Source organism: Odontesthes bonariensis, chromosome 3, assembly GCF_027942865.1.
Source record: "Odontesthes bonariensis isolate fOdoBon6 chromosome 3, fOdoBon6.hap1, whole genome shotgun sequence".
In the NCBI taxonomy this organism is placed as follows: domain Eukaryota; kingdom Metazoa; phylum Chordata; class Actinopteri; order Atheriniformes; family Atherinopsidae; genus Odontesthes; species Odontesthes bonariensis.
Window position 1 is genome coordinate 14,388,400 of NC_134508.1, and position 144,179 is coordinate 14,532,578.

Here is a 144,179-nt window from a genome sequence, read left to right on the forward strand (position 1 = left end):
CTCTTACTATTTCCCGTTCCATCCAGGCCAATGCTTTTTTCCTCCCGTGGGTACTTCACTGTTATTTTTAGGTCGGGAAAAGCTCATCTGTCGTTCCCTAGGTGAGAGGCCCAGCCCATCTGATCTCATCAGGCAGTCTTTTCATCCCTTTGCCTCAGCCAGCTGTCTGTCAAACTGACTATCCTTACTATGTACCCGAGTCTTGGATTATAAAACTCATGAACAGTTATGGCCTTTTGTCTTTTTCTGCCTCCTACGTCTAGCTGAGAAGATGATTATAGTTTACAGATTGGCTGATGATGTAGCCAACAAGTCTTTCTTTATGTGGATCTGTCATTATCAGTCTGGAAAACAGAATGAATGAATGAGTGAATGAGTAAAGCCAAAGGCTTTCTGTGGTTTCAGTGATTCACAAAACCTGTGTATGATGTCAGGAATCCAGCAAAGGAGGGTGAAAATAGATAGCGGGAGGTTGCAGACCAGCATGAGAACATGGTGTGACTCCTGTCTAACCTGAAGAGCTGGAATCCTGACTGGCAGGGCCACAAGGTTAACCAGTGACTCACTAGTTTGTGCTCACATTAACATTTTAGTTCAAATCATGATGGAAATCAAGCATGTTAAATGAAACAATATCAATGATAAAACATACATTTTTTATGTACATATATTTTTAAATCAATATCTTGAGAAAATGTCCATAAAGAGGCAATTGTTTTCTAAACGTCTGCAAACACCTGATAGAGACTTTGTTTTAGAGATTTGAACAATATTTAGCCTTACTAAATTTTAGGGTGGCCAAAGACATCCAAGACAGCCTTCTGTTTAGAGCAGTGCGCATGCGCTTATTTTTAATTCTGCTGCCTTCAAGAACTCCGTGCAGGCTTCTGACTTCCGAGGTTCAATCCTAATTGTATGTTAAATTCCTAGTGTACCAATACAACACCATAACCACTGTAACCACTGGCACATTAAATTATGAATACTGATGCATAATATGAACTACGCATGCCACTGTTTTAGCTGTTGATAGGAAAACAAATTGATCTGTCAAAAATGATGAGTAACTCTTTAAAGCTGTAAAACCGGCCATGCAAGACATCATGCAGCTCATAGGGAACTTTTTTCTTTTTCTTTTTTACAGATATGGTCACATTTGCTCAAAAGAGGGTTAATTGCTGCACAATAAGCAACGCGATATAATTCCACATTTATTCAAATTGAATAAAATATTGTAAAACCAGTTATATAGGGTATCATCTATATATTGGGGTTTTGACAGAAATGAGAGAAAATAGAAATAGAGAGGTAACAGTGTTAAGATAAAGTAAAAGAAAAATAACAGAATTATGTTTACGTATATTTTCCGAGATGTGAATAAGAGTCTCATAGGTGGTGGTAATTCATGGGATTTCCTATTGAAGCCCAAAAAAAAAAAAAACGACAGCACTTGAATGCAGCGCGAACAGCAACACTTTCCCAGCAGAGTTCAGAGTCTCTGGTTCAGATTCAGCTCAACACACGAGAACAACGTACCTGATTAAAAGAGTCGAGGACACTTCCTGCCACCGGTGAACTGAACGGTCTGATAAGGAGGGGAAACTCGAGCAAAGAAAGAAACACTATTCAAGTGAGTTTTTTTTTCTTTTTTTTTTTGTTAGGGCTAAATAAGTGGACACGAGGCTGATTTAAAATGACATCGGTAACGGAGGATTAAACTGCAGGGATGTTTGGACAATAATGAACACAATATTTACACAGCAAGGAGAGATTTCAGATCCGACGGGTATGGCTTGATTTCTCACCCCGGGCAAGCGGCGGGACGACACTGTCGGAGGAGCCACTCATGTTTCTGTGGAAGAGGAGGAAAGTTTGCGGCGCTTCACTCGGATACAAGTCTACTTTGTGAGAGGCAACGCTAACTGTGACTCTTTTTCATCTCGGTGACAGAGCCCACCTGGTTCGGTGTCGGCTCAAAACTGTTCACAATGTCCAAACCCGCGCTAAAGAAAAACCACTGGACCTTCAGAGTGAATGAATGCGCTGTGGGTAAAGATGCCCGCGGTGACTTGAACGTGTCGCTGCGCGGCGGTGCGGAGTATGGAGAGTTCGCTTATATCGGCCAAACCAACGAGGACGTGGTGATTTACAATGGTGGGAAGTTAAATGAAGGAGAATTGCTGCTGGAGGTGGAGAACCTCTCGATTTCGGGATTACCCTTGTACGACATACAGACGGTGATAAAGAACTGCAAAGGTCCAGTGAGGTTGAAAACTGTCAAGCCAGGTAGGTGCTGGAAGAAGCAACGGCACACGCCAAACTTCATTCAAAATTTCGCCCTTTCAGTTTTGCTTTTTATGACGAAGTGTTACAAGGAATAATTTGTGTACCGGTTCCCCTCTTTCGAAACCGACTTTAATTCGGGATACATAAAACGCACAGTTATGCTAATGTTGGCCTGAATGGAAGGTTTGAAACATGCTAGTATTGGGAAGTTTTGTGGGACCCTAAAATGAGTTCTGCCAGGTGAACATAGATTGATAAAGTCCAGACCGAGAAGGCTCTAAAACTATCAACCAATGAATTTACAGGTTTTTTTTTTTTTTTTTTTTAGAATGACATTTTAGTTTGAGTATGCTCTCTTTTTCCAGACTAATATTCCCACCTGTCGATCTCAGGGGAGGAGAAGGGGGGGACAATCCAGGCTCACACAATCCAGGCTCACACTAATTGTTTCTTGAGCCTCTCCCTTTGTTCTGTTCTTCCTAACCCCGTGAAATGACGGAAATTGTTTAAAAAAGAAAAGATATAAAAAAATGAGCAACGCCCACGTTGAAGTTTAAAGCACATTTCCCACAGAAAGCAGCAGACTCAGCGGCTGTCCCTGCATCTGATGGCTTCTCAAACAGGCTCGACAGGCAGCATTTCTTTGGCATCAAACAGAAAAGGTGAACATCAGGACAGTGTGGCTGGTGTGGCTTGTTCATGGTCAGCTTGATTCAGCATGGTAGGGGAGTTTGACACTGAGCCAACCTGACAGGCTCCCAGCATGGCAACGCACGCTGCTGAGAGGATGTTCAGAGCCAGCCTGGGCTACACTAACTTCCCATGAAGATTAGGGAGGGAGGGAGGGAGGGGGGAAAAAAAAAAAAGAGCAACCATTCTTCAAGGACAATTTCACATATTTATAACCTGTGATCGCTGGCAGCGGTATATGTTGGGGCCCACTCGGATTTGCTTTGTCACAGTGTGGAATCCAACACAGACGTGTTCCTTCAGTGATTTAAAAGGAAATCATGGCGGCGTGTGAAAGAGTCCAACATTCCCATTGGGAAATAAAGGATGATGTTTATCGATGGGTTGATGAGCACCCGCCTGTAATGTCATTGCCCCTTTCTGCCAGCAGCAAAGACCTCTGCCACTTCTTCCTTTGTCTGAGAGACTTACAGGCGTGCCAGGCCATGGTGTGTTCTGAAGTGGTCGTGTTAAACAGAGACCGACAATGGCTCCTCCTCCTCCTCCTTTCTGACTGGTGGTCGGGGTTGGCTGTTGATCCCTCTGTGTCAGTAACACGGTTTAGAGTGGGGGTCAAATCAGGTGTAACATGTGCTCACAAATGGAAGTGTAGGGTGGAAGAGGGCTTACTTCAGCTTGAAACGGCAACGTTTGATGGTTAGTTTGACAGAGGAAAAAAGTTGCCCACAAGAAGGAGAGCGTGTGATCCTGTACATGTAAAGCGTGCGGGATTTAAAATCAGTACAGTTGCTCCAGTCTAATCTGGGAAGGAATGCTGGAAAACAATGAATGGATAAGTGTTGGAATATCACTGTCGCATCATTCAGGAACAGCGGCCCCGACTACAATTAAAAGTAGTTTATTTAAAAAAAGAAAAGTGTACTTTTGAGGCTTGTGAGACAGTTTTCACCTTATTCCTTCAGACCCACAGGTGTGCTTCTTTTACATGTCTGCAAGTTTGATTTCTTAACTCAAACCCATGGAAGAGTGGAAACACTGTGACGCTGAAAACTGCTTAAAGTAGCAGTAATCCCCTTCGCTAAGTTATCCAGCGTAGTATAGACTCCTGGTGGGTGTTTATTTTTCTAAAAATAATAGACGTTTCTTTGATTTATGATATTGTTCAGTGTGTAAACAGGAAAATGCCACGTCAGTTTGTTGAACACTTTCAGGAGACCCATCAGAGTTGACTGTCACACCCCCCCCCCCCCCCCATTCTCCCTGCAGTTTGGCACAATCGAAGGAAACTCGTCCCCCGGTTTGAGCCTGGGTTTGCAGCTCGCCTTTTTATTTATTTAATTGTTCCCACAACCCATCTGCGAATGTCAGGTGTCGCGGCCGTGTTCGACGTCACATGATGAGATTCCATTGCAAGTTTTTAATAATTCACGCTGTCTGGGAATTTCCCTCCCTAATTGGGAAAATATGCTTGGCAACAAGGGCCATCTGTAAAATCTAAGTGACCTAATTTTACTCGGAGCTTGTTCCATTTTCTCACTTTAATCAAGTGAGATGCGAGGAGAGGTGCTGCTGCGGCGTCTTGGTTCACTGGTGTTCCCATCGTCTGTCGGCTGTATAAAGGGATGTGGTTAACGTTGTTCTGTCGGGGCCCGCTGAACTCCTCAGACCTGTGAGCACCACACACACACACACACACACACACACACACACACACACACACACACACACACACGCAAAGTTGCATTACAGAAGACACACCCTCATTACTGCTGCTGAGCCCAGGCTATAAGAATTCCTCCTCTGTGTCTATTGCTCCAGTAAAAGTTATGGAAAAATAGGTGGTTCGTGTGATTAAACAATAAACAGAGACATGCAAAGGTACTCTTCACTACTAAGCAGGTATTGACCCTGTCTTAGTACAGTTGAGAGTGTAATGCACCATTATTTCCACACTGCACTTTTCTGCAATTTTTACACAAAGAAAATCTCATTATGTCATACAGACAAGACATCAAGACAGTCAATCTGATCAATCGCAGGGGCTCCTTTTATGGATATTCATCTCCATGCGCTCCACTTATGCCAGCAGACTAGAGATAATTTGCACAATGATGCGCAAATACAAAATCCCAACTCAGAGGTTTCAGACTGAGACCAGATCCCCATCGCGCTCCGGTCTTTGTGCACACGCTGCCCGCATGCATGCGCCTGCGGTCTTGCATGTTAAGATCTCAATTTAAGATCATTATTGTAATCGAGTGAGATGTGTGTTTAGTGAAGTAGGGGTATTATGTCAGTATCCAGTGACCGCCTTCGGGGAATTAAAACGCCAGCATCTGTGTATGACTGCGCGTTCTTTCCGGATATGAAAAAGAAAAAGGGGCGCAGTGGCTGAGAGTTCGTGGGTGTGCGGCCCCCCCCCCCCCCCCCCCCCCCCCCCCTCCCCGGGCGGGAGGTATACTGTGTGTCGTCGCTTCATTAAAGAGGATTTGCCGCACACGTTAGAAGTTTGAATCCTCTTTTGGTAAAACAGTTTCTCATCCTGACCTGTCAGGGAGCTCCGTGCTCCAGCATGGAGAGAGGTCTATTTCCCTCAGTGTTACATTATATCATAGAGCTGGTGTGATGAAGGAGGCCTCGCCAACTATAAATTCCTGGAAGCAGAAAACATCCTCTTTGATATGGTGGTGTGAGCTCCTAACTAGGGCCTGCATGCTCAGATTTACAACACCGTGTTACTGCAGTAACTCCAAGCTCTGTGCGCGAGTGTTCCTGGCAGGGATTGCATATGGAAGTGTTTACTTCCTCTCTCTCAGCAGGAAGTTGGACACACCTCCTGCCGTAGCCGTTCTACTACCTTTTGTGTTGTCCAACAGCGGCGGAGCGACTTTACTTCCTGCCTTCCAGCCGGCTTACAAAAGATCTATGGATTTAATTTCAGGGTGTGTGTGTTTACATTTATACAATTGTGTGTGTGTGTGTGGGGAACAGAGAAGGGAAGTGTCTACGGTCTACACTAAGCATCCTGCTTACTTTTAGATTAAGTTCTGCATTTAAGTACACTGGAAGGACACTCAGTTACCAACTAAATGGACCATGAAATGCTGCCTCACTAATGTAGCAGGAGGTACACAAGCACATGTGCGCGGTCGTCTCTCTTGTTTACTGAAGAGTCTTCTTTCTTTTCCTAATTAGCTGGAGCAGAGGCTGTTATATTGAGTGTGAATAGGAATTGGTCACACTTGGCGCTTGTAGTTACACACTCTGTCAGAGACGGAGAAAGGCCAGCTAATTTACAATGGTGAGTGTAGCAGGGCGGGGGAGGCAGCGAGGCATTTCCCTTTTGAAGGCCGCACTTGTCTGCTCGCCTCAGATATGTACAGTCGAGGAATGCGTTTTCTGACGAATTTGCCGAGAATTCCTGATAAGAGCCTGAAATGCCGAGAAACATCAGGATTCATGGATCTTTAAGTCATTAAGACCGGATGCGTGTTACATTTGTCTGCACCTTTCAGATCAGGAGAGCTGTTTCCATGTGTCTCTCTTTGAAGCCTGACGTGACAAGAGCCTGATTAATATATCTTTAAGACTTAAGGCCAGTTCTTTGTTTATAGGCTGTAATGTTGATTGGTTACAATTTCAAGGGCTACTGATCTTAATTTTTGGCGCGAATTGTTAAAAGAAGCATAAACTGGAGCTGGGTGGTTTAATAACACCCTTGAGAACTCGCGTTGTAATTCCTCCATCACACACCAGCTCCATAAACTCTGGACTCTGCAGCTGACATTAAGAACAGTTGCTCATGTGGCAATATTTCATTGATGTTAGTTTTTTTGAAATGGCTGCTACTGGTGCTGCCCTGATGGTTAATTCAATCGCAAAGGGGGAAATCAGAATTTCTAACTTCTGCCGGTTTAAAAAAAGATTAAAGGCCACCGATCAGAAGCAAGATTTCCTTGTTGAGATGTAGCCTAAAGCATTGAGTAAAGTACTAATTTCTTCAGCTAAGTGTAACTATTAGGGGTGGGACGATATGCTTTGTTCACGATTCGATTCTATCACGATTCTTGATAATTGCGATTCTACAAGTAGTGCGATTCGATATAATCAGTAATTGCAATTTTCTTCCTCCTTAAAAAACAAACAAGTTGATTCATACACTTCTAGAATGAATGTCATTCCCATAAACAATGCACATCAGTCTGTGTCAGTCAGTCCAGCAGCTGATGTTTATTTCAATTGAGACAAAAAGAGGTACTTAACATGTACAGCATTTTTTAAAGTTTACAGTTACAAAATGAATTGAAATGTCCACACAGCACAAATGTGGGCTAGTTTTAACATAACTTAATGTTATGAATTGATGAAGTTTTTCTGGACACGGATATGACGTAATATAATTGATTCAGGGGAGAAAAATCGATTTTTAAAATCATCCCATAAAAAAATTGCGATATGTACATGAATCTATTTTTATTTTTCGCCCACCCCTAGTAACTATATAACTATATATATATAACTAACTAGAAATGCACTCAGAGAGTGCAGACCTCTGCCAACCGCCAACCTACCTGTGGATAGCGAGCCATGTATGGACATACGTTCCTGATGTGGGCTACTTGTTTTTTGGCGCTGTCAGCAGAAGAGGCATTCCCTTCTCCCTATTCATTATTGAACAGCAGTGTTCACCGTTATTAATTATTATTAATATTATTATTATTATTATTATTATTATTATTATTATAATGTTTTGTCGGGAAGCAGTGTTCTGTCAGGAAGCAGTGTTCGCAGTTATTATTACGCTATATGCAGTTATGCACACTGGCTTACCGTTGCAATCTTTTGTTGTGCTAATTACAGCAAATCTGCGCAATATGCATTCTGTCTGGCTTTGGCTCTGTTTGGCTTTGGCACCTTGAGGTCGCGCCACCTTGTGGCAGGTCGCAAGATTGCAGCACGAACAGACGAACGAACATCCAGACAAACCAACAGACAAACTCGGGCGATCACATAACCTCCTTGGCAGAGGTAATGATGCGATTTAACACAGCAAAAAGCAATAGCAAAAGAGTTTCGACTTCCCTCTTCTGAGGTACAGCGAATGCAGCATCGTCTGAACGGCGCTAACTAAGGAGAGGGCTGAATAACCTTTTACAGTTATCCAAACCAGTTTTGGGGAACCTGTCAACACACCCACATTCAGCGGTCATGTGTTGAGTATTTGTCATACAGCCGTATAACTACACACAGCTATGTAACAGCGAGCATTAGATCACACACAGGAATGACTGGTGGAGTGACTGGTGAGTGCTAACCCACCCAACAGGTCGAATGAGTTGACAAATCTACTTGAAAGTCCTTTGTGTTTTCCTACACTGAAAATCTAGCTACCAGGCTAGCATAATCCTCCTCACGGAGGTACAGCTTTGCTTAGCCTCCAATCTCCAACTAAGTTGAAGGACAAATCAACTGGTACTTTTAAATTTTGGGATAAAACACACCCCACCTCCCCTCACATTAACAACCCCGGTGCTGATTATGATTGAACCAAGTTTGCTTAAAGCGATACTCCGGAGTAGATTCAACCTGGGGTCATTTGAACCGTGACATCCAGCCAAGTAGCCCACCTGAAGTTTTTTCGATATTGGCTGAACATCAGCTGAGTTACATAGTTATCCTGAATAGCTTAGTACAAGCGCTAACGGAACCTGGCAGTATCTCCAAAATTACCACACTAAAATCACATGCCATGACACCAAACTTCTACAGTAGTACAAATATGGTCTGTACTCACAAAACGATGCATTTGGAAGTTTGTACATAGTCCAGGAGTTTATTATTATCATCAACACAAGCCTGATAGCTTCTCTGCTGCTGAAGCTGCGTCGACGTCACTTCTGGGAGCTGGGAGCTTCAAAGTAAGATGAGGGTTGATCTACTACTGTAGACAACAAAGTAAGGCTGCTCAATTTCTCCATTGATAAAATAATTTCACAACACTACAACATAAAAATTCATAAAAAACATGCAGAATATAGCATATACTTAATTGTCTGCACCGGCGCTCGTCTTTTGGCTCGCACAAAGTGAGGAAAATATCGTATGTATGCCTGCGGATGGTGATGTTGTGCGTGCGTGTTTGTGTGCTTGCGTGCTGAACAGGCTGACGTGTCCAAGTCTTTCTGTCAGCTCTGCTGCTATTAAACTCGGATGAGAAGCGGTAATGCCTCCAGTGGGGATGACAAAGGAAAAAAAAAAAAATGATGGGATTTGTAGTGGCTGTGGCCATTAATAATAAGGTCGGGGCTGGACCCAGAAGCAAAATGCTGCTCGAAAAGTTTTAGGTTTTAGAAGTTCTTTCTTAATCAGCGGGGGATGTACGGCTACACAGGGAAGCATTGTTATCAGCTTGTGCTTTTCTAACCCACATTTCTAGCATATTTGACTTACTGAGATGCAAAAACTTTTTTAAAAAAGGCACTCAGTGGACACATAGTTAATCTGTTGTCATTAGGGGTAACAGCTTGTTGTTGCGCTAGCTTCGGTTGTGCATTGTGAACTTATCTTTTTGGTTCCTTGTAGTATAACCGTGAGGGGTCTGTTTACACAAATCCTATTAATGTGATGTTTTTGGAAAGCTCATTCACACACATCCACATGCAGACAAAACATGGGCGCATCTACAGATTCAGAGAATGATCTAGCCCTGATTAAGAGGATTTGGACACGAGTGTGTCTGTTTGTGTCAGTAGTGATCACCCACAAGAGCCCAAATCTTGAAGTCGAAACTATACTGTACACAACAATGCTTCACTGAGCTACATGTCCTTATCCTTCCAGCTCTTGCTCATCTATCCTGGCTCCACTCTTCTCTTCATCGCCTTCCTCTCATGTTTTCATCTGTTTTCTCCATATGGGAATGTCCCAGCTTTTAGAAAGGAGCTGCACACACTGACAGTACTGCGCTGCCATCCCACTCTGTCCCCTGTCCCTTGAAATGAGGAAGACTGATTAATAACACTTTGTTTGGACACAGGAAATAACATTTACAATTATAGACGCAACTATTATTTTTTTTTTTTGAAGATGTGCCGTGCAATTACAGGTTGAGCTTTGCTCGGTTTTCTTTCTATAAGCTGCTTATAGTTTTGTCTCGATTTACTTGCAGCAGAATCCAAAGCAAGCAGTCTCCGTTTTTTAAAATGAATACACTGCATTTCAAATTGCAAGTATCCGGGAGAGTTGCTGTAGTTAAGGCTGCATTTTAAGAAAGATAAGTGAAATTTAGATTGTTTTAGTGTTTACAGTCCCAGTACATGCTTTTGGGTTTGTGTGGGCACAGCTGATGGGCAACCATCAGTTCTCCCTCGAAGTGTGATGGTGACCTTGATCGAGAAGCACGTGTGTGTAGTGTATTGACTGTAAACCTTCAGGACACCGAATGGCCTTTGGTGATGTCATGATGGCAGTGTAATTGTGCTTTACCGGTGGACTGCTTGGTCTGAAATGTGTGTTGAATAAAATATTGAGCTTGGCCGATGGGGGGCTAAGTCACACTTGGACACGCCTGTTCATTTAAATTGAATGGCTAAAAAAAAAAAATGCAATAAAACCTTCAATCTAAACAGCAAAAACAGATTTTGGAGGAGCTTTTTGTATAATTTCAGCTTGTTTACTTCTCCCTGTAATTTGCCTGCTAGAAAACAGATATAAATGTAACAAAATGAAAGGTCCAGTGACTCCAGAGCATACGCTGCCCTGGTTAAATCAGGTTCAAGGAGCAAGACGCTGAAGATGAAGGGACGAGTAAAACATTATCAACACTCTCTTAATGACTCTGAGACACAGGATTACTTTTGTTTTTTTTTTCCCCATGAAAAATGACCCTCCTCTGTTCATAAAATTAATTGAAATTGGGCTCGGAGTACAAAATAATATCCTTAGAGTTGTAAATTGTAAGTAGAGTTGTGTTATAAACTGGAGAAAACATTCAGCTCTGAGACAGGTTGTCGGCTTTGATTGTTTTGGAATCGCTTGACACCGTCCCGCTGTGTGCGCTAGTGGCGCTTAAAGGTCAATGAGCAATTGAGCTCTTAAAAGGTCAGGAGGACTATGGAATATAAACTACAAAAGCAACACGCTGTCCCGACTTTGCTCCTCCAAAACTGTACAGTACAGTGAATAAAATGCTCCGGCTTAACGAGTGTATCTTAATTAGAAAAGCGGAAGCTAATTAGCAAAGACGGGGACAATGATTGAGTCTTAATTAAGAGGTCACTGGGGTCGCCACCGTTGACCTCAGTCACAGACGTTAGCGTGTAGAGTTCTGACGTGACGTCTTTGAGCGGGTGAGAAGGCTCCATCACTATCGGTGTCAGCAGCCGAGCCATCTGATTCTCTTACTGTATGTGTGTGCTCATCTTACATGACCATTTGTCGCAGTTTCCCTCAGTTTGACAGTTTGCAAAGTTGTCACAGTCCTGCTCTAAGAGGATGAGATCCGTGGTACATTTGCACCATGAGGAATGAAATATTCATACCGGTTTAGTTGGGATGCAGCTTTTTGCCCCTGCTAGTTCACCCTCAGGCAGTGCAGAGGGTGAACTGATGAATACTTAACCCTTTTGAAGTCTTCAGAGCTGACTGCAGAGATGCTTCGTGTGGTCTGCGTGTTACCTCGTCAGGGGTTTGGCCCATCATGTTTATTGCACGGTCACAGATGGAATGTCAATGGGCGTCTTTTTAAAGCAGTTAGATTTTAGCTGTATATTTTGAGGTGGACCCCAATAACTTGAAGCGGACAGTTTGTCACATTACGCATTCAAAAGGTGGAGACCAGCACCACTAAGCTTAAACTGATAGGAGCACAGATGGAGACGGAAGGGACAAAGTTATCGTCGCGATAGTCACAACCATTTAAATGGGGGGCTTATTATCAAATGTTATCATATCAGAGATGCTATCCTATAGAGTTGTGACAGTTGCATGTTTTTCTGGTTGCCAGATTTAGCATTTTAATCTGGCTGAAATGACCAGATCTCCAGTGTCAAATCTGTGAGCTCACATTGTGGATCTTTTTTTTTTTTTAATACATTTTTTTTATTCTTAATGGAAAACGACAGAGGAGACAGTGTGCAGTCAGTGGTGTGGATCTTTGTGTCACTGCCAGCCTAATCAGATACCCATATGTAAAAAGGGCCATGCGTCAAGATAATGTATTTACACAGACGCCTCTAGGTTTGCCATCATGCCCCTGTTTTCACATTAGTGACTGGCTGGTCAGCAGCATTCTGACTCTGGTTTTGATGGAGCCTTTGAAAAGCTGAGTTCTACCAATGCGTAGCCAACCAGTGTTGCTGTTTGCAAAGCTTTTAGGAGGGCATCATGTGATCTTTAGTTGTGTGTTGGGTCAAATGGGCTGTGTTGGAAATCCATTTTCCATGTCCTTTTACTAGCTGAAGGTTTACATTACTGATACACGCTCATTACTTTCTTTTTATTGTTTTTTTTTTAAAATTTGTTTAAAAGATCCATGCCTTTCTGATTAAAAACGCAGACTCAGAGCCTGCAGTATTGTTTCCCCCAAGTTTGCATGCAGGGGTATTGTCTTGTTTTTTCACTCTTTGTCTGTCTCATGCACACACACACGCACACACACACACACACACACTCACACACACGCACACACACACACACACACACACACACACACGCACACACACACACACACACCCACCACTGTTTCCCTCTTCACTGTTCTGTGTAGGAATGCAGTGTTTACATAGCTGGGCCTGGGCAAGATTAGCATTGTGTCTCTCAGGTGTCAGTTGTGTGTCACTGGCAGTTATTTTACAGGCCACAGTGTTGCCCAGAATTCAGCGAGTGCTCTTGCACCTTGCCCAAATGTCACCCATCTGCTGGATTTCGAAGCGGACACGGTGACTGAATACTGGTGAAGCTTGGCACAGTAGTCGAGCTGCGCTTCAGTAGTAATACTGTTCATTTTTGCAGGAAAAGCTGTGGCCTGTTTGCATTTTAATGAATGCATGTCCTTCACATTGATTGTTTCTAAAGTTTGTGAACAGAATAGATCTGTCCTCCTGCTCCTCGAAGGGGAACTCCCTAGCTTGCTGCATTTTGTAAAAGCATTAGGCAACATCAGCATGCCTCTATGCCTTTTTTTATGCAATCTCTCTCACAGCCCCCCCCAAGGCTCTCTTTGATGTTTCCACTCAATGGGCCTTTCTGTGAAATGACAGTTCCAATACCAGTGATGTATTGCATCAATTTCTTTAATACGTAGAAAATCGCGTATTTTCTTAAAACCTACTAGCAAAAAATGGGCAGCAGATCGCTGGTGAGCACAGACATCCCTCCATATCCTTATGCTCTGTTAGGCACCAGAGCTCATAAATTAGACAAGAAATCTAATTTCCCAGTGGGGTTCTTAGGCTCTGAGTGCACACAGACGCACTGTTTCTTTTCAGGGGCAGTTGATTTCTATTCTTCCTGATGGGAATGGGCTGATAAACGGACAGCTGGAACTGGACCGTGGCCCACTGGCATGCCGAGTCACTGTGGACAAGTTGAACTCTTTGTGTCACACCGATGTTTTGAACAGTTCACACGGCAGTTCTGTGTTGGAGCGAGGGGGGAGTGTGTTACAAGCATTGAATTGTGCTGGTCCCAAGACTCTCAAAGAAAGCCCCACACGCGTTTGTACAATGCTATCACAGAAAACAGCTGGAACGCCAGACTGAAAGTGACTGCGATAAGCAGAGTAAAAGCCATATTTGGCACCGTCATTCGTTACCAAGCCCTGCTGTTAAGTTTTTGTCTTCTTTTCATTTTCACTGTCGCTATCTTCTCTGACTCTCTGCAGCTCAAATCCTGTTGTCACTTCCTCACTCCATTGTGTCGCTCGTCTCCACCTTGCTCTTAATTCTGGTTGAAATTCGGAGGTATTCTTGACATTTTGTGCTCTGCGTTGCAGAGGAGTTTGGTACACGCTCAGGACGCTGTGGTTTTGAGAACACTCTGAGGAATCCAACAGGCGTCTGTATGATTGAGCATTTGGCAGGGGTGTAATTCAGACAGCCCAAAGAGTTCTGTCTGTTTACATCTTACCAGCTGGACAGCCATGCTGATCAAATAGTCAGACGGCCGTCATCTTGAACCCAATTCGTGTGGTCACGTTGTTTTAAAGGCAAACTGCAGTTCCTCGATACTTACCACCTTTGGTAGTATTCACCTATACCAGTATATCTTCAGTAAGATATCACCAGCCAGTATATGAGCCTGGGTGATAAACCATGAGATGACAAAGTCCCACAAACTAAAAATGTGACAAATCTTCAATCCTGACGGTGTCACACTCGGGCCTCTGCGAGAGACGACATTCATCATTTAGACTGTACAGGTCTCATTTTATTCCATGTAGCTTTCCAGAAGATGGAACAGAAATTGTAAAATTGTGAAGACACCGCCTCTCCTACCAGTTAGATGGTGTGCTTGCTTGCTTCGCACAGACTCCACAGGTTCATTGTCCGTTTGGTAGAAATGGTTGGAATCCCACGCAGCCAGTCAGGGCTGTTTATCATCACAACGTCTGTTGTTTGCTGTCGGTTAGCAGCACAGGAACAGGCCCGTGTTTGACTCAGCTATGGAATTTGCATGGGATGGGAAAACATTGAAATGGAAGACATTATGGTTTTAATAAAAGTGTAAATGTTGTTAAGAACACATATTTAGTGAGGCAACTTTTAGTCCCTGGGGTGTGGACTGTAAGTAACAAAAGTTTTTTTTTTTTAGTTTTCTTTTCTTTCTTGAAATTTCAGCATTTTTTCAGTCGGTTATGATCGGTGCTTGTTGAATAAACTTAGAAAGCGGTCGTGTCCTCTAACCTGTGATGAGCTCTGTTCTGGTGTGTGTTGGCAGCGCTCCCGTTGCCGGACCGGTTAGACGGGTTGGAATGAAACTGCAGCATACCTGCGCTGCACCTGTCAGGTGCTGCGGGGCGGTGCTTGGTGGCATCGTGTAGCCAGGCAATGATCAGAGATCAGAGGCTGCTGTGTTTCCTGGAAACGTCACCACTCCTGCATGTGTCCCTTTTGTCATCGCACTCATGGTTCCTCACTGGTGACAGTCCAACCCTTTATTTTTTTTATTTTTTTTTTATTTGACGTAATGTCTCATTAACTTTAGCGAGTTTGAAATTTCCTAATAGTATATTCGCTATGAATGACTATGAATAAACAAAGTTTCTCTTTAGCTTCGGCTGACAGGCTCTGTCTTTTATCTGCTCTGCTCATCTGGACAGTGTAAACATGACATCAGAGAGAGGGGGGGTGTCGCGTGACCTTTTGGTTGCCACGACAACAGGGTACTAAATCCCAAGACACCAGTCATCTCCAGGGGCACGGCTGATTATTAAATAAAATCTTCCTGGATACACACACAGACTTGGAAAATGGTAGATAAACATTAGTGGGAAGAGGAGCAGCAGCAGCTTTCAGTCTCATGATGCTGCAGGCAGATAACTTTGTTTAGCTGCTTGCGTAAGGACAGACCACATTCCAGCCATCCCTATGCACAGACAACAAGGTACCACAGCTTGGTTGAACAGATCTGGTCAAAGTTCGCTCCTCCCTTGATTTTGGGACAATTATGTTGCTTTGGTAGGATGGTGTTTCTCTTTAGAGCTGCCACAATGATCACAACGAATCAGTTCATTGATAGGGAGAAAATTTACAGGCTTTAAAAGTCAGTGCGGAAGTGTGTGGAGACTTTTTATCACTTATAACAGCTAACTGAATCCTTGGCCTTGAACTTTTGGTGAAATGGAGGAAGTCGTGTGAATACATCCCTCTGACTGTAGGTGTTTTCTGTCATTTTCAGACATTTTATTGATGGGTATTGTAAAAATGGTAAGCAGGGTTCAAATGCAGACCTTCAAAGTGGATAATTTTCTATGGTTTTATATGAGAAGCTTACCACCTTCAGTTAAGAGCCTTCTTCTTTTCCTTTTGGTTTTAGATGAAATATGCAGTTTAACCATTAAGCATTAGCAGATTTGTTGGCGCTCTCCTGCACCTTTTGCTCCCCACAGACTTCTCCTCCCAGATAGCGTGGCTTTTCTTCACTTCCAGCTTAGGCAAATCCTTGGTATGCAGAGGGGAAGGGCTAAGAGATAGGCATGGCGAATTGTGTGAGAGGGATTCATTGACCATTATGCACATGGGAATAATTATGCTTTCAGACTTTAGCCAAGAGGTGTAGTTCTGAATTTCACAAATGTGTAATTCAAGTGTAAGAACTAAAGGCCGCAATGCCGAGTCTGCTGTATGTGCAGGAAGTTTAATTCAGATTTTTAGCTTAAGCTTTTATTCTCTTGAGGCACCGAAGAGGCACTACCAAGGCCCTTTTTTTTTTTTTTTTTTTTTCTTTTTTTTTTTTAAGCTTTCCATGTGTATGACATTTATTGAGGAGGCCTCTGAATACTACTCTGACTGAAATTTCCGTGACTTTGAGCAGCTCTTTTCAGAACAGGTTTTACGATATTAGTTTTCACTGACTCATTTTTACTCTTTTTAACTTTATAATGAACAGGTTTGGTGTGGAAGTCAAATTATCAGTTATTAACAGTTGTTAAGGAGTCATACGGTGTGTTTTTTAGAGCCCCGAGTTATTCAGTTTGGCGTAATTTTTGTGGAGCAGCAAATGACTGAATTTGAGGATGTTTTTCAAGAATGGAAATTTCAGAAAATTTTGTCCTGGACTTCAGAGAGATGAGTTAGAGATTTGGAGAAAGGCGGCTGAGAAATATGGGTGAGTTGCATTAAAGTTTCCACAGGAAAGCTGTTGCTGCGATGGCAGTCATATTTAAGAGCCGTTGAAAACAAGTGATGTCATAGCTTTGCTCCCCATTGTAAAAAAAAAAAAAAAAAAAAAAAAAAAGAGCAGAAGAAAATGTGTTGCTTTGTTCTCCAAGTACCCAGACTTTTGACCACAGGCTGTGTGTGTGTGTGTGTGTGTGTGTGTGTGGCCTGAATACAGATCTTAAATGTTGCCTAAATCACTGTGTGCCATCAAGCACAAACAAGGTCATAATAGTGACCATGTTTTGCCTTTTCTAAATATAGACCAGCTCTACATTTTGTTGCCATTCTCCATAGGCAATTGTGACTTTGTTGGATGTGAGTCAGCACAGTTGATTCGTATTCGGCTGCTGCTTATCCATGAAAGTTCGGTCTTTGGCAAAATTTTGATGCTCAACACACTTTTGCTTGGCTTGTAGCGTGACGGTTGTCAGAACTTGGATAGTATTTCCTTTCTTAAGGTTCAGCCATGTTCAGGGGCGATTCTAGAGTCTGTGGGGCCCCAAGCAAAAAAATCCTAGGGGGCCCTACCGACCAGTGTTCGTCACCAAAACATCTGACACCAACGAAAAATATATGAAATAAAACTTCATTTTATTGTTATTTTTTACAATATACATGTAAAGAATAAATAAATAACTAAAAAAGACTATGTTGTCTACGTTGGCACTTGATATTCGCCTGTTGCTATTTATCTACCGGGTGTAGCTGGCCATTCAATCATAATTGTGTTCATTTAAAGATTCTTTGTGACAAGTAAAGCTGTTCATGATATCGATTTCATAAGTATGGTTTTTATTTTCCACTAGCCTTGAATTTCCGGCAAACACTCTGAGGGGCTAGTTCTCCGCGAACATAGCCTGCAGTGGAACTTGACGCGAGTTTGACGAAGTCAACAATGCAATTCTGGAATTATAGAATGGCATGTTAACTAAACAATCTTTGACTAAATAATTTAAATTTGACTGTTCAAAGAAAACATGTTCACCACGAACGTTCGCCACTGTAGAGACAGTTTATAAAGTAACTAGGCAATCTTTGATTGAATGCACCTCAGCTCTCGGGGGCCCCCTAGTGGCTCGGGGCTCCAAGCAGTTGCCTGCCTTGCCTGTTGACAAGGTGCGCCTCTGGCCATGTTAACGAGTTCACTAGCTCACAGGAATCATTGGTACTCAGTATTAATATCATCAAGTAATTAAGCTGAGTACTACTTGCTGAATAATACTTGATGATATCAATGCTGAGTACCAATGATTCCTGTAAGGTAGCAATGTAAACGCATGTAAACTATGATGCTGGCTCACACACACACACACACACACACACCCTACTCACTACACATTTCCCCACTTGACCGATACACCGATGAAATGGAGCAGACACAGGAAGAGAGGAAGAGAGGCTAGATCTTTGCAATTTGTTAGAATTTTTTTTTGTTTTTTGTTCCTGTGCATGTTTTTTTGTGCTCATCTGCTCATTTGGTCCATTTCTCTGACTTGTTTCTGCCCCGCTAATCACCAGCTGCACAGGAAGGAATTTCAGTCTACCTGACGCTTGGCAGCTAAGCCTAGGTTCACCTCTGAGCCCCTCACTCTATTTATAGTGGAGTGAATGACGAGCGGCGGACAACGTAGGTCTGGATTAGACGATGTTCATCTGCGACAATACAGAAACTTGGATGGCAGATGTTCTTGACTAAAAAATGAGAGCCCTCTGACTTTAAAACCTGACTCTTGGATTAACTGAAGTCTTTGACATAAAGCTGAAGTGTTTGATCCTCCGTTCACTCCAGAAATGTAGTCTTGCTTTAGCTGCTCTGGCCGCACACTGGCAGCATCTGTCACCCTTATTATGACATGCAGATAGCGTTTGCACGAAGGTCGAAGTTCTCCGTTAGTTATCCTGACTGTTTTCATGCGAGACTGCAGTAACACACATCAGCTGATGATGATGCTCATTGACAGAGCAGTGCTGTTGCTTCTCCCTCTATAGCTGAACTTATGTCCTATTCAATTGAATTTTTTCCTCCCCAACATTAAAAAAAAAAAGATAGAAAATCAAATGATCATAACATAGTCGGCTACGATCAGGCAATTGTGAGCCCTAAGCTGTGGGAACCAGAAACATGAGAGATTACCTCATTCTGCTCTCATTAGCATTGTAGCTCACACCCATTTTTAACTCAATTTCGCTGTGTCTCTGTAGGGATCTGTTTTTCTCCTGGACCCATTGAACAGACTGCATGTGGGTCATAAAATCTGGGCGTGTGTAGTTTCTCAGGCGGCTGTGGTCGGCTTGACACAACCTTATGGAGCCAACAGCCTATCCCCTTTAGATTCATTTCTGTGTTGAAACAAAAATCAATCTTCCTCCCCGCTGCTCAGAACTCCTCCTCCTCTCATTTCACTCATTTTCTCTCCTGTCCTCCAGCCTTTCCCCAAGCTCATATCGCCAAGACTCCAATTACATCACATGACATTAAAGTCAGAGTAACGCTTCGCTCTCCGTAAAGGAGGATCTCCGACCCCCTTCTCGCTCTGTGTCAGGTGCGTGACTCCTCCCATCTCCTCCTCTGTGGCCCCTGGGTGTCGGGCTTTCTTTGCGTTCCCACACTAAACAGTTGCTGTGCTGTTTACACTGTCCTCGTGGCGCTGTCACATTTTTTTTTTCCTACACACAACAGGTGACCTTTGAATGGAAAAGGAAGGGATTCGAACACACCGGCCCCCTGACATCAATAAGATTTGGTCAGTGAAAAGAAAACGATATGAATTTTGTCTGACTGGTTTGTGAAATTAGTCCACACATAAGGTATTCAACAATCGAATTAACAGCAGCAGTGTTCTCCGTTTGCGTCTTTGTGTTTGTCAGACATCCCCGACTGAATCATTAAGCTGTCAGGACTCTCCAATAGCTTGCAATAGATATTACCCTCATATTTCATGTCCGGGGGGGGATTGGCCGTGTCCCGTCTGTCCTTCTGTTTAATCAGTCTAAAGTGGACTGTTTGAGTACTCAGCAGCCACAAATCACACTTATCTCCTGTTTTGAAGAGAGGCGTCAGGTTTGTTGTTGACCCGCATTCTTTTTCTCACAAATTCTACCTGTTCGTCTCCACGGTGGCAGTAAAGAACGGGGACAGAAACATCATATACTCTGCACCCAGTCAAGTGGGCACAAATTAAAGGGAGGAAACCTGGATCAATGATGATGTACCTAAAAAGGTTTTTCTCTTTTAAATTGAGTCTTTTGATTGTTTTTTTTCTAATTAAGAATAATGTAACTGCATAGAAACTTATTTTCATTAGTTGATAAGATCAGAGCAGTTTCCATGATTTTTTTTTTTTAAACCAATCAAATGCTGTATTTAGAGTCTTTGATCTATTACAGAACATTATTTCTTAATGTATTCCCCTTTTCAAAACTTTCGTCTTCAGCACCAAGTGACGTGGATTCAAGTGATGTCATTTGAGGTGTTTTTCCACCCAGTTAATAATCTGATTTGTACACTTGTGGAGGAACTTTTCCTCATTGCAAGCACAAACTCTTTGTCTTGCTCAAACTCATTGTGGCTGTTTGACAATCATGTAAAATGCACTACAAAATGCAACAAGCTGGTGCCCCTTTTCTCCCTCATTAGATTTGGCAGGCTGCACGAAATTCTGCAAGACCATAAAGTAAAACTTAACCTTTTTTAAAAAAGCTCCAGTTAAATTCAGACCGATGATATGCTCTGTTGTGGGACTTTTGCTTTAATCCCTTTGTTTAAAATGCTGTGGCTTTTTTCCATGATATGTATGCTGCATTCTCACCTGTATCAGAGACGAGCACTTGTCTGTGATAATGACTCCTTCCACAGCTCAAACAGGAGGATTATAAACGTGCCCGAACCCTTTCGCTCATCCTTTTTCCCCCCCTAATCCGTTATCCATCCACCTAACTCAGTTCAGCTTTTTGTTAAAACCCTGCGGTGTGCTCGTGGTGTTTCAAGCTCCTGTATTTCACCATTTTACAGTAAAGCAGTCAAGGCTACAGGTTTCATGCAGTTTGGCCTCATTTTGTATTTTTTCATTAGAATAAGGCCTTCGTTAAGGCCTGTTCTGTGTCAGGTTTTCTTCTTTATTAAATACTTATTGATTATTATTGTGACTGCAAGCCAATCAAGACGTTCGCACCTAAATGGGAACAGACAGCTGTATCATAGGAAGGTTTTTTTCACGTCTTTGCTCGATAGATGAAGTTATCGACTTAAAGAGGTCCCCCGTTAGCTCTTCTGTTGCATTACGTGACTTCATCGTGGCTGAAAATAGATCGAGCCTCTTAAATGGAGGAAAGGAATGAACAGAATTAAGCTGTCCCCTGTACAGTAGACGGGTGGAAGAATCCACCCAACCTTCTTATTTCAGTTTTGAAGCAGCATAGCGGTCTCAGCACTGCGACTGGCACAGCTCCTCATAAAGTTCTGCTGCCCCATAGGCGGCATGCTAATGTAAACGCTGTGCTCCACTGCCCCCGTTTTAATCACAACCATATGCTGCGCATTCCACCCCCTCCCAGTACCTGGACCCCGTGCTTTGCCCTACAGTCTGCCAGTAATACGACAGCCACTTCTCTCGGTGAGCTTGTTGATGTGCTCGGCTGAAATGCCTCATATAAGCAGATATTATGTTTCACTCTATTTCAGAGTTCATATCACACCTGAGGAGCCATGGGCCTAGCAGTTCAAATCAGCTATGTGGTTGGATTGTTACAAGAGTTGTAAAGCTGGCCCTGAGTGCTGCAGGACTGTGAGAAACGCTTATTAAAATGTAAGAAGCAGAAAGGGTTTTGGTGATTTAAAAAAAAAAAAACAACCTCAAGAAAATGGAAAAGTCTATTAAGATTGGTGCCATGTAACCTTTAGAGTGTTGGTAGCGTTATCTGTGCTAAGCAAATGCAAGGAACTGAAGCAATGTCCTCCTTTCAAGCAATCAGACTGTATTTAAAGATGGATGTAGCCACTGGAACTTCACCCATTGGTCTGTTCCGGAGCTCAGGGTTTTCGTGGATCTGCTTGTTACAGTTGAGGGGTGTTTCTGATTGAGAACTACAGGTCACTATGGACACACCAAATATGTGCGTTTCCATCTAATTGTCAAGCAAACTTTTTAGGCAAATTTTTTCAAGACGTCACTGAAAGGTAAACACACGTTTGAATCACTTGGTTGGCTGTGGATAGTGTCATCTGAGGCTGGCGCTGCAGGCTGTTAGCCACGGCTGTAAGAACCTATATAATCTAGTGATGGCTAGTTTGAAAACCAGTCACCTCACCCAGATAAAAGATCAAAATGGAGCTTATAATTGACCTTTTCTCTCTTGAAGCAGAAACTGATCATACGGTCTGCCATGGGAGTTAGTTTTTCGCTCTGCCAGAAGAACTTATTGTAGCTGTCGTGCTAACGCATGTAAGCTTTTTCTGAAAATGCAAAGAGAAACACCAGAAGGGGCTCACCATCTTTTGATCTGTTCTGTGACTCAACCATGTTGAGGATAGAGTTTGGTGTTGAGGCTGATGATTTGATAAATTGGGAGCTCCGTAAGGCCTTATCTCGGTGCTCAATTGGAGACTGGGGTAACCTGAGGACGGGGACACTGCCCACACTGCAGCAGACAGATGGTCACTTGGTGTGTGTTTGTCTCTTCAGACACTTACTGCGTCTGATACACAGTCGCTCTCTCAGCTCCTCTCGCTTGTCTATTCTCATTTTATTTGCACTCTTTCGCCGCCGTCCCGGTGCTTGTAATCACTCCATCGTGTACGTCGGCCGCTTTACGCTTTTCTTTTTTCCTTCTGCCCTCTGAGGTTGTGATGGATTGCTTTTACAAGGCAAATAGTCCCGCATTCATCACTCCTGCAGACTTGACTCCACAAACTTTTCCTTTTTACTCCATCATTAAACCGGGTTTTGTTTTGTTCTAGACCTCCATGCAAACTAAATTACAGCCTAAATAAGGAGTAGAGATGGAGATATTGTGCTTATGTGTTTGATTTTGTTGGAATAGTTTTGCGTTGGGCTTTTATTAAACGCTTAGGAATGAGATGAGAAACCTTTTTTATTGGCTGTAATGCGAAATGAGAGCAGTGAGCTGCAAATTTGTTAAGAGAAAACATAGCGCATGTGTAGTGTATGTGGTCGGACTTGCTCGGCTGGATTGTAGGTGGTCTGATGTCGTCATCTACACATGCCGCCAGTTTCTGTTTTCAAGCTGCACGGCCCAGCTTCAGTTTCTGTGCACGTACATGTGTTTTAATTCGCTGTGCGCTCACTCTTTGATCTTCCATCACATCTTACTGCCGAGGCATTCGGAGAGAGCTTTCAAAGAGCCTTTTTCTCCTCCACTTCTCTGAATCCGGGAAAAAGATTGCTGTACAAACAACAGATGTGCGCTCTGATCCCAGGCCACCACTTCCATTTCCAAAGAGCTGTGTTCTCCCAACCCCGGACATAACTTGGCGAAGGCCGACATGTTGCAAGGACACTGATGATGTGGTAAAACTTAGTGTCTTGTAATTGTTGAAATGTCTCTGCTGATTTTGGTGCTTCGACTCTCTTCAGAGCGGCAGTGAGAGGATCACGGCCGGACGAATGAGCACGTGTTCTATCTGTTCACACTTCACATGTGTCCCATACAGGTTGAGCCACACTAGAGTTGCTGAGCATACAGGAACACGGCCCGATCTCTGCCTCAGTTCCCACACTGCCCTGAAGCCATCTTTTGTTTCTGCCTTGTTTTGAAGAGCAGAAGGCAGGATCAGCTTGGCTGGCCTTTATCTCAGGAAAATAGCTTCTTTTTCCGGATATGAACTTTTAGGAAGTTTGTTTCATCCTTGAACAGAAAGAATTTGTCAGCTGCGTACAGGTAGGGTATATTTTGTTGCACAACTAATCTAAGAGCAGTTTGTCAGCTTTCTGATTACTCTATAGTTCAAAGCGAGGTGGGAACATCCAGGAATAAAGGCCTCGCCGTAATATATATACTTTATGGGAGCTTTATTGCTCGTCGCAATGCTGCAGTTGATGTAATTGTTTTCAGTGCCTTGAATGTGATCGGTTTAGAAATGCTGGCTTCACCAGCTCACATTTACGACGAGAATGATTGTATTTCTTTAATGTGGATTTCTTAAGGGCATTCGGTTTGCTTCTGCTTAGCGAGCTTGTTTCTGTCAGTTGTGCTTCTGTCATGAGGAAGATGTCCAACTGCAGTGAAGGACAGTTCAGCCTCCCCGTTATAATAGTCTGTACCTGATGTGTTAGTCTCAGTTCTTCAGTCTCTGTTTCACTTGCCAAAATAACTTTCAAGCTTCAGTGTTGGCTTCGCTCTAAGACTTGATGGAAAAAGGCATTGACATTTTTTCAGGTGGGGCTATTGGTGTCGGGCAGTGAGAGAGATTTCAACTCTGTAGAAAGTTAATGCAACTGTTGGCTTGTTGTTTTTAAATGTACAAAGCCTGAACGCTTAATGAAAGCATACATGTGCAGAACAATCCGCATGATGCATCAGTTTAAATTGAAACGAGTCATCGTGCAAGTCGAAATCTTCTCTCACAATATGCAGACTGTGAAGTTACAGCATGTGAACGATGGTTTGGGAGAGCCTGCCAATGGTGTCGCTAATCTACGTGCTATTTTCTTACATGATTTTAATGTTTCCTAGAAAATGAAGCCATTCATTGCTACATGTTGACCAGAAAGGGTCGACAGAAATGTTGATGTAATGTTCAGCTCCAATTTAAGATTTGTGAAAGCTCTTCAGAGCCACCTTCTAATCTGCACTGATGAAATTAGTAAACACTTTCTATTTTTTCTTTACTCTGATTTGCTTCCATGCATTCATTTTGATGACCTTGTCTCATTGGCAGTGCTTGGCTTATTTCAGCATGTGCTCAGGCTTCAGGAAAGCAGCAAACAGGTCTGGTGAAATGAGCGTGAATGGCGACTCTCACCAGCACAGACACTTGCTCCGCTTGCTCAGCAAAGCGGCCAAAGATCCAGAATGTTTGCGGCTACATTTCCATGGCAGCTCGGTGGAAAATCTCAGCAAGGATTCAAGAAAAAATGTTTTGGACATTTGCGTTTGCACGCGTCACGGCTCCAGATCTGATGCTTCTGTATGTTATTGAGGTGCTAACAATTCAAAGCCTCACAGGGAGAGTGATGCTGGAGTCAACTTACAGTTGGTTGGATTTTAGGCTCAAAACCTAATTTGTGAGGAAGAAAATGGCAATCTTCACTCACTCCCCTCATTACATGTAAAGCCTGGTTTATAGTCGGTAACGCAAGACGCAAAGCAAGACGCAAGAAGAAACGCAAGCCCTTGCGCGGTTGCAAGCCCCCCATTGCGAGCTTGCGTGTGTCACCTCAATTTTCTAAACTTCACGCAAGAAAAGACGCAAGCCTACTACTTGAAAACGACATACTGATCGATCAGACAGCATGCAGAGCGTTTACACACAGTGCACTTCACTCCTTCCAGAGTCGAAATCAGCCGGCCTGAAAAGCTGATTTCGCTTAAGCTATAAACTCTGTAAATATATAACTTTAGCAACATTTGAAACATTTTCAGGCGAGAAAGTAGTCGTTTAGACCCCCAAGGTGTTGAAAATCTGACAAAATACCGGCTATTTACAAGAAGAAGAAGCATGAATCACTCGAAGAGGTCCTGGCGGTGAATTTCCTTTCATCACAGTAGGCTTGTCATTGAAAAAACCCGCTACTCCACCTACTCTCCTGGCAGTGAATCGCCATGCAGCACACGCAAGCGCCGGCAAAGCTAAATGAAGTATAAACGTCTCGAGCCATTAACATACGCGCAAGAAGAAAGCGCAAGGGCAGTTAAAAGAAGTATAACTCAGCCTTAAGGAATCATCTACCTCTAAGCTGTGTGGTAGTGCCACAGGGCCAGAGATCTGCCCCATGACCGTGGGCCCTTACAGTTAATTCATCGTAGCGCGCAGGCCTCCATCTGTCTTGTTCTCACCTCACACAGAGAAAATGATTTTGGGTGTTCAGCCAATGCAGGCAGGCTTGCCTGAAGTCCACCCCCAAAAAAAAAGCTATGTCCTTACAAACTGGGGTTTGCCATTCATTCCACAGCATTTCATTTGATTGCTCATTTATTGGTTTTGCTGTTAAAAGTGTTATATTTCTACTGCAGCTCGAGTGAAAGATAACAGTTCAATTAAAACTCTGCTCCTCTTTCCCCCAAAATGTAATTAGAATAGTTGAGAACCAAACTCAGTCGAGGGGGGGGGGGGTATGCTCTGGCGAGCTCCTGCGTTTAATGACTAATAGAAGAGCCTCATTAGGAGGGCAGAGGCTGATTGTCTGCAGGGCACAGAGAGTCCAGCTTCAGTCCTCCGTCCCAAAGCGGGCGGAGCTGCTTATTTGTGGAATGCAGGGGTTTGCTTTGAGGCCAACGAGCATGTCAGCAGCTGGTACGGAGAACTCTGTATATATATATGTTTCTCTGTTTGTATGCACTTCTACTCATTTGTGAGCAGTGAATTCACGCCTGATCTTTATCCTTGATGTTTCTGTGCGTTTTCCCGGAAGAATGACCTTCAACGAAACTGTCATCTCTGTCATGACATGGGTCCTTCTTCTTTTTTTGCCATGTCGAGAATTTTAGCTCAGTCTTGACGTTTCCCTCAGCTGGAAGTGGGAAGCTGTCTGTTTTGCACTGGTGTTTTTGTTGAGATCATGTGACTTGTTCAGCTGGTTTAGCTGGCTTTTTCTGCAGTGCCCCCTTTATGTGTTATGATTTCCTTGGCATTGGTAGACAGGGAAGCAGCTTCTCACATCTTTAAGGGTCAGTTAGTGTAACAGTTTGTTAATAGGAAAATCCCATAATACTAAGTATTTTGTGCTCTTTTCCCTCTACTGTCTCCTTTTTAATTGAATTTTTCAGGAAAGTGCTGATCAGTTGCATGAGACGGCCAAACCTCAGGTTTAGAGGCACAGAAATCTCCCAGTCTAACAAACGCCTGGGTTTGTGTAGGTGTCTGCGGTGTTCCAGACACCCGGAGGTGTTTTTATTGGAACAAAAGAACCTAGAAGTTGGCAATTTCACTTTACTGTCCTCCCGAGGAGCCACAACTTTTCACCGTTGTGCACAATCAAAATCAATACCCCCACGGCGAGCCAAGTGAGATGGGTCGATCAAGGCTGAGACGCAGGGAAGAGGGGTGTGTGAAAGAGGGATATGCATGTCATGCAGAGGATGCAGAAACATGCAGGGGGCTAAAAAAAGTAAAGGAAAGCCTGGATAAAAATGCATCTGAATATTTCCCACATGCATTTCAGTCACGTCACTCACCAACCGCAATGTGTCGTTGCAGTTTACCTCGGCGGACACCACTTTGCACCAGAAGCTCGGTGGCTTTGGGCCGACTTTGAAGTTAATTCAATATTCATCTTTACTGCTCTGGTGCATAATGAGACTGGAACACAGGCGTTGGGTGCTCTTGATTAAAGTGTCCAAATCAAAAGGAGGTCATCAGCAGCCCGATTCCTAAAGCACCGACTATAATGGAGAGAATTATCAGTCTTTGTCCACCTTTTTTTTTCTTCTTTTCTTTTCTTTTCTTTTCTTTTCTTTTGATAGACTTTTCTCAGCATCCCAAATAACTTGGTGTGATAACGTAGGAAACAAGTTGAGCACTAACCCGAGTCTGTAAAGGTGGCTTAAAGCAATACTATGTAACATTTCTACCTTAAAATAACAGCTTGAAAAAAATTGTGCGGCTAGAATGAGTTTTAATATTACGATTGGCCTGTCTCCTATGCATGAAAAACTGCGCTATGTAACTTTGCTGGACCGGCCCGGGAGCTGAGCGGAAGTACTTCGACTTGCTTTCTGGCACACCTACCGCAAAAACAAATAGACCCCTCTCACGCTCTCAGGTATAAGGCTAAGCTAGCGCAACATTGTCAGTACGATCATCATGAAAGAGGCACCGAAGAAACAGAAGAAGACGTTGACTGATGAAGCAAGGACGAGAAAGAGAGAGGCCGACAAAGCAAGAGACCGGACTAGAGTTGCTCTCGGAACAGCCTGTAGGGGGAGCTCCATAATGGGCTTTTTGAGAAGTATTGCTTTAATGCTTGCCAGTTTGATGAGCCGGACAATTGTATTTTTATAAGAGCTCAACCTGACCATAAACACCACTCTTAAGGCCTTCGGCAGGTTTTCGTTGGTTAACCTCAAAAGGCTCCTTCAGGGAGTTATTGTATGTTTTGGACTTAAATGGTCACCGGTGGCACTATGCTTTTCTTCAATGAATCCTACTTTAACGCGAGGGCCAAATATTGTGAAGAACACATCACGGTCTGCCGATGAGGCTCCGAACCGGTATCACAAACTGATGAATTTAAAGGTTTTGTTCTTGCTTTTTTTAAAACGAGACTTGTGAGACACGACTGCCATTGAATAACCAGCTGCTGACATTTATTCAGTTTGTCTTATTTAAAAGAATGATACCCGCAGGGATGAATCAGAGGAGTTTATCATTTCCTTTCAAGGATCTTCGACTTGTGGTGTGTTAAATATTCTTTGTAAATGACATTGAGGTTAATGATCAGTATCATTGAACGATCGAGCTGCAAATGTACCAAAAGCAGGGATTTAATCCGGCGAAGACGGATATATCCGGCATAGCAATTGGTGCACTTTTTGCTTGATTTTGTGTCTCATTCTTCTTGTTTTAATCGGGGGATTGATTTATGAGCCTTTTGGTGTTGTTGTTCAAAAAGACTAGATCCGTTCGGCTTTTCAGTATGAACTGTCAAGAGTTGGCTACCAAATGAGAATAACGACTTTCATCTCTCTCCACAAAAGTGGAGGGAAGAATAAGTGTTTGAAAGTTGGACAGCAGGTCCCCAAACAAGCTGAGCCAAAATGCTAAAATAAAGCTAATGTTTTCAAATGTGGAATAAAAGGTTCTTAAGAACAACATCTTTACGTCACAAGTTTTTCTAACTGCAGTGACTACATTTAATTGATTGCCTCGCTGTGATTTAACAATGAAAGACTGTAGCGTGGCTGTCTCGGTATGCAGCGTTTTGTGATTGTTCGATGGACGCGCGAATTATGGCAACAGAGCAACGGTCTCCTCTGTGCCGATGTCTCATTGGCTGTCCACAAAGCCTCCTGTCGGGAGGAGTGGCTACCCAGCAACTTTTCAAACCTGGCCTCATACTACATCTCCATCGCTCCTGTCTTTTTTTAAATACCAATATGTTCCACTGTAATGATAATAATAATATATTTTATTTATAAAGCACTTTACATCAATTTAATGACCTCAGAGTGCTACATTTTAAAACTAGCATTTAAAAAAAACACTAAAATAATCCATTTTAAACTCCAGTATGTGGCTCATTTTACAGCTGACTTTTATGTAAAACCATTAAGAGCACGTTCCATCCTTTTAACGCTGGAAGTCAGAGGGGTCTTTCTTTGACATATCGGCGTGCGCTATTTTACATCAACAGTGCTTCCTCTTTCCAAAAAGTCTCCCCTGCACGTGTTCTGGATAAAAATATCAGCCGCTGACATACTCCAAAAAAATCTGCCCTCGTAAAGCAGCTGTGACTACTTAACTTAATGTATGACAGTGAAAAGGAGTCGGTGGTTTGTTTGCATAGACGTTGATTAAAGGTATGCGAGCCTGCCGTCAGCCCGGAACCAATAGCTCTGTATCGTAGAACGGCAGCACATGTTTTATCTTTAAATTTCCATTTAAGTAAAACTGCAAAGGGGCCCAGACAGACCTGTTGTTTAGTGAGACTTCGGCTGCTGTTGTTGGTTTTACCCCCTTCTTTAAAAGGCTTGTGCTTATTCCCTGAGCCTAAGCATTTTATGGCCGTTTTACAGTGTGATTAGACCCGTTTCTGTTTCCAGAAACACGTTTGTGAGAAGTTTTCTACAACTCAATGAATTGATTTGGCTGCCGTCTGCTTTTGACCTTGTGGCCCCTGATCCATTGTGTAGCTGATTAATTTACCTAATGGGGTTATGAAGCAGGGTGCGTTTCTTTCGTCCCTTGCAACAGCTAATTACAACCTCTCTTGCAATCCCATTTGGACTCTGCCTCTGCCCACATGATCAAATCTGCCCTCTCCCCTTCCTCCTGCCATCAACCCCCCCCCCCCCCTTCCAAAAGCACAGCTGTCTCTTCAGTAATCCCAGCTCTGTGGCTTTTTCAGGAATCTGTAGGTTCAGGAGGTGAGGAGGGGGCCACAAAGGCCACTGACTCATTGGCGCTGCCTGAGCAATTGCTCACAAAAAGTGCCACAAAGTCGTGGAGTGGGAATTTCCAGCTAGCTTTGAGCAAGTACATTATGTTTATTTCTTAAAATTGAGGCACTTCCTCTCCAGGTCCAGTGTTTGCCAAGGGGTCAAAGTAAAACGAGAACTATTCCTTTCATGTTGTGCTTTCAGCCATCCCTTATATCACGTTCCAGGCAACGCTCCTTTATATTCCTCAAGTTTGAAGTTTTTATTTTTCTCTCAGGAAATTGAACGGAGAAATTCCTTTACAGGGTTGGGCTGTGTTGCTTATTTTCTTTCAAGTTCGATCGTGGCGCATCGTTCCCTACTTCTTTTTAATTAAGGACTTTAAATGAACTTGTTCATCTCTTTGCTTTGTTGGTCAGTGGTATGAAGCCACGTGTTCTTGTTTCAGGCGTTAGGTGGTGACGGGTTAACTGGACACTGCGTCAGTTGTCTGGTGAGCTGTTTCTGCCTCAGCAGCACTGCGTACAGACTCTGCTGCAGGGGGACGGGAGGGAGGGGGGGTTGTTATGGAAGCTTGACTCGGGGCGGGGGGCACAGTTGACTAATTGCCGTAATGTGGTCTAAGGGCGCACGACTCTTACTCCATCTTTGTCATTTTGCCGCCGCTTGCCTCAGCGCTCTTCTCCTCACTCGTCTGGAATGCACACTTTAACATGCCTGCGTGCACGAATGCGCGACTAAGGACTGATCCACGTATGCGTAAATGTCTTTCACATCCCAGAGGAGTTTAGTCTAAAGCATCAGGTTTATCCACTTAATCTGAGTGTTTGTTTTTCTAACATTAATGTCATCAAACACGATTTCCCCTCTGAGTTCCTTCTGTCTCTCGCAGTTAAGAGCTGGTCTCGGATATGAACTCTTTTCATTCCGATACAATCCGCCTGGGCAAGTTTTGCGTCTTTCGTTAATTGACAAAAGTAATAAACAGTATTACCGTTTTAGTCTTTTTTTCAAGTATCAGCGCTGGACTTGGAGAGACAGAGTTCTCGCATGAAATCCGTCCGACCAAGTCCCGAGATCCGGAAACATTTCATATTTATGTTCACCTTTATCTCAGAGGTTGTGCCTACACTTGACGACGCATCATTGAACATTTACTCTTGATGTGAGCAGGCCATCCACCGTCTTCGTCATGTTGTTTGGATGTGATAAGCTGTGTGTGTGTGTGTGTGTGTGTGTGAGAGAGAGTGTTGTTTCAGGCGTGCATCTACTGTACCAGACCTATCTGTCCTAAGAGACGCTTTATCTGACCCAGTTATTTTATCCCACTACGTCATCTTAAAGTGTTGGACATACATTCGCATTGTATGAGCAGAGTGTACATGTACAAACTAGGAAAATAGATTATCTAGAGAACTACAGAATTTGAATACATAAAGTCTAAGAATAAAGCCAATTTATAACAAGTTTTTGATGCGATAAGAAAAAGCTGGGAAAAAATCTGTGAGAGCAGCTTTCCTGGCGAGGGTTTGGAGGGTTTTTATCTGGGTGTGTTGGTTTTGGTTTTCAGAAGCTACCACTTTATATTTGAGGTCATTCTTGCTTGTTTACATGCATTTTACAAGTCCACTTTTGCTTGGACTAACACAATAACTTTATTTTTCTTGTGCCGCGTGAACATGCTTACTATTGTTGACTGAAAGCAAAGAAGATGCGGCCCTTCCGTCACCCAAACAGAGTAAAGTTTTTTTTATGTACACTCACAGTGCTTTGGAGTGGATGCAAACTCCTCTAAGTTTACTGGACAGCGCTCTGATAATATGCTGTATTTTAGGAAGCGTACGCACCTTGTGGTTTTGCACAGTCGTTGTCGTGGCTCATCAGGTGGAGCCTGATGAAACAAATTGGTCCATTACCGTGCTCTCTGCTTCACCTCCCATTTCTCACACTAAAAAGAGGGAGGAGGGGGGGGTTGTGTTCTCTAGTGGATTCGGGGTTAGCCACACCTCACTGCATTCACCCTTTTCAGGCAGCTCTGAATGATTGAAGCTTATTTGCATACAAATGGACAAATCTAATTCTTTCATCCTTGCACTTTGTTAAAAAGTCTTTGCACAAAAGAAAAAGATTTTGGAAGGCAAACTTCAAATGAAATTTCTTGAAACTTTTCTTTTTTCTGTCGTCTTTTAAAGCTGCCCCAGAAAGATGCCTTTCTTTCTAACATTTTTTTATTATTGCATCTGCATCTGTGGGTGCACAGGAGGAGGCTGCCAACAAAGTCTCAGAGTTAGATGTGTAATGGCTGCAATGCTTTTCAGTAACAGTTTTAAGTTTGCGTTAATGCCCGCACTTTGATGTGAGACTCAGCCGGTGGAAGGAATCGGGGAAGGCCATGTACAGTTTTTCACTGTACATACATTTCTTGCACTAGTTTTCTCTCTGATACATCCCTCAGAAGTCCTGAGTTGGGGAAGATCCACAACATCGGGGAGCATAGGTGGGCTTGTCCTCTGTCCCACACCTTTCCTTTTCCTGACATCTTCTCTTTCCTCCCCTCTCTGCCTCATTTCCTCTCTGCATTCCTCCTCCCTTTTCCTTCTCTTGGCCCTCAGAATCCTCCAGATTTTTTTTTTTTTTTTCTTCTTTGTCTTTCCTCACCTTAGCTGTTCTTTGTTTTGCTTCTTGAAAACACTTTTGGGACGTCTTTTATCCGTGCATCACCATTTTGCCACATGATGACTGAATTTTGGACATTTGTGCTGGTGTGTCATACTAAGTATTGTGAGGCATTGCAGAATGTTGCCTTTGCCAGCTCATATTGGGGAGAAAAGTTAAGTGAGAGAATGCTCAAGCTACTTTTCATCGTCTGTTGCTGTGTGTTAGTCAAACTCACCTGGAGGAGCTCACAGCCCGGTCTGCACGGCTACATGTAACAAGGTTGTAAATCATGGAGCTGCAGAGGAAAAGGAAAAGAAAACAACTAAATAGAATTACTGTGCATCTCTGGTCATTTAAATCGGTTTATGTCTTATTCTCAGGATAATTTATGCAGGCTTCAATGAATGAACCAGACAAAATGAATTATGGAGTTGTACAATTTTCATTTTGGGTCCTACACATTTAACTCGACAGATTTGCACCAGGTAACGTCATTGGGTCGCAGGACATCAGTCTCCATAGCTATGCTGATGACACTCAGCTTTACATGGTGTTGATTGAGTGGAACATTTTAATTTTTTTTTTTTTAAACTGGGTTTGTGGATAGCAAGTCCTGGATGGCAGAGAATGTTCTTCAGCTCAACCAGGAACAGCCTAATGTGTTGATCACTGATGCCGTTGCTCAGAGAGAGAAACTCCGGGTGAAACTGCAAGCACAGCAGTTAAATCCATGAAGTCGAATCTTAACCCACTAGATGTGTATTACAGTACACATTCAACAAGTGGCAAACACAGCAAACCTCTGATCTCCTCTCGTTGAATTTCTAATAAAATTGTGAGTGGCAGGTTGACCTACTCGGTGCTGGGGAGGCGGAGAAGCCTTTTTTTCATGGCGTGTGGCACGGCATGCCAAAACTGACATCTTTGTGTTTCTAGTTGTCTCTCATCTTTCCTTCATCACCGTCTCTGTCGACTCGATTAATCCTGTATATAAGCGGGTCGGTGTCGGCCGCCTCAGCGTCGACTTCTCTTTCACGCCGTTCAGTCTCTCATCCGCTCATTAAGGGTTTTTCATCGCAATCCAGCATCGTTACTTGGGCTCATATGTCCCTCTCTTCATCTCTGTTTGAGTTTCTCTTTTTAAATGGATGCGGTGTTTGACCGGTGTCGGTCGTTTTCTTCTGTGTCAGGCAGATTGGACCTGGTATCTTGGTTTTAGCAAGAAAAAAAACTACCAGTTAAATGAAAAGCTTGTATTGTAAAAGCTTATATTCTGCATTTGCTTGTGTTTCTGTCAACATAAAAAACCCTTTTTCTACATGGCCTGCGGAGTTGTTTGTAGTAGTTTCACAAGTGTCACTGTGATGATGCCTTTTTTTTTTTTTTTTTTTGTTTTTTTGCCAAGTGGTCGTGAAACCGAGGCTGGTAAACAAACGGGCAGACTTGCCAGCCTTCATTTCTGTCATTATTTGCTGTGAATGGCTGCCCATGTGGGAAGAAGCATTCATATGATGTGAATGCTCAGTCAGAGGCGGCCGCAGAGCGGATAGGATGACAGTGTTCCTGTCGTAGTTGGGATTAATCTCTCCATTCGCACATGTCTCTTGGCATGTGTGTTTGTTCAAGCATCGATTGTCTTCGAGTTGAATTTTAAGGAGTCCGGCTTGTGTTTTATTGGATAAAATATTGGCAGCATTTATGTGCGAAGCAGCCGTGATTTATTTATTTTTGTTCTTCTTTTTCTTTTCTTGTGAGTTTTAGTTGCTGTATGTGACTGTGATTTATACGGACTCTTTATGCTTTTCTTTAGCTTGTGTGATATGAGAGCATAGCTGAACGCTCCATTTGCCCAGTCGGCTCCAAGGTAAACACGTCTATAAGCCTCGGCAGCCTTGGCTCTCTGTAATGTTAGCTTTGGGTCTGGCTCCTGCACATTGCCCACGTTGAAGCTAATGCTTTTAACTTCGCCCCCGCACTTAGCATGAGTGCTAACATCAACATCAATTTCAAGCATGACCCACATTGACATCTGTGATTTCTTAGGCTTGCCAGGACTTGTTGGGATGGCACTGTCTGATTGTTTCACACGTAGAAATCCATTAAGTGTTTATTTTTATGTTATTTGGGTTAGATTTCAGTACACTGTGAAGAGATCATAGTTGCATAACCCACCCCGGTTAATTCAGATTTTTAGTCTCAAATAAGCAAAAACACTGAAAACCTTTTTCTGTGTCCATGTAGGACTTCTGAGCATTTTTTGTTGATTTTGTTGCTTTGCAGTTATATAGTATATTTGTCTGAGGATATGGTGATAAAAGACACAATGCGTTGTGTATGAAAGCAGTTATTTGAGTCTGCATCTCAGTCAGTTGAAAGTATGTCTGGACAAAACTATCAGTTTGAGCGTTCAGGGTATCGATTCTGAAATACAAGACGAATCTCACTTTTCTTTTTTTTTAATCAAAGTCCAAATCCTCTCATTGTGTCTTTGCTCTTTGGTATTGTTTCACTTTAGCAATGCATATTATACCTTCTAAACATCTGCAGTGTTAACTCCGACATTCTGAATGTGGAGCAATGCCAAATGCAGTCTGTTGTGATTTAGCTTTGTTTGAACTTTAAGGTGTTTAATTTTTCCTCTTTTTTTTTTTCCATCTCTTTTATGTCTCTCTTCATCATTGCCTTGCGTTCCCGTGTCGTTGGACAATGACTCCTCTTGACTGACTCCATCAGGTAAGGAAAATACTTTCCTGACTCAGGCATTTGTTATACATGTACAATGATGAACGTGCTGTTTGTACTGCAGAGCACACTTCTCTTCATCCACTTGCCATGGCTGGGATAAAAAATTTCCATGTTTCCATAAATTTTAGGCAGGAGAGCGGAAGGAAGTCATGAAGATGAGGGATGAAGCAGATGTATCCGTACTGCTCCACATTCAGTGGGGCTTTACAATAATATTTAGACGGTGAATGATTGTATCTGTCTGCACGCCAGACTGCAGATGTTAGCGGTAGCAGCAGCATTGGAAGGTGTTGAAGGGTTGCTGAGTAGGTGGAGAGAAGACTGAAGACGTTCAAACACGTGAAACGGAATGCTTGCCATGGTAAAAATGGCCCAATCCTTGAGCTCTAAACACTTGTTGCAAACCAAGTTTGCTGAGTCACTTGTGCTAACGTTTGGTGGAATTTACATTCCATTCTTCTAATTTGCAAGATATCTATGACAACAGTGAGATCTACGCTCGGTAGCCTTACCCCCCCCCCCCCCGGGTTTCACTGGACACGGCTGTGTGAGTTCAGGAAGTGACCTGGGCTTCACACTGCTGACTGTCGCACTGAGAGTGTTTCAGGAGAGAGGTGTGGTCTGCCACACTGTAAAAGTCTTAACATGTATTCTGTGGCATTTAGACTCGTCTTCTACTTTCAAAACCTCTGCAAATAATTTCCAAACATTATCCTGTATTAAAGAAAAAAAAACTATGGCACCCCCAACACCTTGTGTTTTTCAGTTGCTGAACTTCTGATTATACATGACTAAAATGCTCTGGTTGGTTTCTGGCCTGTTGCCAGTGGTTGCATAGACGCAGTGATGTGATATGTAATCATTTCCTCAAGGCAGCTTGGTGTGCCTCCCCCTTCAGAAATATTTCAGGGGTCTGTTTTAAGCGATTCGACGGCGGCAGCTCGGGCGATCGCGTCGCATCAGGAACATGACACATCCAGGGGTAAAGGAAAGGACGGGATACGTGGATACACAAGCATATATTATTTTTCTATGAGCACGAGTGTGTGTGTGTTTTTGGCTTAAAACAATCATTGTAAGCTCTCATTTCTACATGCAGGGGCATAGGAAAACAGAAAAGTCTGCATAGATTTCTAATGAATGGCATATTTATATTTGCGTATCACGGCCTCTGGTGAGGATTTGCCATCTTTGGTTGTGTATTGATAGATTGGGTTACTGGTGACCAGCAGTCATAGTAATTTCTTATGTAACTGAGTAAAAATGGAAAAATCCATGTCTTGATACTCTGGCATTAGTTCGGCGGGGATCTAATGGCATGTGGTGACATTTTTACTAAATGCGTTTTTATGGGCTAACCGGTGACAGCCACGTCCTCGTTGCCATATCTGCCTCACTTGTTCCCACCAGTGAGAGGAAAGCCTTCATCAAAATGAATGACTTGGAGTGACACCTTAAAATACCCTGAACCATTTGGCTCTTTGGTCCTTTCTACTTAGTGGCTTTGTTATATGAGAGCTGGTGGAGCCTGTGCATACAATATATGTGAACTTGTAGGTGTTCCTGTTTACTTATCACATCCTCCCGAGTTGTGGGGATGCATCTGTAACACACTCTCAGGATGTGACACCCTACCAGGCCACCATGCTTGCCTCCTCTCTCTTCACGTCCGCCTTTCCTCCATTTTCGCTTGTCCCTCTAGTAAAATGATTAAATGATAAAATGGCCTAAAATGATTAATCCCTTTTTAATGTTTTTGTTATTTTCAAACCTTTTTATACCCAATATAAAAGATTCATTATCTTTGGCTGCTCCTACTAAATGCGTGCGGAATCCCACTACGTGCAAGTCTTTAACGTCTCATCTACAATGCGGTTTTCTAATTCTTTTTATTTTCTTTTTTATTGTTGTTTTGATTGTTGATACTCTCCTACATATGAAAAGACTGGATGATGCACACATTCTCTTCACACATTACGAGTACAAAAGCCAAAACTCAAACCAAGGCGCCAATGAACGCAGCATTGAACCACGACCTTAAACGCCACGCCTTTTCCTTTGTGGGTCAATTACCAAATTTCTGCACACATTCCACATTTTTGCATGCTTACAGGCCAGGTTTTGATCAGCGACGCTTCCTTCTCATTTAGCAGTCCCAGTTTTATTTTGATCAACTCCTGATATGTTAGAAGTGGCGATATGTCGGCGTGTGATAAATCTCCTGTCATTGCGTTGTGCAGCATCTCACATACAGATACATCCAGGTATAGAAAGGCTTAGATGGCAACCGTCTGAGTGAAGCCAAAGTGCGATGTGACGCATGAGCTGTAGAAATGATGGCAGAAGAATAGAGGACTGGTTTTCTTGTTGTGCAATAGCATGTAAAGTGTTAGCATGATTTGTTTTAGTCCGTGTGATGGTATGTCCTGAGATTTGATTAGTGCTCATGCACTGATTGCTGTGTCAAATACATTTGCATGGTTATGCTCAGCCACATGATTGCAGACAATGGGAGCCTCTGAGAGTGATTAGTCTCTGCTGGTTACGAGTCTGTCTATTCCCTTTTTGTCTAGTGATATTATGGGAATATGATTATCCATCAAGCCTTGAACACTGCTGAGTGGAGGGGGAATAATGAGGGTTTTGATTGTCCAAATCCAGGGGAGCATTGATTGTTTTGGTTCAGAAATCGCACGGCCTCAAAATGTGTTTCTCAAAAGGGCAACTCTCTTACTTCACAGGAAAATGAAAACTGTGCTGTGGCTTTCAATTTGAGTGAAGTCATGGTTTTGCATCGCCTGTAATAGAAGGGATTGTTTCCCCATCAAATGTTGTAGGGAGCAAACTGAGCTGCAGCTGTGACACAGTGGGAGCAGAGAGGGCGGCGTGTCGGCCCGTCAGTGTGTCGTCGCCATGATTTGGACGCGGACTTCTGTGGATTAAGGCTGTGAACTGGCAGATGAGCCCTCAGGCCTTGGCTCGCTTCAGCCGGAGTTTCTGTTGCAATACACTTGTTCTTGTTCTAGAGGGCGTTGAACTTGTCTGACTATGTGCAAACAGACTGTGCAAACCCCCCCCCCCCCCCGTGTGTATGGGAATGTTCATTTTCAGACTCCATCCGATGAGGCTGAAAAACCCAGTTACACGCACAAAAAAGAAAAAGAACTCTTCACACGGTTCACTGAGCTTTTATCTCGCTCATCGTGCTACGGTGCTGAGACACTGCAGGTAACCGCTGGCAGGGCGTACGGCACGGTGCGTGCATCTGAGCTCTCATGGATACACGCATTGGGACCACGACGCGTGTCCTTAGTGATGCATAAGATCTGGTCTGCATAGACACTCATGTTGCTCGATTCTTCACTTGAAATCTGGCTGGTGTAACTGGGCACGCACAACTGTTTCATGGATCAAAAGGCATTTTGCTGTGTTTCCGCGGTGGGAGGGGGTTTTATTTTGGGTGACACTGACTGCAAATAGTGTAATTATGACTGTGCTGCGCCGCTGTTTGGCTCTCGTCAGTTAGCTATTCTTCTTACTCGGTTAATGTCTTGGCAATATTTACTGCCCCGGTCACACGTCTCTGCCTCTGCTGGTTGTGAGGCTGTAAGAGTGTAAGCGTGTGTGTCTGCATGTCTGGCCTGGAGTCAGCTGCAGGACTGGATGAGCTGCGCCTGATGCTGACCCAGAAACCATTGCAGATGTAACCGGCAGTGACTGCTGCCCCATTAGCCCACAACCCTTAAAACCCTGTAATGTACACATATGTGCCAGTGTGCATTTTGATTTTCCTTATTTTTATGGTTTTTTTTTCCACATGTCAAAGGATTTTAACGTGGTGGTTTGATTTAAAAAACTTTGTCAGGGTGCATTTAGTCCCAATATATGAAGACACAAAACTGGACAAAGTGGTGATCCCAGTGAGTGCGTTTTCTCTTTTCAATATCCCTTTCTGTATAGGATGCGTCCTTTATTCGCTCTTATCCTGATTCTAAAATTAGATCAGTGGGCCCATGTGGTGCGTTTGAGTGTCTCCTTTTGAACGCATGCGTTGCCAAATGCATTCATCCGCGTGAGCGAGGCTGCGTGTCTGTGTTCGTGTAACATCTCGAGCACTTCTTGAGTCAGCAGTGTGACAGGGTGACTCAGGGAAGCGGGTCAGTCATGCCCTCTTATGGGTGGATGAACGGGACAAAACGACTGGAAGCAGATGTTAACTGGTCAAAGGTGCAGCCTGTGGTGGTAAATGAGTATTTTAATGAAAGCTGGAGATTAGCTAAGACATGATATAAAGTGTAAACTTCAGGTAAGATGGTAAATACATTTGAAATATGGAATACAATGTACTGGTTTGTATAGCAAGCCAGGAGTGCTCGGTTTAAAGAAAAAAAAAGCAAAACTTTATATTTTGTTTTAGTTGATTGCAGTCAGCGTCACTGAATACACTTCAGCCCCCTGATCTCTGCTGCCTCAGTGGTGTTTAATGTCAGATTATTAGCACTTAGCAGATGTGCCCTGACATTTCTCCTTATGTTTTTGGTAATATACACCGTGCACATATTTTGCTGGCATGAATAAAACGGTTGCAGCACACCAGTATTAATGAACCTGAGGAGGGTTAACGGGAGACGGGCGACAGAGTAGCATGTTCCAGTGAGGCTCAAACATGCTCTGTTCGGCGTCAGAGCGCTGCTTTCAGTGTCAGTATGGAACTTTTGACATTTAGTAGTTTGTGCTTATTTCAAAGTTTTATTTGAGCTTTTTCCATTTGAGATGTTCCACTTGGACTTGTTATTTTACACCAAGTGTAATGAGGAATCTAGATCTTACAATACATTACAAAAAAAACTACAAGTGAAAACAATGACGTTAACATAACAAAATGAGTACTAATACAGCCAACTCGGCTTTCTTTTGTCTACATAGAAAAGGTAAAATCGTCTTATAGACCATAGACATTTGAAGAAGAAAAAACAAATTTTCCTCAAATCTATCATCAGATCTCTGAAGACACTGTGGCTGAGATTTTAAAGTCCTCTGTTGTCATTATTGTCACAGACACGCGCACATCTACATCCAAAAGATCTACACACGCAAAAGGCATCAGTATCAGCATCTATATAAGCACAGATACTGAATACATTTTTATACATGCAAGATGCACCGTCGCCCACTTAATGATCCTGAGTTGCATGTGCCACCTAGTGGCAAAGTTAATGAGCTTGGCCTGGGCCCTGAGGTCAGGCTGACAAAGGCAGCACAACACACAGTGAGTGATGCAGGCCAGGAAATCGGCGATGAAGACCCAGATGTGTCTTGATCTTGGCCTGTCTTGAATGTGGAAACCGTACACCCCTTATATAATTTTGATTAGTTTTTAATTCCCCATTTGGTGCTTGCAGAAAGTTAGAAATCTGCATTGGTTTTCCCATGGCTTTGGGTTTTCCATCCTCCCTCCCGTTGTTTGTTTTTCCTCTCTTCCACCCCGCATTGACCAGCGGTTGGTCTGTCACTGCAGTGTTCACCCTCTGTGGTGCTGGGGTGACTTAGCACACTGCCTCTGATTACACCACAGCAGTTGCCTATTTATCTAGCTGTGAAACGAAACAGAGGTGGAGAGAGGCCAGAGCGTATTATGGTAATACATCTCGCCACTGCGAGGGTCTAATAAACTGGGAAATGTTTTATTTTTTCACCAAGTCAAACGTCTGCATGGTCCTTCATCTGCTGTAATCTGCTGAATGTCTACATCTCATTAAAGACATCTAATATGGTGTTTGATCTTTTTATGAAATTGTATCTTTTTTTAAATTTTTCTATAGACTTTCTTTATTGGAAGCAATTTCACAGGTAGCAATGTAGCAGTACAGCGCAACAGAGAAGCCTTCCATTCTATAATTTTCCCCCAGTTGTTTTTTTTTTTTTTTTATCCCTCCCACAATCCCACCCCACGCAATGGAGAACAGTTCTAAGAATTCCATATCAACATATAAACAGTACAAGACACGTACATCAAACACATGAATATGGAAAATGACAAAGTAAACTAGTAAATTTAAATAAAAATGTTAAAAAAAAAAAAAAACGACAACGATGAAAAAAGAAAATAAATAAAATATCAATAAATAAATATATATGGGGGCTCAGTCGTCGCAGTCAGGCAGAGATGTCAAAGATTCAATTTAGTTTGAGAGGTCTCCCAGTCTTTTCAAAAGGACCTAAGGAACCATTGAGGGAAAATCTGAGCTTTTCAAGTTTAATGGACAGTAGCACCTCTTTCACCCACCTGCTGTGAGACGGAGGTTGAGGATGTTTCCAATTGAGAAGTATGAGTCGCCTGGCCAGAAAAGTGGCAAATGCAAGAACAATATAGATGCAAGAGGCTGCAGGGGGGAACCAAATAGGGCCAAGAGGGAATCTGGAGAAATAGTAGTGTTGTAAGCTGTGCTAAGATTTTTTTAAAGATTTTAGACCAAAATATGGCAAGCCTGGGACAAAACCAAAACATATGGGAATGGTCGGCTGGGGATTGTTTACACCTATTACAGGAATCAGTTATTTTGGAGTAAATCAGAGATGGCCTCAAATTAGTGTAATGAACTTTGTGTACAACTTTACACTGTAGAAGGCCGTGCGTATACAATATCTTTTATCAGTAAAACAGATGGACAAGATGTGGCCGGTTAACTGGAAGTTCGTAGCAGGAACTGCTAGAAAAAGAAACTTGTACTCAAAGTTGTTTCTGATACACAAACCAAAGTGACAGACTTCCAGCCATCATCCTCCTGTTACTGTGTACGTGCACTGAGCAATATAACCCCCTATTCATTGCTCTTGTTTGGAGCAAATGAGAAGCGACCTGTTAATCATTTGTGATAGTGATGCTCCGATTAGCATTTTTTGGACCGATCACCGATCACCAAAATCATGATCTGCCCGATTGCCGATCACGGAAGGAATCGGACATTTCCATGCCTTTCATCTAGCAGAGAGCGCACCATTTATAGAAATTAAACCGCCAGAGGTAGCTGGGGACATGTAGAACAAGAATCTGGTGAAGTTTGCAGAAAACAATTGTTTTTTTTATTTTCTATTAATATTTTAATCTGCCCATATACACCATTCATTGGGGATGATTTCAACATCAGATTATTAAACAATGATGCAGTGAAATGACTTGAAAATCACCACAGAGGTAGCTGGGGACATGTTGAACATGAATCTGGTGGAGTCGGCAGAGAACATTTTGATTTGGTTCTAAATTAAGTTTTCAAATCTGACTATGCAGAAATGAGTTTGATTCTGAATATGCTTCAATAATTTTGTTCTATCATTTCGTTTTAATCATTAAAAAGAATGTAGTAAAAAAACAGCCAAGTAATGACAGGTGTATGTATTCCAACAAATGAAAAATATAACTTCGATATAGATTTCTGAGTTTACGGGGTGCACTTGAATGCACCATAAATCGCTCACACGCTTGACCGTACGACGCGATGTAAACGGGCACTCGATTTTCAAGTGTAGCTAGCGCGACCGTGCCTCTCCGAAGCGCAGATGGCGTGACTGCAGTAAGTTTCACATCTTTCTGACACACTTTGAAGGAATTCCAGACAGGAGAGGTCATGTTGTCAAGATGCACTGAGAGGTTTTGCCTGTTCGGTTCTGTACACACGTCACGTACCACATTAGAAAGTGGTCGCTAGTAATTTACGTCACGTGATCGGTTTTTTGATCGGCATATTTTTCCGATCGCCGATCAGGCTATTTTGGGCATTATCGGCCGATCATGATCGGCAGCCGATCGATCGGAGCATCACTAATTTGTGATAAACCGAGCGGTTGTGGTGACATGAGATTTTATGTCAGTGCGGCACACATCGCATGTTGGTTATTCTTTCTATCACTCAAATTATTCCACGACCTTGGCTTTGGACTTCTTATAGAGTGTGGTGAACGATCTGTAAATAAGATGAATTCCGTCTTGTTGAGACTGAATATGTTGGCAAATCCTTGGCAATAATACTTGGGCTTTATATTGGAATTTCGCCTCCACTTGTTCCACGGTCCTCTGGTTGACGGCAGCCCTGAAAAGTGCAGTATGCTTTCTCGTGTTTGTCATGTTTTCAAAGTATTTTAGTTCATAGAAGTCAAAGAGCTTTCATAGACCGTCAGCTCGAGTGGACGGTAGCAGGTGGCTGACACCCTGCTCGTTGTAGACGTTTCCCTGCTCCCAACAGACCTGACTCAAGTTGAACATCTCTTCTCAACATCTGGTCCACAAGCCTGTTAATGACACGTTGACTTGAGCCAGGTCAGTGGCCCGAGGGTCGGAGTTTAGGGAACACTTTTCCAAGTTCCTCCTTTTTACATCGGTTAACTTGCAGAAAATCTTGTTTAGAAATTTGTGAATCGACTCAGAATCTTCCCCATCTGCATCTTGATGCATTCTTTCCATTATCCCTGATTCCTAATATGAACTTGCTGCACTGTTTACTTTTATCACATACATTAAACCTGTTGCTTGACAACGCCGTGTGTTTTAGTGTGTACTTTGCAATCCGTCTCGGAGAAGGTTCTGCTGTATAAAGCGAAAGTGAATCATACCTCAGGATTCCCTTCATCAGTGTCCGGATGTCCTTCCTGAAGCCTCTGCTGTCGCATCTCTCGCTAACTGTAAACATATTATTTTCGCCTGAAACGTCATCAGATCTGCTCTGGTTTGAATCTGGAAGCAATTGGCCGACCTGTCACAGAAAATGAACGCTGCTGTTGGCCTTGATGTGCCACCTGTGAACAAGGAGAGGACACAGTAAAAAAACGGAATTACCTGCAAAATACTGGAGTCACTCTGGCTCCTGCCAACAGTCAATAATCTCATTATTAGCAAAGTTGGTCCTGACCTCAGCGAAAGTTTAGCTTCTTGTTGACGAGCCTCTCTGCACAGATCCTGGACTGTAAAGGTTTATACCGTATGTACATGCGGTCTCATGAATATTTATGACACAGAACTTATGACATTTTTCAGGAGCCGCGTAAATCACGATGCAGGGACTCTATTATTTATTTTTTATAGTGTCCGGGTCCTTGGTAGATGGATGGTGATGTTTGTCATGTCAGACAGGTGCTCACATCGTGTGAAAAATGGTTATTACTAATTCCAATGGTGCGTTCGACACACACATCCGGCTCGTAGACGCGCTGTCAGAATGCAGAAGGGGAAATGACACCTTTTATTGCTGCCTTTTTGCTGTCCTGCATGCAGAAATAAATCCTCCGAGTATTACTTTTCCACTGCGATCAATGAAGGCAATCTGGAACATGGTAAACAGGGAAGCGGCGCCGGGACACGCAGCCGTTTAGACGGGATTGAAAGCAAGTCAGAGATTTAACCCTGAATGTGTTTTTCAGTCTCATATGATGATATTTTGGGGTTTAAGTCGGAATAAATGACCTGAATTCTAAATCTCTCCACAGGATTTACCGTAGTGATCGCCACTCCCAGGTCGTGAGATTTCACTTGCTGTATGAGGGGGAAACAACCTTTTTTTTTTTTTTTTTAAATGTCATTCCGGGAAAGTTATCCACATACATTATTTGATTTGACATCATTTCAGTGTCTGAGTGCATGCTCTCCTCGTTTTAGAGCCTCACTATCAGATAAAAGCATTGATTGGAAAGCTGCACGCTCCTGCTTCCAAAGGCTAATGGAGAACAATCCCGCTCCGGTTTTCTAACAAATATAGAAACGCTGTAGAAGTTTAGCTTCGCTTTAAAAATATGAAGCAGTTATCGGTCAAAAGATCTCTGACCAGTCAGGGCATCGGAGGCTTTTCCTGGAGTGTCTGGATGTTGGCATTAGATCTTTTGGACCTTTTTTTAGCTGTAGGGTGGGCTTGATGAATTGGGGGACCGGTCTGTAAAAATGTTCAGATCGGTTGCAAGTGTTAAAGTAACACGCGTGTGAATCCCAGAAAGCAAGACCACCCCCAGCAGAACATTTCATTTCAACAAGATTAGCAGTGTTACTCACTTTAACTGTCAGTAGTTTTAGGCAAGGCAAGTTTATTTGTATAGCACAGTTCAACTACAAGGCGATTCAAAGTGCTTTACAGAGACATTAAAACAGTAGAAATAAAAAGCATGATTTAAATTTTAAACAAACAAGAAAGCAATAAGAACAATATAAAATCAATAGTTAAAATGTGATTAAGTTTTGAGCTTTATTCAAATGCAGCTGAAAATAGGTGTGTCTTCAACCTGGACTTAAAGCGGCAGTCGGCAACTTTTTTTAAGTTATATTAGCTTGAACTGTCATGGGATTCTGGAAGTAGAATATTAAATCGGCTGTTTAGGAAAAATAACGAAATCTGTTGCTCCCTCTGAAGCCTGTAATCATGCTTACAAAAGCCGAGCGCTCCCGGCTGTTTTTAACCAATCAAGTTAGGGTGGAGGAATCCTACCTGTCAATCACAGCTTGTGCACACGCTGCTGAGCGTGAGTCTGCCCCAGCTTGTGTGCGCGCACACTGGTGTGAACTCACGTGCTCAACCTCGTCCACAGAGGGGGAGGGGTTTGGGGGGCGATTCGGAGCTTGTTAGAGGTTGGGGGAGGGACCTGAATGTTGTATCAGTTCGAATTTTCCGACTTTAGACTCGTAATTTTGAAAACTTGCCGACTGCAGCTTTAAATACACTGAGTGTTTCAGCTGATCTGAGGCTTTCTGGGAGTTTGTTCCAGACATGTGGAGCATAGAAGCTGAATGCAGCTTCTCCATGTCTGGTTCTGACTCTGGGAACTGATAGAAGACCGGATCCAGATGAACTGAGGGGTCTGGAGGGTTCATACTGGGTCAGGAGGTCACTGATGTATTTTGGTCCTAGACCATTCAGAGCTTTATAGACCAGCATCAGAACTTTAAAGTCTATCCTCTGATGGACAGGCAGCCAGTGTAAAGACCTCAGAGCTGGACGGATGTGCTCCACTTTTTTGGTCTTAGTGAGGACTCAGCAGCAGAGTTCTGAATAAGCTGCAGTTGTCTAACTGACTTTTTAGGTAGACCTGTAAAGATGCTGTTACAGTAATCAAGCCTACTAAAGATGAACGCATGGACTAGTTTTTCCAGGTCCTGTTGACACATCAGATCCTTTAACCTTGATATATTCTTAAGGTGATAGTAGGCTGACTTTGTTACTGCCTTAATGTGTTTTTCCAAATTTAGGTCTGAGTCCATCACTACACCCAGATTTCTGGCCTGGTTGGTAGTCTCTAGGTGTATAGATTGAAGTTCTGTGGTGACCTGTAATCGTTTCTCTTTGGCTCCAAAGACAATTACCTCAGTTTTGTTTTTGTTTAGCTGGAGAAAGTTGTGGCACATCCAGTCATTAATGCTGGGGCTCATTGATGGTATGGTATGGTATTTATTTATTTATCTTTAAATTTAACAGTTATATCTCCACGTCTCTCGCATACAGATGAGATTACATGATTGAATAGGCTTTAAGATATTTTTATCAGTACAAACTATTGACACAGATTGGTCCTGGGTTTTCAGTGCTTGTTCTGTGACTTTTGGCTCACTTAGCAAAAGTAGCAAATATTTCCATTATCTCATAACATCAAGCATATTTAAAGTTGATCCCGTTTTAACCAGTAAACACTGTTGTTTATGCATTCATTTGGAAATCAGTAAAAAAAAATTTTTTACCTACAGCAGATTATATATAAATAAAAACACCAAAACAATTGTGCTAATGCATTTTACAAAGTATTTTGGAAAAATCCACTTGTCTTCACAATGGTTGTAAGATTTCCTCTTTGTTTATGTAACACTTTGATGGACCAGAAGGGGGCAGCAAACTGCCTGCCTGTGACCCATCACTGCCTTCAGCCTCTACTCATCTGGCAGCTGTTGCTATGGATACAGAGCCCATCTATTGCTGCGATACAAGCCACATCCAGTAGAGGAGCATCAGGGGTAGTGTTGAGCTCAGAGATAGTATTGTTTTCACACACACACACACACACACACACACACACACACACACACACACACACCTGTCCTCTCTTTGACTGTAAAATCTCTGCAATGTGATTTGGACTTATACTCATTACTCAAAGAGCCTTTCACTGTCGTACGAAGATAAAGAAAAAATGTTCCTGTCATCTTCATTTGATCAGTTTTCGGTTACTTTCTCAGGGCTGCATCATCTCTGCTTGTGTCTTTCCTTTTTTTTCTTTCTTTTTCGTCCCTGTCTGATCCTGGTTGAATCAGAACTTTCCGTTCAAGGGTCAAAAATCGCCTCTCTCTGACCTCTCTCCCTGCTCCACAGTCACGATGACATATGTCTGAGCTCTGATCAGTGGTGATTAAAATGTTAACTGGAGATAGCGGCTGCTGGTTGAATCAGTTAAATGCTGATTAGCCCTGATTAACTAGAGCCACGGACGGATTGCTCACTCATGAAATGATTTCTTAATTTAACTTTGTGGCCGAGCAGGCTGGGGTGACTTCCTTTTCTACGTTCCACTTTGGAGGAACTAAATTTAGTTCTAAACAACCCACAGAAAGAAGAATTTAGTTCTAATCATAGCTTCTGCCTGGCAACCTGCCCTGTGATGTTCAAAAGACGATTCATGAGTGTGTTACCTTGCGTGCCAGACTGTTTGTGTATTCTACATCGATGCAACGCTCAGTGCCCGGCCAAACATGGTGGTGCTGCCAAATCTGACTTGGCTTGGTACAAAACAGGCTGGCACCTGAGCACATGACTGTGCTCTGCTTTGTCACTTAGAATGTGGCTTTGTATTACGAGGACGGTCGTGTCTGCCATTTCCCAGAGTGCTGATTGAAGTTTCAGTTGGATGCCGCTGCATAAAGAGCCTTTCAAACAGCGCACACCATGCTTTATACCCAATACCTGCATTTAGAGTAAGTTGGAGCTGTAGCTAGCCCACATAACACGGCCCGTTAGTTATTACTGTACATCTACTGTAATCCTATTTCAGTTTGACGTGTTAGTAGGCCAGCTTTTGTGGCAAAGAAAACCAATGTTTAACTGCAGCTTGTGGGGTTATCGTTCAATACTTGCAGCTATTTGTTCCAAAACTACGTTACAAATTCTTATATAGACTCAATGATTGCAACAGGAAAAAAAGAAAAGGTTACCTGGCGGCACTAGAGATCATTTAACTCACCAGGATTCCGCTTTGGGAGACCCTGGGTGTGACACAGTATCAATATATTAAACTTAAATGTCATCCTTTAGGGAGAGGAGTAGAAATGTCAGGGCCTTAACTTAGGTTGTAGAATTTCACCACCGGGGACCATAAGCAATCTTACCAACTACAGTGATGATGTGTGGACATTTCAGCCTGGACCACAGAGGAGCACCGACCAGCTGTAGCTAAGCTTTGCTATTTGTTCGGTGGCCTTTGTCACTATCAGTCTTAGTCAGTTATAGAAAGTAATTCAAAGAACAAAGCCTGTCCAAGGTCCATTCGTGGAAGTTTGTTTCCTGTGGTTTACATACTGAGATTTTAGCCCAAGTCCAGGTGGGAAACGGACAGCGACTGCTGTCGTACAAAGATATACATTTCATGTCAGGAGAAGCAGAAAAGTTATACAAAGACGGCTCTGTTAGGAGCAGTTTTGAATGTCGAGCAAGGCATTGTCTCATGTCCAGTTTTAAAGGTTCAAGACCTTGATTGCTGTCATTTCCAAATCAGCAGAAATTGGTCCAACCTCTCCCGCCTTCCTTCAGTCGCCCTGCATGCAGCTGGATGGAATGTTGGTGACATCTGGCTCTTTCCACTGTGTGAAATACAGATGTCAACTGCCAGCATAGGGTCTAGCTGGTGCCATGTCTGGTTGTGCATGTCTGAACAAGGACTTGGCTGGCTGATCAGAGCAGGGGGGGTATGCAAGGGTGGGATCTGTGTGACATGCTTGGAAAGTAGTGGGGCTTTCCACATTTCAGCAGTGTCTAAAACTCTTTTGATATTTTGTCTGGCTTTCTCTGATGTTCTCGTTCTGTGTGACAGGCTCTGCCTCTCTCTCCATCTCAAACACAAAACCCTCTCCCTCGCCTCCCCTCCGTCTAAGATTGTATGTCTCCCTTTCAGAATCGTGCTTGTGTTCGGGGGGCTTATGGAAAATCTATAACAGGTGGGCTGTGTTTGAAGGACATGTCTTTTCTAATTATCTGTTTTCGGGGGGATTTGGGTGGGTGGCCGGAATTCTCCTGACCTCACCCCTCTGCCTGGCTTTCATTTGTTCCATGTGAGTGAATTAACACCCAATACTGCAGACCTGGTCTGATGACTGGAGTGTTTGGGCATTAGTTTTGAAAAAAAACCCTTCTGTATTATATTTGAATCGCATCAATTCCAAATATATGAAGTAACATAGATCACGATTAGACACCAAAAGTCAGATTTATGGGGATTTATTGAAGACACCAATTTTTTGGCTGTTTTCTTTTAAAGATTGAATGATTCAAGACCATTTGCTCCTCATTTCTTGGACCGGCAGTCTTTGCTTTCATGTCAGGTTTAAATACGACGTCTAGTTAAGTCTGCAAACACGTCGCGTCCGTTGTTTGGCATCGGAGCCAGTGGTAGCAATACAGAAGCCAGCAGCATAGTAGCAAATAATTGGCTTATAGTGTTAACACATACTTGGCATTTCTTTTAAGGAGCTGATGAGCTGCCTTAAAGGCTTAAGGCGGTATTGAGCCATCATTGTATTCCAGCACAAAATATAGCTCGTTAGAGCATCCGCGGTATATTGATATTTATTTCAAGTGTATTTGTGCTACTGTTACACTAACCGATACCTTTGTGGAGTCCAAACATTCAATCCTCACTTTGTGGAACTCAGGAAAGTGGGTTTCAAGTAGGACAGATTTGAATGATTTGATTATGATAAAAAACCTCTTACGGCCATAGCCTGGTATGACTTTGTCATCTGTCAGTCAGTGCCAATGTGTAATAATATGTAAAATATTAATGTGCCAATCTGAGACCGTAGGTGGTGCTCTGCTGATCCAAAGCCACGTCACCCATGACCAATTTTGCTTTTCTGTTTTCTGTTATGCGAGGATGACCTGAAGAAGCAGGCAGGAGGGTGGGGCAAATGTTGTTAAATGGTAATCGACACCATACTAAAGTTATGTTAAGTTGGAAGGCTGAAGAAAACAGTCTGAAAAGGTCGAGGGGTCTGTTGATCTTTGGCTTCAAAAGACACCGAGGACCCTGCTTAAAGTAGTGTGCAGGATTTTTTTTTAAGCATTTAAGGGTGCCAAGAAATCTGAATATGACAACGTGCAGGCTGGAAAGAAAGGGGTGGTCTGGGATGATTGAAAAGACGGCATTTGGATAGTCCTCATATTCCCATTTCTCTTATTAAGCCAAACTTCGTAGCCAATAGGTTTCGTCGTGTGCGTGCCCGACCAACCAGCCGGAGCTTGCTTTCTGTAACTTTTTCGCCGTCCAACTTCCAGTTTCTTGCCAAATCCTCTTTTAATGCAAGAACAATACAAGCGACCACATCAAAACTAAAAATCGGACGCGAAAATCATTCTTTGAAGAGGATATGAAATGCATTTCTGCCTTTTTCAGGGAAACGCTCTCAACTGTTCGGTCGACGTTTTTTGAAACTGCAGTTTGTTGGATCCAATAGTCACAATCGCTTGGCCGCCCGGCAGCAAGAAATTCCTGTTGAAACTCTCTAATATTTGTGTACATGGGCTCATCGGGGAGTGCACTCGGCTCCATGTTGGCTTAAGTGACTTGTGACCTGTTGTGAGGATTACAACGGCGTGATATGTCTGGATGGGACGGGGCCAAGAGCTGTGTTTCCTCCCAGGAACAGATTAGACAGTGTGGCGCAGGCTCAACCCCTCAGACTGTTTTCTAAGAGGACTCAACATGTATTAAGTGAAACACCGATGAAATGAACTGTTATCAAAGACTCCTGTGTGTGAGGTATTTCTTCATTTAACTATTTCAACTGATGTTAACAATGTCTTGGATTGGGAATAAAAACCTTTGAGGAGTAAACAGTCACTTTTACACGTGTACAACTTACAGTATTTACTTCTGAGAATCAACTGCATCTAGTAAGTTTTTTTTTTTTTTTTTTTTTTTTTTCTCTCGAGATGGTGTCTTCAGGTCAGGTACACGTCACGTTTTTCTTGAGTTGATTACGGCTGCTCTGCTACTGCACTGCAGTTAAACCCTTATGTGCATTACACAGGTTGATCAACAAGTATGAAAGTGATCTTTTCAGCTGTCCCCATCCCGCACTGCTGTCGTTGGCACGGTAATGTGAACCGTTGTGGAGATGTGACATGTTGTTGTGAAAACACTTTAAATCTAAAGACTATCACATTGTGTTAGACAACACTTCAGGTGATGTCCTGTCATGTGCATATGGCAAACATCACGTGCGCACCACTGCTCGTCAAATCACTTTCGCAGGTGCGTCTGCACGAAGGCCCGAGCAACGTCCATGGGGAAGCGACCGATCGCTTTAACTGGCGGATAAAGCAAATAAAGTTGCGTGTCTGGTGCGTGAGAAGGGCTTTCGGACAACCGAACACACCTTGTTACGTTGATCGATCTGTGGCAGTGAAACGGTTTGGAAGACCACAGGAGCCCATGGCAGGTTATTGACTGGAGCCTCAGTCTGTCGTCTATTATGAGTACTGAACTTTAACATCACACAGAGAGGCTCCCTGTTGTTGTCGGTGTAGCACAGTGATTGGCCCAATTTTTTTTTATTTAATTATTTTTTTTACATGGCCACAAACGATAACTTTAAGCTTGGCAGGACAAACCTCTTAGCCATGTTAGAATCTAGCTGCCCTGCATCCTTCAAAAATAAGGAACCCTGCAGTAAAAAGGTTTGAGAAGTCTGCGCATGGAGCACAGGAAAAGTTTCTAAGAATGAAATTAAAGGTGAAAAAAAAACAAATCTGCACTAAGCACTGATACATTAACTGTAAAAATATATATATTTATATGAATAATCAGATGTGCTGTGCATTTTAATTGCCACACTGCTCTTAAAGTAGACTTGATAAGCGGCAAGGTGGCCATGAGTAAAAGATTCCACCATCACTCTTTTCTGAGTATTGTAATGTATATTTGATGAAACCCTGGGTCAAATAAAAAGCAGTCATATCTGTGGGATGTTCCCATTGGGCTTTCAGTTATGTTTTTTTTTTTTTTTTTTTTTTAACACGAACCTACAATCATTCTGCCAACCGTCGTAGAGTGCTCTTCTGTACTGTGCTAACAATCTAAATCATCTTATTATACACACACAGGCACACTTACACACATACATATACACAGTTTCCATGGAAACAGGATCCAGGGCCGTTTATGACTGGTTGTTTGCCCAAGACTACCAAAAATGTTCTCAGCATCCACACAAAGATGCGAGATAAATCGTGTGTGTACTAAAACAATTGGACGCATACACAGATTGTGATAAGTTGCTCGTTGCTTCTTGAAATGCTGCTGCAGTGAATTTAGATCCAGATGTTGTCCCGTTCATTAGGTGAATTTCTTTGTCTGACTGCATCCACCCTCACTCTTTTTGTCTGCTGCGTTGTCACACTGTGCTGTGTTTGCACATGCTTAGCACCGCCAGAAATGTGGACAATCATGGTAATAGCCGCACGCAAACACTCATCCAGAAACACACGGGCACACACACATGGACACTCTCCAGCTGAGTTGCCCTTCAGTGGCCTAATGTGTGTCTGAGGTCCAGATGGCATAGCCACGGGAGGGCTGCTTCGTGGTGTTAGCTGTAGTGTTAGCGGTCTTAGTTTCGGTTCGCCCGGGCTGACGGAGGAGAAAGCCTGCAGCAAGCTACGCCTCCGAGCAACAATGACAAATGTACAGTTCACAGCTATGCACTCGGCATCGAGCTCTACAGCCGATACAGGAAAAAACTTGTGTACTTCTTTTCCTCAGAGCTGAGCGGTGCGCTTGTTTCACCCGTGGACGAGCTGCATCATTTTGGCTCTCGTGATGTTTTTGTGTCTTTTCAATCTTCTTATTTTGATGCGCTGACATCATGGTTTTTTTTTGTTTGTGTGTGTGTTCATAATGACAGGAACCAAGCTGAACAAGGACCTGAAGCATTACCTGAGCCAGCGCTTCCAGAAGTCGTCACCTGACCACGAGCTGCAGCAGACCATCCGCAACAACCTGTACCATCACGCAGTGCCTTGTGAGTCTGTTGCTTTTTGTTCGCCTATATCTGTGATCACCTCCTTCTCATACCTTTCATGCTGTGTTCTGCTGTCCTCTCCGTGTCCTGGCATTTATGAGCCATCTTTCCATTCTGTTGATTCAGTGGCTTAACACTTGTACTAACACAAATTACTGTGACACACACTGCTGTTGCTCATTAATTTTGTGTGCATCAAAATCCAAGGCTTTAGGTAAGGTCGGTAGAAGTCATTTTCTCAGCTTTGTCCATGATTTAGTTTTAGATCCATGTTTTGATTGAGAGGAGTCGCCTCACAGACACTCGACACAGTTTCTAATAAAGGCTGATTGTTTCAGTTTAATCTGACCACGGCTGTGTTTGTTTTCAGAGCACCTTTGGCAGCATAGTTAGCCAGGCTGATTGATGCACATTCTCCCTGTGACAAACCCTCGTCTAAAGGCTTTATCTTTTTAATTGCACAACACATCCTTCCTCTATCCAAAAGTAAACTTTTCCACCTGTCTTCCAAACTGATGAGCGCTGAGTTGATTCAGAGTCAGCCATGCTGCACCACCCACCCATTTTGTCAGCACAGTGCTTTCTTTGCTAATATCGTGTGATCAGGTAGAGATAAAAGTCCTGAATTGGTTAGTTTCATGTTCAGTGGTACAAGAATTTTAGTCTGTGACTTAAAGCTAGCCAAGGAGTAGTTCTCTAACCAGCGCTGGCTTTGAAACTCAGGAACAGAGTATGAACCCGCCCCACCCTTCCTAAGGTAAACTCGGGCAGTTTAGTTTCTGATGCTGCATATTTCACTTGTAGCTGTTGCTTCTCAAAAGTGGTTATTTGAAGTTTTATTCTCCTCTGCTTTGAAATGCAGCCTCTTCAGGACAGCACTGGGGCTCAGGATCAGTGATGTTGCTTTCACGCAGAGGAAGTTGCACAGTGATAAACTGTGCAACTCCCTCTGCGCCCAGATAGATAAAATACCTAAAAAGAAAGATTTATGAACAATCCTGCATGATGCCAATGTTGTCAAATCTGTGATTTACATGCAACACTAAAATCTACTACTCGGATGAGTGAACAGCCTATTTATCATCATTATAGTGCTGGAGTTTAAATCCCCCGCTGGCTCTGGCCACAGCATGCCCCCAGTATGAAGATGGAGAGGGAGGGAAACACTTGAGAGAGAAGGCCTCTAGGAATGAATTGGGTGTATTATTGTCATCGCTGCCTTTATACATCATGCAGATATTTGCAGCTGTGGTGCAACATTTACTAATAACTGTTCATCCCGCAGCAGCACTTGAGACGCATCATATTATTTTATACTTTTAAAACTATTTTGAGTTCCTCATGGAATCCATTGGACAGACTTAACAAAAGTTATTTGCTGGTAGGTTTTAGTTTTATCCAAAGACATTAGTAAAATTTGTCTCTTTTTAATTTTTTTTTTTTAAATTTGTTGTTAATATCAATTTAAAAAAAGCAAATGCTCTACTTTCCACAATCCCCTCGTGGTTGTCATCCATTAGCTTTTCAGATGGTCTATTCCTGGCCCTCTCACATAAATTACTGTTGGTATTCAGAGGGCCTGTTTAAGGGACTTTATCTGCATTATGTCCGTGCCATATGTCAGCCAGACACTGGTGGTGAGTGGGGGTCTGCTGGCCATAATGCCCATTTTAATTACTGAGCGGTCTCAGGCACACCCGTAAAAATCCTTGTTGTTTGAAGTAAACAAAGCGTGACGGTGTTCTCTGGGCTCCTTCTTTTATGGGGTTGTAAAGTTCCTGTTGTCATACACATGTAGAAGAGGTGATTCCCTAAGGAGGATTTACATATCCCTCATCCCAGCTTGACACCCCCCCCCCCCCCCACCCCTTTGTTATGTGATGGCATGTCAAAAGAATACGCAAGTGTTGCTACATGACCGAGTTTGTTGAAGCGACTTTCTATGTGCATGTTCAGTTTTGATTGAAGCACGTGGAGAAACAGAAGAAGAGGTGGGTCCTGCAAAAATATGGCGAATTAGGTGACTCAGCTCAACCAGCCTTTTCACACTCTAAATGTTGTATGGTAACGTCAGTAAACCTTTCCAGCGTCTGCGAGTTTCTCCACAAATTCATGGTTTAGCTTATGAATTTCAGCTAGACGTATTGCAAACAGTGGGGCTTTGTACAACTCTGCTCTCTAACCCCAACGACCAATAGGACACTCAAGGGAAGCAGCATGGACATGACCCCTTTACTTGTTTTCCACCGTCAACTGTTCATTGGAATGTCACGCCATAAGCCATAAGCTGCAGAGCATGGATGGAATACAGTTTGGTAGATTAATCTTTGTCCTGTGAAGCACCACCATGGCAACAATCCCAATCGCTCATGAGCAGAAACCAGTTTGTCGCCCACAGACTGTGGGAAATAGATGGAGATGCCACGGAGAGGCCTTGAATTCAGTGTTTTGCCATCTCGGTCCCTTAAAACCAAAAGCCACAGAGAAGTGGTTGTTCTGATACATTCGCGTTGCGAGGTGGCTTGTCCAACACAATATTGTCTCAGCGCAAAGGAAACGCAGCTGCTGGGTCTATTGGATTCTAAGCGGGACTGTGATCAGCATCATGGGCGTACGGACATCTTGCACATGTCCAAGTTTAAGTGAAAAATACCATCAACTGTAGAGAAAATGTTAAAGTCTCACATAAAGTTTTTCTTTGGGTGACAATGGCACAGCCTCTCTCTCTGAGATCCCATCGTGTTCAGACGCTCTGCAGTTAACATGAAAAGTGCAATTCTCAGCAGTTACTGGCCATCCACTCTTTGTTGGAAGTCTTGTATGGATCTGATCTGAGGTCCATCTTCTCCATTCCCAGGCTTTTTCTATTCAAAATAAGTCTTCTTCTCTTTCTAATGACTTTCCTCCCTAAACATTCGGTTGCGTTGGACCCCGCGCAGTTTTTCTGCTCCGACATCTCTGAGATCTTGTTTGCTGCCGGAGTTTGTTGGGGAGCACTACTCAGAATGGGCTGTGACAATGTTGCCCATTCACTATTACTACAAAAAGAGGGCAGAAGAAGTAACTAATGCAAAATAAAACTACAATGGAGATCAGCGTGTGTCACTCTGTCAAGTGCTTAAGAGCTGCGCATCCTCAGGTAGTTCTCAGGCTGTAGAAGTTGGAAGTTGGGTTTTAATTGTAAACGGTGATCAAATCTGAAACTCAGCACTTCTACCCTCCCCCACCTGCTGAGGCATTTGTCAGCTTCCCTTGTGGTCACTACGTCCTCCCATTCAGCATTCCCATTCTCCCCGCCAGCGCTCCACTCCCTCTATCCTGCTCTCATTCCTGCCACCCCCCAACTCATGACACCACCGCCTCACGTCGCCCCGCTGCCTCTGCTGCTCCCTCTCTCCCTCAGTATCAGTCTTTGTCTTCCTCTCTCATTTCTCCTGCCAGTTGTCAGCGATCGGAGCAGTCGCAGGAAGAAGTGGAAAGGATTGCTCTGTTCGGTTTATACCTGGTTTTAAAGCTTACCGCTCAGTGTCAGCAAGCCTTGAAAAGGGGGCTCTGGGCTCTCCTGCAAGAAGGCAAGTAGCAGTATTGTATACTAATGGCTTGGCGATCACATCTTAAATGAGCGGGGTTTGCAGAAGCCCATGTTTACGTGCGTGTGTCATGAATTGCGGGGCTAGCAGTACGGATGATTGGACGACCCGTATATAGGCTAAGAGGACAACTCGGAGGGAGGTGGGGGCTGAAGCCGCCGGGATCGTGATGGGGGTGGGGTGGAGTTTTGATGTGGGAGGGGGGCAAAAAGGGGGGATGGGCAGATAAGAAAAAGAGTGAAAGAGGGGAGAGAAACATGGAAAAAAAAAAGGGTTAAAAGAACTGTGTTGAATCTAGCTAGCCAGTCCAGCTAATGTAAAAACATATGCATGTATAGATTATAGTTACTCCTGGCTACAGCGCACGGCCTAATGACCACGTTTCTGTCTGTCTACAGTGTAAACAAAGCTGCCATTCTAGTGCTGGTTTCGTCTGGGTTACAGACTGCACCCACAGTGTGATACCTGGGCCAAACAAATGCTGTCACATCAGAAAGGCTGTGCTGTTCATTGCTGAGTGAAAAAAGATAGTAAATTGAGAGATAAACAAAGGTGAAGGAACAAAAAAAAAAAAAAAAAAAAGAAAGGAACAGATTCTTTTGACTGTGCTAATTCATTCTGTGTGTCGGGTACCTGCAACGCGTTCCTGAAATCCTCAGCCACAGTCGGTGGAATGCTGTTTAACACAGAGTGAATCGCTGTGTCCTCCTGATTTATGTGCCCCGACTGCTCCACCCGCGCACTTTTTTTTTTTTTTTTTTTTTTTGCAGTATTGTGAAAAAGAACAACTACAGAACAATTCAGTTATACACACGTTCAGAACATGTCTCATTTAACTAAGCCTTTGGATTAGGACGTGTAGTAGAGGATGTATTTGTAAATGTATTTGTAAAAGATTTTTAGATGAAATACGCTTTAGCCTCATGTGATATTAGCTCCTCGGCGTTGCCCTTTGAGAAGGTGCCATTATGCATAACCTGGTTATAAAGTAGCCTGGCTCTTTCGGGAGTAAGAAGTGAGTCATGCAAAGTCTACTCACAATTCTGGATGTCGCAAAAGGCCGCATGTGCTCAAACTGATGTCACGATACCTGGGACGCGAGGCACTTTAGTTATCCGCCAGCTGTGAACCTCTTAATTTTTGGAACCTGTTGAGAGCTGCATGAGCGGTGCATTTGAAAAACAGGAAGAGCAGCAGAAGAGAGAGAGAGAGAGAGAGAGAGAGAGGGAGAGAGAGACCCATCAAAACCAAGAAAGGTACAACAGTTTAAAAAGTTACAGAAACAACAATAGTTGAAACTGTATAGTTACATCTGTGCATACATAAGATAATTCCTGTATGAGTCTCCCTTGTGCTTTTCCTGTGGTATGTCACAGTCTTCTTGCTGAGTAGCAACACCAACTCTTTAGGATAAAGATGCCTCATGTAGAGGTGTGTCGCTTTAGAAACTGCAAAGAGGCACAGCGGATATGTATCTATATCTATATATATATATATATATATATATATATATATATATATTGATAGAAGTGATTATGCTTGTCAATGTTCCCTGTAATTTTTCATGTGTCTCCCTGAGCACACTGAAGACCACTGTGAGCAACATCAGATGTGCACGGTGTGGCCACACACCAGTATCACACCTGTTCAAAACATTGGATCATAGCAAGTTACATGGCTTATTAAAAGAATCAAATCACAGCAGCAATTTTCATTAGTTTACATTTAATACAAGTGATTTGGCCCACTTAAAATAAAAAAGACAAAAATCTTGTTGTTCATGAGATGTGTAGTATGTTATATGTGAGAGTCATGCTTTGGCCATGGGAAGAGTCATGCATGCAGCCTGCACGTTTTGCAGAGTAGATCTTTCTCACTCGAAAAAGAAAAACTCTCACCCAGTTTCACCGCTTGTTTTTCTATTTGCACATACTCAGACAGCCATTCCATCCTAAAGGAACCGCATTTCTTTTTTACTTTGGCTTGGTGAGTGGATGTGTCGCTGGCGCTGCCCGTTCTTTTCGCCATGATAAGGGGTTGCGTCTCCTAACTCCGCCGCACTGTTGTTAGCTAGCTAACCTGCACGGCGCGTATGGGCAGATGCACATATGAAAGCACTATCAATGCTATGATTGGCTGCATAGCGTAAGTAAACCGTATCGTATCATTGGCTGAACACCTGTCACTCACTGCGTTACATTGAAAATTGGTACAGAAAAACACATTATTGGTCTAATTAATTAGATTAGATTAGGTCTAGTATTAGATATTAATTAATAAGTTTATGGTGAATTTTATTTTATGCGCTGCATAGATTTTCTTGTATGCTGTGCGCGATTGCGCAGGCATGCAGCTTAGAGGGAACATTGATGCTAGTCATAAACAGCGTTAAGTATCATTTATCTAAATCCTGCTCACTGTGGTCGTTGTCTCAGAGGTGAAAGTAAAGGTTGACACAAAACAAAGATGTTGTCACTCTGTCCCTCTTCCTCGGTGCAGCAGAGGCAAGTTAACAGTGCCAGGCTTTAGTGAATCCATCCTGCAGGAGCTTTCCTTTCTAGAAAGATTATAATAGTTAACCCCACCAGGTACTTGGAAACACTACAGTCAGTTTCCTGGAGTTTGATGCGTTGTTGTTTTTCCACTAAGCTATGCTGCCATTGTTGGCTGAACGTACCCCGGTGAGAACCAATCTCACACAGTGGGGTTACATGGCACTGAAAGGATCGGATAATTGGCTAAATTACAATAAGACTGAGTTATTAAGTTCATGTAGACACGAAATTGGATCGGATCGGATTACTCGTGATCGGATTAAGACACCGAGATAACTCGGTTGAAAGTCAAATTAAAGGTGTTTGCAGACGGGTGAAGCACGTGGTGAATTAGACTTTGCGTTCTGCGCATGCTCGAGAAACAAACATGAGACGCAGACCATGAATGTAACGGTGCAGGCGATTGTGCTCGATGTAAATGCTTATTTGTGCCTCTCCCGGTTCGAAACTGGAAATGTGAGTTAATTTAAATTAGAAGATTGACTTTGGTCTGTTATCGGCAAACATGAATACATGAAACAAAGATGCGTTCGGATGACAACTTAGATTACACCGCCTGCAGATGATGATGTTTTCGGTCCCAAATGTATTTTTTAAATATACGTCTTGTTAACTGGGTCTCTGAGATGTTTCTGATATTTGGTTGTGTTTGATATGGGGTGGACACAATCCTACACATTCTTTAATTATCATTAAGTTTATAAACCATGGTTTGAACATCTCTCAACAAGATATTGTGCAAATAGACGAGAGTTATGAAACTATATTTTTTGTATACAAATCTTTGAAGACGTATAATATAATGAAATGCATGAGCCGCGTTTCCGTTGAATTTAATGAACTGAATTAAACTGAAGGACTTGAGTTGAGAACTTTCGCAGCACTGTGCCTTTTTACTCTTTATTGTCCTTAACGTTCTTATTGCACACTTGGTTTAAATCCATTTCAAGTTCACTGTAAAACACTGCAAATGACCTTGCTGTATAAAGATAAATTAGATGAAAGATCTGTCACTTCATTTGTATTTTTCTGCCATGTTTCACCATTGCGTTCAATTAGTTAATTCATTTTCATATTTTCAAGCTGTGCATTTCTGCTTTGCGCGATAATGCAACATTACCTCTGAATCATCACACCAACATAAGAGAAAAAGCTTGCGTTGTACAGTGTGCATATAAAGATCTGTGAGTATCTCACATGTAAGTAGCTTTTGACCCTCTTAAATCTTCTGCACCACCACCACCACCACCACCACTGACCACATAGCATAACAAATGAGATAGCTGTATCTTTTTTTGGCTTGTCCATAGTTGAAGGATCTTGGATGGAAGACTTTGTTCTTTTGGGATGTGTTCACAGTTGGTTCTTTCTGACATCTGGCTGCTTTTTATTATGAACCCTTTGATCCGCTAGAATTGTAACGTGTAAATATTGGTGACGGGGGTTGGTGCCTAAGTTTTGTGCTCATTTTGTCGTTTGGCGTGTAAATTTGTATAGCAGCAAGAACATGTGTACGACTTTGTGTGTGCAAGCGCATCAATTATTATGGAAGAGAAAAGAAACATAGGATCTAATGGGATCTCTGAGAACAAGAGGGAGAAGGGGTGAACAGCCAGGAGAAGGGGAGGGAGTGGGAGAGGGTTGGGGATAGGGGCAGGTGGGCGGGTGAATGTGGGTGCCTGCGAGACGAGAAACAGCGGGGCTCAGTCAGTGAGAGAGACGGAAGCCTAGCATTGGTGTGTGTGGGTATGAGACAGAGCGTATTATAAGCCAACGTGTGGATGCTGCTTAGCTTAGCTCCAGTTAGCTTAGCATCATCAAGCCAAAGCTGGACAGAGGACAGACACACACAGGAGGAGGAGGAAAGAGGAAGGTGGAGAGGAGAAGGATCTGTGAATCTGCACTGTCTTTTTTTTTCTTTCTTCTTCCTCCCATCAACACCTGATTGGATTTTTTTCCCTCCCTCTGTCTCCTGTCGACGTGGTGTTGTTCTGTGGAGTGGAGGGGAGGGAGCAGAAGCCCCTCACAAGCTATCTGATTGAGGTATTTTGTTTTGTGCTTGATTTGCCGTGGGGACACTGAGGGTTGCTGTGATTTAAGGGTTGGGGGTTGGGATGGAGGGAGATGGAGATGCTGGCAGTGAGGATGTCTGTGCATCAGGCGGAAGGTATCAGGAGCAGAACGAGGGAGACGGAGGCACATCGCTGGCAGTAATGGAGGCTGATGTGTTGTGGTCAAACGGAAGCTGTGTGTCTGTCTGTCTCGGGTTCGATTTTGAAGGTGTTTTTCTGTGTGGCCCGGATTGATGCCTATGTGTGGCTTCGCATGTGTGGATGCCCAGTACGTGTGTTTCTTGTGATTGCATTACATGTCTGTGATGGCTGTATCAAGGCTGTGTGATCTGTTGACATGTGGGATCATGTTGGAAGCCATTACCTCCAGCAGCAAACTGCTGCCTGTCTGTTTGTCTGTCTGGAGCTTCTAGGATGCTATGGTTAGCTGCATCTTCCCTCTTTCTTTCATCTTCTTTTCTCTCTTTTTTTTTTCTTCCTCCTTTTCTCAGTCTATCTCATGTCTCAATGACCCCCCCCCCCCCCCCCCCCCCCACCACCACCACACACACACACATTCCCGACCCCTCCCAGTCCTATCTTTCCATCCCCACTCCTTCCCCGCCCTTCTTAAGTGGATAATTTTAAAGCTTTTCTTTTCCATTTCCATGTAGCTGTAAGGTAGCAGTTAGCCCATGGTGCTTTTTTCTGGGTTGAATAAAAAGACAAAAGCCAGCTGTGAGTGTGTGCAGGGGGGGCATTTTGTGGAAGGTTTCTGGCTGATTAAGCATCACATTGCACTCTTGCCCCTTTTATTTATTTTTTATTTTTTATTCTAACCTCTCCCATTACTCTGCTTCTTAGACCCTCCGTCTGTGCCACATCATTCTGTAAGAGAATCATTTAGAGCTGAAAGAATTGCTTACTTAGGGGTAAAAACACAGATCCAAAGAAAGGCCTGTTTTGATCTCATTGTGATGTGGGCTGTATGTGTGTGTCGTCTCTTCTTTGGAAGCCTCTTTCTGCCAGCCAAAGCAGCGAAAACAACCTCCCTCCAACACAAAACACTCCAGCTCAAATGAAAGGCGTCCATATTAATCAATGAAAAGCCATGACAACAACTGCCCTCTTTAGCTTTTAATTCCAAGTCACCGCCACTTGAGAAGATTTTTGGGGTTTGAGAAATCAAGGGAAATGATTTGGCTGGATGAAGGGCTGTAACCCATCTTCTACTTAAAACCAAAAAGCAAAACAAAACAAAACAGAGCTGTTGCCAGAATGTAGCCAGAAATTTGAGTACTAGAAAATGCTGGAATCTGTGGCCTGTGCTTTTGGTTGGATTAACCCTTTCCTGGGACAGATGGCTCCATCCCCCTGCCGAGCTGACGAACCCCAGTCAGCACGTCACCCCTCCTGCATTTTTGTATGGGTGTGTGAGTCTGTGTGTGTGCGTTTGCATGTCCTTCACCAAAAAAGGACTGGCAGGCTTGCTCAGGCCAAGATGGTGGATGGATCTGTTTTGGTTTTTGAATAGGGAGGCAGTCTGCTATCCTTCTCCTTATGATTCACTACATGTTTTGTGTGTCTTGAAAATTATCCACAAGAACATGCCTCAGTATCTTTGTGGAAAATTTAAACCAGTTGGCGACCGTTTGCTTGAGAGCATATTTATTGTAGAGAAAGGTTTCTTTTGTAGCTTCTTTACAGGAATTGGGCCCAAGACTGTGGCCAGATTTTTAAAGCAGACACATAATCCATGTTGCTTCCTGGTGATCATCCACCAGCTACATACAGTATTCTTAAAGTGGCCAATTATTTCAGCTATGCAGATGCTCCACTAAACCCAGCACAATCAAACAAATGTGGACAGTTTGAGAAAGCATATCTTCCATATTCCACCAGATCATACAAGGATAATTGCCTAGTACCTCCCTCTGTGTCCTGTTGTGTCTACTCCGGCAGCCATGGATAAAAACATTATAAGAAAAAGGTTTGTGTATAATTTTATGTGAAATTATTTCACCAAAGGTTGTACATTTGAGCCGAAAAGGAAATTGACTGGACTCTTTAAAAGACTCTCAACTAGTGATGCTCCGATCAGCATTTTTTGGTCCGATCACCAAAATCATGATCTGCCCGATTGCCGATCACGGAAGGAATCGGACATTTCCATGCCTTTCATCTAGCAGAGAGCGCACCATTTATAGAAATTAAACCGCCAGAGGTAGCTGGGGACATGTAGAACATGAATCTGGTGGAGTTTGCAGAAAACAATTGTTTTTTTATTTTCTATTAATATTTTAATCTGCCCATATACACCATTCATTGGGTATGATTTCAACATCAGATTATTAAACAATGATGCAGTGAAATGACTTGAAAATCACCACAGAGGTAGCTGGGGGCATGTAGAACAAGAATCTGGTGGAGTCGGCAGAGAACATTTTGATTTGGTTCTAAATGAAGTTTTCAAATCTGACTATGCAGAAATGAGTTTGATTCTGAATATGCTTCAATAATTTTGTTCTATCAATTTGTTTTAATCATTAAAAAGAAACAGCCAAGTAATGACAGGTGTATGTATTCCAACAAATGAAAAATCAACTTCGATATAGATTTCTGAGTTTACGGGGTGCACTTGAATGCACCATAAATCCGCTCACACGCTTTACCGTACGACGCGATGTAAACGGGCACTCGATTTTCAAGTGTAGCTAGCGCGACCGTGCCTCTCCGAAGCGCAGATGGCGTGACCGCAGTAAGTTTCACATCTTTCTGACACACTTTGAAGAAATTCCAGACAGGAGAGGTCATGTTGTCAAGATGCACTGAGAGGTTTTGCCTGTTCGGTTCTGTACACACGTCACGTACCACATTAGAAAGTGGTCGCTAGTAATTTACGTCACGTGATCGGTTTTTTGATCGGCATATTTTTCCGATCGCCGATCAGGCTATTTTTGGGCATTATCGGCCGATCATGATCGGCAGCCGATCGATCGGAGCATCACTACTCTTAACTGTTAATTCCGTCCATTGTTGTAGTCCTGGCTTTGAAATTAAATGTAACACAGTTGGTACGATGGATCTCAAATAAACATTTGAACAAATTACATTCAAGTCACTGATGTTAGCCTACAAAGTGCTTAATGTGCCGGCTCCCATCTACTTGAATGCTCTCGCAAAAGCTTATGTCATGACTCTGTCACTCCGGTCAAAGGATTGTCGTCTAGCAGTGCCTACACCACGCTTAAGACAATCCAGACTCTTTTCATGTGTCGTTCCACGATGGTGGAATGGCCTACCGAGCACTAGAAGAACAGGGGCGTCCCTATGTATCTTCAAGAAACTCTTGAAGACCCGACTTTAAAGCCAGGACTGATGTGCACTGGTGTAATGAAAGAGTACCGTGGTAAACTTGAAGTAAATCTGCCGTTCAGTATTCCTGCTCTTGACAGCGGCATTGTTTTCTTCTCCACTTTTGTGGTTGTAGAGTAGCTGTAACCTTCACGTAGCAGCGCCACCTCTGTGACGGAGAAAATTGCAACTACTGGCGCATCGACTTGCGCCACTATATATAGCCGGCACGAAATCATGACGTCATCAACACCGCTCGCGCTAGCAGACGCGGCAACCATGCTAGAGCCTTAAGGCTGATTCATACTCGGCGCAAACGCGCAACTGTTCTGGCTCGAGAACCATTAATGACGTCATCGAAAGCGCCAGCCCCTTCACAGTTCCTTCAGCTCATAAGCGCAGTTTGCGCCGAGTATGCGTCACATTTGCAGTTCTCTCCAGACCAGCGGGCGTCACTGTTGAGGAAACAAGCTGAAAAGCATACGAAGAAAAGCATACGAAGAAAGCATTCACAATGCCACCTGTGGTGTCACGTCAGCAGTGGCTGGCACATCTGATGAGGAATGAATTTACTCTGGGTGTAGAACTGTATATGTATCTCAAAGCTAAGCGGCTGCGGCAAAAACAGAAGAGAAGGTGGAATGTTCGTCCTTTGCAACAAGACGAACTTTGTCAAACGTTGTCCCAGTGTAACTTCATAGATGTGTCGTACCGATGTTTGTAGAGGCGCATCCTCTCGGTCACCGCGGTCTCTGCAGTGTTCATTTTTTCTTTTTCTTGGTCAGCTGTTTCCGGTTGAGCGCGTGCGAAGTCAGAAAAAAAAGTTGTGTGCGCGCCCTTGCGCCGCGCGAGGATTTTCTAGCTTGCGACGGGGGGCGTGGCGGAATTTTGGGTCACGTGACCGTTTGCGCCATTTGCGACCAGCTAGTATGAGCGAGGTTGCGCCGAGTATGAATCAGCCTTTAAGGCCAAGCCAACTTGGTGAAACACTCCACAAACAAACCAACGTTGCAACATTGAAATGTGTAAGCACACACCAATGCAGGGCTGAGCCACCTCAGCCACCTCGGCATGTTGTATGAGTAACCAAAAAGAAACGGGAGGGGTAGTGAGTATGTCTTTTTTTTTTTTTTTTCCTCACAAAGGTGACGTCCTTAAGGCGAAACCGATATGTGAAAAGGGCAACAGAGAGCTGCATAGAATTTCAAGTGGCTTAAATGATGGTAAACAAGGCAATGTTGAAGGCTATAAGTTTGAAAAACAAAGACAAATCCCACTCCTTCACATCCGTTTTTGTGTCTGTGGTGATCGGCAGCCCAGAGAAACGAAGCAGTCGTTATGTCTGGTGTACATGACATCATCAACGCTAAGGTGGCAAAATAAAAGAGTTGGGAGTATTGTGGCGGCTTAAGAAAAACCAGTTGTCCTCCAGTCTAACTGAAACTCTGGCCACACAGGCGCGGTTTTCACATCTGAAATATGCTCGAGAGGAAAAAACCACAAATGAACAGATCAGACACTGAGTGGAGGACTTTGTGGTTTTGCATTTCTCAATATACTTTGCATAAAAGAGTGGATGAATAGAGGCTTAAAGATGAAAGGAGAGAGTTCTTTCACATTATACAAGTGAAGGACAGAAACGAACAACACATTGACAGAAAGGTAATAAAGACCTGAGGAGTGATGGAAGCAGATAGCAGTGATGGAGGGGAGGGAGGTGGGGGGTGCACTATCCACTGGGTCATGCTCATGAAAGTTTTAATCAAGCTCTGCGGATAACAGTCTCTTCTCTAACCTTGCTGCACACTGTAACTCTGCTGTATTGTCTGTGGCGTATCTTGTCCATTGTAGAAGCATAAAAATGACCCACAGACACACTCGGGGTTTTGATGCGTACCTGTCGTCTTGCCGTCGGCTGCAGACCATTTGAAATGCAGTCTTTTAAATCCCTTCTATCGTTGTTGACCTGAATGTCTGCGCAGAAGCTGTATAAGAATAGCTTTCTCTATTAATAGAACAATTCTGATAATGAATCATTGCCAAACACATTTATGACGGCCTACATTTCACTCACAGTACTGATCACTTCAGTATGTTTTTTTTGTTTGTTTTTAAAAGTGAAATTTTTTTTTTTTTTTTTTTAAATACATAACTTTTATTCCTGCTTTCGTATTTGCTGTCTAAATGAACCCTGCGAGATCTGTTGTTTTCTCAACCTTCTGACTTTCGAAAGCCATTTGTTTCGAGGAGTGTGAGGGCCTCCCTCACAGTGACGGAATATTTTTCATTTGCTTTGAAATGATTGAAAAGTCTTCAATAAAGTAGTTTGATTGCCTGAGTTTCTTTTAGACCCTGACCAACTTGTGGAGCCAGGTTAGCTTCCTTCTTTTTGTTAAGCAATTCCAGGCTCAAATGCTATCTAACTGATACATTTGTTCAATTTGCACAGACATTTGTATAGAAATCATCATTTAAAAGACACAAGTGGTGCTTGGAGATTTGTGCTTGTGGATGTGAAATTTATACTTTAGCATGCTCTGAAATATCAGACACAGGTTCATAAAGTAGAGGGAACATCGTTGAATAACTTGGATGGCATAGTAACCCTGTGTAATTCTTTTAAGATATGATCTGAAATGACGTATCTCTGTGTAAAAATATGTTGGGTTCTGGATTAGCAGTTAATCTACCTGTAAAGTGAATTTAGAGTTAGGTGTTGTGATCAGGGTTGTGACTGGGCGCTGTCCTAAAGATCAGGGATCTATAAAAGTTTGGTCTTCATGACGCAGGTTTGTGAAATGTATTACGGCACAAACTGTCTTTTGAGGACCTCGGAGAAAGGGTTGGACTGGAAAAGGCTACCAAACCTTCTCTAAAATGTTTGGACAAGATCTTTATTACGATAAGAACAAGGTCTGTGACAGTCTGCGGACTGAATAAATCGAGATGGTATTTTTGTTTTAAAGAAAGAAAGGCGCTTCAATCCAGCATAAAAACATTTTCCCACTAGAGAAGCATGGAGGTGGCAGTATAATGGTTTGGCTTTTTTTTAGCTTTTTAACATTTTAGCTAGTAACTATCTAACTAGCTAACTTTTTTTTTTTCGTTAGGGAACGATGAATTCTCGAGCACACCAGCATATTTTGAAGGAAAATCTTAGGAAATCTGCATGTGAATTGGGTCTAAAGAGAAGTATCAATATAATGGCCCAAAGCTCACAAGTGATTCTACCGAAGATGGATTAAAGAGGACTAAATGATTGTTTTGGCATGGCAAACATCCCAGAGCTGAAGCTGATTTGTAGAGAGGAATGGGCTGAAGTCAGCGTGGCCAATCCCCAGTTACAGGAAATGTTTGATTTCAGCTAAAACAAAGGTTCACATACATTGAACATTTACAGATTCGTGTAATATTTTTGTGTAATTTGTGAAACTGGGTTCTCTTCCTCTTGGGACTTGTTCGAAGATCTGATATTTTGGTCATATTCACACTGATGTATAGAAAACAAAAGTTCACAAACACTGAAGTCATGATTAGAATGTCAGAAACATCATCATTCTGTACAGATGCTGGAAAACGTGTCAACAGTGTTGCTAAATATATCCCTACAGTGAGAGATTAGGGCCATTAACCCAATTGGTCTTGTATTTCTAACTGGTGCTGTTATGTCATCAGCAGTGACACAGTGATTTGGAGAAGGTCTCTTGTGTGATTACTGCTGAGTTGTTGGACATTTCTGATTGTCAGTTAGAAACTTATTCAAAGCGCTCCTTTACCTAAAATCTGAAGTGTGATTGTTATGATCGCCTTACTGTGTCCTCAGACGCTATTTACGTATTTCTTTGAGAACGGTTCCAAATCCCAGGCACTTTTCTGATGTGGATATTGACAATCATTGTCTTTGAGTGGAGCAATGTTTTTGATGTCCTTTTAGTTTGTCCAAAAAAACAGAAAGTCCTGTGATTTTTGGTTAGATTTGATATTCGCACTCAAAGCTGTAATTTTGCTGTTTTTGTGGAACCAATATATTTGGACACTTTGACCTGGATCTCTGTTTCATTCGTTAGGAGCAGAATGCTCACCCTTTTTTTTTTCTGAGGCTTCTTTTCCTTTTTTTTTTTTTGGACTTTACAAAAAGAAAACCTGATAGTTATATGATGGAAGTAAGTCGGTCCGATTCTGTCACTCGTTTCGTTTGAAAGCGAGAAATCTAAGAGGCTTAAGCAAACTGAAGACACGCTCCTGAAGAATGCCAAACTACACAATCAAACTAGATTTAATGGAGCTGTCAAGCAAGACAACTCCTCAGCTCTGAGCCATGGAGCCAAAGTTGTCCAAGAAGTCAAGCTCAACATTGTCCTTGTGGAGGGAATTAAATGTAGGTCGCAGCTAAAATGCGAGGCCTGGCCTGGGGCATATGTGCACCCAGGGTGCTCTACTGCTCTGGGGCAGTGCAAGTGGAGGAAATAAACAGATTTTTCACACATGGGTATTTTTAGAAGCTGGGTTGTGACTGACTGCATGCCTGCACTCGCTGCTCCTTTTATAGTTATTGCGTGTCTTTTTTGATTTCACATTTATTCCTCCTCACCGTGTCAGCACCTGTCCCCCGTGAATTTAACACGGCTGATTGACGGTTATACCTTATCATGCCATTCAGTTGATTTGTTATATTGTGCTCTCAAATCTCGTGCCTTCACAAATGTCAGCAGACTTAATCCGAGTGCCACTAGAGGGCCAGACACTCCCTTAAAATAGGCTGTCATCAATTAAATATAGATGAGCTGCTTGGATTTGTCTGCCAGTTAGTGTTAGTTGTGCTTGAAGAGGGAAGGGGGGGGGGGGTCTTCCACATAACAAGCACATTAAAGCAATCCATTTTGTTTAACAGTGTTTGAAGACATGAGGTCTGTTTCAAGTTTTGCATGAGTGGGTTGTTAAGTGTGAGACATCAAACTCTTATCTCAAATGTATTCCTATAAAGCTAAAGGTCTGCTGTTTATTTTTGCACTGGCTACAGATATGAACAAGTGAACACAGCACGTAGCACTTAAAGATGACTGCGGGTCCGTGCTTCAATGTAAGGACTTTAGGCAGACCCCCCTCCCCGTAGTGGAGATAGTAATAGTAATAATTTTTTTCCCATAGATTTACCAATCTCAGTCGTATTTTTAAGCATCGGGCTGGAACAACTAGAAATGAGCTTTTCCTTTGCATGTAATGTGTTCAAACTGACATTACAAACCAAGGCTGCGCGATAGTAGGAAAACGTGCAATATTACAAAGTCATTGTTGAATTTTGCGATGCACATACAAATACTTCAATAAATGGCACTTGCGTCAAGTGTTTTAACAAGGGCTGCATTCCACTTCTTCGCCTGTGTATGCCTGTTCATTGTGGAACGTGCACAAAAGCAGCCGTCATTAATACACCCGTGCGTGTCCTATTCCAAGTCAAAATTTCTTTGCGCTACTGATATCAAGCACGTTGATGTTGCGAAAATGACAAATTTTCAATGCATTGTGCAGCCCTATAACAAATCCACACGTTGTTATCTTCGTCACTGATTGTGAGCCAATATGTAACCCACCGTTGGGTCGGCTCAGTTGAGATAACGGGTGGGTGACATCAAGGAGGGAATCTGGCTCTGAGTGACAGTGTAGACAAACTGAAAGGGCCGAGGTCACGGCAAAGGTTGTGTCCGATGGCTGTTATGTATCGATTGTGGTTTGAAAGACATCATGATGCAACTAGATGCTCTTTGTTCTTGAAAATCGATCCTTTGTCGAGGGAAAACACTTGATCGGCGCTCGGGCCACAGCGGCACCGAAATGATCACAAGTGCCTGCGGGAAAGAAAACGCAAAAAAAACGTTTTCTAAGAATGTGAAAGTTGACATCTGAAAATGTAAATGTAATTCAGATCTTTATATCATCCAAGCAGCGTAATTTAAGCCGAATTAATCTTTTTTTTTTTTCTACTAAACACACACACACACACACACACACGCACACGCACACACCCATCAGAAAAGCTACTAAACTAACCCTGAGAATCAAAGCCCTGAAATATAATCTGCTTACCAAGAAAGCACTTACGGCTTAAGTGTTAGCAGTTACTGACTTGACAGAGCCAAGTGAGTGTCTCAGTTGAATATTTTTTTCTGGATAACCTGTTAGTGTCACTCCTAATATTTACTTATCTTTTAGCTCTGGTTTAGTCCCCATGCCGCGGTAGAAAATAACCGTTGTACATGTAGTTATCAGGATATTTGATTCTCTTCTCTAATAACTAGTTGCTGTAGTATTCTGATGTTTTTATGAAGAAGAAGAGTTGATCAAATTTATTTGTTGAATGTATAAGTAAACCGATGAGCTGTAACCAAATATGGGGTTTTTCTGGGGATTTTTCTTCACGGATAACCCAACAGATTATTCTTTTCTTCTTCTTCAGTTTGATTCAAAATGACTTTATTAATCCCCAAAAGAGAAACTGCATTTGTGTAGAATAAATTGTTATTAAAAGATGCCATTTTTTATAGACGGATAAGAAAATAAAACAAAAATCAGCTGACAAACGGGTATTAAGTTTAGGTGGAGCAGGGAGAGGTGAGGTAAAAGTCTTCAGAGATCGCCATCACTGAACTGGGTTTTTGTTTTTGTAACTTGGCAACAACTTAGCTTAACATTACATTGACAGGAAACACAGGTGAACTCTTAGTTGACAACATGAAAACCCACAGCCAACAGTTCATCAACTCGCAGTGACGTGTCCAGGATTACACATCTGTTGTTAACGAACACTAGAATTCCTCCTCCTTCACTACTACCTCTCTGTCTGCAGTCTCTGTCAGACAGTATAGTCTTAAAGCTGAATTGGGAGGTGTTAGATCTGTTCCTGCGGCCAGGTCTCATTGGAAAAAGTAATGTGGGCTTCCTGATATTCCTTCTGCATCCTCATCAGGGCTCCAAGCTCGTCCATTATATCTGCTAATGATCTCACACTTCCATGATGATCAAGGAAATAAATGCTTTAAACTTCTTCCTCCTTTGTCTCCAACGCAGACATCGGAGCGAGATTAAATTACTGTCAATGCAGAGAGAAAAACTAGGATTGCTTGATCTCTGTAGTTTATTACAAAGATGCTAATGGTCGCTACTCTTTGTTAAAAAAGAAAACGTTCCAGTGAACGTCTCTTCATGCAAACAGCACCTGTGTAACTACAGATTTAGAAACGGTTCATAACATGCATATTTAACGTGCGTTGATATGCCATCTGCATATTCTATATGTCGTGTCATGAAACAGACATTGTGCAAACATTAAAACAATGATGTAGACACCCGTATCCACTTTGTTGGATTTCATAAGTCACATATTCTCCCCTGACTTTCGCGTTCCTTTGATGTCGTCTCACGTACTACCATTCGTGAGACGAACTACCATTCCAATTATTATGGCAAACAAATGACTGGTGTAGCTGTCCTTGTCCAGTGTGCAGTTCCTGTGTCCATGGGCCGCAGACAGGGTTTAATAAACAGTAAGATGTTTGAAGGCATGCTACAATGGACAGAGAACGTATCAGAAATGGTACTAAATGACCATCTGGACTGAGATTGGTTGAGTTTTAAATCGCTGTCTTAAAATGAAAATGCATTAGTGAGGATGTACGTGGGATATGAGTTGAGGTCACTGAGCTCATGAGCTTAACAGCCTGGGGATACCTGCTGTTGCTCTGCCTGACTTCTTTAGCTTGAGGCAGGGATATGAAACCTTTTAATTATATCTCTAAGAAATGTAGAGAAATTGGCAATTCGGTAGCCTATGTTGATGCATCAACTCCTGACTAGAGAGCAGAGGCGTTGGATGATTTTTTTATTTATTTTTTTGGTGCCCTGGTGTCTAAGACAGACAGAGATATTGTGGCTATAAGTAAGGTTTCAGTGGTGCTAGTGCAGAATGCAAACAAGATGAGGGTCTGAAGTGTTTCAGTCGCTGCAGGCACTGAAGCCTCTCGATTTTCTTTGTCGGAGAGAATAGTTTATATATTCACGATTGAAGAGTACTGATGTTGAGGGGGTTTTGGTCAGAGTGGTTAGCGTTGCCGATGTTTTAAAAAAAATAAATGAATTGGGCGTCTTTGTATCTGTCTACGAGCTGCTCCAACACCACTGCTCATGAGGACAGCCACAATATGAAAAGCAGTTGGTCGTGACTGTTTTTTAACTCCTTAATCTACAACACCGTGTAGAAGTGAGGCCTCTGGAAAGCTTCTTGGAAACGATGGACTTAAAAGTTGGGCTTAAAGTCCGTGAACAGCATCCTGTTTGCTTTTGTTTGTCAAAATAGTGTTCAGGGCTAAGATCATATCATTAGTGTCGGACCACAGATGGCGTATTTTATTTTATTCAGTTGGCAGTTGGTAGCCTCTGTACCTTACCCCACCTATCTTTGAATGCTCAGAATTTAACAAAGTGCACCATATGTGGGTGCTTGCGTGATGCTTTGCTTTGCTTCTCAAGCTTTGAGAAATACTTGAAAAATAACCATGACAGCTTTTCAGAAGTTTGGAATTCAGCCTGAAACGAATACAAACTGAACTTCTGTGCCCTCCGCCAACTCTGGGATATATCTCCATACCAGACTCTGAATTGCATCAAATAATTGGCAAATACAAATGATGCGATAGTGTCTGTGTCTCTGGCTGTGTTCTTCTCTGGCTCTTCTTGTTCACTCTCGATACTTTCCTCTCACTCATTAGCTGGCCAGCATCCATCCCATGCTCAGTTCTTGTCGGGCTGAGGTGCTGAGTTTTTACCATCTCTCCTCAGTGGTGGTCGAATTTGGGAACCATAGGTGCCACACAACTTAGAGAGGACAGCTCTCCTGCTGTGGGCAATAAAGCAGTGTTTATGCGCATTTGTCTTTCAAAGGCAACGGGTGCATAAAGCTCCATTAAGTGATTACCTTCAACCTAAAGCCCCTTTTAACCCCATGCCATTTGGTGTGGCCTCCCTGTGTGTGAGCAAACATGTGTGTGTGTGTTTGCTGTGGATACAACTTTTGATCAAAAGAGGAAGTGCTTCCCTCTGCATTACAGGCCAAGAAGTGACACCACAGTTTCAGATTTTGAGAGTTTGAATATGCTGAGTTAGTAGACTTTGAACATGACGGTTGAACTTCAGCTTCTCTGGCTGTTTGGGTTGTTGGCTTTCTGACAGTACTTTAATTTTTTACTGCCAGTGTTTCCCACACATAGACTAATTCGTGGCGGTGCGCCACAGATTAAACACCGGCCGCCACATATTGCGTTTCGTTATTATTATTTTTTTTAACGCTATTTTAAAAATACTCGTATTCGTTAAGCTGCATTTCCTTTCCCTGCTCTGCCTCCGTCTCTCTGTCCCTCGCGTCTCTCTCGCATAGCCTACTCACACACACAGCCCTTCCCCTCCGTGCTTCCCTGGAAGCGTGGAAGCTTGCTAGTCTCAGCGTCGCGTAGATTAGCTCAACTGAAAGAATTCACGAAAGGTTGGTATCACGTGCACCTTTATAAAATCACACATTAAAAAGTCCTATAAAAATATTTTATATTCTGAATACAATGTTGTCCCGTCCCGACCCGTCCCGACCCATAGCAAGCGATTACGCCTTCTTTATAAAGTTAACTAGTTGCGAGTTTGCCGTAAAAAAAAAAATGTAGTTGGGTTGTCGAGGTCTAAACACTAGCAGCTGTGAATCAAATAAAGTAGTTTTTTTAAACTCTTACACTGAATGTTTGCTGCTTCAATCCAGATGAGTATTGAAAAATATTTTCCGCGATTGAAAAAGAGACGTGCGTGTTGAGGATGATCGAGGACCAGCCTGAACCGGAGGTATCAGTCTGAAACAGCTGAACAGTCCGACCAGTGTAATTAGCTATGTTATTCATTTGTTTACAATGAAGATGTGAAAATCTGCAGATAAGCCGGTGTCACACATCCTTACGTCCCCCATTATTTTCCTTGATGGAGAAATTATCCAGGTTCTTAACTCCCAATGTGACATATATGTCACATTACAGATCTCTGACAGTGGAGGGTGGTACTTTGGAAAAAAATTCTGAAATGGGTTCTATGTGGTCTATTTAGTCTGTGTTATAACCCCCTTAATTTTCATTTAAGTAGAAATGGGTCTGGGTTCTTAAGGGTTAATACAATAAAGTTTTGCGTGACCAATTATTAACGAAGGAATTATTTTGAAGAATTTAAATTTTTTACACCCAACCAACCCCCCCCCGGCCCACCACCACACATTGCCTTCACATCTGTGGGAGACACTGACTGCCAAAGGTCAAACCATATATCACAACATGAGAGAGTGATATTTTATCTATAGACATGTCTACAGAGATACAGTTAATTTTTTATTTTTTTTTTTAAATCACCCTGAATTATTAAGCAAGTCAAAACCCACTATGAAAAGTTAGTCTTATTTTATTTTTACTTTAAAGACGCACTCTTTACCGTCTTTTGGATGACATCTTTGTAGCTTTAAGGCCACAAATACTTAAGTCTGTGATTGATTCACTGGATGGATGACCAAACGGCACGAACCTCGGCTAACTTTATTTTGTAATCTCATAGAATAAATCCAACTGGTTCTTCTCCAAACTTTGTGGTCATCTTTTCAATGTTGTTGAGGATTTTTTGCTTCTTGTCCGATACGCACCACCTTTTCAAAAACCATTTTGGGGAAATCCCTTGATGATTTTGTCTGTTTTCAAAAAGGTGTAATATTTGTTCTGCTGTTTTGAGAGACATTATCTTCCAGTGGACTTGACAGAAGAATATTTTAAAGAGCATTGTTTGGCAGATGTTGTGTAAAGGTGAAGCATTTTGCAAGTGTGACTAAATGACAGGAGAAGAGGTTTGACGCTGAATAATGAAAGAAACAGAGTTTTGTCGTATTTGGAGGCAGCTTTGGTTTGTTGGGGCTAAATGGCATAAAAAGCTGTTGGTATGAGATGGTTTCTGAAGCTTACTGTTTCCAACACAGCTCTGCGTGTGCTTCATATGGCTTGATGTTTGATGCTGCGAGCTTGCTCATTTAGAATAAAGCCGATATTGGGATTGTTCCGGTCTGTGTGAAAGTGGACACTGTAATGGTTTATGTTCCCAGTTTCCCTCTCTCCCACCTCTGTTTCCTGACATCATCTCACCAGTTCTCATGTCTCGTAGACAGTATGCTCTCGGGTAATTTGTGTTTCTGTTATTGAACCAAAGTTGTGAAGTCCACTGACTTGTGAGGCCATGTGTAGTCCGTGCTCGTCATCGCTACAGACTTGTGTGTTCTTATTGGGCTGTGCTCTGCGACAGCAAACATCCAGACACTGACTTTAGTATTTTCTTTCCTTTGTTTGTTTGTGTGTTTATTTAGCTGTTTTTAAGACTCTTTCATCATTTTTCAGTATGTTATAGTTACAACCTATACCTTCCCACTTGCACTTGAGTGGGAATTGCCGGTATCTTGACATTTGTTTTCTTTATCAACCTCCTGAAATGTTTGTTTTGCTCAACCGTCCATCTCTGCTGGTGAGGAAGCTGAAGCTGTTGAGCCACGAGCCAGTCAGTGTTAGATGAATACCCCCACAGCAAACTTCCATGGCCTCATTAGGTATTCTGGGAGCTGGATTCGTTCTAACTCTTAGCTGGGAATCTCTACCTCTTATCGCACTGCAATTTAGAAGTCACCGGCCAGAGTTATCATTCAGCTGATCCAATCCAAACTCTCGGCAGGCGTGTGGAAGCAGGACTCTGAACCTGTCTTTCCCTCTCACTTCATTTAACAGCTTGGTCAATGGAGCTTTTGTGGTCAGGGGTATTGAATTAATTTGGCCTACAGTGATAACCGTTTCTTGCCTGTGGGTGTAAGCCAAGGCTCTTCTTTTCTGTCCCTTTTGATTCACTGGTCACTATTCCGCTTCCTATTTGGTTTTTCTCAGAGAAGTGTCTAAATGGAGGCGGATCAATGGCCACTATTGTATGTGGAGTGAACTGACAGTCGGCTGAAAACTAGCGCTCGGCTTGAGACTCTTCATGGTTGACTTTCGGTGAAAGATGGATTCTTTGTTTGATAGGATCTAAATGACTTTAGATGAAATTCCTCTTAAGCACAGGTTTTAGATTTCACTCCTGTGTGCCCCGGTACAGCGACCTGTAATGAAGATGACGTAAAAAGATACACTGTTATTGCAACAGCTTGGCTGACTGAGCTGATGCAGGTCAAGAGAAACGCGGTCTTCATGTATGGATGCATGCGTTCATCTCCGTGTCTTGAATACCTACGTGTAGCGTATTGCATGCTTGTTTGAGCGGGGATGTGAGTATCTGTGATTTATCACCAGTGTCACTGAGCGTGGCTGCAGAGGGAGCCCGTCCTCATATCCCCACACATCTATTTTTACCTGCTTATTGCTTACCAGCCCGCTGGAGACAAAGTGATTGGGAGATGAGGCAGATCAGGAGATGGAAGAGGAAGAAGGCCAGCAAGAAGAGAAGAAGGAAAGGCTTTTGTTGTCACCAAATGCTTCTATTGGTACCATTTAAAAGCTGCAGACAGATGCCATATAGAAATGTGCATAAATGGCAGAAGATTGAATAGCTGAAGTGAGCAAAGAAAGCCAAGTGAAGAAACTATATTTAAAAAAAAGTGTGACATTTGCTGCAAGTTTAATCCACAGTGTTATCTTATCACACCACATGGGCTTTCTGATGTAACCCTATTTGCCGCTGATGCAATACCGACCAACTGTCAGCAGTCATTTACAGCAGTTGCGTGAATCTCACAGGGCACGTGCCAGATCGCACACAAATTCACACACGCTCACAATTTCCCCAAACATATGGCAGGATCTCACTAGGCGTGACCACAATTCCTCGCACTCCACCCCAGTGTGAAGGAACATCAACAAACAATGGCCGCTCTCCCTCCTTTGTTGCCGGCCATCAGTGAAGAGTGAGAAAATCTTCTTTGTCCGACTGACTTTTGTCTGCTGCTCTCGGCTTGTGTTTGTCACCAATATCAAGAACGGCGATGAAATAACAGGGCTTTCTCTGCCTCAGACGCTAAATGTGCGTTATCTTATTTATAGCATAAAACTCTGGATTAGAGTGACGGATTTTCTTAGGTGACGTTTTCTTTACTCCATAGTCGACAAAAGAGTGAGTACAGGAAACGCAAAACTCCCTGGCTGCGACACACACACACACACAAACACACACACACACACACACACACACACACACAGACGGGGAGCCCTGCGGCTTAGTTAGCCTTATAACCTTCAGATCTCCAGGGTTACGAAATGGTATATAATGATTCATTTTTTAAAAAGACTATTAGATAATAAATAATGAATAAATTAATAATAAATAAAGGTTGCCGACCAACTTTTAAGAGCATGCATCTAAAATTTTAAAAATAGCTAAGCAAATGCCCCCCCCCTCCTTAGGAAATATCTGATTAATAAAATACGATGCAATGCTTCCTGCTGAAAATCCTCAGCTAACCTCTCCGCCGTCTCTGTTTGGGTGTGTAGGTACGACTCGCGGCCCACGTGACGGAGAAGTTCCTGGCGTGGACTACAACTTCCTCTCCGTAGAGGACTTCCTGGAGTTGGAGAAGAGTGGGACCCTGTTGGAAATAGGAACATACGATGGTAAATTACAGCCACCCATTTGGTTGCTTGGATGTATTGTTGGTAAATTCCACTGCTGGAAAAAGGGTGTTATGGATCAGAGACGTACAGATGTATCGGCACTCAGAACCTTGTTGTGGCCTAGTCCTCTGTTGGCAGGTATGAACTCCCCTAAAGATGTGTTAAAGTGGATGAATAAATCTCTCAAAGCACCGCGCCCTTCATTTTATTACAGGGCTCATCTGTCTGTTCGTGAATAACTGACCCAACATAAAAGATGCGACTCTGTGTTGAAATGTTGCCAGTGTAGCTTTAGGGGAGCTCAAAACAGTTAAAATCAATATCAAAGTTGAAAGTACAGTCTTTTGAGCTTCATATGGGCTTTGTTCGGGTTTTAAACGAGCAACAAAACGTCACCCCACCCGAGCAGGCTCGGCTCTTCTCCAGGACAGGTCGTCACTTTGCACTCGGCCCATCTTTAATGAGAGGGCAGCAGTGTTGTGTGTGAACAAGCAATGATCTACTTCTTCCAGCACAAAAGTGTCTCACAGTTTCTACAGAGCTTTGCTTTAGCTTCAGGGAAACTCTCAGAAGCTGCACACTAGTTGGCATCCAACTCAACCATAAGCACAGTAAATATTTTGGCAATGCACAGAAAGTTCAGCCAACAGAAATACAAAACTGGTGTCACATTTCTAAGGATGAGATTAATGTCGAGGAATCTATTAACTTATTTGGCCTCAGGCTTTAAAAACAACTATAGCTGATAGCTCTTTAAACCCATTTATTAATAATTACATTGGACCTACCTTTGGGAAACATTTTGAAAAGTGCTTGTACTCATATATTGTGTTTTCCCTCATCTGGAGAAAAGCATGGTGTATATTTTGGGTGCTGATAGTGTTTTTAACCATTTCTAAGACATTTGCTGAACACTGATGGTGGCGTGGGCTCTTTAGGTCTGCTAGGCTCTAATTGGATGAGGATAACAGGCTCTCTGCGTGTTCTGTTGTCTCTCCTGGGAAGCTGTTGGTTAAATTAGCAGATTTAACTGCATTGTTTGACAAAAAAATAAGATCCTCAACATTTTATAAAGTCAGAAGTTTATAAGCCAAGGAAAACCGGAAGAAAACGGGCTTTTAATTGTGAAGGATGAGAGGCTGGATATTATTTCAGAGCTATCCTTGGAGTGAAATCTTATTTGCTTTGATAAGTTTAACAAACTTGGTCCGAAACTTTATTTGAGCTGTATTTTAGCATCAGAGTATTAACATTCTCCGGCAGACTCTCGTTTTGCATACAAAGACTGGCTAACCCCCCAAACACACAAGCACACACACACAAAAAACCCTTTGACCCCCAACTCTCACGCCCTCTTACGACTTCTTTTATGTGTCTTTTTAAACTCCCACCTCCCATCTTCTCCTCTCCCTCCTTTGTTGCCTAGGTAACTATTATGGGACACCCAAGCCACCGGTGCAGCCCCCCAGTGGGAAAGTGATTAGCAGTAGCGGTAGTGGCGGTGATGCCCCACTGCCAGACGGGCTCAGCAGTAGCCTGCCGGGCTCACAGCACTCCACTCCCCGACGCGCCAAGTCCTACAATGACATGCAAAATGCTGGACTAGTGTTTGGAGAGCAGCAGCTGGAGGACGACGAGGACCTCCCTGACATGAACAGCAGCTATACAGGTATGTAGAGAGGACAAAGGAGAAGAAGAAAAGGCGGAGCATGGGGATCGATAGGAGCGGGGGGGCAACATGTGCTTTCACTGGTTGACCTGAAAAAACTTAAGAGACTTCTTCCAAAATGGGACTCTAAAATGCATTTTGGTCACAGTTGGTCATTTATTGAACAAAATTTCCAAATATTCTGTGTTCTCAACTTCTCAAGCTCGGCTTATTCCATTTAGATTTTTGTGTTTATAGCATCTGCAGCCTTACACAATATCTTCGGTTTACTTTTAATTAGGAGCAAAAAAACTGTCACAGTGACTGGAATACAGATTTAAAAACAAGAGCCTGCATTTTAAAACGAGCAGAATTGCTCTACATGAACTGACGCACAGTTTGAGATTCGTGCCACTTGCGGGAGTATTTTAAGGTTGTAACGCTGTATATTGTGTAGGGATGTGACGAGCAAGGACAAATGGCTGCTCAGAAAACACGTGAAGCGCACTTCAAAGCCAGGTCTTTCCAGAAATGTCCTCAGATTTGGACACAACTTTCATTTATTTAGACACAAAATACACAAAATATCGATCCAGAGGCTTGCAGCATGCTAAATTAAATTTGGCTTCCCAACACTGTCTATGTCCAAATTGATTTAAAAACGATTTAGCTTTGATAAACACATTTTTTATGTTTACAGGAAGGTCTTCATAACTTCCAATAGTTTGAACTGTTTAACGGCCGCAGTTTCATGTCAACACGTCCTTGTTTTGCCAGGTGTTAAGTGGACACCTTTGACAAATGGAGCACACAAGAAGCTGCTTGCCCATCCGTCTTCACCAGCAGCCTGAGGAGACTCTGTGTTGACTGGAATACAAGCCCGGAATTCATTCACATGGTTTACGCTTTGGGGAGAAAGAAGGGGAGAATTTGAGAGCTGATGGATAAAATGGGGGCGGAGAGATTGAGTGAGAAGGTTGGAAGGCTGGAAACTGCAGAGAAAGAAGGAGTGGCTTGAAAAGGGGCAAGTCTGACCAGGATTAAAGGGAAAGATGGGCGAGGGAGATTTGTCGTATGTAAAGAAGAAAATGAAACGGTAGACGAAAAACGAAGGGGAAAACTTGCTGCAGGGAAAGCACTTTGAGGGGCTGTTTGATTTGAGTAAGTGTTCTCTGGGTTTGAATGCATCTGCATCCCGAAATGAAAAATAGTGCCATCTGGCTGCAAGCAGCGGAGAGTGGACAACTGAGCAAGTTATGTTAGAAATAATTTAAATGTTGTCATTTGAAGTTAGCTGGTTGGGGTTTGAATCTCTCTGCATCTAAGTGCTCAAATAGAGTAAAATATGCATGGGTGGTCCACACGTGCTTCAAAGCTCCATCTTGTTGTTAAACAGTAAAACATGTATATATTAATACAGCCAAATTCCCAAATAAAGTCGCTCTCATTCATATATTTGTATTTCTTTTCAGACGGCTAAATGTGTCAAAAATTGTGACTGAAAATCAGCTCATTAACGCCCATTTAACCATAATGTAACCATGTGACTGTGTGAGGCTGCCAGTCGGGCGTGAAAATGAGACAACTGGAAGTTCGGTCATAACACTTCACAGGCCATGATTCTGGGCGTCAACTGCCCCCCCATTTATGTCACTTCAGGCTTGACTTTTTTTTTTACTGAGGATGTCGCAGGCACGATTTAACCTAAACATTGTTGACACCAAGCTGTTTTTTTTTCTTTTTTTTAACTTCATCTAGGAGACTCCAGTGAATTAGACGAAATTCATCACTCGGTGCGCCCTTACGCCCCCCGCCAGAGTGACCTGTCCTACGCTGGGACAACCCCCTCACCATCGGCCACCACGGAGAGCACACAGCAGACACACTCTCACCTGAGCCATCCTCCCCCAGAGGACCCGCTGGGACCTCTGCCTGACAACTGGGAGATGGCCTACACCGAGAACGGAGAGGTCTACTTTATAGAGTACGTAACAAAGCATCTACTTTATAAACAGCAAGCCCTTTTTATTCCCCTGTTAACAATATTTGTCCACGGTTTTTGCTTGTTTCTGTCAGTATGGAGTTACTTTGACGTGCGAGCTTCATTTTATTGATAAGAAAACAAAACAGGTTGGAAGAACTGCTCTTAATATGACAAACACATGTCACTCAGAGGAGTAAACCAAAACCTTTGCAAGCTTGAAATTGAACAATTCATATAAAAAAAATTAAAAAATCCATATTATCGCCTATTTGAATAAAGTATGAACCAAAATCACAGCCAATCCCACCAGAATCTGCTGTGTAGCTACAACACAGTCAGACATTTGATTAATATTTGCGCATCGTATTTTATCTTAGATGCAGAGTGTTTGATATTGAGCCTGTGATGAGCACTCCATCCTATGACAGTTTATTAATTAGAAGCACAGTTACCGTTCCCTCTGTCCTCTCATGACTTCAGTTTGTACAAACACTTGAATTCTCATTAAAACGTTCTTTGATGAATTCACCGCCTTTGAAAACAGTTACAGACATTATGTAACTGAATTCAGAAGTCCCTTGCTCAGCGATAAGCCTTCATCTAAGAATCTACATGTTCTGTTTAGCCACAACACAAAGACCACTTCCTGGATAGACCCTCGGTGCCTGGATAAACCACAGAAGCCCCTGGAAGAATGTGAAGATGACGGTATGTCCTTGTGTGAGCGTGACTACCCTAAAGCTTGTGTGTTTTATGTATAATCTTTTTTTTTATGTTGCACTTTTTACTTGTTTCTTTACTTTCCTTTTGCCCGTGTGACCCTAAAACCAAAAAGACAAAATGACAGCCTTTAGATTTGATCCAACTGAGCTGTTGTTTTACCAAATCCTAGCACCAGGTGAGTTTTGGACACAAATAGGAAAATAAGCAATAGTTTCATGAGAGTTCACATCGTAGTGTTGTCATTCTAAGATGTACATCCCAGATGAGAGGTTCTCCCAGTAACCCTTAGATGTCAGTGTTGGGTCACAGAAAACAATGGTTGGCTGGTCAGCCGTGTTATTTCTTAGAACAGGAGGCCTCGCAGCTTTAAAGAATTTACCGTGTCATTTGTGTCACCCATTTTCACTTTTGACTGCACCTTTCATTTCAATGTTTTACACATGTACTGTAGTAGAGATATCCAAAAGCAAACCTAATGTTAGTCGTGAAGATATGACCAACTGCTTGATACTGAGTAGATCCCTGTTTTACTGCCAAATATCAGCCCTGCCCTGTGGAGGCATGGGCATCACTGTAACTGTGAAGGTATTAACCTGTGATATCTGACACTGAGCCCTCAGTAGCAGATCCTTTAACCCCTGTGAGTTGTAAAGCACGGCCTTCATGGATGTGACTCATTTTTCCAGCATATAATTGTTTTAACCTGACCAAATGTCATATGGGGGCCAACATGCCTTATGATTTTCGTAAACATGGATGATAACATGAGGGTTGACGCTCTGGCTCTGATTAACTCTTGCCACCCAGTGGCCAGATGTTGCTATTACGTCCAGCTGACTCACAGATGTGTCTTCTTTTGTCCTCTCTGCCTCCTGTTCACTCAACAACAATCTTGTGCTGCTCCGCTGTCCACCTGGCTGAGTAGAAGGGGTACATACAGAGGAGCTGGACAATGATCTCGGTAGGAGCCTCTCATCTTCCTTTATTGCTACACAAATATTTAACCGTGGAGTCAGCCTCTCACCACTTGTGTAACCTTGATTATGTTTCCTGTTGCAACTGATTAGCCCTAACTTAAAGTCAGTACAGTTGATAGCACACATCTACATAATCTAATGGAAAAAGTCACGACCCAGAGTTTTATACAGTCATGTAGCTGCGGGCAAGAGGTGTTTTTAATCATCCAGAAATGACACTCTGTGTTAGCAAACACTTGACATTTACCTTGCCTACCCTGAGCATGCGGCTTTGACTTTTAGCAAACACTCTGCATGTAGCCTTTAACACAATTGTCAACTCCCCCCCACACAGACATCCCACCACAAAACACTCCCGCCTCAGCAGGCCATCATTTCAAACATGATGCATAGGCTGATCCAAAGCAGATTGTTATAATGATGATTTTCAGATTGGTGTCTGTCTGAGCCAGAAAGCAACAGGCCTCTTTTTCCCTGATGCCCATCAGCACACTAACCACCCTATCAGACACCGTAGCAATGCCACTTGTCCAGAATAAATGATGTCTGGGGACGATGTCTCGCACTGTAATGCACTGGTAATGAATGATGCAGTTTCCCTAGAGGACATATCTGACTAATGATGGTACCGAGCCTTTCTGACTAGCATGTTTTCATATGGGCTGTAGATATTCTGAGATACATGGGCAAAGGGAGTACATTTACATACATTGGTTTCAGTTGAGTGGAATTTAATCCGACGAAAGGTTTTCATTATCTCATGGATCATAACTAATGTCAGTTTTCATCTGTACTTCAAGCTGTATTAAATAACTATACATGAGCTTTGGGTAAAATAAGTAATTGTGATATGAAAGAGGTCGCAGACTGAGAAATACCTACAGCGGCTATTTTTAGCCTCCCTCGCGCTTTTTTTCTTCTTTTTTCAGCCAAAAGCAATAAAACCCAGTGAAAGAAAGAAAATCTTCCATCCAAAGAAACTAATGATGTGCACCGAATATACCCAGCGTCTGTGTTTTTAGCAGCTTCGACATATAAGTGTGCTAAGCAGGTGCCCTGTGTAAACCGTCAGACCCGTCAAGGATGAGCGAGCTAATGATCAGTCCGCACAGTCCAATACAGGCTGGCGAAGAGAAGCGATCGACTTTTGATCTTGAAAGAGAAGCAGCCTTAAGCGTTTTGTTTTTTTTGTTTTTTAATGCGGACATACAAATGCACAACTTTCTCACATACACCCACATACACACACAGAGTGCCTATCTGTTACACAAGCTCACTCAAAAGGATCCAACCACTGCGCTGCACCAAGCGGATGAGGTGCAAACAGTCGATGATGTAATTCAATGGGCTCAGGCCTTCCCTTGTTTTGGAAAATAAGATGTGGGAAGAGCGACACAGATATGAGAGGAAGACACGGCTTAATAAGTGACACATTTCTCTGTGTGTGTGCTTTTAATCATTTGTTTCCACGCGCTAAAATATATGCCTCGACCTTCAAGTATTTGCAGCACCGAACGGGCTCTCCGCTTTTTGCTCCCTGCACTCTCATCACAATCACACCCACGCACACACAGGTGCGCCGCCCCGGAGAGAAACTAGTGCAGTGTGAAATCAAGTGGGTGATTGGAATTTTGCGTGAGATGAGGCGGGACTGCGTTCCATTTAACGATTCAGTTCAAAACACCTGAATAATAACTCACTACGGCTGCTGGGTGGTCGGTAATCTTGCATTCATTCTTTGCCACTTATGCTTGTGTAAAAAGAAAAGAAAAAAAAGAAAGAAAAAAAATGAAAAGACGACACAATACGAGATCGAGTTGTTTTTCATGAAGTCGTCGACTCTGATTGCAGACTCATGTATGATCGGTTGTTTTGACTTGCAGATTGATTAATGGAGAAAACTCTTTGACATTATCTCACCAGTAATCAGCGCAGCTGATATCTGGCTATAGAACAGAATCAAAATGCTCAGTTGGAGATAAAGACACGACTCGTTTCAGAGAGACTGAACTGTGGAAGCGGCAAAAATGCACCACTGGGCAATTACATGCTCCTGAAGTGGATCCAAGCATGTTCATAGCCTTTCCTAATGAGCGTTGAATGTCAGTGTTACTTTGTAAAAGTCTGTTTAAGTGTAAACGCGAGTGATTTAATCACAGAGTAGACAGACACTTTTAATGTCATCTTCGGTGGCGAAGTAGGTTTTTCATTCAAGGCAACTTTGAATACAAAGCAGGAGCCGGCACAGGTGAGGCCAGATCTGCCGTATATTCATGCAAACACACTGGGATGGAAGTACTTTGTTTTAGAGAACACAGCCACACTACGTTTTGTGTGAAACCAAGGACATCTTTTCACCAATTAAACTATTTGATCAGAGGTCACACTCCTTTGGAATGTTTGTCGTTCACATAAAGAAAAGAAAAGGACAAAAAGTGATGTGAAAAAACAAAACAAAACATGCAGTCATTTCCCTCCACATAACGTCAGACTCAAGTCCTTTCAACTCAGTATTTTTCCTGTGTTTTTGTGCAGTGGTTTCAAAGCCTGGATTATTCCACCCACTTCCCCTCCCTCAGTTTCCTCTCCTTTATGTCTTTACCTGCCTCTTCATCCTTTCTGTTCCCCCCCCTCCTGCTTTCTGCCCTCCTTGCCTTCCCCCCTCTGCCACCTCACTCATTCCTTCCTCCCTCCTTTCATCTCCCTCCCCTCTCCAGCCATCCATTCATCTCTGCCCAGTGGGGTCTTGCTGTGTTCTTATCTGATGTGTGGAAATGTCAGCAGTGTGAGGTGACAGAGGCAGACACAGCCAGACAGTCTGTGAAGCTGCCGGGTTATACTCTGGTCCTGGAGAGTCAAACAGTCAGTCAGACAGACAGACAGACAGACACAATGGAGAGGCAGAAGGGCTCTGCTGGCCTGGGCTCTATTGGTTCAATGCAAGGCTTCCTGCAACATCCCAATCTTGAGGTTTCCTCATTTAATCCGTCTCTTTTTCCTGTGTCTTTGCCTTTTATAGAACTTCCACCAGGATGGGAGAAAATAGATGATCCAGTGTATGGGGTCTACTACGTTGAGTAAGTAGTGCACAGAATAAAGCACAAGGACTCTCCAGTGCACAGGCTGATGTTGCACACAGGCATGCAGAAAAAAAAGAAAAAAAAGGCTTTTGTGAAGTTTTCTTCAGGCACATAATTAGAAACAGTTTCTCTCTAACAACTGAGCTCACTTTAAACGGGGAGTGTACAGTTCTGTTCCGACAGTCAGAGCCAGATTGTGCCTCAGCTATTTCGGTCTTTGACTTGCTGAAAAAAGTAGGCCATTTTGTTTTTGTGCCGTTACCTTTTTGGGAACGTATGCAGGATGTGTGTGTGTGTGTGTGTGTGTGTGTGTGTGTGTGTGTGTGTGTGTGTTCACGTGTGCGTTTATATGAATATCATCCTCAGCACTTATAGAAATATGTTTGTGCGTTTTTGATGTTTTTCAAAGCAGCACCTGGGGGCTGAAGGAAGTGACATTTCTGACTTTGTGTGTGTTATTTATTCATTTATTTTTGTTCTATTTGTCTCTGCAATGATTTTTCTGATATACATTATTCACCATTTCCTGCAATAGGCCTGTGACAGAGTGCATTGGGGTTTCATTTTTCAGTGCTGGTTAAGTAAGAAAGCTTGCAGGCATATTGTGTGAAAGATGTGTGAGCTATCACCAAAGAGTTGATTAAATGGGATTCTTGGGCGTGTCTGTGTATTGGTGGGGTATCTGTGCATGCATAGTTACATGTGTATTGTGCCACAGTGTATTAATCAAAGCTTATCGCCATGTCTCCCCCTCTCCCCTACCTCGACCTTGTCTCACTCTTCTATTCTTCCTTCCTTTCCTCTCTCTCCTCCCCCACTGCGCTCCACTCTCCTGTTGACTTTTTTTGCCCCACATCCTGTTTCCTATTCTTACGGTCTCCTGTAATTCATTCCTTCTGTGCTGCAATCCTTACTCCTCAACCTGCACACACTCATCTTTCCCACCACTGTTCCAAAGTCATATCAACAGGAGGACCCAGTATGAAAATCCAGTGCTTGAGGCTAAGAGGCGCAGGCAGCTGGAACAGCAGCAGCCTCAGCAGCCTCAGCCTCAAAGCCAGCAGCCACCTGAAGGTGAGCGCTACATCCGAGGTTCGTTCACAAGCCCCCGCCAAGGGCGTCATTTTCTTTCTTTCTATTCATGTGTATGCCTGCATAGTGTCTGTGTGTGTGTGTGACGGTCAATATCAGTTATTGCTACAGTACTACTTTATGTTGCCTGCTGCTGCCTTATGATTTGCTAAATGCAGTCCCATAAAGGCATAACTATGATTTGCGGTGGTAAACGCTGCCTTTTTGTACTTAATTTCTGTTCTCGGTGTTTGTGGTAGTAACCTGTAAGCTTTTCTCCCAAGGTGACGACATGTAAGTTCGACTTTTCTGTTGTAAATGAGCCGCCTACTAAAGAGTCTTCTTTCTAATTTCTGTCACAATGTGCTGACAGTAATAACACCGATAACATAGCACTTCTGCACAGGACTTCATCAGGCCCAGCTGCTCACACTCAACCAACACACAACCCTTCAAACTTTTCTACTCGCAGGATGCCCCACAGAGAAAGTAATTGTAAATGCAGGTCGTCCCACGAGGGAATTTCTCCCATCGTGCTCCACCTTCTGCTCACTCAGCAGAAAACATTAGATTCGCCACGATTACATGCCGACTTTCCCCCACATGAAGCTTAAAGTCTTTCTTTAAAAAAAAAAAAAAAAAAAAACTCCCTTCCTGCAGAGTTTTTACTCATTTTATTTTCTAAGTCTTCATTGATTCTACCTTACTCCTTAGAATATTTATAAAGGTTGGAGTCTGATCCATGTCGTGCTGCTGTAAAGGTGATTAATCATAGATGGTTATTCAGCACATCTTCATTCAGCTTCGCAGAAAAGAGACTGATGCCAAACACACAACCTGCTGGTTATCCCGGAGTCCTTAGGCAGGGTTTCTTCTACAGCAGGTCCGCTGCGCTCTTGTCTAGACTCCATCTAGAGAACATGTGCCTCTTGCTGTTGCAGAGTGGATTGAGGACTCAGCATTGGCAGGTGCCCCACTGGCCAGCTATGCATCCAACCATGAGACCTACAGGGACCCTCAGACAGGCCCCCCAGTGCCCAATGCCATGGGACAAAAACGTAAGTTCTTGCATGAAGAAACTTCATGAAAACAAAAGTGTGCCCCGAACGGCTAATTATAGGTTTACCAAGATTCAGTTCTTACAGTGTTATTTCTGTGTTCTATGCTGGTGCCTAAGGCGATGTTGTAGTTTTAATGTTCACGGATCAGTTAGGATCTGACACCATAAGGTTAATGTTGTTCATGGGTAAAGTCAAATTTGACTTATCTCTAATCTATATCTATAATCTAACAATAGATTACATGAGTGTGCTTGAGAGAGTGTCCAGATTTTTGAGAAGTCGTAACAAAATACGTCTCTGCTAATTGGTTTATATGTTGAATATTAAATAATAGTCTGATTTCTCACACACACACACACACAGAGCTACGGTTGCTGTGGGCTTCTCTCTTCTGGTTGCCAGTTCCTTTTATACCAGCCTTCCACTCGCAGCTTGTGTAATTAGCGCGACTTTGGATAGAATTAACTGCCTTGCCCCATCTCTTATTCTTACTCTCCCTTGCTACTCTTGCCTTTTCCTTTCCCTTCATCAATCCCTTTGTTTTACAGCTCACTGTCTCACTGGCTTTTGCCTTGTCTCAAGCTGCTTTCTCTTTGGTTAAGTTATTAGTTCCGTCCATCTTTCCCATCTCTCTCTCTCTCCCTATTTCAGCCTCTTGCTGACTGACCGTCCTGGATATTTTTTTTCGTAGAAAGCAGTCTTTTGAATTCTACCTCCAGCTTTTATCCTTCTCCTATTCCCTGGTCTGTTTTACATGTCTGGTGAACAATGAGGAAATATCACAGCTTTGTTACATTTAGTCTGTCCTGAGAAACGCTTTTCAAGGGCACTGCACACAAACACACTCTCGCCACAAAATGCTACACACAACAGCACGGCCCCAACATAATGTTCTCCTGCTGATAACTAAGCTCACATTCCTCTGACGCACAGACTCCAAGTCATCCTCCTCCTCCTTGTTTCATTCACCTTTGCCGACATTCATTTGTCAGAAGCATTCGAAGTAATGTGTGGTCTCCTCGTTCCTTGCTTTCTTTGCAGTTTACATCAGGAATAGCACTTAGCTACAAAGATCACAGCACTGGAGGGTTTCTCTTTTTGTTGTGGAATGCATATCTGCATATTGTTTTGTGACACCATTTTAGTCTAGAAAGTAGTTTTATTAATGATCTGACTTGCTTTGGCTGTCCTAAAGCATCAGTGTTAAGTGTCATTTTTGATGGTGGGTTTTATTTTAACTGGAATTTCTTTCGCTTTTTAAGGTGACTGTTCATTATTTCACTGTTTACATGCATTTTCTACCAGTGTTAGTGAGTCAGTATAGCCTACACCAGAGATGCTCATTGCGCGCTCGCGAATCACATGCGGCTCCTCAAGCTTTAATTGGTGGCTGGCACTCGCATAGTGTCTTATAACAATATGGTAACAATAACAATACATTTTTTCAAATAACATACAGCGAATACTGCACAGTATTAAGGTTTTTTTTTTTTTTTTAAAGTTTCTGTTTTTGTAGTATTAAGTATTTTTATTAAGTATTAATTAAGGCTTAATGGTGTTTCCTAAAGGGGGCACTGTTAAACCTGGCAACGCAGCCCGCTTAAACCACCGTCACACTTGACCGCAGTGCATGCTAGCTCCTTTAGCCAGCGCGAGATGCAGGCACAATGGATCGGTTTTTCATTAAAAAAGGGCAAAAACCAGCACAAAAACCATGCTCATCTTGAATGTCTTACTATGATTACAACAACAAACTACAAATACAACATGAAGAAAGTCAAGGACATGCATGCCAGCTTCCGCTCATCCCAGTATTAAGGCAAATATGGTCTTAATTGAAAATGTGTTGGCTGTGTTGTTTCTTTTTTGTGGGATGTTTTATATGTAGAAATGCATATTTGCAAAAGGGGACTGAGCATGTTGTCGTAAAAGTGGCTCTTCCCTTGATTTTGCTCTGCCAATGTGGCTCTTGTGAATAAAATTGTGAGTATCACTGGCCTACACAATGAGTTAAATGGGTAGTTTCCAAACACTTTGTGGATGAAGCTTATAAGTTCATGGGATTTGATCGATTTTCCTTTCAACCTAATTGATTTATCTATTATAATCCGCTCACTCTGACTCATGTTTTGTCAAACGAGGGCCAACAATCTCTATCCATACTCCACTCGGTTCCATCGATCAGATCATCACACAAAATAAAGATTAGCTGTGGGTTTGATACATTCGTGTCAAGTGTCATTATATTTCTAGCTTGACATCAGTATTTCAAAGTGTTTCACTGAGGCCCAACTGCTGTGCAGTATATTTTCAAGACTCAGAACAGCTCTTGACGCTCCGGGAGTTGTCCAGTGCTACTTGGTGCTTTTGTATCTGTGTAATCCAAGCTGAATTTTCTGTGTCTGTGTGTTCAGGCGGGAAGCCTTTCTTTACGAGGAACCGATCCGAGCTAAACGGGACCTTCATTAACACCAAACTGAAGAAGAGTCGTCGGGGGTTTGGTTTTACTGTGGTTGGAGGGGACGAGCCAGATGAGTTCCTGCAGATAAAGAGTTTGGTTTTAGATGGACCCGCTGCCCTCGATGGCAAAATGGAAACGGGTGGGTCTTACAAACAAGGAATACTCATTCAGTTTAAATATCGGTTGTGTAAAGTGTGTCTGCTCAATAATAACTGTTAGAAGAAGCGCCTTTTTTTAAAGGAAAGGTTTTACTTCACAAAGCTAACTCATTTCTGCTTTTTCTCCACCTCGAAGGTGACGTGATCGTGAGTGTCAACGACACCTGTGTGCTCGGCTACACACACGCCCAAGTTGTAAAGATCTTTCAGTCTATCCCAATTGGTTCCATGGTCAACTTGGAGCTGTGCCGTGGCTACCCACTGCCTTTTGATCCGGACGACCCAAACACCAGCTTGGTTACCTCAGTGGCTATTCTCGACAACAAAGAGCCCATCATTGTGAATGGCCAGGAAGTCTCTAACAGCTATGATTCACTGTCCAACCACGGCAGTCAGAGAACCAACAACGGCCCAACCAATGGCGGGGTACCCCTCAACGGCCTCCCCCGACCTCAGAGCCCCTCTACAGAGATGGCCTCTGATACCTCTTCCCAGCATGGCTACTCAAGCGATGTGGTAAACATGGCCTCAGCCATTGCAACACAACCAGAACTCATCACTGTACACATGGAAAAAGGAGACAAGGGCTTCGGCTTCACCATTGCGGACAGTCCCGGTGGCGGAGGGCAGAGAGTGAAGCAGATCGTGGACTACCCACGCTGCCGCGGCCTTAGGGAGGGCGACATCATCGTGGAGGTGAACAAGAGAAACGTGCAGAGCATGTCTCACAACCAGGTGGTGGACCTCCTCAGCAAATGTCCAAAAGGCAGCGAGGTCACAATGCTGGTGCAGCGAGGTGAGTGAAGGCTGATCTCTTCTTGGATACACTTGACTTGTTGTGTCAGTGAATTTGTCCTTTGTATTGTAAGTCATGAGCACAGATGGGGATCAGGATGGTTGGGGGAGCAGGTGTCACGTTCTGTGACACTCCCTGATTTATGTGCCCATATGTTGAAGCACGGCAAAACAAAACAAACCTTTGCCATGAATCTGCATGATGCTATTGACAAAAAAATAATAGCCCTCTGCCTTACAGGCTGTTTCCGCTCACAGGGCTCTTTTATTGACATGCATAGTTATTTATTCATGCAAATGGAGTGCGGAGGCACAATAAAAAGAGATTGGGTTGCAAAGTAGGTACGATAGAGGGATAATTACGATTAGCAAGAAAGAAAGGAGCCTCGGAGGAAGCTGAAATAACATTTGAGGACATGGCTGGCACTGGGAAGTAGTGATGAGATGTTTTACAGAGTGGCTTTGACAGGTAAAACATAGCTGTCCTGAAATGGGAAGGAGGCCAGAGAGGGAATGGTAAAAGGGTAAACGGAGAAGTAAAAAAAATGAACAGAAAGATAAACACGGTGTTTCAAGCCAAAGAGGCTGAATATTTCCCCTTTTTGTCAGTTTGTCTCATGCCCACATTTCCACTGTCAGTCAGTCAATGTCCGTTCTTTTGAAATAATGCAGCAGCAAGGCAAGTTTATTTGTTTAGCACAATTCAACAACAAGGTGATTCAAAGTGCTTTACAGAGACATTAGAAGCATAGAGATAAAAAGCAGGTGAATGATTCTGTTCAATGAGCTTTTGTCATGTCACTGTCGTGTAAAAGCACTAAATGTGAACAAAGCAACCGAATGGAGGATAAAAGTGAAATGACTGAATTTCAGTATTTTCCCTTCAATCCCACTCAGACTCACAAACCTCTGGCTTTAGCGGTACAAGTAACTGGGACATTTTCTCCCCAACTTGCTTTGGTGCTTTATTAATTCAAGTAACGGTTTCCCTTTTTTTTTTTTTTTTTTTTCCTCCCGTGTGTTTTTACACAGGTAGATAATCACCTCTACAGGTTTAAGTGCTTAGAACTATCAGGGGAAATTGGTTTGATAAATGACCAGTCCAGCCACAATGCAGTCTGGCACTGAGCCTGTTCATCGTTCTCTCTTTCTCACATCATGTGCTACTCCATCTCACCTTGTACCTCCACGACTTCTTGCGTTCTGTCTCAAAAAAAAAAAAAAAAGACAGAGAGAAGGAGAGAAAAAGCCCATATACTGCCTTCTGTTTGAATTTGTCAGTAACTTCCCTGCATCTCGATAATGCACATAAGCCCATAAAGTGATGCAAACTCATCTCAGTATGGGGCTTAATGGGCTGTCTATGAAACAGAAGGCAGTTTAGCCGGGCTTCTGCAAATGCTGTGACCGGCTTTGATGGCCACAGGCTGACGGATATGTCTGGGAGTGACAGAGCGCTGAGGTTTGAGACGTTATGCTGTGAACGATGATCATGTGTATGGCTTATTTTAATTGGACTAGCCTTATGAAAGGTAATTTGACATTATTCTTTAGCTTAACTTAGACAGAAGTAAATATGAAGCATGTTTGCTCATAATGTGAGTACCAGCTCCTGGTGATGCGCAGCTCGGTGTCGGCAATTAGTGAGTCCAAAAACAGACTGGAATAGTGCACTGTGTGCATTTCTTTACTTATTTGTCTCCTTTATGTTGTCGTTGGGGTTTTCATTAAGAGTAAGTAATCTTGCCCATTTCATTGTTTCCCATTGTTCTATTTTCTAAAAGAGATTTTTTTTTTCTACACGAACCCGTGAGGGCATCATTGAGGAATGGTGTTCTTTATCGAAACTCTGCACCATTTGCGAGCAGCCACTGCAACAGTATAATGTTTACCATTATCATTGATTGCTTTAGATAAGCTGTTTCACACTGGTAGGCAGTGACTGGAGAAACAGTGAAATGTCAGATGGTAAAAAGTTTAAAAACCAAAAACTTTGAGTGAGATGCATGCATCTTTACTTCTTTTGGATAAAAAAAGACTGCAATGATGCCTGGTTATAGATTTGTAAACAAATGTTTTAGATATCATTTTCAGGCCACGTGTCCATGTATACGTATGTAGTTTTTATTAGACCAAAAAGCAGAAAATCCTCATCACTGAACAAGCTGCCAAAAAGTGAGTGTTATGTCATATTAGACTTATATTTCCGGTCAGTTAAACCCTTTTCGGACACGGGACACATAACATTAATGGTTTCTTTAATCCGTTAAGGCGACAGCATCCTGTCCTTCTAACAGAGAGTCGTTCAACATTAATGTTCCTCCCACTTTCACTGAGAGAGCCACAGTACAGCTGTGAGGTTGGTTAATGGCGCTTTACAGGACAACAAACTCTAAAAGTTTATTGCAGCAAATGTCAGTCCGACATATCAGCCTTGAGGGTTGTGGTTGTGTTAAACATGCTGTTTTTTTTCCTTATTCCCCCCAAACTAAAGCATCAGCGGTAACAAGCACCGCTGTCCACCGTTACCATTTCTGCTCACCTGAGTTTGCCGTCATCCCAGCTGTCTCTTTCCTATTGTTTGTCCTGTTATTTTTTTATTTGCTCCAGCAGTACTAACACGTGAAGGTCGGACAGTGCTGGTGTATATTTTGTCAGATCCCCTTTATTTGCAGTCCACACATTATATTAAGGCCAGTTAACCCTAACTGCATGCAGTTCAGACATGTGGACAGAGATCCGTAAATGGTGCCAGGCACCGCTGCCCTTAGGATTTGTTAGACATGATGTAGACTAATGGAAAAGGGCGTATGTTAGAAAAGAATCCAATGGCCTAAACACGCTGTCCCTTATAAGCATTGTTATTCATTTTCTGACGATTAGGTAGCTGATATGTGCTATTAGATATATATTTTGCTAGTTTTACGTATTTCTTTTATGCAAGTACATTAAAGGCAGGAAACAAAGAGCAGTAGCACAGTTATATTTACACCAGTATTGACATAAAGAGTGTGCATCGATGTCTGTTCCTTCCTCCTGCTGGATTTACACACATTTCCCAGCAATCCAGAGTTCTCATGTTACATGGCACATTTTTGTAATTTACATTTCATATGACACACTCACACTTCATCCTGCGCATACTCACGAGAACACCAGCTGAGGTTCTCGTCTCTGTGCTTTAATTATTCTCCTGCTCACACTCTCTTAGCTGCTGTTTCAGTCCACATCACTCCACCAGCATCAGCAAAGCACACTGGCCTCTAATTGGGGTCTTGATGTCAGCTTTACTTAGAAACGCCCACACATCTTTCTCTCTCTGGCACTTTCACTCTTCATCCATCCATCCATCCATCAAGAAGACTTTCCTTCCTTAGGCAACGCTGCTTGTGTATGTATACACGCTTGTATACACACACACACACACACACACACACAGTCAGAGACGCAAACAGTTGTGCAACCAATTATAAATTAGAGACCGAATGACCCCCGTTCATACTTAATTGGTAAATATCCAACCCCCCCATCCATCCATCCATCCCCCTTTTCTGTTTCTAGTCAGTGCCAGTATGTATTCGCACCTCCTCACCCACACGAAGACGGGAGCCAATCCCACGAGGATCAGCGTCTGAAGAAACGCCTTCGTTAAGGAAGGCGGCTGCGATCTTCAGTGTGGCCGCTCATCTGTGTCCTGCTGTGTTTCTCACAGTCTGTGAGCATACGCACAAATGAACTTGTGTGAAAATGCGAGCGTGCGTTTTAACCCTACGCTGGCAACAGTGTGCTGACTTTGGATTCAGTCCCTCATTCATCAGATTTTCTTTTGATGTATTATGTCCCATTTTGGCCCAGTTATATATCTAACATTGTGTTGGGTTACGAGACTTTTTTTGTTTAAACATCCTGACATCTTAAAAAGTCAGGAGGTTTTCCTGTGCGTTTAAACTTTAAACGCACAGGAAAACCTCCTGTTCTAATATGGACTTTCCCTAACTATGCTAAAATGATTTATTACTTCAGTGGGTTCTGTGCTCCATGACACATCATTCTTTCATTTGTCTAATTACACTGCTCTAATGGCTTAATTTTCCCCTGCCCGTCTTCTCATGCACCCACAGGTGCACTGCACATTCACCTAATTCGCATTGGCCCTCGATGTCTTGCTGTTGCAGAGATGCACATTTCTACTCCTTTGTTCTTTTTGAATAGGTGTAAATTTGACAGGGTCCATCGGGACACACACACACACACACACACACACACACACCTGCTGGATAAACCGCTCTGTGAAAACTTGTTTGGGTGTAGAATTTCTAGAACACAGCCACTCAATAGCCCAGCAGCTCAAGCCATTAGTCGGCGATAGAAAAATTGTCTATTTGTCCCAGCGTGGATGTTTTCTGTTTTCTTTATCCTTTTTGTAAGGCCAGACAGGTGTTACAATGAATGCAATGTAATTTGTTCAAGACGGTAGTGAATGCTCGAAGTAGTGTGCTGGAAATGGAAGGATGCATAGCAGCAGGAGATGAGGGAAAAGGGTGGATGGAGAGATGTCAGAGGATAACAGAGATGATGAAAGAGCAGCACAGAAACCCCCATGATGCTCTGCTTCCCCCCTCTCTCCACTTCATGACTCATCAATCAACAGTGGCACATTAGTCCCTGTTGGGCGATCTGGCCTCACACTCCTTTTCTCTCACAGTAAGAGATGGACCTTTTTCTCTCCTCCCACACAGCCAGTTGACGTACAAATGACAGGTCACGGGGCTGAAACGGGCGTCAGAACCTACAGTGTGTCACAGATTTCAACGTTTTTGTTTTTCTCTCACAATAAATGGGAAAACGAAGCTATCGTCAAGACTTTCAATTACTGCATGGCTTCCTGGGAAACTATTTGCAGAGCAGGTTTCGTGGAAAGTTTGTTCCCGTTTTTTTTTTTTAAGTAGATTTATGGGACACTTGTGGATAGATGGGGGCTGAAAGATGTGTTTTCCTTTGTTTTCTTTTTCAGTCAGAAACTTGCAATTTAACGAGGGTGAACACAACAAGTGGATCGTTGCCACATTATATAGCTCTTATTGGCCTAATGTTGGTTGATTAAAGTGCCTCCTGTCAAAAAGCACTCCATAGATCAGTGTACTTTGAGGACTCACAGATAGGCACGAAGACATTTACGTGAACTTGCATAACCCACGTCTACAAATTTGCAGTTACCGGCATGCAACCTCGTAAAACCCGTTAAATGTGGACTGTCTGGTACACACCCATTAGGAGGAGATAAACGCTGATGATGTGCCCCTGCACAGACCAAAGCAGGAAATCAATTCACTGTATGGGCAGGAAGCGTTGTTTTTTTTTTTGTTTTTTTTTTTGCCCACTTCGCACTAAAAATCCTGCTGACTGAATGTTCCAGTGGCACCATAACGAACAGCATTGCAGTCTGGAAAAGTAATGATGTCGGGGGGGGCGGGGGGGCACGATTCACCACTGCTCATTTTTGACTTGCTGGAGGCTTGAACCTGTGAATCACTGCTTGTTGCACGGGGCTAAGGTGAGCAGTATTCTCCCTCAACACCTACCAATCTCCCATGTCATCAGACCTCCATAGCCATTGGGTGACTCGTAAATCTCCACCACTGCAACATCTTTTGTTTCCATGACAATGTTCTGCAGGCGGTCTGCACATGGGTCTCCTTTTGGTGGAAGTGTGTGGAAGTCTGCTTCTTTTAAAAGCCATGGAAGGCAAACACTTTCTGTTTTAGATTCTTTCAGATAAAAACACACTATGGCCTTCCCTGTGGAAAGTGTTACGTTTTAACTATATTTTGTAAAATTCAAGCTCTCTTATTTAGTGGAATTATTGTGTTCCTCTGTTACATAGAATTTTAGTGTTTAGAAAAGCAAATGAAGCTGTACGCCAAAAGGCTGTCACATACAGGCTGCTGATGATCACGCTTGATATAAGCTTGTTACTTATTCACTGTACAGCAGAGAGCAGCTCACCACAACAACTGTTGCTTGGAAACCGTCTGTCAGTCCCCATGGTCACCAGGCACCGTCACCACGGTGACAGATGGACCTGCCTGTTGGAGGCCATCACTCCTAGGCAAAATCTACCAGCGCGAAATCACACACGCGCTCTCTGAATAGACAGCATAATCTGCTTAGTAATGTCTTCCGTTTAGTGACTGCTGTGCTGCCAGGACGGAGCAACACCTCCTGTCTGTTGAGACCATGCAGTTTGTTCAGCAGAGGGTGCATTACCTCGCGTCAAACAGTACCTCGTTCAGCAGAACGATTAATCACTTTTTAATCCGGCACTGGTGTCAATGCAATCATTTGTGTTCTGCCACTTGTATAACTGTCTTATTGCTCATTTTTCCATGAGTCCATGGGGGCACTGTCACCCAGAGTGGCTTTCAAGAAATACATGATATTCTGTTGATGCATCTTAAATCATAAGGATAAAATAAAAATGTAGTCCCCTTTTGGTCAATTATTCCCAGTTAAAGCGTTTTCTGCAGCCCTTTAAGACTTCAAAAGTGAAGGAAAATGAGCCGAAGCCCTGTAGCGGTCCCGGTCCATTACTTCCCAGCTTGAGGTGCTGAGGATTTAGTTGAGCTTTCTAAGTCAGGCTGTCAGAGTGCAGGCCAGATCGACCACCTATCGAAAGCCACTCCTCTTGAATGTAATTAGGAATGGAGGTTGACCCGAACATCCACAATACCCTTTGATCTGAGAGCTTCAAACACATGCTGGGGCTACACCTACACACAAAACCCAGGAGAGCTGCTGCTGCTTACGGCTTTGTGGAGGGAGCCTGCCTCGGTCCATACGCAAACAGTTTCTGTGTATAGTTTTTTTTTTTTTTTTAAATTGCCTAATTGTTGACTTTTACAGATGAACACGTTTATTTTATGGTGATTTGAGCATCTATTTCACATAAAACAATCCTGTATTGGCCCATCTTTGAATAATTTCTCTTCTTTTTGCTGCGGTGTGTCCATTTTCTGTATCACTGTCTGATTGCGAAGGTAGAAGTGAGTGTGCTGAGAGGCAGCGGCAGCAGGTCAGCTGCAGTTGATAGATGAAGGATAATTAAACGCTATCCTGACATCTTGACTGACAGCATCCTCAGCCCAGAGAGAGAATATCTTGGGACTAACAGTGTGATTATGCGTCTTATTTAAGCGATTGCTGCCATTCCCAATTTAATGATTTATATCAATTGATTGGGGGGGTGTTCTTGAAGCCGTCAGTTGCGATCGAACCCAGATGTCTGAGATAAAGAAGACGAGCATGTGTGTGTAAGAGATCTTATCCTCTCAGCTTCCCTAAAGGATTGACACACAACAGTGGCCCATTTTCTTGGAAGAAACGGCCCCGCCTCCTGCTCACTTTTACATCTGTTACACATGTTATCTATCGTATGTCAGAGGCGTGTTTGAGCGATTCATGCTCCACTTCATGCTGCTTTTTAATTGGTATTGTAGCAACTAAAACCTTGGAGTCTTGGATTTCCTCTTAGTCTCAAGCATTCCGTTTCCCGTTCTCATTTCCATTACTTCATGCGTGCGGAGGAAGGGCGGCTCAAGGGAGAGGGAGAGGTCAGACAGGTGCTTGAAGAGCAAATTTTCCTCTTTAAATCCAAGGCTGTCAGGTTTTTTTTCATTTTATCATTCTGTCAGGTCTCCCCCCAAAAAAAATGAATGCGGGTGTGCTTTTCTATGATGGTGATATTTCTACAGTGATTTTTCCTTTTGTTTTTTTTTTCTGTTCACTGCTCAGTCATGCAGTAGCCCTGTCTGTCATACCTCAAGCACACATTGATTTGTGCCGGGAGTACAGCATAAAGCCATCTGACATTTTTCCTCCGTGCGTGCGTGCGTGCAGCTGAATAGATGTTTACCAGCATGTGAGGGTGGGAGAGAGACGGAGAGGAAGGCGGGAGGGGAGGGAGAGTGATGATGCTGAGGGAAGAAACGGGAGCGAGGACAGTGTGCAGTGAGGTGAGAGAGAGGGAGAACGGTGGAGAAAAAAAAGAAAAGGCTCAGGAAAGGGAGAGACCTGGAGGACGCGCCAACTGCCTATAGATGCTGGAGCCTTCGACAGCGGAGCGTGGGGCTCAGCGGACACAGGAAGATGGTCTCAGTAAGGGGGGAACTGACGGTTGCCTATAATTTAATGTTCAGTATCTTGGACTCCTTCTCCATGGGTAATGCTACGGCCAGGAACTCCAAAGCAAAGCTTGCTTTTCCCTCTTTACTCCTCTCTCTTTATTCTCTGGCTTAATGGCTTTCCAGGACTCTGTCCTTCCCTCCTTAACTCACACTTTCCTCCTGCAAACACACACTCACTGTCACGCGTGCGCCGCCAACGTCGGGGTAGCCGGGGTCTACTGAGCTCTGGGTTAGCCCTTAAGGCTGGCCCCGTTCTTTTTGCCGCACCAGTCGAGCGGAATGCTGGCCACGGCAGTGATGCGGATAGATCGCGCTGCCTGCCCCCATTCTCCTCCGCACACACCAGCCGCGACAGGGCAAGCAGGGAGACGAGCAGGGAAAGAGAGGAGAGGCGGGAGTTGAGGGCTAGATGAGAACTATTCTTTTGGGAGTCTGCGTTCTTTTTTTCATTTTTTTTTTTTTTTTTTCATTTGCCCTTTTCTTTTCTTCACCCATTTGTCTGAAAATGGACTACAAACTTCACTGGTAACCCTCTTTTTTTTTCTCTCTCTCTGTCTGGCTTTACAGGAGTGGCACCTACAAAGAAGAGTCCAAAACTGGTAAGTGGATGTTTTCATGTCATCTCCTCCTTTCCACTACTCCACTGTTCTACCTCTGCACGTGTGCATCTTTGTGAAAGATTATTCCGTTCACTTTAGCCGCCTCTCGTCTCCTTCTAGACCCCCCCTCCCCCCCACATCCAATGTGGTGTAACTTGTGCTGATGTTTGTAGACATGGGATGCTGTGCTGTGCGGGGGTGGATCCCTGTAGTTTTACATGAGCCCCGTCCTCCTCCCCCTCTAGCGGGGGATGGGACGAGAGGCTTTGATGCTCCGCGTGAGCTGGGTTTCTAACACGCTGATGATCGCATCACGCTGATGCTAAGTTTGCAGTATGAGAGGTGAATGTGTGACCACAGCAGAGACTGTTTGGTCCTGCAGCGCCTGTACTGAGGGACCCTGTCCACTGTTTGACTGAACGTATATATTTGTCATACTTTGTTTTGCAGGAGAATTTTGAGCTGGCTCCACCGTACAGAGATTACACTAGGAGGGTATGTGATGTTGTTTAGATGGGATGAAAGATTTTTGGGAATGAGCTGCTGTGCTTTTGGTGCTGGGTATATGATGGTGGTGGTGCTCTTATAGAAGATAATAGAGGTGATGGATAAAGTCATGTGCATGATGTTTTATTACAGTTCAGCTGTATGATTTGTTATTGTTAACTGACAAAAAAAAAAGGCTGTGATGCATCAAAGCAGCGAACATGAGTTTGACTTGTTGGTGGCAAAGCCGGACCAAGCTGAGTCTGAGAAAGCAGCAGGGATTTCTTTTCATTTCCCCGCCTCCTCTCTCCTCCCCATCTTCTGTCTACTTAATAAGTTATTGAAGCAGGAGAAGCCAAAGTATTTGACCGGTCCTGGAGCACAGATGGAGAACTCCCTCAATGTGGAAGGTCAAATCTAATGGATCTATCAAGGCACAGAGATTTGTTTTCATTTGAAAGGGAAGTCCGATTGGGCCTGCATGCATTTGGCAGAGAAGAAAAAATGCTTCCCTACCAGCTAATGGCGGCACCATTTTAGTTGAATGAAGAAAAGTAAACAAAAAAAAAATCATTTCTTGGTCAGTGAGAAGCGTCGGTCCTGAGGTCTGACTGTGGCACAGAACAGGAGCTGCATTTCTGTTTATTATGACTCCGTCAATTTGTAGTTCATTCCAGAAGCCATCGAGGTTCCAGCACAGGCAGCTCACACTTAATATTTCCAACAGCATCAAGCTTCTTTCATATCTAACAAGCATGATGAATATAAACATGAATTGCAGAGGTGTAGGAGGCTGATTCAGTGAGTAATGAGTCTGAATTTATTGAAGACATAGCTGCACTTTGAAGGCCAAACACTTTGATATCTCAGAACAGACGAGCCACTCGCCTCCACCCCTTCCCGGTGTATTTTGGTCCACCGCATCCAAAGTAATGTGTGATCATGTGATGTGAAGAGTCTTAACTGCTGTCATTTTCTCTGACTGTCTTAAAATATCATCCACTATCGTGTGCTTTTTCTGTGACCCTTTCACTTTGCTGCTTTCTGTTTGAAATGGTGGTGAAAATTCTGCAGACTAACAGTGAGGATGCGACTGTAACGAAAGACACTGTGACTCTGCTCAAACACCTGAAATCCTTGAGCAGGTGCTTAAGTGCCCATGTTATTGCAGGGCTCGTGGCAATTTATGAGGGCTTTCACATTTTTGCCAGCACTACTAAAGCCCCCCCTCTCCTTTTCAAACCCCACAAGTTCTTTATTCACTGTGAATGTCTTTTCATATGCAGCAGGGAATATAGTTCTTTGTTAATACATTCCACTCTATTAAACAAAAGGAATAGGCAATGTACCCTTGTAAATTGAACTCCATAGTGTTTTCTCCTAAATCCGAATGACTTAATCACAGGAAACCATTGAGGTCTTTTTTTCCGCTCTTCCTTTGTAAGCTAAAATGAAATAAAAGAGCTTGATTATTCTTTGTGCCGATGAAGGTGGCAACATTGCCGTGATAGGCGTTCTCTTAAGATCTACTTTCCCTTACCTAGAGGAGAAGCAATCATGAGTCTTTTTTTTTTCTCCTTTGTATTCATGTCTTCCTGTTTTCTCCTGTCCTCTCTGCTGCTGAGGATGCAGTAACCTTTGGAATGTTTTTGTCTCTCTGTCCATCATCTGACAATTAAACTCTCGTACTCCTTCCAACCTCATCTTAAAAAGTCAAATGGTATTGATTTGCTTCTTCAACAGCAGTTGTCAAGGAAGGACAGTCAGAACAGCTCCCAGCATAGCGTTTCCAGCCATCGGAGCGCCCACACAGACTCGCCGGTGCATCCGTCCCTGGCACCCCCTCTCAGTGAGAGCACCGCTCCCCCGCCCCCCTCGCAGCCATTGCCGGGCCTCCCGTCCCAGGACTCCCAAGCAGAGGGAACCATCCAGAGAAAACCAGACCCCTTTAAGATCTGGGCCCAGTCAAGGAGCATGTATGAAAGTAGGCGTAAGTATATGAATTTTTGGTGGCGGTTGGATGAGGGCTGCATGGGGTGTTGGCTTAGTGGAGATCCTATGGTGTAGTTTCAATAGGGGCTATACATGGAGACACTTTTGGGAAAGTGACGCTGCCTGTAAGTAACTTGTCTATATCTTCAAACAAAAGTAACAATGTTCTGACCCATTTTAATCTCATGTTAGGTTTTAAAAATGTGTTAGCATTTCCAAGGCTGCACAAATGGTCTTTTGCAGATCTGGTCTCTTTTTATACTGTTGAATCACCTCTTTAACAGGTTAATCAGACACAGGATGTTGCAATGTACCATGAAGATAAAATGTATTGGTGCACCTAGAACTTGGCAACTAACAAGTATTGTATGAAGTCATTTCATGTAGAGCTAATTATGAAAGGTGTGAAGAGGTGGAAACAGCAGTCTAATATTAAGCTAGACCGAGCACAAGTAACGTAGCTAAACACACATAAGAAGCATGTGGATACAGTTAGTTTGGCTTCAGTCAGGCGAGCACTTCCCCTTGCCTTCAGTCTGTGTGCTAAGCTCAATGAATTGTATGTTAGCTTTAGCATTACATGTAGAATGCAGACGTGAGGTTAATCTGCTCATCTAACTCTAACCCTTAAAAGTTGCTATTAAAAGTGTCTCGAAGCTGCACAGTTATCTTAGATTTTATGCGGTGGATTTCATGCCTGACCAGCTTAATAAATTATTAAGACAGTGTAAAATATGCCGGGTTTTAAAAGCTTCTATTCAGTGAAAAAGAACATATTTCTCTAAATATTGCTGCCAACAGCAAGATCCACAAAAGTAAATGAGTATTTTGTCTAGGTGACTAGGTTTTTTATTGACTTCACAGGTACTTGGCACAACCCACCGTTCAGCTAATTCCAACAATGACTGACAGATGCCTGCTCACCAGAGTGACAAACCCGTGCTGTGCATTGCAAGCCATCGAAAAATAATAGTTTTCAGAGTGCGGGTTGAGCCTGAAATGATCCGTGCGAAGCAGAAGTCTCCCGCATGTTTTTGGTCCCGTGCTTTAAAAACTAATGATGCCACTTCTGTCCACTTCTCCAAACAGACACCAGCAACACACTAGTTTAGACTTCCCTGAAGAGATATGTGGGGTATAATTAGCGGCAATAGTGGAGTGGATGTCAGTGAATTGCCCACCCCCTTCCTCCCCTTCTCCCTGCGAGTGGATAGCTCCAATTAATGAGAATAACTGTCACAGAGAAAAAGAGAGTTGGACAAAAACACTCATAGATTCCAAATACTGTAATCAGTTTCCCTTGCGACATTGTCTAGGACTTTTTAAAAAAAAATTTCATTTAGAGGCCCATGAAGAGAGCAGTGTTCGTTTTAAAAGGAAAATAAAAAGAAAACATGCATGCACCGCAGTGAGCTCTCGTCCAAAAATCCTTCACTCCGCTCCCCAAAGGACTCGGGCCTTGACTAAGGCAGAGCACATTCTCTGTCCAACATTCACTGTAATGACGAGCTCTGCTAAGATCAAGGTCTTCCAGCAAACCATGTGGTGAATGATTTCCATTTGCAGAAATAATACTCTTAAAAAGTGAGGACAGAAATATTCGGAGTCATTGCCGGACTTTAACCTGTTCTCAGATTAATTTCCTCTCTGTTTGAACCATCCACATTCTTCACTTTCAGTGGTCACTTATAGCTCTGAATGTCTTTTTTTGAAATATCGATCCACTCATCCCGCTGTATGATCTTTTATGGATCTATGCATCGGCGGAGGCAGGGTGTGCAGGTGACTCCTGAGAGTGCAGGAACAGAGTGTGTCGGTTAGCCTTTGACTCTTCCTCGTTCAGTTCCTCCATAGGAACAATAGCCGCATTCGGACAGAGCAGTTCTAAGAACGGTCCTCCTCGAATTCCGTTCTGATAGCTGCCCTTCTCCAGGGGAACTGTTTCAGTTTGCATTCGCAAATGAGTTGGGACCCTGATAGAGACTGATGCGGTGCAGCCGTCTGCAACAGTGACGTGTTACTTTAGCGCCACATTCAACAACAAAACAAAACCTGCGAAAAGTAAGGAGAGGAGAAAAAACACCACAAAGAAGCTAGCTACATGAAACACCTACGTCAGATGTGTTCCTATAGAACCCAGAAAAGACCCAGCCTCGGAGAAGGAGCTAAAATGGTTATAGGAACTGAGGGCGATGGTCCTGAGTTCCTGTATGTGCGAATGCGGGAAAAAAACGGCCCTATTCCTGAAAAGGTTATAGGAACTGCCAAAGGTTCCTACAGTGCGACTGCGGCTTTTGTGATAGATTGGAAGAGATGGCTGCGCTCTGCAGGGACTTTTCACTGTTGACTGAAGGAGCAGATTGGAAACGGGCTTCTTCTGCCGCCTGCCACACTGCAGCCTCTTTGTGGCTTCAGCAGTCTTGGCACCTTCTGCCTGGGCCGAAGAGAGCGGATATCTGCCAGAGAGTTTGCTCAGAGGTGCATGTTTGTCAGCTCGTATAGCACAGCTGCGACCGTACGAATCCATGCGCACGCACAGACGTTTTGTCTGACTGTACTGACGCCCAGTTCCAGACACTATTCCTATTCGTCTTATCCCGGCCTTTATTCAGACTCTAAAAGGAGCCGCTGTGGTTCCCGTTCCTTTAAGTCACACCAGCTCTGCGCAAAATCAGAAAAATCCATTTGAAATCATGCGTTCAGATTCCATCCCAATACTGGAACTTTTCCTCAGAAGGTCGTCATATTAGAAATGTATCCTAAGCTTTTATTTTATACTTTTTTTTAGCGTTGAAGATTTAAACAAAAAAGGGTAAATCCTAAGAGATGCTATTTTAATAGGAAAGAAGCTCATGTGTACAAACACTTAAATACTTGGATGTCTCATCTTTTTTTTTTTTTTTTTTAACTACCAGCCACGAGCTGTCATCTGCTGCTGTGCAATGCCTTTTTAATAGGAAAGCACATTTCTAGTAACTAGCAAACACACAAACTGGGTTCTGTCTCTTGGGGGTCAGAGTGAACCATGTAGCAGCCATACTCTCCTCAACAGTATAGATCCTTTCCCAGCATGCATGAGGGCCTCTGTCAGCTGAGAAAAGCGCCACAGCATAGGCCAGCGTGGAAATGGATGAACTGCACGTCATATTTAAAGAGATAGTATGGTCCATTTTAACTTGTCCACCAAGTACGAATGTCACAGGAAATATATATTTAAAAAAAACTACAACAAAAGGTTTACTATTTCAGGCATCAGACGAGAGCTTTTAGCCAGATTGTTTCTAATTATGTTGAAGCCTGTTTGACCTTTTTACGCTTTGTAATTTGGCTCCAAACCCAAAAATAGAGCCATTGTTATCTTTCTGATTGATCGCTCGTTTGTTCTTTCTTTGTGCCGCTTAATACTGTAATACTGTTTCAGAGTGTGTTTATTTACATTTTGACGTGAGCAAGCTGATTGTTTTACTCCCTGAGAACGGTAGATGGATCTGTTATTGTCACTGGGTTGCCTGCAGGAAACTTGACTGAAAGATTGTAGCAAAATACCTACCAGCTGGGATTGTTCCTGCACTAGTGCAGGCTCAGGGAATTTCCCCCAGGATGGCTGTTGTTATGCAGAATTGTTGATGGTAGTTTGTTGATTACGCAGTTCCAGACTTCCAGGAGCAAGACATTTTCCTGTGGAGGAAGGACACGGGCTTTGGCTTCAGGATCCTTGGAGGAAACGAGCCGGGAGAACCTGTGAGTCTCTCAAACTTTCTTCACAGCTGAAACTTCTCCAGTTTGTTTTTCAGTTTACCAGATTTTTCACGATATATTTGGCTGAAATCTGTCAACTAGAATTGACAAGATCCAGCAACTTGAGTGATGACAGGGGGGCTATATTCGCTGCACAGGCGAGAGCATCTGTACAGTTTTTGGTAGCTCTGACTTTGTGTCTTGGGCAGTTACATAGTTTCTCTTTGATCTAAGAGCATGTCATACAATCACACCATCTTTTTGTTACTGTTTGTTGTTGCTCGCTGGTCTGCACTGCCTCTTTTCCCTCCTCACTTGAGGAAAAACATGATATACTTCAGATCATGGTTTGGATAACAACTGCTATCCAAGCTGCACAGTGGAGAGGCGATTAAAGATGTTGCTGTGACGCTCTATTGCAGCATAAATATAGTTCATGTCTTGTTTATGGCTGCTGTGAAATGTGTATATATTTAATATTTTGCTCGTTTAGCCCACAAAAGGTTTAACACGGATCTGTTTGTGTCCATTTGTGATGTTAACTTGAGGAAGTCTCAGCCAGCTGCTTTGCATGCGTTTCAGATCTACATCGGCCACATAGTGAAGTACGGTGCTGCAGATGAGGATGGACGCCTGCGATCCGGCGACGAGCTGATATGTGTGGATGGCACAGCTGTGGTGGGCAAGTCTCACCAACTGGTGGTGCAACTGATGCAGCAGGCTGCTAAACAAGGTCACGTGAACCTCACTGTGCGACGCAAAACCGGCTACGCAGGTAAGAAGCAAGCTGGTAGAGACAGGGGAGCAGCTTTGTTGGGTGTCCTGTCTGATGTACTTCTTAGAACTACATTTTCTTTGAACTCATTTCTTCAGTTGTCCGTCTGTACAGTTTCAGAACAACAGTACTGTTGTTGCTACAGTACAACAGTTTTCAGTTGCTGAAATACACTGTACTTAGATCACCCAGACCTGCATCTATAGCCATGTTTATTTTAACCACAGTTCCAAAGGAGTCCAGGGTCCGCTCCTCCCTCTTTATTAGTCTGGCTGTGGAAGCGGTCAGCCGCTACCCTAAGCAAACGCCCACGCCCCCTCACCGCCTTCCCACCGCTCATCTCAGCTCCGCTCCGCTCCGCTCCTCAGCAGCCGATAAAGAAAGGCCCATAAACATGATGGAGAGGGTGGTCAACCTTCTGCACAGTGACGGCAGCCAGACATTAATGCATTGCTGTTCCCCATCTGCCTCAGAGCGTAGAGTGTGAAGCGCCCTCGATGCGCAGCTGTACAGGAAATGAATTGTGGAATGAAATGTCCAGATAGAGCAGACAGGCCGTGTCTTCAGTTCATCTTTTGTTCATAATAGATCACAGAGGAGATTCTCGTAGAGGCCTGTCTCCCTTAGCTGTGTAACAGGCTTTATCTCATTACAAAATAAACTAGTTGTAAGAGGTGAAATGTAAGTTTTTATGTTCAGATTGTACAGATGATGCAACATTTAGTTGTTGTCATATCTTAAGTTGTTTTTGTTTTTTTTTTGTTTTTTTGCCTTATCATTTCAACATCGTCTCTTATAACGCAGCGACTGGCCTCGTTTTTATTCCCTCACCGCCTTGTCTTAATTTCCCTTTTGATATTTTTGACTTCTCTTATTCATTCGTTCCCTGTTTGCACTCTGTGTTTCTTCTGTAAATCTTGCTCCTTTGTTGCTACCATTTCCTTTTTAACCCTCCAACTTATATCTGCGACCTTCTCAGTTGATCCTTCTTTTGCCTTTTCTAGTTAAAGCAGAGGGAGATGTGCCTCCATCACCAGCCTCCTCACACCACAGCAGCACGCAGGCGCCCAGCCTGACCGAGGAAATCGGGAAGCGCACGCTACAGGGCAGCCAGAACTCCCTCAACACCGTCAGCTCTGGTAGTGGCTCCACCTCCGGCATTGGCAGCGGCGGCGGCGGAGGGCCTGGGATGGGGGTTAGTGGGAATGCTGTGGTCACTGCTGCAGCTCCCATCACGTCCTCTCAGCCTCCCAACTCCACCTCAATCGCCACCTCCTCTACTTTGCAGCCCTATGACGTAGAGATTCGCCGCGGCGAGAACGAAGGATTCGGTTTTGTCATCGTCTCGTCAGTGTCACGGCCTGAAGCGGGCACCACCTTCGGTAAGAGATGCTTCAGCCTTTTTGATGGAGTGCTTTGTAAGTTCTAAAATATCTTCAGGTGCATTGCTCTTGATGGCACATGTAATCATTATCAGTTCTACTCAGCCAAACCTGACACACACACACACGCACACACACTGTCTTTTTTTCTCATTTCTGGGTACTTTTATCTTTTTTCTTCTTTGTGGGATTTCTTTGTATCATCTATAAAAACCCCAGAGCGCTAAATAGCCTGACATCCAGCACAGATTTTTGGCTATTTACAGTCCTGCTTGTTCAATATCAACAGTCTTCAAATAAGTACTTCTTCTTTCTCATATTCACTCTAGCTTGTCAAACCAAGACAGCGAAAGCCTTTCTTCCCTTGCAGCTGCTGCTACGCTTCCACAAGGCTTTCATAATTGATCACAGGCGAAGTGGGCCTTACGTAAGGCGTTTGTATTATTCAGCTCAACTTAGTGGCTTCAGCCGAGTCAGTTGGCACTTAATGATAATGCAATGCTGCTGTGCAGGATAAATGACAGAAATAATCAGTGTGAATGATTTTTTTTTTTTTTTGAAACAACGCAGCATTGCAGAGATTCACTCAAAATAACTTTGTCTGTTTTCAGTTCATTTTGCATTACTCAGCTGTTATGAGACATCATTGCATCATACGTTCCCAGCATACAGTTGGAACTGTTTTAGAAGTCGAATTGTCTCTGTAAATTTTCTGAATTCATTTTCCACAGACCAGTTGTGGGTTTTCTATGCAGTCTTTGCGCTCTTTGCCCCCACTGCTTCTGCCTGTCTCTTGGCTCTGTGAGGGTGGATGGACTGAAAAGGTCTGAAATCGCTCAGATTCACCGGGTGGCTCCCTTTCATGGGCCACAAACAGAGGAAAGCACAGGCTGGCAGTGAGAAATGTGGCTAAATTCAGTCAAACAGACAGGAGGGGGTTTGGGATTAGTACAAGGTGCACAAGTTGAATGAATGATCATGAAAAGTATAGTATGGAGAGATTGACTGCGCACATCTGCAGACAGAGAGGTACAGATGCTTAGATGTCAGCTCTGATGTACGCTTGACAGTGAAGGTATCTGAGATGCATTGTTGTTACTTTGCTCACTTTTTGAGCACAAGGGGAGTCCTGGAGCAGCTTTAAGCAAATGGAGGGGATGCAGGAATACTCTTGAATATGGACTTGTGTTCAGATTTTCCAGAGGAAAAAGGGATTCACAGGAAAAGTACTGATAACTGCAGTATGGTGGACTCTGATTTCCTTGCAGAGAACATTTGAATTTGCCTCTCTTTGCTGACGCTTGCATATATCCTGCCATATCTTGATCCGCTCTTCTTCTCTCAGTGACTTTAGCTTGGCTGGCTGTTGGCTGCTGGTGAATTAACCCTGTTGATCCTCTTTTCTGCTCCTTTTTTCCCTTTTCCCTTCTTTCTCTTGTTTTTCCAACCACAATCCCTCACAACCCAAAACACGCACTCGCACACACTGAATCGTGCATCCCTACATATCAATGGTGACCAAAGCTGGAAATGCATGTGTGGCCATGCCTCACAAAATAGGGCGCATTATTGAGGGGAGCCCAGCGGACCGCTGTGGGAAGTTGAAGGTCGGCGACCGCATCCTGGCTGTTAATGGATGCTCCATCACCAATAAGTCCCACTCTGACATCGTCAACCTCATCAAGGAGGCCGGGAACACCGTCACTCTACGCATCATTCCTGGAGATGGTGAGTAGAGAACGCCGGCTGAAACGCATGCCAACTTAATTGTCTTCATTATCAGTGGTTTTATTTGTGGTTGGGTTGTGTAAGCTACTGAACCTGTTTGTGTATGACTTGTACATAGTGAATCGTAGATGGTTGTCAGCTCTTAGTTAGTCTGGAAAAGCAGGCAGTTATCCCACCCTGAAAGCCAAAGTCATGGTGTGAACAGGGTCTATATGACTTTTAGTGTGGGATATATTTCACGGCAGATGCCAAATAGCCCTGACCAACAGGGCATTATTCCTTTAAGCTCCTTGCAAAGAATTCATGCAAAGACGAACCAAATAACCGCGCTTAATTGGCTTTGCTTTCTGGCACATTGATGGAGGTCAAACAGCACGACTGCGAGCTGTCGGTGCGACCACAGAGTCGGATTATTTGAGAAGCAGGTCTTATATTTCCTGGTCTGCATAGTTATGATTTATGGCTGTAGTGTTGTATAAAAGCTTTCCGTTTCTTGCCTTGTTTTCAAAGTGTGTGGAACACCCCCGCAGTGCTGAAAGAACTGCTTCTGTGGGAATATTTTGGAATCTTCCCAGTCGGTCCATTTCTGCCTTCAGCACGCCTGCGCTGGACAACACGCCAGAGCAATGTAGTTGTCAGCGTGCATGTGTGTGAAAGGGAGAGAAACAGAGTGCAGAACTTCTCTGTGTATGTGGGCCCGTCTTATCTGTCAGTGGTTTTAAGGAAACTTTGTACGCATCACATGTGGAACTGTGCTGCTGAGAGCGCTCGCATTTTTGTGCTGACAGATCACTCCGGCGTGCTTCACAAATGCCGATTTTAATTGTGAGGAAGGCGATGCGCCCCGTCAACCTGGGGGCAGACGTTGGAGCGGTTTGTCCGCCACTCGTTGCTTTCCAGCTTGTTTCTCATGGATGAAGAGTTTTTTTGTTGTTGTTGTTTTCCTGTTCGTCCAGAGCAGTTGAAGAGAAGAGTGGGCCTAATCGCTCTTGCAACAAGACACACAGAGCAAGGCGGATGGATGTGCTTTATAGGAACGTCCGGGTTTGCGTTCATGCGCACGTGTCAAACAAACAAACAGACTGTCTGACACAGAGACAGAGAGAGTGATACTGAAAGATTCTGCCCCGTCTTTCTCCAAGTATGTTTCTATGCGACTGTTCTCTCGGCACGTCTCGGCACAAGTGGTTGTGAACGGGACGTGTCTAAAGTTTTTGATGTGAATAACTACCGCTGCACAAGCTTCTTCAAGCTGAAGTCACGCCAGCTCACCTTTCCTCTGTGTGGGTGCAGAGATGGAGCTTTGCATTGAGTGGCGCTTCAAACTTCTGCGGTGACAATGGAAATTGGCACACTAAAGCATGCAAGAGTGGCTAATGCCTTCATCAAAGCCTCAGTCTCTACAGCGTGTGGTCACGGTGCAGGTGAACCACACCTCATTATCTCCCATTGTGTAAGAAAGGAGACAAACATGAGGTGAAATCTCTCCTTTTTTATCACAGATTGTTTATTAGATATTGCTCGGTGCAGACCTACTTGTCTGAACTCGTCTTCCTTGTTTTCATTCAAACTGATTCCGTCTTTTTCTTTTTTCTTTTTCCCTCCTTTTGAGATTGTCATTTTGATTGTTCCTCTTCTCCTCCCTTAGTCTGTCCTCGGGGGTCTGGAGGGCATATTGCCAGGGTCGGAGACAAATGACAGATGTAACTCTGGGCTTTCTCTGTCCGCGTTTATAAGCAAGAGGAGATAACGGAGAGAGTGGGGTGAAAGCTGAATGGAAAAAGTGACTGATTGACAGAGGAGGGATAAATGAAGAGAGGCAGCAGAATGGAGGAAGCTGGTTATGCAGATGAGCATGTGCAGGGGCGAGTAGTGTTTATGGGATAGCTGTGTGTCTGCTGAAGGAGGGTTATTTCGCCCACACTCCAACTTGATTAGTGGTCTTTATACTTCAACGGGTATCTGAGGGGTTAAGCCTAAAGGTTCCATGGGGAGCAATGGAGGTGAAGGATGTGAATAGGTAAGAGTGGACCTGACGGGAGAGACATGGCAAGTCTCTGTCTAATGGATAGATGAGCTGTAATTTAATGATTGGGTGCACAATAGCCAAGAACAATTATGTTGTTAAGGTGAAGAAAGGTTTCTTAATGACTGACTGTTTGAGGAAGTCCAGAGGCTGGTGGAAGGGCCAGAGGGGGTCCCTGAGGGGCAGAGAATGTTTGCAGCTGGCATCTGCTGAATCGTTACCAGAGTACAAAGTGTGGAAGATGAAAATGTTTCCTGTGTGAAAAATAGATTTAATTCCATCACACAGCCAAACACCAGAGAGACGTCTTTCATGCAAATTAGAAGTCCTTGAATTGCATTCCTATATGGAGAAAGCAGGAATGTTTTATGTTCACAACAGGCAGAGAGGTTCATGAATAGTCTGACAGACGGAATATGTCTTTAAAAGAAGTTTTTTGTCGTTCTTTTTAATCGGCCAGTTTGATCAAACACTTTTTTTATTTTTTTATTTTTATTATTACATTCAAGTGTTTTTTGCTGAAAGTCGAAACAAACTTGTCTTTTTTCTTTTGTCCCACCCTGCTCAGAGTCATCAAACGCATCTTTGTTGACAAATGCTGAGAAGATTGCCACTATAACCACCACTCACACGCCTCAACAACAGGCTGCACCTGAGGCCAGGTGAGCAGGAAACCCGATACTGTAACACAATAATACGGACTATCGTGAAAAGTCTTTGGAATGTAGAGGGTTTGTGTTGGTTATTGAATGCCTTTATTACATTCCAATGTCAGGCTCATGTTTTTGTCCTTTTTTTTCAGGAGCAACACCAAACCAAAACAGGAATCTTTTGATTTTAAACCCCCACAAGCCCCGCCTCCCCAGCCACCAACTCAGCAAGCTTCACCTCAGGTAACGAAGGGCACTCCATCCGTCCGTCCATCCATTACATTTCATGTCACCATCCAACACTCAGTACTGTTCCCAAAAAGACCCCATTGTCTTTTTAAACCTCCATCCCAGCTGTTTGATGGTCCAAACACCTGTTCCTCCCCTGTCCCTCCATGCATCTACCAATCCACCCACCCAGCCTTCCAAGGACAAACAATGTGTATTTTTATTCATTTCTCTTTACAACCACCTGCTGGTGTTATCTGAGGCTGTGCACTAAGGAAAGCCTGTTTGCTTTCACAGTAGCCCCTCAGTCCATAGTGCTCACCACTGAATTAATCTGTTGTTGTGGAGATGGCTCTGCCAGATAGCATTGATTCCTCAGCAGAGGAGATTAGGAGGGCGTGAAGACAGGAGCTGCAGAGAATGTGTGCGTGTCCTTGTGGTGCCTAGTCTGTCTCTTTCTATCATCTGGAGACCAAGGCATCAATAATTCAGCATCCTTACACCTGAGCATATGCACACACACACATGCACACACAAGGAGAGAGTCTGGCACAAGTAGTAAATGGGTGTGACTTTCCTTGAGGTGGCATTTGTCCTATACCCCTGAAACAGGATACCACTTCAGAGAGTGCGCACACACACACACACACACGCACGCATAGGAAAACTGAATTACAAAAATGACCTTGATGCTAACAGGAATTTGTCTGTCCCTTACCCTCCTCGTGCCCATGTGTGTCTGCCTCTATCAGGATGCTGAGTTCTATTCAGTGGACCTGGAGCGAGATAACAAAGGCTTTGGCTTCAGCCTGCGAGGAGGCAGAGAGTACAACATGGACCTGTACGTACTGAGGCTGGCTGAGGACGGAGCCGCTGTGCGCAATGGAAAGATGAGGGTACGGACACAAAATGGCAAAAGCACCATTTCATTATCGCAAATCATCGGACATTTAAACACACCATAACATAATAATATGTTGCAGCCTGTAGTTATTGGAAACACAAGGGGAGTCCACGATGGACAGATCCCTCTGTGTTGATCCTCTCAGCTTTTGCCCCCATAGCTTCTAAAAAGTTCTTTAAAAAAAAAAAAAAAAAAAAAAAAAAACATCTAAAACCATGCTCGTCAGAGATGACATGTTTTTGTTTGTTTGTTTGTTTGTTTGTTTGTTTGTTTGTTTGTTTGTTTATGGTATTGCCCACTTTAGGAGCATAACACAACTTGTGTTAGCAAGACACTGAAAACAACCTATTTCCTCACTTTCAAGTACCGTCTGAAACAGCTGACTGCTCTGACAAGCTGATTACTGCCTCACCGACCAACGTCAGCAGAGTAATATTATCTATCATTAAAAGTGCCCGTGCATAATCTAGTCCCAATTATTATGAGTTATGCTTCCATGCGCATTGACACAGTCGCCTACTGGCTCAGTCGCATGATGATTCACTGCATGAGTGCGATGTCAAACCATGCAAACACTGTCGAGCCATGGAGCATAGCCCCTGAAAGAGCCGGTGCTCTCTAATTAATGCACATTTCAGGAAGAGCTTGTAAGCTGGAATTCATACATGCAACAGAAGCTGTTATTAAACGGAAATATTAAACTTTTTTTAATTTGATTAGTCGCACAAAGTCGGCAGCTCTTCGGTGATTAAATATACAATTCACAGGGATTATTGGGAGACTTGGTAGATGCAGAGTGAATGTTGGATTCTTGCTTATTTTTCCATGGTTTAGTGAAGGAGTTCCCGGACGTGGGTGAGCATTCATTACCACATTTGTACATGCATATACGAATGCAGCGGTTTGTATCTGTGCACCTTATTAGCAGAGTTATTAATAGCAGCTGCTCTGCGAGGCATAAAGAGGTGTCGGGGTGATTCGCATTCTGCCAGAGAAGTATTCCCTTGGTGCAGACAGCACTGACAGATAACCTGAGGAGTGGAGTCAAAGAATCCAAAAGTGTTTCTTCTGGTTCCTGTTTTCCCCCCACATCTCTCTCCCTCTCATCTTTCTCCCTCAGCATCACGGTTACCGCTTTTTGATTTGTTCTCTCTGTAAACTGTTGGTATAGAAAACAATCTTCTTCAGTGCACTTTATCACTCCGTAGATCTAATATGTAACTTTTCGTCTACCTGTCCACCCTTTCCTTCTCCTCTGCTGTCATTGTGTCCCTTTGAACTTCTGTGCTTCGTCTTTCCTCTGGTGTGTGCCCCCCCCCACTGTCGTTTGTTTTGCTCTGCTGTCTCCTCTCCTTTTCCCCTCTGATTTCCATCCTCTCCCTTCCATCTTCACCTGTCACTCCTGCCTAACTTGTAACGTTGTGCCTCCCACCTTGTGCTTCCTTCCCCTCTTCTTTCCCGTCCTGATCCTCCTCCTCACCCCAGGTCGGAGATGAAATCTTGGAGATCAACGGCGAGAGCACCAAGGGCATGAAGCACGCACGAGCCATCGAGCTCATCAAGAATGGAGGCAGACGCGTCCATCTGGTGCTCAAGAGGGGTGACGGCTCTGTGCCTGAATATGGTGGGTCAATCTACGAAAACATTCCCTTCTCACCCATCTTCACACCCTGAGCCAGGGGGCGCCCAGTGGACGGTGGTGGGTTGAAAGGGAAAGAACTAAATCTCACTCCCAGGACACCTAACCTATTCCTGGCATAAACAGACCAGGAAGGGGAAAAGGGGGCGTTGCTTGGCTTTGAGTCTCTTTATGGTGGTGGTCTCTCCTGGGCTTTGGTGGCTCCTGTGGGTGCTGTTGCCCCCTCTGCTGTTACCTGCGCTGTTTCCTTGTCATCCCACTGTCACTTTTAACCTTCTGACCACTGAGCAAAAGCACTGCGCTGGGACTTAACAGAATGGTGGTGGGTCTAATTTCAGTGCAACATTAAAGAAGAAACTGTTTACAGGATTAAAATGACCAGAGCAGGAAAAAAAAGATCAATGTGTCATGTTGGTAAGAAGTGTAACTGATGACTCCAGTTCCCCATTTAACACCAACTTAGCATTAAGAGAAAGTGAAAACTTGATCCATCGCATCCCCGTGATTAAAGATGGGGCCTCTCACAGCTTTTGCTATGATGTGACACAAACATATTTATAATATTTATTGAAGGTGAATGTAAGCTACTGAACTCTTAAAGGTTTTAAGTGAGAACTGTATTGGGAAGGAAAGCGATTTTCAAGAGAAAAGTCTCACAATGCTTTGTTAGACATTATTCATTAATCCATGGATTGAGTTTTTGTTTTTTTTACCTCCTGTTAATGTCATTGAAAAGCTGTGAAGATAGGAACTTCACACTTCCCCCATTCGAAAAGAAAGTGAGTCGTGCTAATTATATAAACATTTTGTACAGTGATGAAATGAATAGAGGCATTTTTACAAGTATTTTTTTTCAGTGTACAGAGCCATGAATCAAAGCCACATATTAATGGATAAAAGTTTATTGCTGCATGAACTTGTCAAAAGTGTTCATTTGAAGTTTCTCACCCCTTCTGTTGTCTATCTTCCATAATATTTATGGAACTTTTTTTTTTTTTTTTTTAATCATTGTATTAACGAGTATTGATTGATAGTCATGAGCCACAAATGTTTTCGTTTTCTTATTGTTGCCCCCCACCCCCCCCCCCCCCCCCCCCGAGTGGAGATATATTTGCCTGTATTGAGAATCGGTGTAAGTTTTTATTTCCACTAAGATGAGCTGTCTGAACCAATATGACATCATGTGAACTTGTATATTTTGGAATCATTGTCTGTACTTTTTAGTTGGCGCAGCCTTTTTGACAGTCATGCCAGTGTTTCTTTTGATTTCTGTCAGCAATGTAAAACTGCTCCGTTTCGCTGTTGTGGCGTACCAGCCTCACTGTCTTTGTTGTTTTTTTTTCTTCTGCTTCTGTGTTCACCTGTCCAGGTGTGTGTGGTTGTGTGTGTGTGTGTGGGTGTGTGTGTGGGTGTGGGTGTGGGTGTGCGCACGCTTGTTTCCAGGACTTTTCTCTGTAACTGATGGTTTCCACTGAAGGGTTTGGGTTACTTCCTGGACTGTCTGTTCACTCTGAATGACTCAATGATCAAATAAACACTTTTTTTCATTTAAGAATCAAAGCAGACAATAATTCGCCCTTCTTCTATTCTTTCAAGCTGGTTCCAAGCAATCTAAACTACTGTGCTCTTCTCTTTTTTTCCTGTTTGTGTGTATGCTCCCTTCTCTCTGTATTGCGCTGGGCACTTGTCTTCCTTCAGGGATGGCCGCTCCCCATCTCACTACATGTATCAGAAATGAGAAGATGGGGGAGGCCTCTGTCCTCCAAAATCCGACCACGGTTTGTAACGGTCTTCTGTCGTCTGGCTGCCTGTCTTTCTCAGTCTTTCTTCATCCTGGTGTGTGCGGTGTGGCCTCACCTCACTCATGCCTGTGCTCTACTCCATGCATACAAATCCATTCACCCAAATGCTTTGCCGGTGTCACCGCTGCCATAGCTCTTCTCCTGGATACTGCGTCGTTTAAAAGTCCAAAGATGAACAGCAGAGTCGGTTTGTTGCTCAGTTTAAAAATGCTCTCTAGAATAGAATTGTTTCTGATAGTCTTTAGTTTGTGGCCTTTAGGCGTATGGGTGGAACTGAGAAAAGACGTTCGGACCTAATCATGTCATAAAGCCTTGTGATGGCTTATAGAGAGAAAAAAGATCATTAAGCTGTGAATTTGAGCAGATGCACGACTTAAGAATGTTTATTTTTCACAAGTCGTCACTGCGGCACATTCACAGCATCATCTTAAACATTTGATTTGCTTTAAAGATTTACAAGTATCTGAGGCATCACGTCAGCATGAAAAAGCATGGCTAATCAATACAATGAAGCAGCGTCATTATCATGCAGCACATTAGTCCTGACTGTAACCAGCCTCCGCTCCAACCACCTGAAGAGCCACGTCCCATTCTGCTTCAGAGAGATGACTCCAGGTTCACCAGGGAGCAGGTTTGTTGTGGGTAACAAGTCTCTCAATGCAATGGCTGCTTCACGACTTTGTCACTGCCTTTTACTCTGTGAGCTACAATGTTGCCATTGGATGCTGCTGTGCCATCTAACATTTGATTAACATCAGACTGGCTTCCATTGGAAACGTTCTCAGCTTCATGTCTGAGTGAGTCAGCATGATTAATGTAAAAGCCGACTGACGCTTTTAGAGTCTAGATGCATGTTTGATCCCTCTACCCTGGTCTGTATGTCACCCTGTGTTGCAGACGGCAGCCCCAACGACGGCAGCGCAGTCGATTCAGCCACAGGGGTACAAAACTCTGCGGAAGTGAGCACCCTGCTCCCAACAAGCGCGCCATCCGAGTCCAGCTACCCACCAGAACCCAAACAATCATCCCGGAGCAAGACGGAGCCAAGCCGTCGCACACACGGCACTGGCAAGCACCACCGTTCCAACCACCGCCACAACTCCCCCAACAAAACCAGCACGGGAAGACACAAGGGGAAGAAGTCCAAGGGGAAGAATGTGCCCAAGCAAGTTAAGAAGAAGGATGACAAGAAAAGTGATGGCCATCGCCACCGCAGCCACCACCGTTCGCCTAATAAGGGAAACAGCCGGTCGCGCAGTGCCGAAAACACCCTGGATAGCAACAACAGGGGGCGTAACCGTGGGCGCTCTCCTGAAAGGTACCGCCGTCACCGCTCTCCTCATCGCTCTCCTCACCGCTCTCCTCATCGCTCTCCTCACCGCTCTCCTCACCGCTCTCCTCACCGCTCTCATCACCGCTCACCTCAACGTCAGAGGTCCCCCTACCGCTCTCGGCATCACTCCCCCACAAGGCGCCGCGCCCACTCCTCAGACCCCTACCGGTATGCCTCCCCTCAGAGACCGATCCGCAGCAATGAGAAGCCCAACGGAAATGAGGCCGTATTGAAGGAGCCTGCCAAGTCTCCTGAACCCAGCCTCCCTTTTGAGGACAGCATCCTGCGAGAGTCGCCGGCCCTGGACCGCCTGAACAGGGAAGCCACACTTCCACTACTGCGAAGTAAGGATCGCCTGTATGGGGAGGATAGCCTGCTGATGAGGGCCTCCTCCATGGAGAGGGCTTATAAGGGGGACAGGCTGCTGAGGGACTTGCATTCTCCGGGGCCAGAGAGACGCCTACAGAGATGCCAACCTGCCCAGAGTCCGCACTCCAGACTCGATTCAGCCTACCAGGAGGTACAGTTCGCTGCTGAGGGGCGTTCACCCCGAGATGATGGAGAGGGAGAGGGCGCTATGCCAGCCGTGGTAGCACCCCCGAACCTCAGTATCAGCGGCCCGTAGCCTGGGCCGAGACATCGCCCCCATCAGAAGCTTTAGGAGGGACGACTCAGAGGACGAAGGAAGATGATGACATTGTTCGTAGCTTCTAAAGTGAGAGAATACTACAGCTACGCTCAAGACCAACACCAGTCAGTCGTCCAAGCCCGTGCTCCCCGAGCCCAAGAAGACCTACAAGGACAATCCCAAAGACCTGAGCATCTGATTGGTCAGCTGTCTGCCAATCACAAGAAACATCCACACAGCACCTCAAGTCCTCACTCCCATCACCACTCGTTTCTACAGGAATGCACACCTTGTCTACATGTACTCACACAGTTAACACCCGAAACACACACACACACACACAGAATATGTAACAATGCTGAATTACTAACAGGACAGTGATTCCAAAATGACTTTAAAATGGGGTAAAAAAAAAAAAAAGTTTTTTTTTTTAACTGTATGTTTTTTCTCTTTGTTTTTCTTTAAGCATTCTACATTACAGACTTTTCCAGAAAATATAAAACCAGAAAAAAACAATGATGTGCCTAACAGTTCCATTAAAAAGCAGCATTTTTTTTGTTTGTCTTCGTTTCTTTTTTTTTTTTCTTTTTTTTCTTTTTTTCTACATGTGGGCCGGCATTTTGTGCCCCCACAGTCAGACGATGAAATGTATGAATTATCCACGAGGATAGCGTGGAAGTACTGCGCGCCTGGACCACCGCTGCCGGTGCTCCAACGATGCTGTGCATGTCTAAAACGGATTCAGTGTCTCTTTCTCTCTCTCTCTCTCTCCTCTCTCTCTCTCTCTCTCTCTCTCTCTCTCTCTCTCTCTCTCTCGCTCTCCTCTCTCTCTCTCTCTCTCTCCTCTCTCTCTCTCTCTCTCTCTCTCTCTCTCTCTCTCCTCTTCTCTCTCCCACTTTTCTTCTCTCTCTCTCTCTCTCTCTCTCTCTCTCTCTCTCTCTCTCTCTCTCTCTCTCTCTCTCCTTCTCTCCTCCCAGTGCCACCTGTTTTTTAGACATTTGACCAGACTATAGCACAAACCTGCATTTGTTTGTATATTTTTGACAGTTTGCAGTATGTGTACATTCAGAGTTGATCATTTTCAATGAATGAAGGGGGAAATTAAGTTGAACTATGACGATGATGTTAAATAAAATAATATATTCGACAAACGAAGTCGTGTGAGGTTGTTGTTTTGTGGCTACGCCATGACAAGGCGGTTCCCGTGGGGTGGCTGGATAAAACGCGGACCCCCTCACTCCGTGCAGAGCTCTCATTATTTGTGTAAACAAAAGGCGGGGAAGCGGGTGTCGTTATTGAAGTCCTCCCAAAAGTGCAGGAAAAATAAAGCCTTTGTAGAGATGCGAAGCTTAAAAACTATCATCCTTTCACGGAATCAAAGCCTGGATAGGACAGCCATGAAAATTTGATTCACTCCTCCTCACTGCTTACTTTGATCTCTGCTTTTTCTGTGCTGTCTTTCACCCGTCGCCTTCACAACTCCTTCCTATCCCCCGTCCAGCAGTTTGTGTGCGATGATGTGTTCCTTTACCCCCCCCCCCCCCACCCCGCCATGAACAATGAAGCAGAGAATAAAGTGGTCATTTAATGCCGATGTGGGTTTACTTCTGGAGGAAAAAAAAACCCAAATGCAATACTTACACTACCGTCTGTCTATTCCCGTAAAACCTTTTATCAAGATGAACATTTCTGCAATATTTTGCGTATATATACACATATATCAGCTTATGCACGTTCAGTAGTGTCATATGCCCAGATATTTGAAGCATCTTCTGGAGTGTGTTCCTGTCACTGCAGCTCAAGCCAAGGTACTTAATGCCATATGTTCAAAAATGTGCATCCGAGATTACCCTGTGGACACAATCTGTGCTGCTGATAAGAGGAAAGGGGAGACGGATAAAGCGTTGTGATCAAGCGGTAAATATATCAGAGCTTTTTTTTGGCCCAGTTTCTCTGCAATTCAAGCAATCAATTCTTTTGATTCAATGATCTGAAACTGCTCCTACACGACCACGGTCTATGGAGCTGCTCTGGTTAAAATAAATAAGATACAAGACTAATGAGCGAAAAATGGGATTTGCATTGGAAAATGTAAATCTTAAAACCCCACAATTGGTAAACATTTCTTGATAGTATATGTAAATAATTGCATATGATTCAGTGAACTATGTAGAAATGGTGCCTTATTCGGGCTTATGCTGTTTCCAAACAGATGTTTGTTTCCACTTTCTCTCCCGGCTCTGACAGAAGGGGAACCATGCAGCTCCTAAATAATGGATGCAATCCACTTTGGAGGACTGAAACACTCTCCTCCCCTCTCTAAAATATCTCTCTCTCTCTATCAGGACATGCCCCACCCTTCATCATCAATTACAAAAAGCGGGGCCCGTGTTTTATTGCGAGTCTAAACTTCAGAAATGATTTACAGCCTGTGTGTGGTGTCAATTATTATGAGAGTGCCTGGCAGGAGGATGCAGTGGTGGATGAAATGCCAATAACAACACGACTACAGCTCGGCCCGCTGACATCCTGTTGGGTCAAGTCGCTATTCTCCCAATGGGCTCTTCTCCAGGTGTTCTCATCGTGACCTCAGAGATCCTCTCCTGCCCTGTTGTCATGGAAACACCGAAGCAACAGGCTCTTTACCCAAGCTGACTGGAGAAGACAAGAGTTGTACATGTTAAAATATGAATGGGGGTGGGTTATTTTTAGCTGCGTCCTCGGGATTTCAAGATGCTTTTACTCTGGAGAGGGGGAGACTTTTCCAAATTTTGAATGACTTTTCAACCGTTAACTCAGGCTGTTGTGGTCCCCACTTGCTTGTCCTGATTCTGTACCTGTCTCATGCTTGGCTGTACAAAGCCTTTAAAATCCAGAGAGGTGAGGGTGAAGGAATTTGTTGCGGCTGCTCAAATGTCATCTCATGCATGTGTGAATATTGCCTATCAAGGTTACTATAACAATACTCATTGGATATGGTACATGGAAGGCTTCAGGCTACTGTTTGGGGCGGCAGCAGCCTTTTCCAAGAGTGCTAACCAATAAGCAGCTGTTCCAGAGACATTTGCAATCACTGTCTCATAAGCTTAAAGCCATTTGTAATTAAACCCAGATTTACAATTTATCTTTGTGAGAACCTGACAAATATACAGGTTCCAAACTTTCTGAAATCCCGTGTACTATGCAGCTGAGATACAACTCAGATCCTTTGAGGGCAGACCAAATTTTATAGTAATATCATTTCGTACCTGTAGATGGTCACCATAGTGCCACCAGAAGAAGAAGAAGAAGCGGTCGTCAGCACTGGACTGAGACCAATCAAAGAGAGTGAAAGTAACTACAACAACTTCTTGGCCTGCGAACATTTTCTTTGCCACCACCCCTTCCCACAAAGAAACTGTGCAACAGCAAAGATATGAAATGACCAACAAAAAGTAAGGGAAAGCAAAAACGAGTAAATATTGGTGATGCAGCTGTAAAAATTGGCTTTGTTCTTAGACATTATAAATTAAATAGTCTCAGTACTTTTCCATGATGACCTAAAGTGATCCACAAATGGGAAGACAAAACAATTGGGAAAGCAAGGGCAGATTCACAAGCACACATTGTTTTGGCTGATCCAGAGAATATGACGAAGCGTGTTGACCTACTCATGTCCAATCATACTCGGTCGAGTGTGAGTCCAACCTATGAGGCTATAAATGCAAATGATACCCGGAAATCGAGGCTCAGTCTGACGGACTTCCTGCGGGAGCTCTGTTCCACTGAGCGCAGCGCTGATATGCTTTGATATGTGACTACCAATAAACACTTCATTTTCACTTGAATTACTCCGGTCCGTTCTTGAGCTTCCAATTAAATAATCGAATCGAACACAGCTTAAATTGGGTTTCTCGTATCGCTTAAAATATCCTTTTTAAATCTTTTTAAATGAAAAGCAATGAATCAATGGTTGAGCCAGAAATACCATTTGGTGAGCCGATGTCACCTCAAGTCTTCACTGAGCGTTAAGAGCCACGAAAGGGGATTCTTGACTTGATCTTGAAGCGTCATGTTATGTGAATTCATGAGTGGAGGGTTCATGTAAGAATATCGCTGGGCAACGCTGCACGTTTACCTGTGTCAGATCCCCTGCTTCAGTCTTTTGCACAAACGTGTCCATGTGTGCTTAACAGGTAACAAAGCTCATCTCTTTTTTTTTAAGAGTGATTCGTCTGCTTTTAGAAAAGAATGACCGTCTGAAAGCTAGGACTGATTCAATGAAACGGCTATACTTTCATAAGAAATGCTCGAGTGTATGTCCAATACAGACTATGTCCAATCGCAGTGCTGTGAATGAGTCAATGAAACTTTGTGTGAGGCATTTTGTCACAGCTATTCTAAAAAAGAGGAGCTGTTTATTCAAATCTTCCTTTGTAATATAGTATAAATTATGATCAGCAGAATATATATATATATATATGTATATATGTATGTATATATATATGTATATATGTATGTATATATATATATATATATATATATACATATGTATGTATGTATGTATGTATATATATATATATATATATATATATGTATATATATGTATGTATATATATGTATATATATGTATGTATATATATATGTGTGTGTATAAACTCGTAGAGCGTATTCATCTCAGGGCAGTACTGTGAATTTGTTGTAATCTATCATGGTTTCTATGAACTGACAAGGTCAAATTATAAAGGCTCAAAAATATCAATTCAGCATGTGCAGAGCAATATTTAGTTGGACGTCTCTCAGCAAGTTGCACATTGACCAGAGGCTTTTTGTTGCTATCAACAAGCTTCTGGCAAAATTCTGCTTGAATTTCTGATCTCTTGTCACAGCAGATTTGAAAGGGTTCAGTTTATTTGTTGGTTTCTTGGCACAGTCCTGACTTTTCAGCACAATCCCCAAATTTCAATAGGTTTGCTATCACTGCGGTATAGCTCAGAGGTCTTCAATAGGGGGTCCGCAGAGGTACTGCAGGGGGATTACAAAATCTTTGGTTGATTAGACGATTTTTAACATTTCTTTTTCTTTTTTTTAAACAGTTTTTTCTCACAAATTGTGTGCAAACGTGTGCCAACCACAGATGGTTTGAGGATTCATTGTCCCAACTACATGCATGTTTAAAGTTAAAATCTGTGGATTATTTGAATAGCTCAGTGTTGTATGCAAGATGTTTGTTTATAAATGGCAGTGGCACGGCCACCCTGTACCTTGCACATGTTTAAAATAAAAACATGAATATATTAACCTGTGTATTATTTGAATAGCTTAGTATTGAATGTACAATAACAGAGTAGCTATGTTTATACACGGCACTAGGCCCCGTTAAATATAAAACACAATTGTATGCCATATAAATAGTAGGGGGGGGTCCCTGCTCCAACTCTCCATCAGTTTGGGGGTCCCTGGTCTGAAAAACGTTGAAGACCCCTGGTCTAGCTGATGGTTTGAGGTTAGGTTGAAGAATTCAGAGTCTTTTACTTTAGCATCCACTTCTACCAGTTCCACTGGCAGGAAAGACGTAACCACAGCACCACCAGACAAAGTTCGCTGCTGTTGGGACTGAGTGCTTTATCTTTACTTAAACATCGCTCTGGTCATTGTGGACAAATAATTCACTTTCTGTCTTTCTTGGAACTCGAACAAGGCTGGCAGGTTTAAGGACAAAATTCTCTAATAAAAACCTACAACTGAACAAAAAGCACGTCAGAAAGAAAGTTAGAAAATCTAAAAATCCCCCAAAAAAACCAATCCAAAACACAGGAGACAGCCGGGCAAGAGAACTTGCGAGGGAAACAGGTGGACTAAAAATGAACGAAGGCAGAGATGGGATGATAAACCGACAGGTTTATACACCACCAGACACAGCTTAAAGCAGTTTCAACAGATCAGACGATTACAGGGATAGGCGGTCAAAGGCTGTAAAACCAGACAATACACGGTACTGTGGACTGTAGAAAAAAAACAACCAAGATCTTCATCCGCTTCGAACTTTCTCTGTGGGAGATCATAGATGTAATCATAGAGCATCGCAGATGGAAGTTTAGCTACATTCACAGCACAGACGGTGTCTTCGAGTTACTGGATTTTGTCAGATCAGGATTTCATTCGAGCACAGTGACAGTGTCTACTTTTCAATCACAATTAATCAATCTGAAACATGTAGCTGTCTCACAAAAGAAACAGAAAAGTAAGGGAATGAAAGCAGCTTTATTGGGAATTCAGCTGTATTAATATGTTGTTGTTTTTTTTAACAAAAGATGCAAAATGATGGAAATTTAGAACATGTACATGCAGGAGTGATTCAGTCCCCAACCCAATTTATCTGGGAATGTTAGTATGGTTTTAAGAAGCTCAGAAGTTTTTACAGTTTTGGTCAAACAAACATGTTTTTGTTGATGTCAAAAGGCCAGTTTCGGTGTAACTGCCACAATAATTTCTTGCTTTCTAGTATCACGTGAACATGGTTACTGCTTCACAGACGCTACAAAGTGACGTTCATGCATTAAAGAAATACAAATGCGTACCGAAATAACACTACTTCATACTCAAGCACATGATTCATTTAGTTGTGTACATACATCATAATCCTAAAATGAATTTTGATGAGGATTCATATTCAAACAGCAAGTAATAATCTGGCAAATGATGGTGTAAAAGACACAAAAAGAGAACAAATCGAGGGATTGCCAGTTAAATCTAAAAGATTCTATCGATAACTTTGCATGGCGGAATAATGATAGTCTAATGACACTCCAGCTGCTTCACAAATTCACATAATGTGGACTTTGTGGCTTGTTCATGATGAAAAATGCGTGACAAAATTCTTTCGAGTTTACAGAATAACTATGACATAACACCTCTCTTTAACATTGGAGGCTTAATGAAAGCTCATGACTGGGTTAAAACAGTGTCACTGGTAAGTTGTCATATCCAATGCAAAGTTTACATTGCTTGAGATGTCTTCTTTACCTCAATTTGACATAAACACGTAGCCCAAGCATTGGGATGAGAGTTTTATTACTAAGATTTCATTGTACCACTGTAACTGAGGTCCAGAGAGAATACTCACAACATATTTATAATGGTCTCATGTCAACAAATGTGAAAAACAACCACATATGTCAGTTTAATGTCATGTTAACACATAAATCTACATAGTTTTTTAAAGTTTGATAATCAGGCGTGCTACATTGTGTCCTTGTCATGACAGGCCAATAACATTTAAGTTTTGTCAATGGCAAATTGTCATGACAAAGACATCTCAAACAATACTTTCTCAAACTGTTCAACTGATAAGCTGATATTCGGTAACTAATTCATGTCAAGTTGTCAGCACTGAGGAAGAGAAGTCCTTTAGAAGCTGGGTCAGCTTCATTCTGTAAGAACGTCAGCTAGTAGACAAGTCAAGAATAGACCTCAACCACATATAAAAACCATGTGTGTCATTCATTTTCAACCCTATTTAAGGGCGATGTCTGTCCGGTACTGACTATGTTTAAATGAACGGGATGCGTATGTCTATCCAAGCGCTTGAACAAAGTTTCATTCAAAGCTTCAACTGTGAAGAGAATATAAATTTAAAGAATTATCCTTTCACCATCTTAGCTGCAAATCGCCTTGGCTGTGGCAGTCATAAACATTCGTAAAGACTCCTTCATATCGTGGTCGTGACAGTCTTATCATCACCCGAAGGAAACTAAACTAAACAGAAAACTACATGGAAGACAATGGACAGTGATGGCTTTACTCTCTCCTGACAAACTGAAATACATGTTCACTGCATAGATGCAGAAGCAGTGATATTCAGTCTTTAAAGTAAATGGAATAAAAGCTGTTCTGTCCATGGTTTCTTCATGTGTTTGACTTCACCAAGGGCTTAGAACAGCTAAGACACTTTTCAGTCTTTAGTTTGGCCATCTATCGGTGTTACTCGCCATATCCTGTTAGTCGAAAATAAAAGAACACATAAGCAATTCATCACACATGCAAAGAAGCTGTCCTATTCTTTTCCGTTCTAAGCTATCCATCACATTACCATCGCATCTCATTAGTTCCAAAGTATTTGAGAGTCAGTAATTACTGCAATACGTGCGTGTGTGGTCCACTCTCTGGATCTGTCTGTGTGTGTGTGTGTGTGTGTGTGTGTGTGTGTTGTCAGTAAACTCAGAAAGGAAATCGGCCGTGTTCGACGCAGGTCTACAGGCACACATGCTTGAAAGCACTGCTTTCCCTTCAGCATCATTTCTTTTGTTAGATTTGACAATGTCAGGTTGAATATCTGTGCTCTGAAGTTGCTTCAAAGGAGTTAAGAAGAGAGTGTTACTTTAGCAAACAAACAAAAGAAGTACACACATTTTCTTAGCTGAGGAAGGAATTTGGAAAAGGACATAAATTGCAGATGATTTTTTTCCGATAACATAATGCCAAACAGGCTCATTTGTACTTATTTTTTCCAGTATTGGGTTTCATATGAATTTGTGGACAGAGAAGGATTCTGGACCTTGGCTAACAGAACTCACAGTTCAAGTTATGTGAACTGAATTTACAACACGTGATACCTGTGATTCTTACAAAGGTTCCTTTGCATGACTACTTTTCAAGGCTGCAGGCGCTGCACTCTGCATTCCACACACACTTTTTGTGAATATGCATTTCTTTGTGACCTTCCTACATCGGTAAACGCCTCCTGACACATTTCTGCAGAACCTGCTTCAAACATATACTGACAAGACGCTACTATTATTGTGAGGATTTTTCTGATAAAACCCTTAAACAAAACCTAAAGTCACAGTGTTCAGGTTTGATATTCTTTCTTTTAATGTTCTCTGACAGATCGGGCCTGCTTATGCTGCCTGTGACTGGCAGAACCACAGTGGGACCACTTTCTTTGGCCCGCAGGTGTTTGAGGAATGATTGGTGGTTTTAAACAGAGGGAAACTGTGGCAGACAGACACCGCTGCTGCTTGAGGCTGCTCAGAGACATGACAAACTATTTTAACCACTGGTTCTGATAGATGCTGCACTGCAGCAGCTGGCTGACCACCGGTTGTCTTGGTGATGTGATGTTCGAGAATTGAAGAAGCCATCTCTTGACTAACGGACCTTTTCTGTGAATGAGTGCCTAAAGAGTGAACAGATGCTTCATATTGTGACAAAAGAGTAGTTGCAGTTGGCGGTGTAATTAAAAAAAATCAAAAGCTCTCCAGTTTAATCGGTCCAATGCAATGGAGCCCAGCTGAGGAGGCTTCATAACTATAAGTGGAAGAGAGCTGCTTCTTTTCTTTCTTTTCCCATGAAAAGGCATAAACTTCCAGCACACAGTGACGGTACCAAAATGATGCAGGTTCGGAGGGGAATATTTTTAACCAAGTAAAGAAATACTGTGGTACAGTCGCATTCAAACATACAGAAAAATATGCTGTTATCGAACAGCATAGGTGCGATGATAGGTCAGCTTCCAATAATAGAGCATTTTTGTTTCTGGCAATGGGAGCTTGACTGATTAACTGCATGAATTAATTACACAGACCAAGAGAGGACTCATTTGTGAGTTACGTTTTTTTGTCTGATACTTAAACCCAACTCAGATAAAATGTCACCATAGTCTCTAACATATAACCAGTGCCTAATATTCTCATATTACACATTTAATCATTTCCTCTCGGTCCTCTGTGAAATTAGCACATCATTTAACTGGCTGTAGTTATAATATTATGGCTGGTAACGTCAAATGATGTATTTTTCCAAAGGAGCTTTTAAACCATACGACTTTTGCCATGCGAGTGATCTCCAGTTGGGAATTAAGACCAAGTTAAGTAATATAACAGACATTACTTGTTTTTTTTTTGTCAGGGCTACGGTTTAGGTGCTGGGTGTCTGAAAGAAAGAAGTACTGTAATGTTTTAGCAACACGCACACACACATGTTCAAACATTATGAGAAAATCACGATGAAAAAAGTTATGCAATTACACTCCAAAGCTAAAACATCCTCTTTTTTTTTTTTACACCAAAACTGCTGTCTGGACGCATGTATTTGTGTGTCAGTAGCACAGTGTTGCTGGGAAACAATTGAGTTGTTGACGCCCCACAGCACCACCTTGTGGCCAATCTAAGATACTGCACTGTCTCTCCTCTGCTGATCTTTCCGGACAGAGTTGCAACCTGATCAGCCCATGGACACACAACTTCCTGTGTCACCTCCAGAAACATAACTCACAGAGTCAAGAGTTACTGCTTCTCCAAAACGAGGCCAGTCTGAGTTTCCCGCCCCCATTCTCCACAACAAAGCAGTGAGTCTTCTGCTGAGGCGTCACACGTCCAACATCTCAGGCCAAGGACTCTATCAATATGTCACTGAATGAATTTGTGTTTTTGTATGCGTGTGTGTCTTGTTCGTGTGTTTTTCACAGCCAGGGTCAGGGAGAGGTGATTGAATGTCTGATGTCTGAAGCTTCTGTGTTAGTGGCATTGATTCAGTCCAGCAGAGACTAAGCTGATGTCATAGAGCTGAGGCTGATTCAGGGTCAGTGGTAAAGGCGCCCTCTAGTGTTGCTAATTAATAACTTTAATATTGTCTAAGGCTGATTTAAAGATACAACCCTGTTTTTGAACAAAAAAAAAGGTTGGATACTGTGTCGATTTTGAATTTAAAAAAAAAACAAAAAACAGAGTACAATGATTTTCAGGATGACGGCAACAAAAGGCTGGAAAAGTTAGGTGGTACTAAAGAGAAACATCCAGAGGAACGTGTTTCCACTTATCAGGTTGACTAACAACAGGTCAGTAACATGATGGAGTGTAAAGAGAGCAGTGCAGAGAGGCAGAATCTGTCAGAAGAAAGGACGGGCAGAGGATGAGCAAACTGCAAAAAACTGCGCCTACAAATCACAGAGCATGCTTTCTCAATGCAAAATTTTAAAAACTTGGTACAATCCATCAACTACAGTACATAATATCATTTAAAGGTTCTGTGCCGTCCACAGATGCAGGTTAACACTATCATGCAAAGAAGAAGCCATTTATGAATATAAACCAGAAACTCAGAAAGACAAATCGCAATTTGAATTTGGGCAAAACCTCCCCAGACTAAAGAGGGACCATCTGGCTTGTTATCAGCATTTAGTGTGAAAGCTTGCATCTCTGATGGTGTGAGGGTGCATTTTTGCCTTTGGAACTGGAAGCTCGTCAATGCTGAGAAGAAGCCTTTTTCAGGGAAGGCCTCACATATTTCGGCAGGACAACGCTAAACTCCATACTGCAACAGGATGTCTTCGTAAAAGAGTCTGGACTGACCTACCCGCTCCAGACCTTAGGCCAGCTGAAAACATTTGGAGCGTCATAAAACAAAAAACATGACAAAGAAGACCCAGGACTATTGAGCAGCTAAAATCCAATCAGACAATAATTGGAAAGCATTCCTCTCGCAAAGGTCCAGCAGCCGATCGTCTCAGTTCCCAGAGGGTTACAGCCTCTTTTTAAAAAGAAGAGGAGATGCTACACAGTCGTACACACGGTCCTGTACCAAGTTTTTTGAGACCTGCTGTCAACAATTTCAAGATGAGTTAGTCAAAAATATTTGATATTTTGTCTACATTCTGTTTAGAATAAAATGTCAGTGAATGAAATTTGAAAATAATTAAATGTGTTTATTGTTTAAAGCTGGGATGCTGTGTTTAATTCACATTTTGCACAGCGTCCCAACTCATTTGGAATCGGAGTTGTACTTGTCGGAGAGAGCTTGTGAGAATGTGCTGTGAGCTGAGGAAAGCCAGAGAGAGAGAGCCAGAGCTTGGGTTTAATTTAATCTCCTTTTTATTTGATGGAACACACGCCATCTTGGAATACTGACCCAGCATTAAACCTGTGGTCGATTTATCTTTGTTTTGGGGCGAGTGGATAATTCTTATCAGTGGAGTTGAGCACACTTTGTTTCCTGATTTGAAAGAAGCTCTGCTCACTTGAACACATATTCACCTGTTACTAAAGGTTGTGTAAGGCCGACTGTGTAATTTAGAGAGCAATATAAAGTCTTGAAGACAGGACGGAGAGAAAATGGGAGGCTATGCGTGGGCTGCTTCAGTGTTTACAACATGAAAAACACTGGCTCACATCCCTCCCTATATACTGTATGACTCTCTGGCCAACTTGCACACAAATAACACATGGTTTACTTTCAAGCCGAGTTATTGCCTGACTGCTGCATGGCTCATTTTCCATAGCCTTTTATGCATCACTACATCAAAGTGCCAAAACATCTATAGCACAGCAGAGTTAAAGACGGGCTGCAGGGCCTGGACACAGTCATCAGGAAACCCAGAGCAGAATATGCTGAGCCAAACTTCAAGTGTTTTCAAACAGTGCTCGTCACCATTTTTTTTCCTCCTCTAGCCTCAGCTTCTGTCATAACCATGCTCAGCTATTTGTCTTTTGAATCAAGCTGTCGAAAACAACGAAGATTTGTGTTGAGTGGCAGCTACTATTCAGGAGCACTGTACAGTGCACCAAAGTTGTGCTGGAGCGTACACTCCACACACACAGAGTTGGGAGAGCAGAACGTCAGTGTTGAGATAAACCGAGTGAATTCAGTGCCAAATGTGTGCCTTTGGCAGAAATAACTCAGACTTCACATTGTCGAAGAATATACACAAACTGAATTGCTTTTGTAGTGCAAACACATTCACACAGTTGATCTCTACTACAGGGGGAATTACAAGGACTTCCCAGGTATGCTAATCAGCCTGGAGTCAGCAAAGAAAAGCACAAATCAGATATATACATGTGTTTTTGACCTCTCCAATGACCTGTGGCGGAACACAAAGTAGAATTAATGACAGGTCGATCTGGAATAAACATTTCTACGAACCTTTATGGTTGTACGGCATGATTGTTGTTAGTGTGCTTGAGCTGTGAAAATCTGGAGTCTGCAAGACTTTAGTTTTCTAAGCTATTCTATTACTGGCACCAAGAATCTCCGAGACACTGTCTGTACCATTTTGTTTTAGGACTTTAGAACAAAGGCTGTTTGTGTGTGTGTGGTGGTTGACCCCAGGAAACTGGTAACTTTAAAGTGGGCCTCCAAAGGTAGTCATTACTCTAAGCCAAGCTTCATCCCGACCACTGGGTAGAGTGGAAAGGTCTAGGCCTAAGTGGTTCTGTAAAGTAGAGATGAAGGTGTGGCTTCAAGAAACACCATTTTAGTCTCCCAAATGTTGCATGTACAGTATGTCCAAGTATGACCAAGAAAACAGGCTGACTAGAGCTATGAAAATGAACCAAATTGGTGAAGATTCAGGGCATAAAGCCAAAACAATAACCTAAGAAACCTGTTATGTAAAGGTATGGGGAAAAGTAATGTTGGGAGGTAGTTTAGTGTTGATTCTGACTGTGACAAAGTGGGTGAGATCATTTGTCTCATTTATTAACACTATCTTTAGTTCACCACACTTGTTTGTTTTCAATCATTTTACTATCAGTAATCATCATTTTACAGATGCAGACTATCCCAGGTTTGTTTGTGTTTTGTATTATGTTTGGTTATATTTCATTGTTCAACATCTTTGGTTTAAGTAAACACTGACAAGTATTGTTAAATTCAGTTGTAATTTATTGAATTATATTTCCTTAGAATAAGTTAAGTTAACATTTAAGTGTGCTATTCACCATAACCACCATGTGCTCAGAGACAAAGGGAGGAAGTGCTGCAATATTTCTGCTTTTATACTCTGGGGAACATGATTGGGGGAGGTCATTGGACTAGTCCACATCAGGAAGGTGAGACACGTTAGGTTTAGATATTATTTAGGTTTATTTGGTATTTAATTTTGTAAGGTTAATATGTAGATGAAAAGGTAAAACAGGTAAGAGTGTTTTTACTGTAATTTGTATGAATTGTGACATGTGAAACAGTGAAATGGTGAAGTTAGAAGCCAGTGGAGTCACCTCCTCTGTTGGTACAACCAAGGAGGCAGTGCCCAGTGAGGTGAGGCTATTTAAGCAGTGGCCTTTAGTCTGTCTCGAGGGAGTGCAACCATCGGGCTGATCGGGTGTAGCAATGTACATTTGATTTAATTTTTATTTAAAGTTCTAAGTTGAGTTTTATTTAGTTCAACTAAGTTAACAGCTATATTTCTTGATGTTTATATATATTTTTTGCTACACGCGAAGCAGCAGGCACCTGTAAATAAACACCTTGTGGTGATTTTTTTTGGACAAACTGCCATGAATCTGCCTGCTACTTATGCCGCTCTGGTCAGCTTCCCAACACTGACATTTTACATCATCATCTGATTCATTGTCAACACAAAGACTGCTTGATAAGTGCAGCTTTTATTTCATATTTTGATCTCAGATCCCCCAATCATTTTCATTTTCAGATGTCAGGCGGGTCAGGTCAGGCCACTGTTCTTTGATGTGGTAATATCAGCGTTATCATTGTCATTGATGCTCCAACCATTTTGAAACAAATTAGATTCTGGAATCTAAACTTGGAAAACAGCTTTGTTGTTTCTGAAAGCTATTTTGTTTTGGCTGCGAGTCAAGCAGATTAGGTTGGCGAGGTGTGGACATAAAAATCTGATCTGCTCACTCACGTAGAGTGTCTACGAGATGCGCTTTACCAAAATCTGCCCCTGCAGTTCCGCTCAAAACGTTTTACAGAGAGCTTTTCTTAACTGCATGCTGCCAACCCAACAACACATTTCATTTTTGTTGGTGGTACTCCAAAAGCTAGAAAGATATGATTCTGGATGAGGCAACTCTTTGCTAACATTAGCTAGATCCATGTTAGAATATCAAATGTTTTGCTTGGTAAGAATAAAAGCATGATTGTAGCTTTAAACAAGTTTGGGTTTTGCGAGTATTGTCCTTTACATGACTATTGTTTTCCAATAAACCACAAGTATGTTTGTATAGACGCGCGAATGGGCCTACTGAAATCATTTCAGTTTTAGTCTTGTGTAAGAATCAATGAATGGTGGAGGTTTTAATGAAAGACACTGCAGTTACCTGACATTCCTCATTAATCTTCCTTCCTCTTCTGTCTCTGCAGACACTGAGAACTTCTTCAGTCACTGTGATTTGTGAGGTTGTTTTTTGTTGACATAACAACTCAGGAGATTGCACCTGTTTGAAAAATATCCTTGAATAAATTATGTTCTGTATGTTGTCATATATTGAATAACTATGAACACTAATTTATAGCAGCCAGGAGCCCATTGAGTACGTTCACAATTACTGGTAACACTGTTATGAGTCACTTTCATTGCCTGAGGCTCCAGTAAAACAGCCTGTCTGGACTACCTGTTACTAATCTTACATGGGAAATCCGTGCGGTGCTGTTGTAAAGGCACAGCAGTGAAGAGCACAGCAATGAAGACAGAGACACAATAAATTCCATTTTAGGCGCATAAGAACCTGTCAGTTTCTGTACCAATATGTTAATATCTCCACAGGAAGATTAAAGTTAAAGGGGGTGAAAGAAAACTGGGAAAGGACGATGGAAGATTTGACCATAAATCCTAATGGATCTCTTTCAGATGAGAAATCTTAAAAAACGTCATGTACAAAGATCAGGAGAACAAACAGAAATGTTTCCTGCCTCTGTTTAAGTGTGTATCCTGAGCCAAAAAAATGCTGATTCATAGGATGTGTTCCTGTGCAACGAAACATGTCAGACGATGACGTCTCTCTGCACTGAAGTACGAACACTGGGTGAGAGCTAGTATGTGGCGATCCGGGTTGACGGGCCTGGTGTGTGTGTGAGTCCTTGTTCCTTCCATGAATTCTTCTCAGCTCAGTACAGCATCCTCTGAGTGTAGATGTGAGCAAGCGCATGTTTGTCCAGGGTCGGACTTCCTATAGTGAAGGGATAACTGAAGAAGATTGTGAAAGGCGGGTATTCTTGCTGCTCCTGCGGGAGGGTGACCAGGCGCACACACCCAAATCCCACCCTCTCCAGGACAATGCCTGGGGGGTGTGTCAGTGTACGGGACGTGGGCTGTGTCATACCTGAAGAGGCCGGATGAGTTGTGTGAAACACCTTTGAGTTTGAACATGGACTTCCACATGAAGTCTGAATGGGACGTACTTCCTGGAAGGACACATTGAGCCAAAAGTTTTTCCTTTTCAATACTCTTGGTGTCTTCTGAGGTCACCTACATGATACGCGGTAAATGGGCTGAACTGGCAGGGGCGGGACTAACCAGCAACACAGTGTGACACAGTGTGTAGTAAGAGAAGGTCACACAGCAAGAACAAGGACCACATCTGTGGGAAAAAAACACTGAGCATGCTCCGTGACCTCTGTTAACCAGTGTCCCCACAGCCTGACGGGGACTTTTCCAAGGAGGGACCCCAGAGGACGTGTTGTCTGCTTTGCCTGCTGTGCAGGTTAAAAAATAGAAAATCACACAGACAGTCTTTCTTTTGCCTCTGCCTTTTTCTCACACAGCATTTTTGTGTGAAGGACACAATCCTCTCTCTTAAAAGGGTTTGTTTAACAATCGGTTCAAAGTGACAATTTGTGTTTTCAAGAGAACGTTTGAGTGGTTGATTATGGAGATGCATAATTTCCTAAAATCACTGAGCCTATTTGTCCAATGGTGTGTCGAGACTTGCATCAAACATATAGACAGCTCAGAGTCAGCAATAAACTTGCAAAGACACTTCCCAGGCTCCCTGTGCGCCAAGAGTAAATCCTCATGTATGTGGAGCATGAGTGCAACCCAAATTTTTTCCCACTCATACTTCACCGTGCTGATGTAAGAGGCCTGTAAACTCTCTAGGACTTGAGCGCTGTGACGTCTGCTGAACGTAGGAGTTTATTCTGGTGCTCCAGTCTTTGCTGCTGGCACGGAGTCAGAGTCGAGAGCAGCAACATTGTGAAATCTTTAAATCTACGTTAGCATGGAGGGGATTTTATTGGAATTCCTGTTTCACATGTGGGTTATTGTAATATCTTCAAACAGCCTTTTTACAAGGATAGCACGTCAGAGGTTGCTTTCTTTATTGCCGCTATGGGGTGTCACAATTTACCAATATTGATGATGATGATCTTGATTTTGAAAGAATAGTTATCGACATTGTGTTGATAATACCTAAATGATAATATTGTGATCTCAGCTGATAACATAAAACGTGTTTCAATGCATTTTTTTTTTCCATTTTCGTGGCTTTGTACATCCTGTTTTGAATGAAATTTCATTGCCAAAAAAAGTTGAAAAAATACAAAGATGATCTTCTAGCCCAATAGCATAATATAATTACCGTAAAAACCTTTGGCCACAGTAATCATGTGGTGAAAATCAGATGATTTGAAAGCTCTCTACTACTTCTGACAGCTGACTGTTTACTTAAATGTAATAAACTTGGCAATTTCTTCAGTATTTTGATATATAGATAGATGTAGATATTACCAAATGTCAGCAGACAAATTAAGAAAACACCACAGGAATTTGTGCAATTTTCTCACTCGTGGGATAATAAAGGTTATTCTGTTCTATTCTATTCTAGGAAGCAGAAGTTTTTCCCATCTTTTCCCTTTGCACCTCTGGTGGCCTCCCTGCTGAGCCTCCAACTGACTTCTGCCTAAAAGTGTTGTCACACCCACAGGTCACCAGGGTTATCACTATCTGCTATCAGTCATTTGGCCTTGAGTGTTTGAACGACCCAATGAAACTGATGGTGGTCAAATAAGCTGCTCCACGCTGACTCAGCACCCCCTTCCCTTTCACATGCACATACAGGGGATGAAGTCATCCTTGATCACAAGCAGACCTCCAGCTTTAGTGGCTCTGGACTTCACCACAGATGTTTTTGTATGCGTGAGGTGATTCCATACGCTTCTTACTCCCTGGAGTCCACAGGGCTTTTTTCATTTGACCTTTGATCTTAACGGTCTGTAACTCCGATGACAGGGCCTTCTAGATGTGAGTTCTCTGTGGAGTTGATGATGTTTGCCAGGGGCCTTTAGATGTTTAACATCCAAACAGGTTGGTGAACTTGTAGAGGGCTCATGAGGGGGATCATTTACGCTTCTCAGGCTCCTCAGTTTGGTCTTTGAAGTTTCAAGTGTCATGTGATTATTTGCAGGGAAAAAAAAAAAAACAGCAAAATTTAGACACAGACTGTTTATGGTTTCATTCCTCTTTAAGTTTTTTTTTTATTTCTTTTTTTAATGTGTCGTTACGGAAAATATACTTTCTGGTTTAGAATCTGGGAGAGTCGCAACCACTTATACAGGGAAACAGTTTACTAAACCATACATTTACACACAGAGAAATGATGCTGTCTTAAATGGTCATTTAACTCCAACATGCTTTTCTAACTTCTCCCCTTAGATGACAGGAGCAGACTCCGTTCTGTTTAACTTGCTTTGCTGCTCAGTATTACGAGTATCAATTTTGTGGAAATCGTTTCCCAACTGAATGATTGTGCGTGTCAGGAGGACATGTCGAGTTCGCCCAGCCTTTAGACAGATTACACACACGTAAGAGATTAATGAAATGAAAATATAATTGCAGGAATAAATTCATGTCTTGCTGACTTCGCAAGAGATGTAATGGGATGAGAAAAAGCCATTCACCAATGAGATAAAGCTGAAAGTTCTGATTTACACGGCACAGAGGGTACAAATACCGCGATGAAAAACTTCAGCAACTAATGGAACAAATCAATAGTGTGACAGCAATATTAGAGGCAATTGTAGGACCAACAGTAATGAGTAGGATGACTGTTCCTTCAGACCTTCTGAAAATCTTTCATCTTCTCTGACCAACCAGCCCTCCTGTTCCTTTGCCATGTCTGTTTGTCTTCCATGAACCTGGCGGGAACAGTAGGACAAAGAGAAGAGGAAGAAAGCAGAGAGAAAGAGATCATCGCAACTTTTTCCTTTAACTGTCAGGCTGTTAATTAGAGGGAAGAGTGTTTCCACGAAGGAACATTCCCTGGATGTTCAAACTATCAGTGTAGTAGCATGGGGCCAGGAGCACAAGCTGTAGGAGGAGAATGGGAGGTGGTGTGTGTCTTTGGTGGTGTGTTTGTGTCGTGTGTGCATGCAATGAGATCTGAAGCCCTGTGAGATGGAAGACAGAGACACTGAGAGGCAGGACGTGATCAGAGTGAGAATGTGCAGTCAAGATGTGGCAACACTGTTTATTTCCATCTCTTCTTCTTCTTTCTATCTTAAAGGGATAGTTCGCCTCTGTTGACATGAAGCTGTATGACATCCCATATTAGCAATATCATTTATGAACATTGACTTACCCCCTGCTGCGTCCTGTTAGCAGAGTTCCAGCCTCGTTTTGGCGTTGATGAAGGTAGTCCGGCTAGTTGGCTAGGGTCCCGAAAATAAAGCGTTTTGCTTCTCAAAACAATATGCGTTCATAAGAGTAATACATTTGCATCACAAAATCGTCCGTCCAGAAAAAGCCAGACCTCACAATCGTTTGGCGCTATTTCTCTCTCCCTTCGTATCACTACGGGCTGTGTAAACCGTGCAGACCGAAGTGCAGACCGAGCAGGAAACACCATAACAGGTGCGGCTATCGCTAGGTGGCTGAACGCATTGATATGAGGGAGGCAAAAATAGTGGCAAACGATGTGAGGTCTGACTTTTTTTGTTGAACGATTTTGTGATGCGAATGTATTACTCTCTTGAACGCATATTGTTTTGAGAAGCAAAACCCTTTATTTTCGGGACCCCAGCCAACTAGCCGGACTACCTTCGTCAACGCCAAAACTAGTCTGGAACTCTGCTAACAGGACGCAACGGGGGGGTAAGTCAATGTTCATAAATGATATTGCTAATATGGGATGTCATACAGCTTCATGTCAAAAGAGGCGAACTATCCCTTTAATATCTTTGCCAGGCCAGTGTCTCACACATGTCATCAGATCAGCCTGATCTCATCAGAACATGACTTCTTTGCAGGATTACACGGTGTTGGGATCTTTAAATCTTATGATGGTATCATAACCAGCCACAAGCTTGGCAAGTATATCTAACAGAAAAATCAATATTTTTCATCATTTATAGCGTGTTAAAAATACATTTATTAGTTTTTCTTTTTTTAATTTCATATTACAAGTCTGGCATACATCTGCCAATAAAATGTTGCCTACATCGATATGGCTCCAATGTATTAACAGTATCATGTCACCAATACAGTCACTCTCAACCACACTCTGAGTCTTCAACAATAAATCAAGCAATCAATGCTGTAGGCTGATTATGTTCGTCCTTTTGTGGCTTGCTTGTGATTTACAAAAGACTTCAATATCAATGTCTTTTACGTGTGTTTCTTGCTTGTGCCAGCTGTATGAGCATCCAGGATTTTGTTTCCCCAGATGACGGTTCAGATGTGTCGTTCTGCCACTGTAGTTGATGCTCTGCAGACCTTTGTAAAAAAGTTTCTTTCTTCTTAGAAAGTGCAAATTATTTTCAGATGTTATATGTGATGGTGCACTGAAAACTGTGTTTGTCACGTTGCATGTGTTTTTACCTTGCAGGCAACAACTTTCTCCATTAGATTTGAACAGGGCATCCAACGGGTTAGCCCGCTGATACACTGTTTAAACGGTGTGCAGTCACTCCATCGTAGTAACAATGCAGACCCTTTCTGTTGCTTTCCTCCTCATGCTTTTGTAGAAGTATTTCAACTTGACTTTGGGTAGAATCTGTGGCGAAATATTAGTCAACAGAATTCGAATGACAGAGTTGGGCCACTGACTGCTCTCCTGCACAGTTTTTTTCAATGTTACCGTCAGCGTACCAGTATATTTTAATCTAAACCAATTTTACAAGTCTAATTCTATGGAGAATGTGAAGGTACGACATGCCGTGTTGAATTGAGGGATGGGGGTGGCATCTTGTAAGGATTGCTTTCCCCTTTCCTTTGCCTACTGCCCTTGTTACCTGATTACTTTTTGTTAGTTTAAAAATGGTCAAATCTAGTGGAATAGGGAAGAGTTGGAGAAAAGAAAAAGAGAGAGAAGATGGACCGTACTGGGAGAAATTGAAAGCAAAACTGACAGCTTTTAAGATGCCAGTACTGTGCCAAAATCTGACAGCCCCCCCACCCCTCTTTTTTGGCCAGTTTATTGAAATAAACAAATTATAGTGACATTGTTGTTTGTCTTTGTGTTGGCTCCGTGAAGTGCAGGGTGTACATCGCTTTTTACCCAATGGCAGCTGGGATAGGCCCCTGCTTCTGACTTTGTCACTCCTTCTTACTCTTGAAGTAGCCTTGTCAGTTTAGCCACAGCGCACATGCACTCAGTAAATCTCCAATACACCATTAAAGACCAGGTTTCTTCTTTCTCATCATCCAGTCTGCCCGGCTTCCTTATCAGCCTACAGAGCTTTTCATCTGGGTCTCTGGGCCTCTGCCGCACCACCAGGTTCTCGTTTAGCCTCCCACCCCTTGAGCGAAGTTGTTTAGAGGAATTATCTTTCATCTTTGTGGGTAGACATTTAGATTTGTGGTGGAAACATTATGATAAATCTATGCGTAGTTCTTCACTCGTGTGTCTTTTGAAAAATTGGATTTGTAAGATTTGTCTGGTTTGCTTTTCTCTTCTTTTTGAATGGTATTAGCTGATTTCAAGCAACAGAACATTGTATAGTAGCACTGTGTTTGTGCAAAGGCTTGAGGTTAGCTTAAATGTGTTGCACCCACTCCTCTGGGCTTCAGAAGGAAGTGTTTATACTGAGATCTAGATTTTAGACAAAGCTAAGATGAAAATTTGATCCAGGGTGTATGAAGAGAACATGAATAAGTCTGACACTATAGTCTGAAGGCAATGCTTTGGAGTAGTTTGCTTTAGGACCTGGTCACTGGGGCTGACCTACTGCTGGACACAAAGGTCTCAGCTTTGGCCCTCATCTGCTCCCAATTGAGCAACTCTGCAGGCACTAATTCTTCTCTGTCTAACCCTGTCAACCCCTGCTCATTACACCACTTACTGGGAAACCTCTGGTGTATACCTCAACAAAAATATGGGACAAAACCTTTGCCAAAGAATAAGAAACAATTCATAACCAAAATATATAAAAAATAAATCATTTCTGCCAGTACTGACATCCTGTGCAGATCTATACTCTGTCGTGTTTTGTAGAGAAATGCAACATGTTGATTGATGTGGTCGACCACTTTTCACATCGGGGTTGGTGAACAGTTTTTATGTATGTCATAAGGTTTACGCCATAACACTTGGTCCAGGAACAAATTCTTGCCAGTGCTTTCTTCTTTCTAAAACTGTCACATCTGCCTGCTCGGTGAGCTGCCCTGAACCCTGTCATCTGGTACCTTCTTGGTTAATCAAAAGCATAGAACGACTTCTGTTTGTGTGAACGTCTATCGCCGAATAACACAATCTCCCCATCTCTTCCTCACTCCTATGCTTTCCTTACCTCCCAAATGTTCATTTCACACACTCAGCAAAACACTTCCAGCTTGTTTCCTGTAAAACATAAACATAATTAAGAATGCCGTGTAGTTCCATGAGAACATACTTTTTCTGTAGACAGAGTTGCTGTGTCCGCATGTTCACAGCATTCCCATGTGTGTTAATGCTGTTGCTGCAGATTCATACAAAAGCGTTCTTCTGTATGTCTCACTGTAGCTTGAGCTTGGAAGTCATATTTGTGGCTTTACCTCCCCGCTGTGTTTGCAAGCCTGAGTCTGGGGAATGAGTGATGATCTCTAATCTGACCCCACATCCCTCCTTTGTCCTTTTTACTCCTGTTCCTACGCTCCCCAGGAGAAGCAGCTGCTCTGTGAGCTCATCCCTGCTCGAGCAGACTGTAAATACACCCTCTTTGTCCTCTCCCTCACACTCCTCAGCTCTATCTCTCTCCTTTCCACGCTCTTATCAGCCAAAGTTGTCCTCAAGGAACACATCTTTCTCCCTTTGTTGTTGATTTGTCTGACATTTTGTAAGCAAACCTGGAGAATAAAGTTTTAGACACTTAAGAAAGTGGCTGTCATTGAGATGAAACCAGTTAATGATGTCGAATAGAGTATGTTGTGGATGTGCTACGACTGCATATATTGCAGAA

At 43.0% G+C, this 144,179-nt stretch overlaps 1 protein-coding gene across 6 annotated transcripts; it reads left to right on the forward strand.

Moving 5' to 3' along the window:
* The first annotated feature begins 1,489 nt into the window (after window positions 1–1,489).
* Window positions 1,490–121,149, forward strand: magi1b (membrane associated guanylate kinase, WW and PDZ domain containing 1b). 6 transcript variants are annotated; one of them, XM_075460423.1, is made up of 25 exons: window positions 1,490–2,286; window positions 53,668–53,784; window positions 78,915–79,034; window positions 80,461–80,703; window positions 82,441–82,666; window positions 83,292–83,374; window positions 84,315–84,350; window positions 87,386–87,443; window positions 88,405–88,538; window positions 89,459–89,575; window positions 91,993–92,178; window positions 92,334–92,993; window positions 101,743–101,774; window positions 102,225–102,269; window positions 104,004–104,250; window positions 107,902–107,993; window positions 108,573–108,765; window positions 109,770–110,147; window positions 111,672–111,875; window positions 114,470–114,563; window positions 114,704–114,794; window positions 115,532–115,675; window positions 117,169–117,307; window positions 119,021–119,100; window positions 120,022–120,189. In XM_075460423.1, exons 1-25 carry the CDS (start codon window positions 1,989–1,991, stop codon window positions 120,085–120,087), a joined length of 4,083 nt encoding a protein of 1,360 aa, XP_075316538.1. In that variant the 5' UTR covers window positions 1,490–1,988; the 3' UTR covers window positions 120,088–120,189. The 6 variants fall into 6 exon arrangements, with proteins under 6 accessions (XP_075316538.1, XP_075316534.1, XP_075316533.1 ...); XM_075460419.1 differs by lacking the exon at window positions 119,021–119,100 and having other exon boundaries at window positions 104,004–104,244; window positions 120,022–121,149; XM_075460418.1 differs by lacking the exon at window positions 119,021–119,100 and having other exon boundaries at window positions 104,007–104,250; window positions 120,022–121,149.
* The last annotated feature ends 23,030 nt before the right edge of the window (window positions 121,150–144,179 follow it).

Coding starts and splice junctions, on each gene's coding strand:
- magi1b (XM_075460418.1), top strand. CDS start 1,989: ATGTCCAAACCCGCGCTAAAGAAAAACCACTGGACCTTCAGAGTGAAT. Junction 2,287..53,667: donor GTTGAAAACTGTCAAGCCAG/GTAGGTGCTGGA, acceptor TCATAATGACAG/GAACCAAGCTGAACAAGGAC. Junction 111,876..114,469: donor ACGCATCATTCCTGGAGATG/GTGAGTAGAGAA, acceptor CACCCTGCTCAG/AGTCATCAAACGCATCTTTG.